Source organism: Camelus dromedarius, chromosome 31, assembly GCF_036321535.1.
Source record: "Camelus dromedarius isolate mCamDro1 chromosome 31, mCamDro1.pat, whole genome shotgun sequence".
In the NCBI taxonomy this organism is placed as follows: Eukaryota; Metazoa; Chordata; class Mammalia; order Artiodactyla; family Camelidae; genus Camelus; species Camelus dromedarius.
Window position 1 is genome coordinate 20,673,876 of NC_087466.1, and position 125,896 is coordinate 20,799,771.

Here is a 125,896-nt window from a genome sequence, read left to right on the forward strand (position 1 = left end):
GTCAGTAGCTTCTAGAGCTAAGTCCATGTCTAGTCTGTGATTCAGTAATCCCGCTTCCAGATATTTCCCCAAGAAAACTGAGCACAAACATTCATCAAAAGACATAGATGATTCCTCAAAAAACTAAAAATAGACTTACCATATGCTCCAGCAATCCCACTCCTGGGCATATATCCAGAGGGAACTCTAATTCAAAAATATACATTCACCCCAAAGTTCATAGCAGCACTATTTACACTAGCCAAGACATGGAAACAACCTAAATGTTCATCGACAGATGACTGGATAAAGAAGTTATGGTATATTTATACAATACAATACTACTTAGCCATAAAAAGGAATAAAATAATGCCATTTGCAGCAACATGGATGGACCTAGAGATCATCATTCTATGTGAAGTAAGCCAGAAAGAGAAAGAAAAATGCCATATGATATCACTCATACGTAGAACCTGAAAAAAAAGAGAAAGAAGAGGACACTAATGAACTCATCTACAAAACAGAAACAGACTTGAAGACGTAGTAAACAATCTTAAGGTTACCGGAGGGAAGTGAGTGGGAAGGGATAAATTTGGGCACTTGAGATTTGCAAATGTTAGTCACTATATATAAAAATAGGCTTAAAAAAAAACACAAATTTCTTCTGTATAGCACAGGGAACTATATTCAATGTCTGGTAATGACCTTTAATGAAAAAGACCATGAAAATGAATATATGTATGTATGTGCATGAATGGGACATTGTGCCTTACACCAGAAACAGACACATTGTAACTGACCGTACTTCAATAAAAAAAAAGAACCTTGTAATCCTTCCCCCCCCAAAAAAAAGACAGAGATGAGATCCAGAGCAGCTTCCTCTGAAAAAGCCCCAAACTGAAAACAACCCAAATGTCCGTTAGCACTAGAGTGAAAAAGAAATTGTCATCCATTCACACAACTGGAAACCACACAGACATGAAGAAGAAATGAACGGTCGCTTTACATGACAACATGAATGACTGTTGCTGCCAAAGGAGAGCAGAAGAAGCTGGACGCCGTGGCTGTAGGAGCTCCCACGCTGTCATTTCATTGCAGTGAGGTTTGGGAGTGGGTAGAAAGAATCTATGGAGATTCTGGTCCCAGTAATTGTGACCCCTGCAGAGGAGGGGTGGGCTCTGCCAGGCACGAGGGAAACTTCTGGGTGATCGACATTGTCCACATCTTGATCAGGGTGCTCATGACATTGGTGGAAATGTGCAAAATCCATCTAGCTACACACTGAAGATCTGTGCACCTTCCTGTGTATTGTCCCTCCATACAATGTTTAATTAAAAATTCTTAACTTTGCCCATGAGGTTCTCCCTCAGCGTGACAATATGGCCAACAACTGACCGACATGGGTGGGGGGACAAAAGTCTAGCCCGCCCCCACCTAAGCAGGGATGTGAACACATCTGTGTTCATGGCAGCACTATTCACGACAGCCAAAAAGTGGAAGCAACCCAGGAGTCCATCCATGGATAAACAAAATGTGGTTTATCTCTATAATAAAATATCACTTGGCTGTAAAAAGTAATGAAGCTGCTGTGAACCTAAAAAAATAAAGCCTATTTTTAAAAAGATATATAGAGAGAGTGTATGTGGGGTTAAAAAAAAAGGATGAAATACTGACACACGCTATAGCGAGGATGAATCTCGAAAACATTATGCTAAGTCAGCTGGAGGCAAAAGGAGGAATATTGTATGATTCCAACATACAAATCTTGCAGGGGAAACAAATATTCAGTCTATAGCATGTATATTTTACAATAAAAAATAAAGCAAAAAAAAAAAACCCTCACTGTATATTTAAAACACACACAAAGCCTGACCCCCTTGGCTAAAGATGAGACTGTCCTTGTGCAATTTACATGCCAGACCCCAGAGCCCTGACTGGGACCAGGCTGAGACCACACGCTCACCTTTCCCGTGCTTTTCCTGTGCTCCATCCCGCCTCCGTCTGCCCCTCTCTTCTCCCCCAATAAATCACTCCTGTACGAATCCCCCTCTTGGGCTCTAAGTCAAGCGCTGCAATCATAAGGTGATGGGAGAAGGCCTCGCTGAGAGGGTGAAACTTGCACATGAGCCCATGGGCATCGGCAACCTGGAGGAGCAGTTGTTGAAATCTCTTGTTTCAGAGGAACGGGATCCGAGGTGCAGAGATGTGCCCTGCCTTGGCCAAGATTATGCTGGAGCAGGGACACTGTGGGGCCACATGGGGCCTCAGACCCACAGCCCCTGTCACCCTGCCTCCCTGTTTCCTCTATACCTGCAGCAGGTCCACCCTGGCTTGTTTAAGTACACTGATGCAGACCCAGGCTGTCCCCCAGCAGCCAGAAATCCTTCTGAAGCCTGTGGAAAATCTGGTTTGAGAGCTAATGGCCAGGAACGGCCAGGAACAGCAGGCCCTGGCTCCTGGGACCTGCCCCAGGGCCCTGCTCGCCGGAAGCCAACCGTGTCTTATTAAATTCACAGTCCACTCGCTTGACCCGGGACTCTGACCTCAGGAGCGATGCCCCGGTGACCTCACTCACGGGTTACCAGTGGACACCACAGGCACAGAGCACATGGGGGGAGGGAAGGGACTCCAAGGGCCGCCTGCTGTTGGAAGTCTCATTTCTGGGTTGCAGAGTGCAAGCAGAGTTATCTCAAAGACATACATGGTTCCAGGTTTAATTCACCACCCTCTTTGCCAAAATAATCACTGTGTACAAACATGAAATATTGGGTCCCCACACAGCACTAATTGTGTCTCCTTCTGAAAGGACTGGTGACGGAATGTTGCATTGAAATAATTATTGCTTTTGTGTGTGAAAGAAGAGGGAGGGGAAGAGGGAGAAAATCTTAATTTGATTATTTATAGTGAATAGCAAGAGCTGGGTTGGATAAGAGATTCCAGGTTTTTACAGAGACAAGGGCAGTCACCCCCGGCTGGGACTGTGGAGAGACTTCTGGCCAGACTTGGGCTTCTTCACCACGGGGACAAGAGCCTTTGCTGAATCAGAATTCGAGAAAGATAGATGGGTCCTGTTTGAATGAGGGCAGCTCTGGGGTAGCTGGTGGAATCGGGTCCCCTGCCATAATAGTCAAGTGTGAACAGTGTAAAGGTTGCCAAGATGTTCCAAATGTGGCCCTGCGTGACTTACTAGTGTTGAGGGAGGAAGGCGTGGGGAGAAGGGAACTCCGCGTGTTTTGCATCTACTACCCGCATGCTGGGTGCTTTAACCAGATGCCTTTCATTGCTGGCGGCGGTATGTTCAAATATTCAACAAATCTTTATTGATCACCTACTATAAGCTGCACAGCAAACAATCACAGAAGCTCAGTGCATAATACGAGAAGCATTGATTTGGCTGGGGCATCTGCAGCGTGGATGGAACCCTCTGCTCTAGGCTGGCTCATAGGACGGCCGCCCCAGGAGAGACCTGGACAGGCTCGAGCCGCTGCAGGTCCGCTGATGGAGCAGCTCGGCGGCTCATCTCTCTCATCTTCCGTCTGGAACCAGCAGGGGCTCAGATGCTCTCCTCGTGGGAATGTGGGAGTAGCAAAAGAGCAAGCAAAATCAAGCAACGTGTACGCTCAGACCTGGCACATGGTTAAAGCCAGTCAAGGAGTAGAAAAGCAAACCCCGCCCCCAGGGTGGGAGGAGCTGGGTTAGTGGGAGGAGCTATGAGAGTGGGAGGAGCTAACAGAGTGGGAGGAGCTGGAGGAGTGGGAGGAGCTGGGAGTGGGAGGGGCTGGAAAGGTGTGACAACAAGGAGAGTGAGGAATGGAAACCGAAGCCAAAATATGGCGCATGCACATCCTCTGTGCCAGAGTCTGTGCTGTTTGCTTGAAGAAGCCATTGTTTATCACATACTGAGTGTGGGCCACTTATTCATGCATTCCGCAAATATTTACTGAGCGCCTGCCAGTCAGCACTGTGGAACCGGCACGGTAGAGTGCTGGAGAAAGAGTTGTCAACAAAAACTGATAAATCACTGCCCTGGTGGACCTCACAGGGTGTGTAGGGGGAAGAGGTCCCGAAACAATGGACCATGGGCATGAGTGTCAGCTGCGATTAGCCATCCAAACAAGCGGCGCTTGTGCTATGGGCGCCTGTAACAAGAGACCTGACCTAGCCCTGGGGGATGAGGGAAGGCTCCCCCAAGGAAATGATGCTGAAGCTGAAACTTGAGAGATGCCTGGTAATGCCCTTGTGAAGAGGGGCAGGAAAAGCATCCTGGGAGGAGGGCTCAGCAGGTGTAAAGTCCCCGCAATAAGAAGTTTGCTGGCAGAGGCGGAGAAGGCTGGGAGTCTGGCGGGGGAGGCGCTGGTGCAGGCGGCATGCTCTGAACACCAGCCCCGCGGGGCATTGAGGCTGCTGGCCCTGTGGGCATAGCACTCAGAGTCTGACAGTTCTAAGGGCTGGTGACAATGTCCAAACAGAGCATATGCTGCCTCCAAAATAGAAAAGACAACGGCAAAATCAAAGTTAATAGCTGTCAGCTTGGAGCTTGACAGAACCTATCATTTTGTTAACAAGTCAAGTGCAACTCAAAGCAACTCTTAGAGGTTTCTGCTTTTAATGGACAGTAATGATAGGACTGATGCTTCCTGAAAGATGGAGTCTATGTACCTTTCCCCTCTCCCCCTACCACATATAACCAAAAAACAGAACGCTGGCCAGCTCCTATTCAGTCTTTCCCACGCGCAGGCACTGCTTCAAGTGCTCTCCAAAGGCCCATTCTATTCATCTCCCCCGGATATTGGTAAGTGTTAAGGACAAAAAGTAAAACAGAGCAGGGAAACTAGGAGGTGCAATTTTAAGTACAGTAGCAGAGACCTGGCTGAGAAGGCGTCAGTTCACCTGAAAGAGGAAGCAGGCAGAGCCAGTGCAAAGGCCCAGAGGCTGGAATGTGCCAGGCAAATTTCAGGAACTGTTCGGAGGCCAGTGTGGCTGATGCTGCATCAGCAAATGGGTCAATACTGGGAAACGAGGGCAGAAAGGGAATGGGAGTTATGCTCAGAAGGCTGCATTGCACTAGGGATGTGCAGAATGTGACCCGCTGAAGGCAGAGGCAAAAGCCACCCAACAGGGGGGTTGGGGCCAGTGGCTCTCTCAGCGTCCAAGCTCCCATTTTTGGAAGCCCGTCACAGAGGTTGTTCTGACGGAAGATGCAATTTCCATACACCCCCACAAAGGAAGCAGAGTCATAAGAGCTATTCCTTACAGATCCCAGAAACGAGGGGGCGTGATGGAGGGGAGAGAAGGGCAGTCTTCTGTCCCCGTTCACCAGCCAGCAGGACACAGGGAGCAGGGTAGCCAGTATCTATAACTTCTAAGGTGGTTGGGACCAATGTCACTAACTTTGTGCAGGCTTAACTGTAAGTGGCAATTTTAAAAGGTGCTCCAGGTAAATCAAAGCGGGAACTCATGGTGGGCATCCTAAACTCAAGTCCCTACCGAAATGTCCAGACTCTGAGTGCAAGAGGGTTATCATACTGTACATAGGCTGGGCAGCAACTCGGAAAAACAAAAGTTGTTTTTCTCATCACGGGAGGTGAGAGCATGTAGTGCTTTGAGGCCACCGTGATAACTGATTTTTATTCTGAAGGAGGTGGGAGCCATGGAAAGCTTTAGAGCAGAGGAATGCCTGCTGGGTTTTGACAAGATTCCTCTGGCTGCCATGTGGGGAACAGACTCAGTGAGCCCAGGGTGGCGGCCAGGAGTCAGGGAAGGTGGCTACTGCCACAGTCCAGGCCAGCAATGACGGCCGCGGGAACCTGGGTGGCGGCAGTGGAGTGAGGAAAAGTGGTCAGACTCTGGGTCTATTGCGAACAGAAAAACAACAGGATTTCCTAATAAATTGTATGCTGGGAATGAGACACTCAGCAAAAAAGGAATTAGGGAGGACTCTGAGGATTTTAGCTCAGCGACCGGAAGATGAAGTTAGCATTCAAAGAGATGGGAAGACTGCAGGGGGAGGGGGTTTGAGGTCGGTTTTAAACAGCTTGAGCTGCCCTGAGCCAGCCAGGTTTTCCCCTAAGGACACAGCAGCAGAAAATGTAATGCACTGTCTGGTTGGAGCTTCTGAAAATCTTCGCTCCTCAGATTTGTTCTCCTCTGGGGATAAAACAAACCGAACAGATCTTTCTCCGCCGTCTCTCCTGAGCGCAACGAGCCTCCAACTGGGTCGGCCTCCATCGGCGGGGAAGCTGGCGCCATAAATTACCGAGTGATGATACCAGGGCCCTCAGAGGACGTCTCCTGGTATGAGGCTCAGACAATAGAAGGGGATTCGGATGAGCTCACACAGCAGCGGGCACATTAGATTGGCCATAAATTATTACAAAGTAACAGGAAATCACGGTGATCTCAGTTGAGCTGCAGAAGGAACAAGAGGATGGTGGGGGTGGCCCCCACAGCCCTCCTGCTCCAAACCATCACCCCTTGCGTGTGTGTCCCAGAGTAGACCATAGACAGGTCTGGCATAAATGAGAAATGTGAAGGTTTCCCTGAGGACATCAGATGATTTCTTCGCTTAGCTACTTTGCTTAGTCTGTGTGTCCTTGAGCAAATTACTTGACCTCTCTGAGTCTCGGTTTTCTCATCGGAAAAATATGAACGATAATTCACCTACTTCATAACCCAGCTGGGGAGAATATGTGACAGCTATTCTTTCCCAAATCATTTCTTGCCTTTCTGGTTCTCCTCCCCAGCACACAATAGGACTGCGTTTCCCCACCTCTTGAATTTAGGTGAGGTCATGTGACTTGTTTCCACTAATGAAACTCGTGTGGAAGTGACAGTATTGCTTTAAGAGTTCAAGCACAGTGCACCATGATTCACTACATTCACTTCCCTTCAAATGATAGCTGCTGTTTACCAAGAAGAGAGCTATCTGTGCTGACCCAGGATGAAGAAGGAATAAACTATTGTTTTTGTTAAGCTGATATTTGGGGGTGGGGGGGTGTCATTTGTTACTGCAGCAAATCCTAACCTTTCCTGACTGATAAAGGATTAAATGAGTCAATATATAAAAAGATCCTTAGAACATTGCCTGCACGAAGTAGGCAGCACAAAGTGATAAACGTTATGATTACTTGAACAATCCCTAAGAGTAAGAAGCAAATCTGGACACAGAAGGTGGCAGACCCGCTCTGAGGCGACTCTATGATCCTCACCACCTGGGATTCACACCCTCATATGATCCCTCCCCTGGAGTGTGGACTTTGCAGGGCTGGTAAAATTATCCCTACTCTCCAGATGAGGGCATGAAGGCTTATCCTAGTGCCTCGCCCAAGGTCTCTCAGTTGATACAGTCAGCCTGGGACTCAGACTTAGGCTGGGAACACCACAGCCTGGCCCCCCCACGACCTCTTAAACCAAGCAAGGAATTGAACAAGGTTTCAGTGGATCTTTAGGGGCTGGTTAAGGTCAAGAATTTGCTGAAACAAGGGCAGAGGCTGACGTGGGGCAAATTGATAATGTTTTTTTCTGCTGCAAATGTCCTTTGGGTGAAATTCCAATCACCTCCTTTTTCTTTTAAGAACTACAAACACATATCTTTTAAAATTTATTATGTTTTTTAAAATTCTAGCATGAGATGAAGTAACTGACCAGAATCTGGGCTCTGGTACCTGCCGGTTCTCTCCCCTGAGATCTTGCTGGGGAGAGCAATATGGCCATCAGACCACACAGCTACTTAGAAGCAGACCCGACACCCACCTGACCCACAGCCAGTGTCCCAGCCACCTGGGCTAAGTACTTACTCATTTAACCCTGATATGGACCCTGGGTGTTCGGACTATTTATGCTCCACTTTGCAGATGAGGAAATTGGGGCACACAGAGCTTAGGTGGTTTGGTGAATCCTGGGCCAGAAGCAGGAGGCAGACAGCCTGCAGACACAGTGGGAGGGATGTCAGTGAGATTCCGTATGAGCGACTGTGAACCTTGCCAGTATGAACACTGACTACCAACCGGGCTTCAGGTAAAAACAGCAGCTGTTTTTAGTGTGTGCCTGGCGCTGCTTTAATGGTTTTGTTTATAGGCAGTTGTTTAGTTCCCATGGCAATCCAAGAAGGGAAGACATATTAGCATCCCCATTTTCCAGGTGGTGAAACTGAGGCACAGAAAGGCAGCGTGCCATGCCCAAGGTTCCACAGCTAAGGAGTGGTGGAGCCAGGACTCTAGCCCAGAGCCCTGTGCCCTCAGTCTCCACACTCCACTGCCTCTCTCAGCCTTACTTCCTTTCTTTCCCATGTTAGCCCATTTTGCAAAGGCAGAAACTGAGGCTCTGCAAGGTGATGCAGGTTGCTCAGGACCACACAGCTACTTAGAAACAGACCTGAGACCCACCTGACCCACAGCCAGTGTTCTAACCACCAGGCTTCCTCATCGCTCCCACTGGAGAAGCTGATGCCAGGCCAGAGGTGACTGGGTTTCATCTTGACTGTACCACGAATAGGCCCTGATGGACCCCACCCTTTCCAGGCCCTTCGCCAGCCCTCTGTTGAGATAATGCTGACCCAGAAGATGAGAGGCAGATGATGGCTTGGTGCTCTCCACATCTGCTGCTTGCTCAGCATTCTTGCTGAACTTGAAAAAAAAAATCCTTGAGAATGCCAGAACCAGAGCTGTAGCTTGCTTAAAATGAAAAAGAGAAAAGAAAAAACTGATAATGTCAGGAATCTTTCTTGCAAGCCAATGCAAATCAAACCATCTTAAGCAAAAAGGGAGTGTATTGGCTCAAGGAACTAAAATTCCAGGAATAGTTTCAGCTTCAGGCATAGCTGGATCCAGGATCGTAGACAATATTATCAGGCCTGAGTGTGTGTGTGTGTGTGTGGGTGTGTCTCTCTCGCCTATCCTCTCCTGCATGTTTGATTTATTCATAGATGCCACGTGGTGGCAAAATGGCTGCCAGGAGTTTTATGCTACGTCCCCCAGGTCCAGTCCAACAGGAAAGAGATGCCCCTTCAGGGTTCCTACAGCCAAGTCTCCAGGATCAGCCACAACTGGCCATCCTAAACCAATCACAGAGGCTGGAGGAATGCAATGAACTGATTGGCTTAGACCAGGATCCTCCTCCCTGGAGTTGGGGTGCACCACCTTTGGACTGAGAGTAGAAGGCGGATTCCCCTGATGACAAATAGAGCTGCTGCCAGAAGGAGGAGGAACAGGTGTTCACTGCGCTGAGAAACGAACCAGACCCTGTGTGCCGGCATCTTCCGTTTGTCCGCATCTGTCTCCCCCTCTCTGCCTCGAGGCTGACCCACACCACCCACAGCCCGCTGCTGTCTGCCTTCTGGATGGACTTGGCTGAATCTGAGCCCTAGCAGGATCTGGGGGACAGCAAGGTCAAGGGCTTCCTAGGGCTGGCTGTTCCCTTCCACTGAGGGGCACCGCGCCTCTCAAGGAAGCAGAAGCTACATCCTCTCTCCCACTGGGTCTCTGGATCTCTCCCTCCCCGCCCACTTCCAGCCCCAGGTGGTAACAACTCATCCATTTCTCACCCAGGATTTCCCCCAGGCCTGCCCTCACCTTTGCAGACAGGCCCTTTAATTCAGCCCTCCTGGAATTACCCTTCTGTGACTCCGCCTGCATTTCCTGAAGTCTAGCTCCCAGAGAGATGCCAAGAGGAAACCCAGCCCGGGCTGGGACACCTGCCTTCTCCCATGATCCTCCTGCACCAGCCCCTCCCCCGGGCGCCCCCTGCCCTTCCCCAGAGCTGAAAAGCCAGTGACCTGGGGGTGACTAAAAAGTTCAGGAGACTAATGGTGGCACAACAATGTGAATATAACTTAATGCCACTGGACACTGGACACTGGACACTGAAATATGGTGAAAATGGTACATTTAATGTTATGCCTGTTTTACCATAAGTTGTTTAAATGCTTAGAAAAAGAAAAAACTCGAGCCAGGACACACAAACCTCCTCCACCCAGCGGCCCGTTTCTGACCCCGTCCCAGATGCTGGGTTGGGGAGACCCCTGCTGGGAGGCACTTGATGAGGGAGGCGGTCTCCTCGGAATCAATGCCGTATTGATCCTTGCTTCCCGGGGAGAACAAGGCCCAGGCTGATTTCTTTCCAGTGGATCTGAACTTCAGATGCCCCCAGGCCTCGGGTACAAAATGATGCAAACCATTTCCGCAGCCAGCAGGGAGGTGTCCCAGCCAACCGGCCGTGGTCGGCCGGGGGCGGGCAGGGATAGAGGCGTTTGGCTTGGGGCCACGGTGACAAGGTCCCAGCAGACACCCAAGTTCCCCTTCCCAGTGCAGGAACTGAGTCATCCTGCCCGCGCAGTCCCCGCAGCTGCTCTTCCCGCTGTGGGCCGGGAATGCCCTGCTTCTGAGGACAGACGCCCACGGTCAGCAAGTCAAGGACGATCCCTTCCGCTGGGAGAAATAGACCCGGAGCACAGGGCAGCCTGGGTCCCCGATGCTAATGGTAAAGAGGTGAGCCCAGAGACCAGATGGCTGCCTCCCCCCACCCCGAGCAGGCGCTCCACAGCAGCTCTGTCCCCTGGAAACATAAATGAGCCACCTGCAGAATTAAAAATTCCCTGTACCGTATTAAAAAAGAGAGAGAGAAAGTGAGAAAGAGAGAGAGAGAGAAAGAAAAAGAAAGAAAGAAAAAGAAAGAAAGAAAGAAAGAAAGAAAGAAAGAAAGAAAGAAAGAAAGAAAGAAAAGAAAAGAAAAGAAAAGAAAAGAAAAGAAAAAAAGAAAAGAAAGAAAGAAAGAAAGAAAGAAAGAAAAGAAAGAAGAAGGGGGAAAGGAGGGAAGGAAGGAAGGAAAGAAGGAAGAAGGGGGAAAGGAGGGAAGGAAGGAAGGAAAGAGGAAGGAAAAAGAAAAAGGAAAAAGAAACAGATGAAATTAAGTTTACTATTTTATTTAACCTAACTGACCCAAAATATTATTACTTCAGCATCTAATCCACATGGAAAATTATCAGTGAGAGAGTCACAGTCCTTTTTTTTGACACGAACACTTTGAAATCCTCTGTGTATTCTACTTTGCAGTCCATCCCAATGTGGACATTCAATTCCCATCTGAAATACTTGATCTGTATTTTGATTTCATAAAATCGACAGTTAGAAAGGTAGGTTCATCTACCCAAGTTGTTTTGCAGAGACTTCAAAGTCTTGCACGGCGCTGGGCATCCAAAAATCCTTTTGCTTTAATATCCACACCTGCCTTTGTCAAAGCCAGCTGGGTTTTTCATTTTAAATTTAAATTGATCAAAATAAAATTTAAAGTTCAATTCTGCCATCTCACTAGCCACATTTCAGGTGCGCCATAGCCACGTGTAGCTATTGTTTTGGGCAAGACAGAAGAGAGATGATTAAAATACATATAAATGGAGTCATTGCATGTAAACGAAATTACACAGTAGGTCCTCCTTTTGTGTGTAACTTCTTTCATTTAGCATAATTATTTTGCGAGTCATCATGTTGTTGTTTGTGTATTTACACATATGTAACTAACTGAATGGAGGTTAATGCTATCAAGGAAATAAAGCAAGAGGCATAACCAAAGAGGGGTCTGGAGTTCTTTCAGAGAGAGAAGAGATCTGGGCAGGCCTCCCTGTGGAGGTGACATTTGGGCAAAGACTTGAAGGAAGTAGGCGTCTAAGTGACGTTTGGCTCTGGGGGAATAGGGAATAGCCAGTGCAGAAGTCCTGAGGTAGGAGTGGGTTCAGGAAGCAGGGCAGAGGCCGGGGGGCTGGAGTGGATGGGGGAGGGGAGGAAATGAAGTCAGAAGGGTCTCAGGGCCAGATCTTGTGGAACTTGTGGGACGTTGTAAGGACCTGGGCTCCTCCTCTGAGTGTGACGCACTCACTGGTCTGCAGTGTCCACCGCCCCCACACCAGCTCATCCTCAGCCCAGTTTGCCCTCTTCTTGTCTGGCTTCTTTCATGCTGCATAGTTACGCTGAGAGTCACCTGTACTGTTCTGCGTATCAATAGTTCACTTTTTATTCTTACTGAATGGTGTCCCCTTGTGTGGCTAAACACTGTCTGTTTATCCATTCACCCGCTGATGGACCGTTGGTCTACTTTCAGTCTTCGGCTGTAACAAAGAAAGCAACTCTGAACGTTCAGGTACAAGTCTTCGGGTGAACATACCCCTTCATTCCTCTTAGGTGAATACCTAGGAGTGGGATTGACTGGTCCTCTGGCGGGTGTGTGATTCACCTCTTAAGAAGCTCCCAAACTGTTTTCCAAAGCAGTTGTGCCATTTTGGATTCCTTCCAGCTGTGTGTGAGTTCCGGTGCCTCGATGTCCTCACCCACCCTGGACACTGTCAGTCTTTCTAATTTTAGTCATTCTAGTTGGTGTGCAGTGTGCTATCTCAGCACGATTTTGGATTCTGAGATCTTTAAGGTCCGGAATATCCTCTCACGCGTTCAACAAGCATTTGCTGCACACTTACAAAGCCTTAGGAACAGCTGGGAGGGAACACAAGGGCAGTCTCGGGGTGAGCTCAGTTTTGTGTAAGAGACAGATATTTAGCAAGTGTTGAACTACAGGGGTTTTAAAGGCATGAGATGCTAGGAGAGCATGAAGCAGGGAAGCATGATCTTGAGAGCATCAGCGTGAGCATAATTTTGGCTCCACAATCAAGAATCTAGTGCCCTACTGTCCTCAGTGGGTCAGCCATGTTTAGCCACATGGTGATAAAACAGTTGCTGTGGCTCCAGGCAACACTCCCTCACACAACAGTGAACCAAGCAGGAAAGAAGGGTGAGGCAGCAAGAGATTTCTTCTCCTGTGCATCTCTCTTATTAAGGGGGTGGGGGCGGTCTGCAGAGTTCACCTAACATCTCATTGACTACAGCTGGGTGCCCACCTCAGCTCAACAAGAAATAGGATTTCCTTGGGCTTAGCCGATTACTCTCCTGGGACAGGGCAGCTCATCCCCCAAATAATATCTAGGCTCTTTTGGAAACGAAAAGAAGGGAACAGTTGCTGGCCAGGTGACCACCAGGGCCCACCTGGCTCACAGATTACTGTTTAACTGAATTGACTGCCAGCTTAGGAACGTCTTGGTTGCTGGCTTGAGAATTTGCCCAAGGTGACATGGCAAAAAATGAGAGACAGTCCAGGTTGCCTCATATCAAACACCAAGACTTGGTTCTCCCAAGAGGGCCCCGTTGGGGGCGCAGCTGGAAACAAGGGATGAATTACATAAGCCCACCCCGGAGGCTTCCTGAGTGAGGGTTCAAGGCCCCCTCTCTCCACGCCCCACTGAGGCATCTGGAGCAGCACTGGGGGCTGGGCCGAGGGGCAGCCCGAATCTTCCCTGGCACCAGCCCCAGCCCAGCCGGCCACTGGCACTCAGCCAGCCTCTCTCCCTTTCTCTCTTGCAAAGCTCTTTGTTTTTTCACTTCCCTGTGGGAAACATCTCAGCAATTCTAGTATGCAGCTCTGAGGAGGAAGGTCAGCTTGGAACAGGACCCATCGAATGTCAGGCCCACCCCCATCCCATCCCCTCCTGGGTGAGGGGGGCCCAGCCAGGTTCATGTGTGAGGGTCTGTGCACATCTGCGGCTGTGTGTGCTCAGGGGGAGTGGGTGAAGTGTGCATGAATGGGCCCGTGTTTGCAGGGGGCGTGGACCACGCATGACAGGTGTGTGCTGGGTGTTTACATTCACTCATTCGGCCAAGATTGACTAAGGACCAACTATGTGCCCCATGCCTCTTTGAGTTTCCAGGAAAATAGCAGGAACAAGATTCCTCCCAACTCTCAAGCTTACATTCTCCTGGGGAAAGAGATACAATAAACAAGAAAACAAGCAAACGGGGTTGTTTTAGATAATGCTCCTCTGTGCTGGGATAAAAGAGCCTGACGAGGCCTTAGATTCTTCTGCCTCAGAGGCCAAAGCAGGCCTTTCCACACAGCTGACATCTGAGCTGAAAACTAGGTAAGAAGGAGCTGGCTGTGCTAAGAGCCTGGGGAGGCCGGTGCTAGGCAGGAAGTACACCGCACACAAAAGCCCCTAAGTGGGAAAGAACCGAGGCAAAAGAAAGGAGATCCTGTGAGTGCGGGGGGCGGTGTGTGTACCCCCACGGCCGTGTGTACTCAGCCCAGGGTTTGGATATTAAGTCAAATCAGACTAGGAGGGTTCTGTGGGCTTGGTTAGAAAAGATTTACTTTTTCTGGAAACCCTGGAGGCAGGCAGAGCAGTTAAGAAACTGTCTTTGACTCTGGGGGCTGCATGAAGTTTCAGAACCATGATCTTTTGCGGGGGGGCCGCGTCCCGGGCTGAAGAATTCCATTCCCAGCCTCCCTTGCAGACGTAGGTAGTCAATGAGCGGTGAGCAAAGTTAGGCTCCGTGGAAAGTGCTCTTTTTTTAAAGTCAGACTTCCTGAGACATAATTTATACACAGTATTCAGTCGCATTCCACCAAGTCCTGATTAATGCATCCTGCAAGCCCCCGGCGCTCACCCTGAGTCACGCTGGGGGCTGAGCCGCCCCTCAGTGAGCCCCTGACAGACAAATGGCCAGGGCCCATGGCAACCAGAGGGATGTGCAGGCTCGGTCCGGAGCCAACGCCACAAACGGAAAGAGCCACATTTCTTTCTCACACGCCACCAGCAGACCAGGGAGCATTTCCCCAGAAGTTCAGCCTCCTTTGAAGTCTGAGTCACCAGATGAGGATTCCATCTCAAAGCCCTGATAAGGCAGAAGCGCTGAGACCGCTGACGTGTGAGTGTGCCCACCACCCAGGGTCCTGGGACTGGTCTGACAGTAACTGAGTATGGACCGATGCTGGCCTGTCACTCAAGAACAACCCCAGCCCGAGGAAGTCACAAGGCTTTGGCCATCAGCCACGTGTTACTGGAGAGAAAACAGAGGACCAGAGAGGTTGCACCACCTACCCAAGGTCACACAGCTCATGAGATAGAAAACTGGGAATAAGACCCAAGTCTCCCAAAGCTCCCCCAACATTTTTTCCTCCTACCTTAGCACTGGGTGAGAGTCTCCCCTCCTCTGTTGGAGAGAATAGTTGCTATTTTTAACTCAACTGCATTCATTCCTCTTTCTAATGAGGCAGAATCCTGGATTTCCTTCACCTGCCAAGACTCTCAGTTCAGGCTGTTTCTGTGGGGGTCCACCCCCTCAAGGGGCGGAGCCTTGACCCACACCTGAAGCTATACACTTACCCTTTCAGTTACACGATGATTATTACACTTCCTTTTTTGCCTAAGCTAGTTTGAGGTTTTTGTTTTGTTTTATCGCTTACAAACAGACAGCCTGACTAATGCAATCCTCAACCCAAAAGAATGTCACAATGAGTAATTACCAGCTTGCGGGGAGGCTGAAGTTCTTTGAGAGCAGGAGGCAATACTTTATTTAACTCTGTATCCTCGGACCTTGCACAGTGCCTGGCACATAGGAAGTCCTGAACAAAGGTTTGTTGATTGAATAACAATTTGCTGATTGAACAATTAAATACACACCCTCCCACACGCCTGCCCTCAGCGGCCATCACTAGAACAAGAGGGCAGAGAGGGACCTCAGTAGAATTTTCCAGGGGTGAATGGAAGGCCAGTCATTTCCTCTCTGGAGGTGGCAGCTTCCTCAGAGGGAGGCCCTGGGAGTGACCCAGACAGACGGCTCGGAGAGGCCTGACCCTCGTGGGCAGCCAGCAGCCCGGCCATCCTGAGCCAGCACTTCCAAATGAATCCCAGGATGGCAGCTGCAGCCCTCCGCCAGCAAATCTATCTGAGTCATTTCTGGTCAGGAAGCGCCTTGCTCTTAAATGAGAATCACAGCAGGTCCCTCTGCAACTAGGAAAAGCCAGACTCCTCATTTTCCATGACTGCTGGGCTGGGCGGCCGCAGCTTGGGGAGGAGCCTTCATGGCTGGAGGAGAGGAGATGAGAGAAGAAAAATCTCTCTGGAAAACCTGTCTCCGTCGTCAGAACTGAGCTATCATTTTAATCAAAAAGTCCCTGCAACTTTTGTTCCTGAGAAATGAGGAACCTGGAGGCAGGGTTTCTTCCCTCTCTTCTGCACCAGACACACCTGCCTATTCCTTTCCTGTCTCACATTGAAGGGTCTGATTTATCCTCCGTGAACCCCAAAGGGCAGGGCTCAGCCTTTGCCACCTCTGTGTCCAGTCCTGCACTCAGCTCTTCATGCATTTAGGTGTAGCAAGAATGCAAGTCTTTGCACATGCTGTTCCTTCTACCTGGAACACTGTTCCCCACACTGCCTATACCTTTGATTGACTACTGTCTTCCCCTGATGCTTGAATTTGGAGTAGATATGTCACTTTTTGTTTATTTAATCAACTGGGGTTAATAAAAATAATTAATGATGTGCATACAGCACTTAGGATGTTCCGGGCTCTGTTCCGTCTGTTGCAGTTTCACATAACTTACTTAATCTTCACCAAAAGCCTAAGAGAGGAGGAAACTGGGACAACTGGTGAGTGGCAGACTGACAGAGGTGTCCACAGGGCTGACCGTCTAACCCCCGAGCTGTACCAAGCTGGGGACTTGTGGTCCTTCGGGGCAGACTTCCTGGATCCCTGGATTTTAGCCAAGTCCCCTGTGCTGCCCGCCCCCAGCCCCTGTCAGACCCTGTGCTCTGTGAGGAACTGCCTCATTCTGACCCCCGGCACCATCACTGAATGGATGTGTAAATACATAAAGGAGTGTGCAATCAAGCCACATGACCTTGGGCACTTAGCCTTTTTGTGCCTCGGTTTCTCCTTTGCGAAATGGAGATAAAAATGGCACCTACTTTGACAAGGGTGTACCTAAGTCCCTCCTCTGGAGTGGGGAATCTCACAAGAAATTCATATAAGATATGAGGGGGTCTCAAAACACATCTGCCAGTCAGTGACTGAGGTCGCACTGCCCCAAAGAGGTGCGAAGGGGTGATATTATAAATATTTAACAGGCTTGATAGCCCGGGCACCCACTGTCAGAACAAAATTGGCAATAAACTTTACCCAGGACAGTGTATGGCAGGTAAGTCTGTCCGCTGGGCACCTACTGGGGGTGCACAGCCCTACCAGGTGGGTGCTCTGGGCCCCCACCAGCCCACACCTGCACTGTGACAAGCCAGGGGGATCTTACAGGAACAGGAATGGTCACAGGATGAGTGAGTCACTGGGATGGTTTGCAGATTCCGGGAGTGGCAGCCAAGCCTGGAAAAAAGGGAGAGGAGGGTACCCCTGACTCTCCACCCAGGTTGGCCTCCCCACACCCAGGGGAGATTCTGAGGCCTGCCTGACCCTGATCCCCCCTGGGCTCTGGGGTGGGAGGGCGGGATACATGTGAGTGGCGAGAGGGCCCTATTAGAGGGCCCCATGCATGGCTCTGGATTTTACGAGCCCAGGCTGCTGGAATTCACCGAGCTGGGAGTTCCCCAGAGAGCTGGGCTCAGAACTTCTGAGCCCACGTGTCTCTCTGATTCAGCTTGACAAATATAAGATTGCGGGATACCTCCTGGCAGCTCCCTGATCCTAAAGAAGCCAAATCTGGATCTCGACAAATTATAGCCAGGCTAGAAAGTCGTGGGTGTCCTCTGGCAGACGAGCGACCTATCTTTGACAGCAGGAATCACATCTGCAAGCTGGCCCTAGCAGGCAGCCGACTTCCGCTTACACACCCCCAGGGACGGGGAGCTCGCTCCTCTCTGAGTGCCTGATTCAGGATCATGAACTGAATTTGCCTCTGCAGAGAGGACTCCAGCAGCCACCCACTGGCCCAGCTCCGCTCACACAGCTGAGAGGGCATCTCTGTACTTTGCCAAGTTCATCACACATTCTTGCCAGCCCCATGGGCATTGAAATCAGTCCCAAATTGCCAGGAAACCCAGGCCCCAGGCCTCCTAGGGCTTTCCTTCTTCATGGAGCTCATATTATAAAATAAGGAGGCAGATGCTCCAAAAGAATCGAAGAAATAAACCTCGAGTTACAAACTGTGACAAGTTCCGTAGAGAGAAATGGCAGGCAAAGGAGACAGGCTTACTTGTAAATATAAGTTTTGACACCAACATATTAGAATTGCTAGGATATTTCCTGGGTTTGGCGGGGGTGGGGGGAGGCATGAGAATTTTGTCCCAAAAGAAAAAAGAAAAAAAGAAAGGAGGGAGGGAGGGAAAAGAAAAAAATAAAGACAGGAGGAAGAAAAGGGACGGTCAGTCCCCATAACTATAATCTAATCCAGGAGTCAGCACACTCCAGCCATGAGTCAGATCCAGCCTGTTTTAGTGCAGCCTGAGAGCTAAGAATGATATTTTACATTTTTAAATGGTCATTTTAAAAAAAAAAGAACCAAACAAAAAACAAAACAGAACATGCAACAGACCTTATAGTGCACAAGGCCGAAAACATTTACTATTTGGCCTTTTCTGGAAAAAGTCTGCTGCCTCTGAATCCCACCAATTTTAGCTCATCAACAACTTCCCCAGCCTGGACCAGCTGGGAAAAGCAGAACGAAGGGACCCACCAGACAGCAGAGAATTTTCCATTTCTGCCCATGAGGCCAAGTGCGATTCATCATAAACCTTCCAAAGCCGAGGCCCAGAAGGTTAAGTGATTTCTGCTCCAGCTCAGTGCGGTGAGGTCGGGGGCCGCAGGAAAATGGATGTCCTCACACACCAAAGAGAAAGGAGTGGTCATGTGGCTTCTCCCGTTATCCATTTCTCATCAGCTTTTTAGAAAGCAGGGGAATTAATTTTCCCCATTCCATGTGTGGTGAGGTAGAATTTCTGTTTTATGAAACGAAGGAAGAGAAGAGGCCTAGTCATGAGTCAGGGTTCTTGGTTCCAAGTGATAAAATCCCAATTCAAAAGGGTTGAACAACAAAGAGAATTAATTGGACCATGTTACTGAAAATTCCAGGAGTTGAGCAAGCTTCAGGCATAGCTGGATCTAGGGGTTCAACATGGCACCATCAGTATTCATTTTCTCCATCTCTTCTGGGTTGGTTTCATTCTCAGGGAGGTTCTCCCCTCATGAGGCAAGATGGCACCCACATCACATCCCTTTGCCAGCCCCAGTCGAAAGAGGTTCTCCCCTTGATGTTCCAGAACTGAATCTCATTGCATCCTGTCTGGATCATGTGATCCTCCCAACCCCCTCCAAACAATGACTGTGGTCAGAGGGTGGGATGATCTGATTGGCCGGGTTTGGTCATGTGCTCCTCCAGGAATGTGGTGGGAGGGGTCAGCCCCACCTGAACCACAGGCTCTGAGAGGAGAAAAGAGAATCGTTTCCTCCAACAAGATCAGGGCATCGTTATCACAAGAAGGAACAGGGGCTGAGGCTTCAAAATTTGCGACTACTGTCTCCCACAGAAGCCAACTAATGTTTCTTGGGCACCTTGGCTAAGTTTCACTCCCACCCATTTTACAGTAGAGTAAACTGAGATCCTGGAGGTAAAGTCGGTCTCTCAAAGTGACAAACTTAGTTCATGAGGGAGGCAGGATTCCAATCTTAATCTGAGTCTGATTCACACTCCTGCTGCCACACTGACCATCATGCATCTCCAGTCCTGCCTTCCAAGAGCCTAGGACATGGTGTGAAACATGCAGATGACATCCAGTCCTTGTTGAGTGACTGCCCCCCACTGGACCATAAGATGCCTGAGGGCAGAGACCATGTCTGTCCTGTTCACAACAGCATCCCTACCACCTGTCCCACAGTAGGTGCTCCACAGACACTTGGCCCTAGCATGTAGCATATAGTAGGTGCTCCACAAATGGTGAATAAATGAATGAATCTCAGTGGAAGCCAGGCTGCCTGGCTGTTCAAACATTTCTAGATCATTAACAAGATAGATGGAGATGGAGAGATGGAGGAGGAGGTGAGAGATGAACAAATGAATGAATGAATGAATGACAGAGCCTTTTCTAAAGCCTGGAGCCCTCCAGGCAGGATCCAGGGTTCTTGTTCTAGACAGTAAGAGTGTCAAAGTTACTTGGAGAACAAACCGGTTTTGGAGGGACGCTGGGTCTTTGTGAGCCAGGAGACGGGGTGGTGGGGCCGGCAGGAAGAAGCCAGGTCAGCCAGGGCGCAGCCAACCGGCTGTGCCGGGGATGCGCCCCGGCCCTGCCCCTGCCCTCGCCCCATCCCACAATAGAGCAGGCATTGTAAGTGGGAACTGGGTTCCGGAGCATCCCCTCCCGCGGCTGGGGGTGGAAGCAAAGGGAAACACAATCTGTTTTCTATTTGTCACAGCTGCCAAGATGCCACTCCCTCCTCTGCTCCCCGCCCCCGCCCCGCTGAGCGACAGCCGCTGTGACATTCCTTGGCCGGGGCTGAGCGTGGGTTAGAGCTGCCGCTAACCAGGCAGAAACAGGACAAAAACCTAAAAACAGCCTAACAGGCCTCCTGGCCTTGGGTCGCATCCTCACCTATGGGGAGCCCAAAATACTGCCCTAATTGAAGCCTCTCCACCCAAAGGAGGGGTTCACATCCTGGCTCCTTCTCCCTGTAGCTGTGTGACCTTGGGCCAGTCATCTAAACTCTCTGTGCCACCGTCGCCTCACTTGTAAAATGGGGCTGATGATAACACCAGGAAAGGTTGTAGGCTGTCTGGGGTGTGTTCACCCAGGCAGGGTGCTGGGCATGCAGTGTTTGGTAGCTGCTAGTGGTCCCTGGATTTACTGTTTAGGGAGTTGGAGCTTCCCTATTTCAATTTAGTTTGCAGCGCTGAATGTCTCTGCCCCAGAACCACCTTGAGGTGGGGGAGTAAAGGGCGAATGCTCAGAGAGGGTCCTCTGTGAGACACCCCGCCCTGGGTCGCCTCCTTGCTCTGCCCGCTCACATCCGGGGGACCTACTGGATGTTTGGTGTGTGTCTGTCTTGTGCTGATGGGGAAAAGCAGGGAGATAAGAGAAGGGACATAAAAAGAAGTGGAAGGCTTGGCCTCTGCTGCAAGGGGCTGACAACCAACTGAGTTGGGCAGAAGACAAAAAGGCTCTGGGGACATGTTCCTAGGCCACCAAGTTCTGTAGGAGTTGAGGGAATGCAGCAGGCATGGAGGGCTTCCTGGAGGAGGAGAGCCAGGTTTAAATCCTGCCTTTGCTGGGGATCTTAGGCAATGTCTTCACCTCTCTGGGCTTTGTGATCTCATTTTTGAGGTGGAATTCAGGAAAAACAACAGCAGCCCAAGTCAGCCAGGCCTTTAGCGGACAGCATTAGGTGATTTACGAAGAAACCAAGACATCTTGAATTTGGCTTTCATTGGAGGAAATCCCAGAATGTTCAGAGTTACCCTGCCCTGCCCCTGAAGGTCAAGCACTGAGGTCTGGCTCCATTCCCAAGCCACTGAACACCTCAGGCAAATCACTTAATCTCTGAGACTCAGTTTCCCCGTCTGTAAAATGGGACACCATGCACACCTGTGTGACAATGAGGGCTTAAGCTAACACAGACTTGGCATACAGTTACTGCTCAATAAATCCCAGCAACTACTCCTAATTTCTAGGACCAAGGGGTGTCTGAGAAAAGGAGGGGTGGTCTACAGGCAGCAGAGGCCAGCAGTGGTTCTTAACGACCTCAGGTGCACAAAATCGGGTTAATCCTCATATCCCGACTCACCCCCATTGTTGGTGGGTGCCTGGCCGGTTTTCATTTTATGGGGTTTGTCTATTTCATTTCTCCCCGCACTGTCTAATACACTGTTTCATAACATAATGGACACTCATGAATTTACAGAGCAAGACTGACTCATGCACGCACCCACGTGTCCCCTCACCTCTCCCCAGGAGTGAGCAGCGTCCCTTGACTTAATCAACATTTATATTGTCCTCACTCTGCGCCAGGCACATGGCCCAGAATTTGTGTTTGTGGAGTGCGTTGCGTTTGGCATCACCCAGAGGGCTGTGATTCTGCAGGTCTGGAGTGGCACCCGAGAACCTGCATTTCTAACATATTCCCAGGGGATGCTGCGGCTACAGCTCTGAGGACCACAGTTTGAGAACCACGATCCTAAACGATACAGCCTGGAATCACAGCTGCTTTCGGACTTCATAACAAGGGTGTCATGCTGCCTGTGATCTCCTGCGACTAGGCTTTTTCACTTAATCCCAGTGATTTTCAACCAGGGGCAAATTTGCCTCCAGGGGACGTTGGTCAATGTCCGGAGACATTTTTTGCTTGTCGTGACTGGCTCGGCACGGTATGCTGCTGGCATCTAGGGATCCAGCCAAACATCCCACCAGGCCCAGGACAGCTCCCTGCAACAGAACGATCCTGCCCCAAGTGTCAGCCGTCCCAGGAGACGTGAAAACACTTGTCCACGCAAAAATTTGTACACAAAGGTTCATCGTAGCAGTGTTCACAATAGTCAAAAATAATGGGAACAATCCAAATGTCCATCAAGAGATGAATTAACAGAATATGGTCCATCCATCCAATGGAATATGATTCAGCCATAAAAAGGAATGAAATTGTGAGTCACAGGCTACAGTGCAGATGAACCTTGAAAATATGATGCTGAGTAAAGAAGCCCGACACAAAAGGTCACATATGGTGTGATTCCATTGACGGGAAATGGCTGGAAAGGGCAGATCCATGGAGACAAAAAGTAGATTGGTTGCCGGGGCCTAGGAAGCAGGGCCTGGGGAGTGACCGCTGATGAGTAGGGGGTTTCCTTTCAGGGATGAAGAAAATGTTCTAAAATTAATTGTGGTGATGGTATACACTAAAATCCATTTGGCTTATGTGATTTAAGTGGGTGAATTGCATCATATATGAATTACAGCTCAATAAAATTGCTATTAATAATAATAATGAGAAAAAATATCAATTGTGTCAGAGTTGAGAAATTCGGCTGTACCTTCTCTTACTAAGATTCATCCTGTTCAGGCATGCAGCTGGTACTTTTGAATTTTCATGGCTGTGTAATATTCCATGGTGTGACCACAACACGATGGAGTTACCCATCTTCCTGCTGGTGAGTATCTGGGTTGGTGCCAGGTTTTGCTATAGTGAGCAGGGCTGCTCTGCACATTTCTGTACCCATCGCTCAGGGCACACGTCCAAGAGTTTCATTTTGGCACATAAGAGAAAAATGACTGAGTCACCAGGAATAGGAGAGCTCACAAAAATGCCAGCTGTGATATTGAGCACATGCCATGCACACCAGGCACTGGGCTAAATGTCTACCTGTTTTCCCACCCATTTTAGAGATGAGGACACTGAGGCTCAGTGAGGTGAATTAACTGGCCCTGGCCCAGGAGGGGCAGACCAGACTTAAGCCACACAACCCACTGTTAACTCCCCTTCAAGCCTGAGTGACAGGCTTCCCCAAGCAGGCACGTTGTGAGCAGTAAGGGTTGGGGGGTGGGAGGGCTTGTGCAGAAGCAGCTTTGAATAATTTAACAGCTGCTTCCAGCCCAGCCTGGGTGGGGAGATGACAGCGGGTGACAACTTGTTTAGAAAACAGCCCATTGCTTCCGAGACATACATATGGAAGAGCCTCCAAGAGGCTTCCTGGGGAGGAGCCTGCTGAACTTTCTAGAATAGCTGGCGAACCTACGTCACACGTCACAGCCCTCTCCTTGGGTACCCAGAATCCCGCACCACCCCAGGGCCTCCTTCCTGCCTTGCGTCTTCAACTCCACATGGTGCCTGCGCACCAAGCAGGGCAGGATGGCACAGTGGTGATGCCTGCGGGGTCTGCTAACCGCGGGCCACGTTCCAAGTTCCACTTTGGCCATGGACTTGCTGTGTGACTGGGGGACAGTGACTTGACATCTCTGAGCCCGTCTCCTCACTTCATAAAATGGGGACCTCAATGCAGCAAGTATACCTCCCAGGCCCCAAATCCAGATCTGCAAGATGCAACTGATTTTTCTATCTTTCCAATCAGCATAGAGCCGATTCCACGCCCTCATCCTCCCAAGATGATGGGAAATTCAGGAGGATGGGGGCTCTTCCATGCGGGGTCAGGTCAGAGACCAAATGTCTGAGAGGTCCCTCTGGCCACCAGTTCCCACTGAGGACCATGTAGCCCATTCTGATGTGAGACTGCCCAGCATCCATGTTGTGGGTGGGGGCAGGGAGGGAGCGTGTCTGCACTGGGATCTCTCAGGTCAGGGTGCTCTTTTCCTGGTGTACAATACAGCCCTGCCACCGGGAGGTCACCAGGCCTACCTCCCTCTCACCAACCCCAGCATGTGAAAATCTCACTCCCCTTCTCGCTCCCCCTCCAGAACCAAAAGTAACCTCTCCTCAGCCACTTCCGGGATGCCTCCTGTCCCACCCCTCTTGCTTCCCTCGGACTGATGGTTTGTGAGGATTTCACACCACCTGCTTAGCAGGACATTAACTATCTGCAACTCTTTCTCTCTCTCCCCATTTCTGAGAGCTGGCACATGGCTGTTTTTGACTCTGCTTCAACCAGGCCATGAAGGACAGGATCCCAGAGGTGCTGGAACAACAAAACAGAAGGATCTGGGTCCCCAAACAGCTGCAGTGCCGAGCCTCTGGCCCTCCCAGGAACATTCACCCCGCTCAGACCTCTTACATCAGAGACACAACCGGCTGTCTTGTTTTGATCAATGTGTTTGGAGGGTTCTTTATTACAGCAGCTGAGCTGACACCCTGACTAACACATGCAGTTTTCACCAAAGTCTTGTGATGGTTAATTTTATGTGTCAACTTGACTGAACCATGGGCTGCCCGGATATTTGGCTAAATGTTATTCAGGGTGTGTCCGTGAAGGTGTTTCTGGATGAGATTAACATTTGAGTCAGTAGACTGGCTAAAGCAGATGGCCCTCCCCAATGTGGGTGGGCCTTGTTCAATCAGTTGAAGGCCTAAGTAGAACAAAAAGATGAGGAAGGTGGGTGGGTATAGCTCAGTGGTAGAGTGTACACTTTACATGCATGAGGTCCTGGGTTTGATCCCCAGGACCTCCATTAAAAAACAAATAAATAAATACATTCTTAAAATAAATACTGACTTTAAAAAGGCAGGATTCACTCTCTCTGCCTGACTGTCTTCAGGCTGGGACATCGGTCTTCTCCTGCCTTGGGACTCAGATATGAACTGGAGCTCACATCATCAGCTCTCCTGGGCCTCCACCTTGCAGGTGGTAGACTGTGGGGCTTCTCAGCCTCCATCAGCACATGAACAACTCCCTTATAATAAATCTCTTAGATGGATGGATAGAGGTGATAGACGGATATAGTATCTTATTCTTTATTGCTCTTGTCTCTAGAGAGCCCAGATTAATACAAAGCAAATTGACAGACTATCTTCCAGAAACTTCTACTCTCTACTTGGAAAAAAAAACCCAAAAATCAAGAAAATAAAAGGGCTGGATACTGTCTTGGAATCCGGGGAGAGAAAATCACAGGGTGGATAACCACAAATGACGAGCTCCCTGAAGAACCCTGCCTTTCATTAACAAGACCATCTCATACATTTGAAAGTTGCCGAGAGCGTAGATCCTCAAAGTTCTCATTTCAAGAAGAAAAGTATAACTCTGTGAGGTGATGGATGTTAACTAAACTTATTGTGGTGAGCGGTTCACAGTATCGACGTATATCAAATCACCACGCTGTACACCTAAAACAAAGCTATGTTTCATGTCAGTTGCATCTCAATAAAACTGGGGGAGGGGAATTAAAATTTTAAAAAAAGAATCCTGCCACAGTAACGCCCACAGCAGGGGGTTGTTTGAAGGACCAGGGGTAACACGTGCATGCAGGGCAGTGGGCTGGTGAGGCTTGACCCGCAGTGAGTGAGTGAGTGCCCGGGAAGTGGCCATGACCCCTGGAGCAGCGGCACTGAGCACGTGGAATCCTGCCTTTGACGTTTCCTGGGGCTCGTGATGCTGAGCACATCATTGCACAACTGCAACAATAATTATTGAGCACTTGCTGTGTGCCAGGTACTGTTCCAGATTCTGAGGATACAGTGGGGTGGAGGGGCTAAAAAAGACGTGGACCTAGCCCTCTCTGAGCTAGATTTGGGGCCTTTGAGAGATGCCAGCTGAAGGGTTCTGTGAATGCCAGACTGACCAGCTTTCATGTTCAGCAGCAGACGTGGAAGTTCACAGCAGACAGAGGGACCAGCAAAGGTGGGGTCAGGTGACGAAGCTGGCCAGGAAATGCATAATGGATTAAAGTCAGATAATTAGCATCTCCAGAAGAGAGAGGAAAAACCCTGACTTCTCTGATGGCTCAGCAGAACGGCTCTCTCTGATAAATACCAGCCCTTCTGGCTGTCCTGCTAACAGTCACACAGTAGGATTTTTCTGCTCTTTTCCCAACTGTCCACCAAAGTGAGGCACTGCCATGTGACTTGCCTGGACCAACGCGACGTGAGTGGAAGTGACTTCGTTGAAGAGGCTTTAAGCTTCTAAAGCTTCAAGAAGAGGCTTTAAGAACCAGTGCACAATTTGCCCTGTGCCCCATCCCATGATATGGTCCATATTGCAGACAAGGATGCTCCATCCATCTGGGTCCCACAGAGAGAAGGTATGGAAAAGAGCCATCAGCCAACCCATCGGAGCCACAGAGCATGAGTGAGAAATGAACTTCGGCTGTTTCAAGGCTTGAGATTTGGGGTTGCTTGTTACTGCAACATGACTGAGCTAATGCTAACCATTACATTTACAGATGAGGGAACGAAGTCTGGAAGCGGTCATAGAGCTTGCCCAAAGTCAAACATGGAGCCACGGCCAAGACTCAAAGCCAGGCCTGCCCACCACTGCCACCTTTCCGGAGGTGGGGTGTCTCCATGCTCAACAGACCCAGCCGAACCCCTCGCTGCTAACCCCTTCAATTAAAGCCAATTTCAAGGTCTCCTGGTTTCCAAATGAACAGCCCTGATCATGTTCGTTAAAGGCCCTGTCTGCTCAGGCTGCTCATTTTATCAGAAGCCGCCAGCAAGATAAATGGCCCTGTAACTTACTGTTCTGCCGCAGAGCACCTCGCAGCAAGTGGCAGCACAGATGCCAGGAATAAATCACATCTGATCTCCCAAGAGTCAGGACGAGCTCCCGCGAGGGGTGCTGGAGGTGGGGGGAGGCCTGGAGCCACCACGGACTCGGGGGACTTCACCGAGGATCACAGAGCTGCTGGGAGGCCTTCATCAGGACCCCAGAAGGCTGGGGCGAACATCACTGGGTTTTCCTCCACCCAGCATCAATTTCCCCTTCTTAAGGTTTCACAGCACCGCTTTTTCCTTGGGAAAATCACCTCTCCTCCACTGTCAGATCCCATCTTGGATGGGGACATTGCTTCCCCCCAGCTGCAGGAAGTGGACACGTGATCTAGCCTGGCCGCTCGGAGCCCCATGTCCTGGTCCTGTCACTGCCATGATCGGCTCAGGGTAGGGATATACCCCAGGGCGATGGGACTCGATTCTTGGACTTCTGTTGAAACGCTCAGAAAAGAGAAATTTCCTTTCAACAGAGGTTCCTTGCAGAAGGAATGTCTTTTTCACTGTGCTGTCTCTAGCTTCTGGCCCAATTACAGGCACCTAGTAGGTGCTCAATAAAAATGGACTGAGTGAATGAGTCAGCAAGCTGGAGTCGGGACAGCTGGGTTCTTGTCTGGACTCGGCCGCATTGTCTCTGTAAGATCAAGAAGCTCTCTTCACCTCTTCGGGCTTCAGGTTCCTTGCCTATGGAATTCGGTTAATAATAGCACCTACCAGTAACTGGTTTTATTGGTTAGATATTGCCTGTGATATGCTGCATGACAAACAGCCCCTAAACTCAATGCCTTAAAACAACCGTCATGCAGACTGGGGCTTGGCTGGTCAGCTCTGATCCACCTGCCTCCCATTCTCTTGGATCAGCTGACTAATCCAGGGCGTGTGTGTCCCACAGCATGATGAAGGTGCAGAAAGGTACAAAGCCCCTTAAGGGCTGGGGACCTGCAGTCAAGAGGTAGAGAAATGTACTCTATCCCTTTGGTGGGAAGAAGTTTCAAGTCACACGGCCAAGAGCATAGATGGGGGAGGGGCAGAAAACAGAGCCCAAGTGCACGCTCTCCCACAGAGACGTGACCGTCTTTGCTGACCCGTGTCCTTGTTCAACTCTGCTGCTCCACTGGACTATAACCTCCCCAAGCACGTGGCCCTTTAACTGCCCTGCTCCCGGCGGTGGCATCTCCAGCCCCCAGAACAGGGCCTGGGACAGCATCAGTGTTCAGCAAGTACTTGTCAAAAGACTGAGACACTGTCCCTGACCCCCCCACACCGTCTCAAGGATGAAACTGGGTCAGGAACACAAGCAGCGCTCTGGGCGTCACAGAAGCCCTCCCAGATCACGATTCTGACGCCCCACCCCCAGGCCTTGAATCTGCAAGGGGCACGGGTAAACGTCCCATCTCCGTCCCCCCGATAAACAGCAGAGCCAGGGGTCCGACTGTAGGTGGGGCATCACATCCACGGAGCAACCTACTGACTGTGGTCAGCCCGAGTCTCTCAGGTCTGGCCCGGTGGTCCTGGAGCGGCCCCGCCCCACAGCTCCAGCCCATCCCCTGAGATCGGGAAGTTCAGGCTCAGCTCTGTGCTGAGGACACAGATCTCTCTGGGGTGAGAAGGAAGTGGCCCCAGAAGAGAAGGACAGCCCGCTGTGGCCCGTGGGCTTGGCCCAGAGCCCCTGAGGCCACAGCTCTGCTCGGTGTGGTTTCCCTCAAGCCCTCCCTCCTGCCTGCTGAAAACAGCAAAGTCACACACCCTCTGTCTGCCCTTCCCGGGGTGGGGGAGGGAGGCTGCCCGCCCCTCTATCCATCTGGCCCTCAGCGCCTCCCTCCCTCCCTCCAGGTGGACTGGGCGCCCCCCACCCGCACGCTGGGAACGTGTCTGCCCCCACGTGTCTCCAGTCTGCCCCCGCGCTACACACTTCAGCACAAAAACCTTCCCCCTCTCCAGGGCCAGCCCCAAAGAACCAAATGTTCCTCTATTATGCAAGCTCATTTCTCTCTTCCTGCCGGGCCCAAATTGCAATCTGCACAGGGCTGGGGGGTGGGAGGGAAGGCAACGGAGGCCTCGAACCAGGGAGCTGAACAGCTGCGGCAGAAAACCTTTCCCCCAACTAACCCTCCACCAGCCCGAGGCTGCACCGTCACTGCCCCCCCACCCAAGCCTCAGCCAGACACCCCAGCAGAGGGGAGCTGGGTCGGCACCAATCACCAAGAACTAACCCAGTTGTCCCTGGGGTTTGCCCAAGGCAGGTAACCCCTCGGGTATGTTCAGATCCAGCACAAAGCATCACTCTTAGCCGTCCACGGGGGCAGGGCCAAAAGTAGCATCCAGGGCAAGCACTTGGCATAAAACAACACATGGGTACCATTTCCCTTGTGCCAGGCTTGGCTCTAAACACCTTACTCATTTAATCTTTACACTCTCTGAATACATGCTCCCATTATCCCCATTTCACAGAGGGAGAAACTGAGGCTCAGAGTGGGTGACTTAGTTGAGAAAACACAATTAGGAAGCAGCAGAGCTGGGATCCAAACCAAGGAGTCGGGCCCCAGAGCTTTTCCAGGTACCTGCCACTCCGTCAAATGGGTGGATCAGTTTCCCTGCTAGGCTAAAAGTCACACCCCTTGGGATCCAGCCATCCAGTTTTGGGTATACAGTGCACCCTTGAACCACAGGGGTTTGAACTGCACAGGTCCATTTATAAGCAGATTTTTTTTACCCCAATAAATGTGTACTACAGTGTTACGGGGTCCCAGGTTTGGTTGAATCCACAGATGCAGAATTTTGGACACAGAGGGCTGACTACAAAACCATACTCAGATTTTCTACTGGGGATGTGTGGGGGTGGTCAATGCCCCTAACCCCCACGTTGTTCAAAGGATTGAAAGAGATACCTGTTCATCTACGTTCACAGCAGCATTATTCACAGTAACCCAGAGGTGGCAGCAGCCCAAATTTCTATCAACGGATGAATGGATAAGCAAAATGCGGTCTATCTGTACGATGGAATATTATTCAGCTTTTAAAAAGGAGGGAAATCCTGTCACACTACACTATGGATGAACCTTGAGGATATTATCCTAAGTGAAATAAGCCAGTCCCCAGAAGACCAATACTGTATGGTTCCAATTATATGAGGTGTCCAGAATAGTCCGATTCATCGAGACTGAAGGTGAAGCGTGGGTGCCAGGGGCTGAGGGAGGGGGACAGGTTTCCATTTTTGCAAGATGAAAAAGTTCTGGACGCCGGCTACACGACAGTGTGAATGTACTTAACCTCGTTGAACTTACTAAGCATGGATAACATGGTCAAAGTTATGCGCATTTTACAAGAAACACACATACACCATCATCTTCATCACCACCAGAAGAAGAATCGATTGACAAACTCTCTGCCGGACTGCGTTGATGGTCCCAATTCCATACCCCACCCTGTATCTGTGCCCTTTGTCACCTGGCTTTGCAATTCCTCTCAGTAAGGAGGGAGAGTTTATTTCCCACCCCTTGAGTCTGAACTGGCCTTGTGACTGGCTTCAGGCAAGCGAAGCACTAGTGTGCCAGTTCCACAAGGCCTGGCATGTTCCTGCTTGCCTTCCTGCACCTCTGCCATTGCTGAGGGTCACACAGGGGCTAGCCTGCTGGAGGAGACAGGTGTGGAGCAGAACTGAGCTCTCCCGGAAATCCCAGCAGAGGCCATCAGCCAGATCAGCCAACAGCTAGCTGCCCCCAGACATGTGTGTGAGCCCAGGTGAGGAAGAAGAACCCCCTCCAGCTGAGTCCAGCCCCAGTCGCTGACCTGCAGACTCATGAGCCAAGGAAATGCTTATTGTTTGAGGTCATCCATATTTGGGGTGATTTGTTATATAGCATTATTCTGCCAACAGATGACTGATACAAACTTACATACAAGGCCTCCATCCCTTCATTCATTTATTCAACTGTTCCAACACATACTTACTAAGGACCTACTCTGTATCCAGAGACAGAACAGCTGGCAAGACCCTCATGGAGCCCACGGTTGAGAAGGAGAGACTGACCGAGACCCAAGTACTTACGACGGAGTGATTAAGTGCTGTGAAGGAAGGGCCTAAGTATAAGGCCTACGGGAGACGCACATGAGAAGGGCACTTGTCTAAGGCTTGGGAGGTCAGGGAAGGCTTCCTGGAAGAGGAATTGTTGAAATGGAGCCCTGAACAAGTGGGAGACAGCCAGGTGAGGGCTGGTGGGTAGGCGGGAGGAGGGAAGGGTGTCCTAGGCGGAAGGAAGAAGGGTAAAGGTCTTGGCTGGTGGGGGGAACAGAGCCTGGCTGCTTGAGGAAACGGCAAGGACGTTGGGAAAGTTGTGCTGGAGCATTTCTGAGCTGGGACTTTATTCTGAAGTCCCGAGGGGGATTTCAGCCGTGTGCTGCGTGATCAGATGTGCACTTGAGAAAGATCACTTGGGCAGCGGTGTGGAAGGGATGTCAGCCGAGCATGCAGTTAAGCCCGGCCGTGAAGCTGCCTGGAGAGTTGGAGGCCCCCGTGCCAAAGTGCAGTGCGGACGGTGCCCAGATCAGCAGGAGTCACCAGCGGCCAGCTGTCTCCGCCGCCCCTTTCCCATGCTGGCTCCCTCTGGGGTAGCATGCAGAAACTGAGGTTGTCCCTGGGGATCGATGCAGAGGCAGAGAGGAGGCCTTCTGCCAAGTGTCCGCCCTCTCCCCACCCAATCAGGAGGCCACTGCCAGCTGCAGAAGACACCCTGCCCAATCGGGAGCCAGGACACCCCCACAGGCCACCTCCAGCGCGTCGGTGGAGAGTGCATTTGCTGATTCTGGGCAGTGACAGGGCAGCCAAAACTCCCCCCGCCAGCCCCATCCAAACGTGGCCCCCTGGCCCTGCCACCGGCGCCCCTGCCCCAGCCACCCCCCCCCCCCCGCACCTGCAAGATCCCACATCCTCCAGACAGGACCATCCACTGGCATCCATCACTCCGGAGAGGAGAAATAAAGACATTGCCGTATCATTGTCCTGGGATTAATGTCCCCGCTGTGAAAACAGACGTGGCGTCTTCCCGCCAACATTTATTTTTGACAAATGCTGTGACTTTGCCTTGACATTTCGGAAGCAGCAGGAGACCATTACCCGGTGACAATGTTCTATTCCACTGACATTATCTCTTAATTATTATATGCAAGTAATGCTGAAAAAAATGGCCCATAAATAGCTCGTTTGGAGTTGCTGCATTCTGTCCTGTCGGGGGAAAGGATGAACGATTTCATTCAACGCTTGCAAATGAGGGGAGACGAATGAATATCTGGGGGCCCTGTGTGCATCCTGCCTCTTCAATGACAAAGCTGGCAGGGTGGCAGGAGGTGGCAGGGAGGTGACGATTTCAGGGCATCAGCTGGGCTTGTCCCCCTGCCCCCTCCCAGCCCTCCCCATCCCCCAAATCAGAGGGCACTTCACCCCATCACAATTAACAGGCCTTCAACTCCAGTCCTGCAAAACGGTTTGCTACGTAGTGCAGAGGGGACACACAGCACTTTTTTTTTCCCCTCCAGGAAATTAATTCCGTTCAGGGGCAGGGAGGTCGAGGGAAGAGTGTCTGGAGGAAATCCCATTTTGCAACTCCTCTGGGTCCTTAAGAGCGGAAGAAACATCCGCCCAAGTTCAGAGGGAACAGGGTTCTGGGAGGGGGTGCTCGGGGCAGGGCTCTGGAATGGCTCGGGAAAGAGACCTGGGTGCCTCCTTTGGAACTGGTGGACACGGAAAGAGCTTTTAGAGACCGAGGGTCAACCAGAAGTCAGACTCAGAAGATTAACATTTATGGGAACCTGACACTTTGGGAGCAAGAAGGGCCAAGTGAATTCATGCTTTGAAAGCTGCAGCGCTCCACACACAAGCCAGGGAAAAGGCAGACTCTAAACCAGTACTTCTCAACTAGGGGCAACTTTGTTCCCGTGGGGGACATTTGGCACAGCCTGGAAAGGGTTTTGGTTGTCACAACCAAGGGTTGGGTGCTACTGGCATCTAGCAGGTAGAGGCCAGGGATGCCCCTGCGTGTCCTGCGGTGCCCAGGACGGCCCCCACCACAAAGCATGATCCAGCCCAGAGGCCGACAGCGCAGAGGCTGAGAGCCGGGTCTAGAGCGCTGGGAGAGGGGAGGGGGCCGGTGTGTCGTTGGGGAAGGCAAGGGGCCTTGATGTGGTTGAGAAGCATCTAGAAATACTGCATAACTTCCAACTTGGTGAAGAAAATGGACAAATATGTAGCTTCAGTATCTGGGGCAACCTCTGAAGGACAGAACATAGCTTGTTTCTAGACGGCCGGGGGAGGGGAGCATATGAAAACCAGGAGGGCAAGTGTAAAAACCACCCGTGTCTCAGCTGGGTTTTCCCATCTGCCCTTTGAGGTCATTGTTATGTTTCCTCTTTATTTTGCAGATGAGGAACCTGAGGTTCCCGGGGTGGACGTGCCCAGCCATGTGGGCAGTGAGGGAGACGGAGTCGGCGGGGGAGAGTGTGGCCTGGGCGCAGATCCACATCACTTGCCACGTTGGGTCACGTTGGGTGAGCAACTCAACCTCTCTGGGCCTTTGTTTTCTCATCTGTAAAATGGGCTCATTAACCTGCCCCACCCCCCGAGGTTGCCCCGGCAACAAGCTGAGATGGCCCTTGTACATTAAGCAGGAAATAGAATCCAGGTGCAGAGGCTCGGGAGATTTCAGTCAAGGGAACTATGGACAGAGAGGTGGGCCATGCTGAGCAGGGGCCGTGAGACACCCAGGGGCCAGCACCACAGGGCGCCATTGCCACCCCTAGGAGGGAAGGGGCTGGGGAAGGGACATTATGCCTAGAAGCCGGAGAGTGACTAAGCCATGGAGAAGGGGCTCCCAACAGGAGCTGGGCCGTAGGTAGAAGAAGGGGCCAGTGCCAGGCCACTATGAGGCTGGAGCTGCAGTCACCAGGGACCAGCCATGGCCAAACCGGGAGCCGGCAAGTCTTTGACGGCTGCACACCTCAGCCTCTCTCCTCCCACCTCCCGCCCACGCTCCCTATTGGCTGAACCCAGCCAGAAGCCCGAGTAGTAGGGGCGAGTCCCCAGGGTCACCTTCCAGGACATGGAGCAAAGCGGGGGAGGAAGAGGGGTGGGACTGGAGGGATGTATCAGGAATAACCAGCACCGCCTGCAAGGCAGAGAGCACAGCCCAGGCACAAAGGAAGTAAAGCTCTTCCCACCTCTGGTTATAAGAAACGGTGAGCTCCAAAGCCCAACAGCCCAAGTTCACGTCCACACTGAGTCCTGACTGGCTGTGTGACCTGCGGCAAGCGGCTCACCCTCTCTGTGCCTTGCTTTCTCATCGATAGCATGGAGACAATGATAATAATAATGCCTCCTTCACTGGATTATTGAGAGTAAACATAGACAGAGAGGCACATTTACATGACCAGGGCCTTGACGTAGCTCTAGCTACGTGGCTTAGCTGTCAGAACTGTCATCACTGTAGTTTGGTTCCTATTGCTGCTGTATGAAGTTACCACAAATGTAGTGGCTTAAAGCAGCAGTTTATTCTCTTACAGTTCTGAAGGTCAGAATCAAAATCAAAGTGTTAACAGGACTGCCTTCCTTAAGGAGGCTGAAATCCATTCCTTGTCTTTTGCAGCTTCAAGTGGCCACGCCCTTTCCTTGCCTCGAGGCCCCTTCCTCCATCTTCAGAGGACATTACTCCGATCTTGGCTTCCATCCTCCCACTTCCTTCTCCGACGCTGACTCCCCAGCCTCCCTCTTACAAGGACCTTTGTGATCGCTCTGGGCTCCCCCAGAAAATCCAAGATACTGGCTCCATCTCAGGATCCCCAGCTGCATCCTGTCTGCAAGGTCTCTTTTGCTGCATGAAGTCAGACATTCACAAGTTCCAGGAATTAGCATGTGGACATCTGGGGGGCAGGGGACACACTCATCCTCATCGTTACCATATCTTGGTCTTTTCCTCTCAATCTGGTTTGCTCCCTACTGTTCAATGGTGCTTCTCAAGATAAAACATGGCAGGGGAGAGGGTAGAGCTCAGTGGTGGAGCGCGTGCTTAGCATGCACTAGGTCCTGGGTTCCATCCCCAGTACCTCCATTAAAACGATAATAATATTAATTAATTAATTAACCTAATTCTCTCTCCCCCCAAAATGAAGAAGAAGCATGGAATGTCGAGGGGTTGATTTCAAGGTGGCAGTAGAATGGAGATGAGGGGCTGATGGGCTGCGGGTCCCTGGACAGCCCTCTGCCAGCTTCCAGGAGTCTGTTCCCAGAGTTCAGGCTCATGCAAGGTTCAGGCGGCCCGCTCATCTGTATAATGGGCTGGGACGCCACCAGGCTCGTCAGCATTTATCGAGCGGGGCTGGCCTGGGCAGTGACACGGAGAATACATATCCTGGCTCAGAGTGGCAACCACCCTGCTGTGACAACTGCAGGCGAGGCATGGGGGCCCAGGGTGGCCAGATCCTTAGATTTTGCGAAAGTAGCTGAAATGCAGATTTTGCTGTGAAATCCCTTGATTTTTAAATATTGGTCATTAATTCAGGGATTTTTCCCCTTTAAACATGGTGTCAGCCAAAATCAAAGTGACTCTAGGCCACTCGTTTGCACCCCCTGGTCCACGGTCATTCCTATCCCCTGGGAGATGACCCCACACAGGCCTGGAGTTACGCTAGAACTCATGCTGCCCCTCCCTTCCACTGGGCCCCAGGATACGTGCCCCTGAAGCTCGCTGACCTTTACCTGCCGCGGACTCCTCCCTTTGCCCCCAGAGCTCCGCACCAAACCAGTTGCACAAAGACGCTGCATACCTGCTGGCCGCCTGGCTAAGTCAGGTCACCTCCCTGAGCCTCGGTCCTCTCATCTGTATAATGGGCCTCTGTGAGGCATTGTGAGCATGGAATAAAGGAGCCCACACAGAGTGCTCAGCCAAAAATCATCAAAACCAAAAAGAACAATAAAAGATGGCTTTGGCTGGATTCTCCAGGAGAAGAGAAGGGGGCCCAAGACAATCTTTTGTATTTTCCTCTTGTTCCCAAGAATATCATGAGAGATTAGCATAGGATCTGGGGAGCAGAAGTCAAGTTTAAGTCCAAGCTGCCCCACTACATCGCTGTGCAGTTTTCACCAGCTCACTCAATTTCTCTGAGCCTTGTTTCCCTCGTCTGTAATCTGGGGTGAATTCCTCCTTGTAGGAGGAATTTGTTGGGACTAAAAGGTGTAAGATAAGGCAAACACAAAGCGCAGTAAGAAGCCCTTGAAATGTTAGCGTCCTCTCAGAAGCTCCCGACATCCCTCTTTACCCGGTTCAGGCACCACCGTGGGTGGAGCTTGTGCAGAAGGCCTTACACCTTCAGGTTTTCTGGGATGTGCAGTGCCCCACCTGCGTGCGAACATGTTTTATACTAGCTCGGTGTCACCTGCTCCCCAGGCAAAGTCAATACTGGCCTCTGCCCAAGGCCTGGCTGTTACTGACGTCACCCAGGGCAGCCTGGGGTGACCTGGCCCTAAACATTCACGGTTGCCACAACCTGCCTGCTGCTTCCTCCAAAGGGAGGGGCTCAGCCAATCCCTGTCTATCCGCCACCGATGTTATCAGCAGACTTGCTCTCAATTCACCTCAGACCCAGAACAAGGCGCGTGACTCCATCTTCCTCGTACCCCCAGGTGAGGCAGGAGAGAGCTGCCGGGTCGCTAGAACGGAAGTTCGGCTAGTGAGTCAGGGGTTTTGGTCTGTTTTGTTCCCTACTCTCTCCTCCAGGGCCTGGCAAGGTGCAGGCACTCAATAAATATTTGTTGAATGAATTATGAAGAGTTGATCATTTATGGAGTCCTTGTTTTGTGCAGATACTGTGCTAAGCCCCCTTGATGCACTGTCTCATCAAGTCCTCACTACGTTCCCCGGAGGTGGGTTGTATCAGTCAGGATGGTCTAGGTTATGCTGCTGTAACAAACAATGTCCCGAATTTCAGTAGCTTAGAGTAAAAACGATGTAGTTCTTGTTCACACTACAGAACTCAACTTGGGGCTGTACTCTGTGGAGGCCTCATTCTGGGACCCAGGCTGATGGAGCACCCAACATTTCAGACATTGCTTGTGCCCAGAGCAGTGAGAAAAGGAGTTCTGCAGGTTCTCACCCCAGCAATTAAATGCTGCAGCCCAAGAAGTGATACTCCACTCTCATCTCATTGGCCAGAATGCATCACATGATCCTACTCAACCACAAGGGGGTCAGGAGGTGCCTTGCTTCCTATGTGCCCAGAAGGTGAAAGTTAGAAGGATTCGGTGCACAGACTGCTAATGGCTAAGACACCGAGCTAACACATCCCCATTTTTACAGATGAGGCTGTTGAGGCTCAGAGAGGTTAAGTGACTTGCCCAAGATCACACAGATAGTAAGCAGCAGCAGTTCTGGGATTTACACTCAGTTCTGTCTGACTCTAGAAACTAGTGAGGTGGGAAGCCCCATAAAAAGACCGGCAGGACCCCTAGGCAGGGCCCCTGCTCTCCTCCCAGCACCGTCCGGTTCCCTGGCCCAGAGCCTTTAATCTCACTTTTTTGCCTCTAAAGCGGCTAACTTACACCTAGAATTCTATTGGTTACCTGAGCTCACTCCTGATTGGTTATTACTCTCACTGCTGATTGGTTATTACTCTCACTTCTGACTGGTCCACTTCCTTAACTTCTGATTGGTCCATTTTTAGTACTTTATTTGCATGGAGCTCACTCCTGATTGGTCTATTTCTACAAAGCTTGTTCCCGGTTGGTCAACTTCTGTTGTACTTTATTTGCATACGATGTTGCAAAGTGTAAAACTGGCAGCCTATAAAAGGCCTGTGTAAACCTACAGACAGGGTTCAGAGTTTGAGATGATGACTTGTCTGGCCTTGCTGGTGTAATAAAGCTGAGTTCTCCAACTCGTTGAGTGCTGCTTTGTCTCTTGCCTGGATTCAGGTTGCTGTCACAACTGAGCTGTAACACCGAGCTGTAACACATTTTTCTGCAACACTAGTATCTCAGCCGTTCCCATCTATAAACACCGAAGTATGATCTGTTTAATCGTGTTTTTACATAAGATAGACACATTCAGTGAACTGGGCTGGTGGCAGATGCCCACCCACACACTTCCAGAAAGGGGTGTATCACCACATTTATACTTGAGTTACATAACTAACAAGCAAAGACATACTGCTCAAAAACAGATAGGCTAGGTCCTGTTCAAGACATGTTTGTTTCGGCCCACAGAGTATTTTACTTTATTGGAATACGCTGCCACTAATTAAAAATCAGATTTCATGCTTTTAAAAACCATCTTCTCTTGAAACTTAAGAAAAAGAAAAGATCTGGCAACAATAGTCTGTACTCCCGTAGGGCAGTCGTCAGTGTGACTGAAGACAAAGCCAGGTTCTCAAATGACAGGCATTTGAGAGCTGGAGTCTGGAGGGAGAGGTGTCATTAACCCAGAACCCAACACACAAAACGCCACTGTCTTTAACTACAGGTGTAACGGCCCCACTTTGACACTGTAACATCATTTCACTGAAGCCTTAGCAATAATGGTGTCAACTGTGTACCTTTGAAAGTGTTGAAGAGGCGCCGCTCTGGGGAGGAAAAGCGCCGCCCCTCCCCCACGCACAGGCACCGGCTCTCTAGCTCAGCTCTGGGCAGGGGGAATCTCCTCCCAGTAGCATCCTGTCATCCAGCGAACAAACACCGGGCCTTCTGGGCCTATTCACGTGGCTGCCTGGCTCTGCGGGCATTTGAACTCACCTCCACTGAGCTACACACATCGCTTAAAGACGCTAGTTTTATGCAATGAGAGAACCACCCAATGATGCACGTGCGAGGCTGCCCATGACGCGTTCGACAGCGACACCTCCTGGTGATGTACGGTTTTACAGCTCAGCTCTACAAGACCTGGTAAATACTTAAGACCAACTGCAATCCCGAATGTTCGCATTTGTTCCAAGTGTACTTGGTGACACATTTGAAGGTCCTTTCAAACTATTTTCATCCTGAGGTGCATAAAATGTCCTTCTTTATGATACTCATGAGAAATTGTGAAATTGCTGGGGCAGGAATTAGAATTCCTGTTGGACAGAGGAGGGCGCAGCACAGAGGGATCAAAATGACTTGCCTGAAGGACACAGTATGTCCAGGCCTCTTCAGCAAACAGCTCTAGCTTCCAAACACTGCCACCCGCCTAATCTCTGAGGCTGATATAATGGGAGAGACCACGTCCCTCCCCCAAACAGCTGTTGCTGCCACAGCCAGGGACCACAGGGCTGAGCACACCAAGAACAGGGCCAGAGATCTCACTGTCTCATCTGGGACTCTCCATCCCCTAAAATGGAAGAAATTCCTGCAGCCCAGGGAAGAGCAGATGGGGCGGGCCATGGACACAGATGGAAGATCCCAGAGACCAGAAGAATGTTCCACAGCTCTGAAAGCCCGCCACCGGCCCGGCCACCACGTGAATGCCTCCCACACCACACTGTTCCATCTGCTGAGATGTCTTCCCTGGGGGCGTGGAAGCCCTGTGTCGTAATGGAAGTTGAGGAGGTAAATGAGATCTCGTTTGCAGGAACGTGCATCCTGGCTAATGCTACTAGAACATCTGTCACTTAAAGTGAAAAACAAACATCTCCATCTCCAAGGGGCCCCCTTCCTCCCCAGCCAAATACTTGTGGACGTTGTCAAGTCTGCAGAGGTTCAGGATTCATGGTACATGTGCCATGAAGTCTGGAAACATTCATGACTCCAGGCTCCAAGACACTGCCATTTGGCCTTCACTCTCTGGAAAGGCATGCCAGGCCTAGAGCCCTCGGGAACTGGCACCTGAAACCTCGGAGAGGAAAGTCAGAGAAACGGCCCCCAGCAAAGCAGTGGACCTTAGCCGTCCCTCTGGCAAAAGTCTTCAGTGGCTTCCTCTGGTGTCTCCTGCCCTCCCTCTGGAGTTGGGCTGTGGGCATTAGACAGCCAAGCACTATTTTTAGGAATGTTTATTCTCACTCCTCTCCTTCCCCTCCCGTTCTCAACCTCTCTGGAATGAGCCTGGATGTTCCCCTGCTGGGGACTTTTCCGGAGTAGCTGGGCACATGCCTGGTGGGCAGAGCCTCTTCCTGGATGGAGCCAGGATTGAGTTTGGGGGAAATGAGTCTTTCAGTGTCAGATTCTCCAGAATCAGGGCTCATCTGTTCTTTTGGTTGGACTTGACGTTCCTTGGAGCTGGTTTCCCCAGCATGAGTCCAGAAGTCTCTGGTTGCCAACAACAGTAACAAGTCTGGTTAACTGGACCGTGAGGAGATGTCCTGAGAATTTGGATGCTGACTCTACCTCCCTGCACCTGTTTCCTCATCTGTAACACGAGCATGGTGAGGATCATAGCATTTCCCTGGGTTATGAGGAAAATGAAATGAGCTCATATCAAGAGTTTAAACCAGTGCATCGCACATAGCAAGCACTCAATAAATGTTAGCACCCACCTGTTTTAGGAGAGGGAGCTGGTACCCCGGGGCCCACCTCTGGCCTGACTGGACCAAGTGTCCAGCACCTGAGATTCTGCTGAGGGTCCGGCCCCTCCCTGGGGAAGCCACATGGCCTGGGCCCTCTGTTCACCAGAACACAGATTTAGGGGCTACTCTCCAGACGATGCTGAATGTACTGTCCTTGAGCCCAGCCACCCAGACTGAAAGAATCTTAACCATTTCCTATCAGCCCATCCTGCTTTCTGCAGACATGGCTAATTAACAATTTTACAACCCCTACACAGAAATGATGCCGGACATTTATAAAAACATACAAGGGAGCACAGGTTGTGCACCCCTGGCCTGTCAAGTTTTCTTTTCTTTTTCACTTTTATTGTATCCAGAGCTTCAAAATGTAGACGTGGCTCAGGCCCCTAGGCTGCCAGAGAGACCCAGGGTGAGCCCAGGTCTTTGTCCCGTAGACTTGGGGCCGCCCTGCAGAGAGCGAGCCCACAGCGACCCCTGGTGGTCAAAGCCTGCATTCCCGGCATCTGGAGGGCCCGAGGCGGGCTCCGGGACCTGACTATAGCAGTGGGGTGAGGGGAGGGAGGGGGGCGGAGCGGGGCAGCTGCTTGTAGGTGAGCTCTGCTCTCTCTCCTCCCGCCCTCACAGCCCACAACTCCGCCACTCCCCATCATTCGTTCATTTATTCCACAAAGACTGGGCACGCACACCTACCAGCCAGGCACTGTGCTCAGCTCTGGGGATGCAGCCGGATACCTCCGCAGACCCCAAGCCTGCCCTCAGGAGCTTAGAGTCTGCAGAGGGAGACAGAGAGGGTGGCCAAATGTTTACATACAAAGATCAAGCTGCACAGGGCAGGTACTTGGGGCCTCGAGAGGAAAACAAAAGGATGCAGCTCCCCCTAAAGAGCTCACTGAGGCCACAGAAGGAAGGAGACACAAGTAACGTGCCTCAGTTTCCTCACTTGTAAAACTGGCCTGATTCTCCTGCCCCGAGCATCTCCGGGGGCTCCATGGGTCCCGTGGCATGAGCCAGGAGCAAGGGAGGTTTTAGAAACTGTAGAATGCCTTCTGCCAGATGCCTCTGCATCCACTCCTGCCCCCACCATAATTCCCCACACAGCCAAACAGTGATCCCTAACCTGAAATCCTCCACTGGCTCCCACTGTACTGAAAATCCAAACTCCACAGCCCTGCCTGATCAGCCCTTGTCGAGCCCACCAACCTCATCCCCCTCTGGGGGGGATGTGTTTACTACACTCCAGCCACTCGTTTCTGCTCTGTATGTTGCTGCCTCAGAGCCTTTGCACATGCAGCTCCTGGTTCCTACAGGGCTCTTTTCCTGATCCCTTCAAATCCCTCAGGAATCAGCATAAACAGCACTTCTCAGAGGACACTTCTGGAACCGCTCTCTCATCTAGTAGCGCTGCCCTCCCCCAAACACCTCCCCTCATCATGTCATCTGTTTTCTTTCTTTCCTGGCATCCATCACTCCCTGGAGTTTTCTTACTTATTCATTTACTTGCCCACTGTCTCTCCTACTAGCATGTAAGCTCACAAGAGCAAGGACCTCTCCTGCTTTGTCCACCACTGTATTCCTGAGGCCGATCAACACTGGTGCTGTAACAGATCCAAATAGATCCTTTTTTACTGTTTCTGTGAACCTCTCGCTCCAGTGTACTTTCACATCCAAAACCAGTACCTGCCAGTCTTCCTTGGAAAATTGCCCTCTCTGGTTGCTGGAGCCCAACTTGCTCTCGTGGGACACCCCTTGGCCAGAAATCTACATGTCAGCATCTCCAACTGGGGGACCCAACCCAAGACAACTCCCAGTATATACTCAAGTGTCTGACACATAGTTTGTTGAGTGAATGAATGAGTGAATGAGAGGATGAATGCATCTACACAGCCCTCTGAGTTTGACTCCCTCTCAGTGCCCAGCCAGTGTTCTGCACACAGTAGGTATCTAATAAATGCTTGCTGAAGATTCATCATCAGAGATCTTTCATGGCAGTCCCGGACCCCGTAGATAATTGTCATACATCCATTTTTATTCCACTCTTATGGGGATCTAGGAGAACCAAGGCTGCCCAGTGATTGGAGCAAAGCCGGTATTCGCATGCAGATAGCCTGCCTCCAAGGCCAGAGCCCTTTCCTTTACATTCTAAGGATGAGCAAACATCACATGACCGGTTTTTGTTTTAGGAAAGTCACTCTTGCCCATAGGACCCTTGGAGAGGAGCAAGACCCCTTTGAAAATCTGAAGAACATTAAGGAAACGTTGCCCCTCCCACAAAAAACCGCTCAGACATAATGCGCTAACAAATTTCTGGAGGTTGCAAGTTCCTGAAGCCAGACTGTGACCCCACATAACACCCCTCTAATTTATGGAATTTAAGAGGTGACCCAACACCTCTGAGAACGCGGACCTCGGAACAACCTGTGTGCGCAGCGCGCTCCCCAGTGGCCGAGCCCGGAATTGCCCGGGCGCCCAGCATCGCATCCCGAAAAGGGGAGGGATTTTCCCAGCAGCCCGCGAGACGAGACGGGGACTTGATCCTCCAGGAGAGGAAAGGCTGCGCACGGATTTCAGCAGAGGGTGAACCTTATGATAGCTGACACTTCAGAAGGACCTCTCGGGCCGCTGCCTGGAGAACGCACCGCACAGGACACGCGTGGGAGCCAGGAGACCCGTGGGCCAGGCTGGCAGAGCCTCCAGGTGAGAGGCCCCAGGGCATCAGTCCGGACAGCTCCGGAACAGAGGGCTTGGACGCAGGGTCCCGGCCCCGAACCCGAACCCCAAACCTAACTCTTAACTCTTCAGTTTCACACTGACCCTGCCAGACAGGCATCAGATTATTCACAATGTTTTTCAGACGAGGAAAGCCAACCTAGTAATTTTATTCACAGTGCAAAGTGAGCGCTGGATAAATATTGGTGGAGTGACCATCTGGGTGAGCGAAGGAATGTGCAGGAATGTGAGTAACCATCTTGGTTAAGCATATTCCAGCGTCCGGGGCAGCTGCAGGTACCGGGGGTTGCATTACAGGGCCTTGGGGTTTGGGGGCTCCAGCAACTGGAGTGAGGACTTCTAATATTCTAGAACACTGTAGTATCATCTAGGGCACAGACACAGCTGCCCAGGAACTCCAAGAGGGGGGAAAGCTGAGTGAGCAAAAAGTGTTCAGGGAGGCTTCCTGGAGGAGGGGGCATGGCTGGAATTGGGCCTTTGATGTTGGCCAAGGACTGAGGCAGACAGAGGAGGGAAACCTTCCATACAGGGGTAGCACTTAGTCCACAGGCAGGGTGGGACGATGAGGGAGTGCAGGACACAGCAGGGGACAGCGCAGGGTTCTCGAACAGGGCAGGTCTGGTGGTACCTGGACGAACGTCTTTAAGCTTGAACAGTTAAGTATCTTTAAAAAAAATTTTTTTTCTTTGTTGAGGTATAGTTGATGTCCAACAGTATATACGTTTCAGGTGTACAACACAGTGGTTCACAACTTTTAAAGGTTATATTCTGTTTATAGTTATTATAAAATATTGTTCATTAAGGGGGGGTTTGTTTGCTTTGGGGGGGAAGTAATTAGGTTTATTTGTTTTATTAATGGAGGGACTGGGTATTGAACCCAGGACCTCATGCCTGCTAAGCACACACCCTACCACTGAGCTCTCCCCTCCCCTACTCATTGTTATTATGAAATAATGGCTGTGTTCCCTGTGCCGAACAATATATCCTTGTAACTAATTTTTTTATACATAGTAGTTTCTGCCTCCTAATCCCCTTCCCCTGTCTTGCCCCTCCCCGCTTCCCTCTCCCCACTGGTACCACTTGTTTGTTCTCTGTATCTGTGAGTCTGTTCCTTTTTTGTTATATTCACTAGTTTATTTTTTGGATTCCACATAGTTAAGTATTTATTTTAATGGATACTAGAAAAATATAACTTGCCTGTTGGACCCACAAATTCAGCTAAAACTGCTTTTCTTTTAAAAGAAAATTCTTGTGCAGGGAACTCTATTCAATTTCTTGCTGTAACTTACGGGAAAAAGAATATGAAAACGATGTATGTTCATGTATGACTGAAGCCTTACACTGTACACCAGAAACTGACACAACATTGTAAACTGACTGTACTTCAATTAAAATATATATATATATACAAAAAAAAATCTTTAAGTAAAAAAGTGAGTCAAATGAAGAAAAATACTGTTAGCAGAGTCACAGAGTAGGTGGGGTTGGGGAGTAAGTAAAGTGAGAGTGTAGAAAGGAGGTCTCAGGGTCCAAGACCCTCCTGAGAATATCTGAGGCCAGAGCCACAGTGAAGCCTGCGGGTGTCCCTTAAGGTGCCCCCTGTCCTCGCTACTGAGTTCCGGGTTAAGTCATCAGCTGGGTTTAGGGGCCAAGGTTGTACCAAAACACACAGCAGCTTGAACCTCACCACGACGTGCAGAGTAAGATGTTCAGACCTGGAGCCGCATGGAGGGTACGTTCACCTCCCCTGCCCCGTGTTGCCTCGGGACACACACACACAGCAGAATGCTTTATAGAGAATGCCTCTTTTTCCTGAGCAGGTAGAGCTGAGTGCAGAAGTTAAAAGTGTGATGAGGGTCCGACACAGGAAAGCCAACAATCCCCTCAGTGATCATCAAACTCAGGTTGGGGGGCGCTTTGGGCCTGTGGGTCTCCCCAGCAGCAGGCACCATTCCCCGAGCCTCCCTACTCACCCTGCAGCAGGCAGGTGCCAGCCTCCCCCGCACCTGCCCTGCCCTGCCCGCCAGCCCCCACCGGAGGGACACTCCCAAATACTGGTTTCGGGAACTGATCTGAAGACTGACTAATCCTTTTGCAATCCTTTCGCAAGTCTGTGGTTTCCACTTCGCTGCTTTCTACAAATGTGAAGAAAGGTTAGAAGGACTGGTCAGCTGATAGATCAGTAAAAATACTTTTGGATGACAGATTGTCACTTGATTGCCCATTACTCAGCAGCAGGAGAATTGAGTGACACTGCTATCAGATTATTCCTTCCACTCTCAGCTATTAATGGAAACCAGGCTTCTCTGCACTTACACAAAATAAGAATAGAAGTGATGACAAAACTGGCCTCATTCTGGCAGCAACAGTCATTCCTGGATACATGAATTAATTGGGGTGAAGAGGAAGTTGCATTCATCTCATTAGGAGATTATTTCCATGCAAATGCAAAACACAATGAGATGACACAAATGACTACAATTTTTAAGAGACTGGAAACACCAAGGTAGCAGCCTATATGCAGAGCAGGTGAAACCACCACACCTTGCTGGTGGGAATGCACGATGGTACAGCCACTATGAAAGCTGGCAGCATCTCAGAATATGAAACACAGACAAATGTCATGTGTTACCTTAGGACCTAGCACTCTCACTCCTAGGGATTTTCCTTAAGAGAAATGAAATCAGATGTTCACACAGAAACCTGCACATTCATGTTTGTAGCAACTTTATAGTCATAATCTCCAAAAACTGGAAACACTTTAAATGTCCTTCGGCTCATATGAATGGTGAGAAACCTGCGGTATGTGCCCAGCATGGAACTCTACTCAACGACCAACAGCAACAGTTGATACGCAACCACGTGTATGAATCTCAAAATACTAGCCTCAGTGAAAGGAGCCAGCCTCAAAAAGCTACATCCTGTACGATTGCATTTCTACGACATTCTGGAAAAAGCAAAACTGTCTAGTTGCCAAAAGTTAGGACTTGGGGGAGGGTTTCGTGACAACGGGAGAAGCAGGAAGAAATTTCGAGGGAGGATGAACTTGCTCTGCACCTCGCTACGAGGCGGTGGCTGTTGCAGAAAAATGTGTTACAGATCAGTGTTACAGCTCAGTTGTGACAGCAACCTGGACCAGGGCGAGCAACCAAGCAACACCAAGCAGCATCAGAGACTAGGAAAACGCAAATCCATTACGCCAGCGAGCCCACAAAAGTTAACACTTCAAACTCGAGACCCCAACTGTACGTTTACACAGGCCTTTTATAGGCTGCCAGTTTTACACTTTGCAACATTCTATGCAAATAAAGTACAACAGAAGTTTACCAACCAGGAATAAGCTTTGTAGAAATAGACCAATCAGGAGTGAGCTCCATGCAAATGAAGTACTAAAAATGGACCAATCAGAAGTTAGGGAAGTGGACCAATCAGAAGTGAGAGTAATAACCAATCAGAAGTGAGAGTAATAACCAATCAGGAGTGAGCTCAGGGAACCAATAGAATTCTAGGTGTAAGTTAGCCGCTTTAGAGGCAAAAAGTGAGATAAAGGCTCTGGGCCAGGGAACCAGATGGTGCTGGGAGGAGAGCAGCGGCCCTGCCTAGGGGTCATGCCGGTTTTATGGGGCTTCCCGCCTTATGGCTACTTGGATCTATGACCTGTGTGTTGAATCTCCTTGAACTACACACACACATCAGCTCTACTCTGTAAATCTTTAAAAATACAAAGTATATATAAAAAGGAGATACATTCCAATAAAGGTTTACTTCTTTGATATATAATAAAATACAAAACATACTGATATTGTTGATCAGTTGGGTACCTAAAGTTGATGGCAATCCAGACACACACACCCCCAAAAATGTTAACCTTTCTGGTCACAAGAAAAAATATAAATGTCCATGTCAACCTATATAAATACTATGTTGCAGAATGAATATTAAGACTTGAAGGTATAAATTATATGATATTTAGCTACAATTTTAGTGGGGGGGAACAGAAGAAAATACAGCTTCAAGGAGCAAGTGGAGGCTAAACTTTCTGCCTAGGAGAGCCTATGCTTTTGGTTTTGTTTTTTTAGCAGTGGCGAGGATCATGCACCATTCTACTTAGATCGCTTTGGGCCCCGTCTGAAAGTAATGAAATGGTTTTATTTTAAAACGGCAAAAGTAACAATAAGCGGGAAATGTCATCCTTCGCAACTATTCAAACTTGGATAAAGCACGTCCGCGTCCGCCTGGGTGAGCAGCTGGGTAGTTTTAGGAGGGGGTGTGCAGTACGCAGGCGCAGGGCCCGGCGGAGCCCCGCCCTCAGGACCCGGCGCAGAAACCCGGGGGCGGGTCTTCCAGGCCAAAGGCTGCCTCGTCAGAGCGGCACCTACGTCATCACGATCCGGCTTCTGCGTCATCACAAGGCCTCTTGCATCATCGCGGCGCCCCTTGGGGCATCACAGCGCGTCTGTGTACTACAGCAGCTCTCGTGTTATCGATGACCCTCCGAAAGGGAATGCTACGTCTTTCTGGACCCCCCCCCCCCGGGGATCCGGTTCAAAGTTCTGGACTTGCACCCCCAAGAAAAGCGCACGGCGTTTCACATCAAATCCTGGGGGACTGCTGGGGCCAGACTGAGAACAGGCGCCTTTAAACTGACCTGCGGGAGTGGGGGTGGGGCGGCCCCCCCACCCCCGCTCACCCCACCCCACCAAGCCCATGGCGGGCCCCTTCCTCCATGAAAAACGTTTCACGTGGCGTCTTACAACAGCACTGGTATAAAGGTGAACATATTACACGAGGTGTTCATTTTTTTCTATGTAAAAGCTTTTTTTTTTCCTTTTCATTTTAAAAGAAATGAAAATACGTATCTGGGCCCCTGAAAGTTCTGCGGGGCATAGGCTCTGTGCCTGCCGGGCTCTGTGAACGCGACCCTGGCTTACCGGATGGGAATCCCGTCCGTTAGTCACCAGCTGGGGGACCCACCCCAACCCCCAGCGGCGCCATAAGGAGGGCGGGCGGGGAGCTGCTGGAGGCCACGGGGCTGTGTCCGGTCAGGCTGACACGACAGGCCCGTGACGCCGCAGTTCCCCATCAGGAGCTACCTAGAGAAACTTGTCCAAGGGGGAGTTTCGGTCACTGACATCCCAGCTCCTTGGGCGGTGCCTGGCGTTTCGTACCTGCTCAAGACTCAGTGAAGGGAGGAAAGAATGTTGTGTCTGCAGTGGAGGAAACCGGAAGCAGCTTACGTGTGCACCCAGAGGGACTGTGATGACCTGTGCTTGGAGGCCATTAAAAGGAATGAGCTAGTTCAACGCGAAGCAGCGGGGCACAGTGCCCATGACAGGAACAGCGGAAGTGCGCAGCTGGGTGGGAAAGATGCTAAATCACAGTGGATGAGAAGGAGAGTTGCAGATGTGTGCGGCCCTCACCACATGCCAGCTGCATTCCAACAGCATTTCACCTGTTAACTTGCTGCAGCCTCCCAGCGCCCCTGCGAGAGGGAGGTGCTATTATCCCCATTTTACAGGCAGAGAAACTGAGGCACGGAGCCGTCAAGTGACTTGCCTGAAATCCCAAAACTATGAAGCGGCGGAGCTTAGATTCAAACCCATGCCACCTGGCTCAAATCCATTCTCTTCACCCTTTCTCTTTTCTGGTATGTATGTAATCAGAGAAAGCAAAAATCCAGACCAATCCTGCGCACCTTGATTTGTATATAAATAAACAGAAAAAAATCCCTGGCAAGTTCCATGTCCAAGTGGCAAAGCTGGGGCGGGGGTAGTGGGCCAAGCAGCCTTGACCCTCCTCTTCCTAAACAAGAACTGAGTTGGTGCAGTTTTTATATAAAATGTTACATAAACACAAGGTTCAAATTCGAAAACCACGGAGAGACAGGTCGGCAGCCCGGTCCCTGAGAGACGCTCGTGGCCACGGCCAGAAAGGAGCTGCTTTCTGAAGAATAAAAGCCCAGGACGTCCCAGGAAGCCGCCAGCCCCCAGCACACAGGCGGCCACAGACTCAAGCGTTCACTTTTTAAAACGGTTTATTACTTCAATTGTGAATTATTTTTAAAAGATGATAAAACTCATTTCTCTTCCAGTAGAAAAGAGACAGAGGCTCGCCCCGGAGCCCGGGAGCCCAGGGTGGACGGGTCTCCCACCCGACCAGACGCCCAGGCTCACGGGCCCTGGGCCTCTCCACCTCTGCCCCGGCACCTAAAGCTGAGGGCCCTGGTGGGGGCGGGTGGGGGCGGCTCGGGGCACAGCACCCCCCGCCCCCGCCACCCCGGCCACTCCGGGCTCAGTATACAGGATGACGTCAGTTTAGGCTGAACGGAAGGGGCCGAACCCCAAACCCGAGGCCTGTGCAGACTTCAGGGAGGTCACCATCCTGCAGGGGATGAGGACGCGGTTAGATGCATCTCGGATTCCGAACCCCGATGGGCGTTCGGCCGGCCAAAGCTCTGGGCCCGGCTAAGCGCGGAGCCCCGGCCGCCTGCCCGCCTGGCCCCCGCACAAGAAGTCTCCACTCCCGGGCTGGGCTTCGGGACAGCGGCTGGTCCTTCGGAGTAAAGGCCTTGTCCTGCCTGGGTGAGCCACCAGGCGGGGGCTGCAGTGTTTCAAGACTGATGGAGAAAACAGCTGGGGAGAACGGCACGAGTCGTTAAGAGCCTGGGCCCGACGGCTTAGCCAGGGGAGGGGACCCCATGCCCAGGGCGCCCGTGGTCGGGCCTGAGAGTCACTTGAAGAGGAGGTTCTGGAAACAGTCCTTGTTGACAAGCCTCTCTCCAAGTCCTCTCAGCAGCGGCTCCATCCCTGAGTGTGTCTGCACACCCCTGTGCCCACGTGTGGACACGTGCTGGGGGTGTGCAGTGTGCGACACGAATGTGGCAGCAGGAGGTGGGGGCTCAGGCTTTGGGACTGGTGGGCTGTCCTCTGAGAGAGTCCTGAAGAAGTGGGGTGTAGGGGCTGGGGAGCCCGTCTGGCTGAGTGGCCAGGCCAGGCTGGCTCTCGGCATCTTTGGGACCCTGCGGAAAAAGGAGGGGGCGCTGGATTACCCAGCCCCGCCACCAAGCCCCGCCCACATCCCCAGCCCCGCCCCACCCCTGCACATCTTCCACCAGCACAGAAACCCCCTGAGAGTCCCCAGCAGCAGCCCCCCATCTGTCAAGCTCGAGATGAGAAAAGACTGGAGTGACCTACAGACTCCTGGGACGCAGCTACAGAGGGTCTCCTTGTCCCACGAAACACCATCTTGCCTTGACCCCATTTTAGAGATGGGGAAACTGAGGCCCAGAGGGACTTGGCCTGACACAGTGAGGAGGGCAGAGCAAGCAGTCCAGGGCTTATATAAGCCATTACTGTTAACCCAGAGAAACTAGAAACCGTCTAAATGTCCGTGGACAGCAGAATGCATTTTTAAAATATAGCCACAAGCTGGTATTCAACCTACAAAGCTGTGACAAACAGAAAACTGAGGGGAGGACAGCCTGCTGTGGACTGATTCATAGTCTGACACTACTGAGACGATCCTTTTAAAAATTATCTATCGCTCATGAGTGCATATGTACAGATTTAGAGGTGGGCAATGGGTGCCTCTGGGGACAAGGGGAGGGGCAGTGGGAGTCGGAGAGGCGGGGCAAAGGTCACCCAGGGAGAAGGGGAAAGAGGACATGTTAACGATAAATGTGGAGTCTGGGTGAGCAGGGACTCAGGGAACTTACTGTGATTTACCTAGTTTTACATTTTAAAAAATTTCTCAACATAAAGAGTTATAAACTTTCTAAAGGTAGCAATGATTATAAGAATTGGGGGCAACTTTTCATTCCCCTAAATCCTCTGTCTTCCCCTGAAGAACAGAGGCCTCCCTGCCCAGCAGCTGTGGTTGGGAAATCCCAAATGCCCCCACCCCACTTGGGGCCTTGTTCACAAACCCCAAGCCCCAGAGGGGCCTACTCCTGGCTCCTCTCCTCAAAGCCAGATCTAAGGCTTCCTGGATTGAGCCACGTTCAAGCCAGGGGCAACGAGGGGAGAAAGGCCAGAGTGAGACCAGCACCCTCTGCAGACACACGCCACCGCAGAGAGGCAGCATGGGGCGGCCAGGCGTGGCCAAGTTCTCAGCAACATAGGCCCAAAGAGCGAAAGATGCACGTAACAAACCCTCAAGGAACCAGAAGCTGAGGCCCATTCCTCCTCCCCTCCTCCTCCTGTTCCCTTCCACTTTCTTTTAACTAAGGACTGAGGACTTGAAATTAATGAAAGAGAGATGAATGAGAAGGTAAGAAAGATCCAGAAACATTTCCCTGAGGGCTGCCCAGTACAGTTGTCCAGGCTGTTCACTGCACAACGGTACCCAGGCAAGAGAGCTACAAACGAGTTGTTCTCTGCCAAACCGTCTGCCCTAGAGCTGGCCATGTCTGCAGAGGGGCTGTCTTTTTCTTATTTACATAAAAGCACCCTTCTGGGCTAGCAGAGGCCCCATTTCCTGCCTTTCCTGGAGCAAAGCAGCCCTTCAAGGCCACCCCCATGACCAGCTGCAGGGCAAGGTCTGGGAGCTCCCCCCAGGGACCCAGGCCGAGACTCAGCACAGGCTGGAGGCCACCCTACAGGGATTCCAGGTCTCCAGGACCACCAGCCACTTCCCAGGTGCCCAGTCCCCTAAACCGGAGACTATAGGACACTGCAGTCCCCAAGTATACATGACCGCAGGGAGGGGTCCCATCTGAGCTGAACACTGAGCCACCTTCCAGGAGACATGGCAGTAGAATCTCTCTAATCAAAAACTTCCCTGATAACTTGAAATTTGGATTCTGCTGGTAAAATCAAGAGGAGATCCTAGTTTTGCTTTTGTTTCATTTGGGTGGGGTGGAGGGGGGGTGGCAGGACATCCTGGCTGTGTCCAGGGAGGGGCAGCTGGGGGCCTCTGACATCACAACCACCAGCTCTATCTGTGCTGAAAGCAAATAACCCCCTTCTCTGTGCCCGAGGACCCCACCCCACACCCCGAGAACACCAAGACAAGTTTCTGCAGAGAGAATTGTGGCTGGAAGGGGGCGAGGGTGCCCACGGAGTCAAAGTGCACACAAGAGGGCATCTCAGAGAAATGCCAGGAGAGAGGAAAGAAAGGGGGACTCATTTGTAGCCCGGATACTCTGCTCCCGATCTCAGGAGGACACCCCCTTAACACTCCGCCCTGACTTGTTATCCCCAGACCGGCAGGAGGAGCCCCCCCAAGAGCCTCGCTGGGGACACAGCTGGCCCTCCCTTCTGCTCCTCGCAGGGCTGGCAGCACCTGCCAACACAAACACACCCACGCCCAGCACTTGGCATGTTCCGTTTTATCTCCTCCTCCAGCCCTGGCAATCGAAGAGAACTGGAGGCAGCCAACTGGCCCGAACGAGCGGCGCTGTCGCCTCGTCCTGGGTCTGTGGCTCTCAAATAGCTTTAAAGCTATTTAAACCCGAGCAGGCCCAGCCGCGGAAGCTGGCGAGGGCAGCACTGTTTTCGGAAACCAAAATAACAGCTATTGTCAGAGTCACAGTAGAGCAACTCACCCCCGCCCAACCCCCAACCGTAGGGCCAGGAGCTCTGCCTGTCACATCCCCTGGCGGGGCTGTGAAAAACCTCAAGCCTAAAGGGGCACCGCCCAGGAGAAGGTGAACCCCCAAAGGCACTAGCCTACTTCTTCCACAGCAGGCTGCCAGCTAAAAGGACAGCAAACAGCTAAACGTGAATTTCAGGTAAACTGCAAACAGGTTTTCAGTATAAGCACGTCTTTATAATCGCATGGGACACACAGGCTAAAAATCATTCACTGCTTACCTGCAATTCACATTTAACTGCGCATCCTTTTCTTGTTGCCAATTCTTGGTTTTTTTGTTTGTTTGTTTTTGCTCAATCTGGGAACGCTATCCTCAGGCTGAGTCCTGGATGTACAGCTGGTGCTCAGTTGCTGCCTAAATTCTTTTTTTCTTGGTCCACCATCCAGATATATTTAAACCAATCTACATCAAAATCCCCTCAGGGGTCCATTAAAATACAGATGCGGGAGCCCCAGCCACGAGTCTGTTCCCGGAGGTCCAGATGGGTGTCCTGTGTTTTTAGCAGACTTCCCCGGAAAAGAGTCTATCGCCCCAGAGGTTTGAGAAGCAGCTCCCCTAAACCTTGATCCTGCCTTTCTAAGATAACCTTGCAAGTAAGACACCAGCCCACAGATGGCGGGTCGCCCTCTGTCTCCCAGCACGCCTGGGGGTCAAGGAAACTGCCGCTCGCTCAGAACACAGCAGCACACACAAGTCCGTGTTTTCGGTCCGTAGACACTCCAGGTGAAGTTTAGGCTGAAGAAATGTGTAAGATCCGAAGCGTTTCAAGCCGCCAGAGTTCTACTCGCTACGGGGGGGGGGGGGGGGGGGGGGCGGGAAGGCGGGGGCGCGAGGCATTACCTGGTACCCACCTACAGTCTGGCCTCCTGCAGCACAGTCCCCTTGGGAGCTGATGTCATCAGGGATTCAGAATAGGCCTGAATGGCCTCCTTATCCTTTGAGCCCTTTTTACTACTACTCCAAAATAAATAGCATTTCTCCTAGAAGATAACCAAGCTAATTTATAGTTGACATTGCAGTCAAATGGAAGAGGGTTTACGCGGTTCTTCGATTTGGGGGGAAAGCAGAGGGTGGGGTGGGGGTATGAGAGCCTAAAACCCATTAACGACTGGGGCCGGCTGAGATGTGGGGCAGGAGGCTGGCCTTCACCGGGGACTGAAACGCGGCAATTTTCGGGAAACACGCTGAGTTGAACAGACAAGCCACGCTGAAAGGGGTTTGTTCGCTTGAAAATTTAGGGCCGAATTGAGGTAGGAAGGCGGGGCGTGTGGCAGGCAGGGTGGCCTGGCAGAGACACAGCGGGCTGAGCAGTTGGCGTTTTAAGAGTCTCATGCTCCACTGAGCTAGCAGGTGGCATTTTCAATCGACCAGAAACAGAGATATTTCTGTTAAAAAAAATTTGTTTTTCTTTTAAGAATGACTTGAGGAGAGAAATGTCTTTGAAGAGAGATGAAAATACATTGAGTTTAACGACATGCTGTTCTTTTTTCTCCCCCCACAATTAGGACAAATACATAAAAACACGTAAAAAACACGTAAAGCCTAACCCTTGCCAAACCAAAAAATACATAATGGGATAAATTTCCATGATTTGGCCTCCAGCGATGGGGAGGGAGCCTCCACCAGCATCAGTAGAAACAACAGCATTCTTATCAGATTTGGGGGTCACTGATGAGGGGTGGGTGTGAAGCTTTCATAGTTTGTGTCCTGACTTCCCTCCCCTCCCCCTCCCCCTCTGATGGATGATCAAGAGACAGACTGAGGGACAGAAGGCAGAGGCGGTCTCGGCCTCCTTCTCCAGCCCAGCCCCTCTCCAAGCTGCTCCCCCTGGGCCCTGCATGTGGCTGGGTGTGTCTTCACTGCTGGAAACCCATGGTGATGCTGGGCCCAGGGAGGTATCCGTGGGCTGGGCTTCCGCTCCCTCTGCCCTCCCAGCATAATTCAGTCCCCAAACCATCAGGAGCTCCCCTCTGCTCTGACTGGGGCAGTGGCAGAGGACGGGGCACCCAGCGTTTATCGGGGGCTCACAACGCCGAGGCCCTGCCACCCTCACCCCAGTGCAAACCTTTTGCCCCAAAGGATGGGGAATTTGGAAGGGAAATTGGGTTAAGGGTTTGAAAGCCCAGGTTAAGAGCCAGGAAAGGTTTATTATCGCCCCAGCAAGTGAGCAAGCGAGCAAGCAAGCTGCCTCCGAGAAAGGGGAGAAAGAGAAAAAGCTGTTTGGCCAAAGCTAAAGCAAGAAAGCTGGCAATGCGGGGGCCGGAGGGGCGGCAGGAGAGCCGGGCAGCCCTGCCGAGGCTCCCCCACGCCCACTACCCGGGGACCCTGCACTCGCAGGCCTCGTCCTGACGGCAGCAACCTGCTGAAAGCAGTCTTGCCCCTGGGTCCAGACCCCATATTCTGCCCATGCCTGTATCCCCCAAACTGTGCACAGCGCCCCCCAAAACAAGTTGCGAAGGTGTCAGTGAGTGCTGTGAATGAATGAATGAATGCTATGTAGTCAAGAAGGGGTGTCTGGGGGGAAGCATACAGCTCAGTGGTAGAGCGCATGCTTAGCAAGCATGAAGTCCCGGGTTCAAGCCCCAGTACCTCCACTAAAAAAAATGAAGGGGTATCTGTTGCCGCCCCCACTTCTTCCTGCCTCTAAAGGGCAGATGCCTCAGGGCTGGGTACTCAGAGCTCCTCTCCTTTGATGCTCCCTTCCTGAAATACCTGCTCCCAACCTGGTCCAAGCCACCATCCTCGCTCAAATGGGCCTCCTCACTGGTCCCCCTGCTTCCACTCTCAGGCCCAGCCCAGCATGACCTGCCCCCACCTCTCAGGCACCACCTCCTACCTTGCTGCCCCCATGCCCACTCCCCCCCAGCCATCCTGGCCCTGCAGGATCCTCCAACAGGTCTCACCCATCCCTGCCTCAGGGCCTTTGCACTGGCCACTCCTCCGCCAGACGCACTCTTTCCGTGATTCTGTGCTGAGCATTCACATTTAAGCTTAAAGTCAATCTCTTCAGAGAAACCTTTTCTGACATTCTCTCTCTAGTTGTCCCCAACCCCTCTGGACACCGCACTGTCCAGCCTGGAAGCCACACATGACGGATGAGCCTTTGAAATGGGGCAAGTCCAAATCAGGACCAGCTGTAAGCGTGTAAGAGACACCAACTTTCAAAGACTTAACCTGAACAAAATAAGGCAAAACAGTTATATTTATATTTTTTATGTTGATTACATGTTGCAATCGTCATAGTTTGGCTGTATTTGGGTTAAATAAAAGATATTAAAATTAATTTCTTTTTACTTAATGTGGCTATTACAAAATTTAAATTTAAAATCACACACATGGCTCATGTTGTATTTCTACTGGACAGCACTGCCCTAAGCCCATCACATTTTCTACCATCTTTATCTTGGGTGAAATCATCTTTCTGTTTACTTACTTGGCTTCCATCTGTCTTTCCAACTAGAACGCCAGCCCCCGTTCCCCACCCCGATCTCCAGAGCAGGGACTGCGTCTGCCTTGTTCACGGCTGTGTGCCCTGTACCTGCCAGAGCCTGGCACCCTGCAGCTGCTGATTTGATGAACAAACCATTCCAGTACCAGGTCTCATTATCCAAACGCCCCCTGCAGCCCCTCCGAGGGAGGGTCCCCAGGCCTCCCAGAATAGGCAGAAAAGTGATAACAGAAGACACAAGAGAGGCAAGGATGTAGCAACAGCTCCCAGGCCCCAGGCAGAGGCCGGGGACCAGGCTGAGGGTGTCTGTGGGCACAGCAGGAAGGGACGGTGCTGGGATCCGATCTGAGCCCCTCCTTCCCTCAAGCAGGCAAGCAAGGGGCCGCTCGGCCGGGGCCGCGCTCTGGCCAGCACCTACTTGGTTCCGGATTTGGTAGATGACGGGGATGAGCAGCAGGACGCAGCCCAGGGCAAGGAGGACGTACTGGGCATAATGCAGCACCTTGGGCATCAACACCAGCTGGGTGTAGAACGTCTGAAGGGTCTCACCCTCCATCGCCCCGCTCTGGGGAGGGAGAAGGGCAAACAAATGGACTGAAGCCACATGCTGTGAGCCTACGGTGCAGATGCCACCCCACGCCACGGCCCTCTGCCCTCCCCACTCTTCCCCATCTCGAGCCCACTGGCCAAAGTGTGTGATGGAACCTGCCAGTACCTCTATTTCCTCCAGGGCCACACAAGAGGACTACATTTCCCAGATGCCTTTGCAGATGGGCAAGCCCATGTGACCTGTTCTGGCCAATGGCATGTGGGCACAGTGATGTTACACCTTCCATGCCAGGCTCCCATGTGATTCTCTCTATCTCTTTCCCAATTTACAGAACAGAGACGGATTCTGAGCGTCTCAAGGAGGGCAGGAGCCTGGATGTACCTGAAAGACTGCGCGGGGCAGAGCTCCACCACCCTGCCAGCCCACATCAGACTGTGACGTGAGCAGGAAGTGAACCTGACATTCAGAGGTTGTACTGGCTGTTAGCTGACCCTGATTTAAAATGAGCGAGGCCAGAAGGAACCCTGAAAAGCTGGGAGAAAAGAAAGTCCAAGTGAAAAGCTGACACTCTGAAAACCAACTTCCCTTTGTCTCAGGAGAAGTGGTCACATGCGTTAACAAAATCACGGCGTCAGACACCACAGGTGCCTGGTACCCAGGGAGAGGGAGGCGGCCTTACCTCTCCAAACCACAGCAGTGGCAGGACCACCGGCTCGATCTTCCCGGTTTGTCTGGAAATAAGTGAGACCAAGCAAGTGAGAAGTTCTGTCGGGCTGTCTTAGATCAGACAACTCCGGGCCTGTGATCGAAGCCGCAGGGCCAGGAGGGGTTTGATTTTCAACGACTTAACTGGTGTGGCCTTGAGGAATGGGCATCTCCCGACCGGGAGCCACCTGACCATCTGACAGCACCTTTTTAAATGAAAAATTCACATTTCCTATGCAGTGGGGGCTGACCTAACTGATATCCACGCTTTTCTTTGAGAAACAGAACCCCAATTTTATTCAGGATGGTAATGCACCCAGCTAACAAAGACGGTTGATGCTGACCACCTGCTTTCCTTCGGGACGTCTGGAATCTAGTCCATGACCAGCCCGCAGTAAACACCCTGAATGCTGAGTCTCTACTGGGTGTCCCTAGTAGGGGACACTTCACATGTGTTGTCACAACTTGTCGCTGGGGGATTAAGCATGTCTGTGTGGCTCCCCGGGAGAGGGTTCTAGAAACCTGTGCCCGGTTCCCCCAGACTTCACCCCGCGAGCCCTCGGGGATGGTGGTAAGCACGGCTGTTAGATCACATCCCTTGAGACCGCCTACTTGCCCACGGGGGCAGCCAGGCAGCAACAGATGGGGACACAGAGGCCCAGAGAGGTCAGGGCAGGGGTGCACGGCCACCAGCAGGCAGAATCCAGCTGCCCAGATGGACAACTGGCTTGGGCAATGTTTGTCAAGAATCGAAATTAACTCCCAAACAGGTGAAAATTGAGAGGACAGGTGTTCAAATCCAGATTTTGAAAAGTGCATTTGCAAGTACACAGGATGGGGCCACCTTCCAGCCCACGTCCGCTGGTGCTGGACAGAGGCTGGCCCTCGGCCCCATCCCCACCCAGCCTGGCCGGCTCCTCTGTCTTAGTCACCTGCTGGCCCAGTGCGTCCGAGTCAGCAGGCCAGGTGCCGAGTCACGTGGGCCCCAGAGCTGGAGCCTGGGCAGCAGACGCCCAGTGCACACATGATTTCACCAGCCACAGATGCTTCAGGAACAAGTTCTCTGAGCGGTCCCAAAGCGTCAAAGTGAAAAGCTGGGGGGCGGGGAAGGTGAGCTGCTCTGATTATTCCCACGGCGCCCTCAGACAAAGTGTGCGTCTTTCCAGCTGAGAGGCGTCTCGCAAAGCCGAATAGATGCTCACATCCCTGCAGCCCAGGAATCTCTCCGGGGCGGGGGGGTGGGGGCAGTGTTTCTTTTAATGAAACGATTTCAAATATGCTAAGAACGGAGTGGGGAGGGTATAGCTAAGAGGCAGAGCGCGTGCTGAGTATGCATGAGGTTCTGGGTTCAATCCCCAATACCTCCATTAAAAAATAAATAAACCTAATTACCTACCCTCCCACACACAAAAAAATGACTTCATGCTACGAAGTACAAACCCTGACACAACCACCAATCAGTGCACTCCCTCACCCAGCTTAAATCATAATGCGATGCTCTAACAAGAGCTGGCGAGCATGTGGGACGCTGGCGCCCTCCCACGCGGCTGGCGGGGATGTGAAATGGCGCAGCCGCTCTGGCAAACAATCTGACAATTCCTCAAACACTTAGACATAGAGTCGCCATATGACCCTGCAATCTGCTCCAAGGTGTCTGCCCCAGAGAAACGAAAACAGACGTCCACACAGAAACTTCTACATGATTATTCATAGCAGCACTATGCATAACGGTGAAAAAGTAGACACAACCCAAATGTCCATCGACAGATGAATAAAAAACATGCTCTTTCCATATGATGGAATGTGATCCGGCCCTAAAAGAGGAGGGAAGCACTGACACGTGTTACCCCACGGATGAGCCTTGAAAACATCACGTGAAGTGAAAGAAGCCAGTCTTACGTTGTATGATTCGATTTACGTGAAATGTCCAGAAGAGGTAAGTCCGTAGGAACAGAAAGTAGATGAAGAGTTGCCTGGGGCTGAGGGAAACGGAGAGTGACTGCTAATGGGGCTGGGGTTTCTTTTGGGGGTTGAGGGAAATGTTCCAAAATTGACCGGGGTGATGGCTACACAACTCAGTGAATACGCTACAAATCACTGAATTGTGTATTTTTAAAGGCTGAGTTTTATACTATGTGAGTGAAATCTTGATAAAGCTGTTATTGAAAACTCAAAAAAAAAAAAAAAACCAGTGTTTAAAAAGATTCCTCCTGTGAAGTGAATTGTCACGCTTCAGAATGCCGTTTCCTGTTTCCATTTTCCAACACTTAGTTTTGTCGGGATTTAATGTTGAGTGGAAAACAGCTTGGATGGGAGGTTCTGACTAAGTTGGGGGACAAATGTCCGGAGAGAAGAAGGGGATTCTGGGCAGGGATGTCAGGATGTGGTTCGGAACTCAGCCCAGAGCTAAGACTGCCCCCCTCAGCGGGAAGATGGGCAGGGACCAGATTCCACATCCCTGAGGACCACCTCCCTCCTCCAGGCGCTGCTCAGTCCCTGATCTCTCAGCAGGCGAGGCGGCCCCGGCTCCCAGACCCCACTCACCCGATGCCTTTCACAGACTTTATGTAGAGGTTCAGCTGCAACTTGACAGAGCAGTTCATGGGGATCCCGGTGACCTGCAGCAACGAAGACAGTGAGGGGCCTGGCCTCCTTGGAGCCCCAGGGACACCTTCAAACACCCCCTCCCTGGTTCCACTCAAGAGGGTGTGGGTCCCAAATTAACCGCCCACCCGCTGGGGCTTCCCCTGCTCCCTCCAAGCCCTGCCGGGTCAACACGTGTTTCCCAAATGGGTCTTATGTCCACGCCCTCCAGGGCGCCCCTCTAAGAGAGCCAGCCTCTCTAAGTAGAAAAAACCCAGTCCTTTTGATCTGTCGGCTTCGACAATGCTTCCCCAAGAGCAGAATGACATTTTTTAGTCATTGCCCCTCCCACCACCCTTTAAATGAAAAAAAAAAAAAAAAAAAAAGGGTTTGCATGTTGATCAAGTCACTCTCTTCTCCACTTACCCTCATTCCCTCCCTACATCATGCCCACATTGTCTCAAAAAGAGGTCTCCACCAGGGAGCTTGTATATTATTTTTCCTTTTTTCTTGGGGGAGGATGGGTAATTAGGTTTGTTTATTTATTTGTTTATTTCTTAACAGAAGTACTGGGGATTGAACCCAGGACCTTGCGCATGCTAAGCACATGTCCTACCACTGGGCTATACCCTCCCCTCCACTTTCTGTGTCTCTTTAATACACCTACACCCAGTCTCCATTTCAACAGAGCTGGCCTCAGGCTCACAGCACTGGCAGACAAAGGTATTTTACAGAAAGCCTCGTAATGTTTTCCCTTGTGCTTATTTTGATGGTTGCCTTCTTTCATCTGCAGAAAATTTTAATTTCCAATTGGAGGTAGTGATCGAAAGCTTCCTCTGTGCAGGAATCTGTTTTTTTTTAATGAGATTGGTTTTTATTGAAGTACAGTCAGTTTACAATGTGTTGATCTCTGGTGTACAGCATAGTGTTTCAGTTACACACACACATACATATATTCCTTTTAATGAGATCATTTTTAAAGCAGTTAAGTCAATAACAGGAGAAGTCATACACATATATGACCAAAACCAGGAAGGTGTCTTCAGGATTAGGTCAGCAAATTAGAGGGGAAAGGACCCCAGGTTTGAGGTCAGTTTGCTGCTTCTTAGCTGAGATCCCTCCCATTATCTGGAAAAGGGAGACAATTTCTGCCAGGGCAAAAATAAGGGATGCAAGACAGCCACACTCGGGTATTTATTGGGCCATAAATGTGCCATCATCACATCCATCAGTGAGAAATGGCATTATCTTCCAACACAGCCCAGCCTCCCAAAGCCCTGGGGGGCCCCAGGGGCACGGAGGAGCTGGCCAAAGGCCATGCTCCCGTGATCCGGGGGAGTTTGAACTTGAGAACCTGGCGGGGCAGGAGTGAGGTCACCTGCGTGTGGAAGAGCGCGGACCTGGCAGCCCTGAGGCTGCCCTCCTCAGAAAGGTGGGCCCTTGGCTGCTGTCTGGGAGCCTGGATTTCACAAGGGCTCCCACCGCTCCCTGATGGATAAGAGGGGCTCACTGTGCCTGGACGGTCTGCACAGACAGCGTGGTTTATGCGGACACCTGCTTTCCTTCGGGGGGTCTGGAATTTGGGTCCATGCCAGGCACAGGGTGCCCACGTGACCAGCCCCCAATAAATATCTTGGGCACTGAGTCTCTCCTGGGCGTCCCAGGTAGAGGACACTTCATGCAGGAATGAAGTGTGTCCCGTGTGGCCCCTGGGAGGGGGCTCTGGAGACCGGTGTCTGGTTCCCCCGGACTTCACGCCCACATGCCTCTCCCCTTGCTGACTGTGCTGTACTACGGCAGGGCCATGAGACCACCGCGTGCTCACTCCCGGGAGGCCTCCAGCAAACCACCCCACGTGGGGTGGTCTTGGAGACCCGGACACACCCGCCACCCTCCTCTGCTCTCTGCGTTCTGGGATCTCCACTCGGGCTACATCCTTCCCAGGAAACGTGTGCCCCTCTCCTTGGCTCGTTTCTCCAGCTCCATCAGGCCACCTCTTTGCAGGCAAAGTCCCACTGGTCTCCCCTCACAACCCCCCCCCACCTCAAACAGAAATTTGCGCCTGTCACCACACCCTCCCGGGTTTCAGGAGCAGAAAAGTAGGCAGCAGGCATTCTGTTTCCCGGGCTAACGACATCAGAAACCAGCAAGTCGATCCCATGACCGTCCTCCCCAAAGCAGCAAAAACAACAACAAAAAAAACAAAGGCTGCTTCCTCCCCCGTCTGCCTCGTGCTGACCCAAAACGGGACGCAGGAGAAGACTGCTTGTGACTAGCCGATGGGCTGCTGCACAACTCCAGCCTCCCACACTTAACTGCCTGTTCTCAGTGTGGGAGGAAAAGAGAAAGTCCGCAGAGGACAATGGAAGTCACAGCGAGAACAGACAAGACCGTGCTCTTGCTGGAACTCCCAGGAGCCAGCAGACAGGGGGTGGGCAGTGAAACAGACGAACTGGAAGAGAAGCTGGAGAACCACTTGTTAGGTTTATAATAAAAACCTTTGAAAAATTAGTTAACAAAAACAGGCTCATGGACGTAGGAAACAAACTATGGTTACCAAAGGGGAAAGGGCAGGAGAGGGATAAATTAGTTGGGGATTAACAGACACACACGACTATATATAAAATAGATAAACAACAAGGACCTAGTATGTAGCACAGGGAACTAGGTTCAATTTCTTGTAATAATATATAATGGAAAAGAATCTGAAAAAAAAAATATATATATGTATGTATAGGTATAACTGAGTCACTCTGCTGTACATCTGAAACTAACATTGTACATCAACTATACTTCAGTAAAAAACAAAATTAAATAATAATAAAATAAGGAAATATGAGAAAAAAGAAAAAGGGAGGGTTAAAAGTTTAAGACAATACGGAAGAGCCTTAAGGTGTCGAACAATAAGGAATGAATTTAATATAGAACACATGATATAGGAATATTAATTGATTCTATCAATTTGATTAATTAATATTAACTATATGTTAACACAGGACAGAATGTAGTGGGCATCAGGAGACCTATGTTTGTAGTGCTAACATTTTAAATAGCTATAAATGGAGTATCACCTTTAAAAATTGTAAATCACTATACTATACAACTGTAACTTACATAATATTATACATCAACTGTACCTCAATTTTTTAAAAAGGCTACATACTCTATGCTTCCAACTATATGACATACATAAAAATATATACGTATATGTGTGAGTCACTTTGCTGTACACCTGAAACTAACATTGTAAATCAACTACACTTCAATAAACATTTTTTAAAAAAGACAGATGCAACTGAGTATTCAAGTTTAGAGAAAAAGCAAATCTTAAAATAATTAATTTTTTTAATTAAAAAAGGAGACCTATATTTGAATTCAGCCTTAGCCCTTCCTTATTCTCAATCACTCGTATCTCAGAAGATCCCACCTGTATTTCCTGAGACACTAGCACTTCTGTGCCCACTGCCAGAATTCATGCGATTAACGAGACAGAACAGACCCTCCCCTCGTGGAGCCAGGAACCCCATTTGCTAGCTGTTCCACTTAATCTACCTGGGCTGCAGGCTTCCCATCTGTAAAACGGGAGGAGCAATGCCCGCCTCCCAGGTTATTGTGAAAATGAACTGAGTGGGTGCGCGGGGAAGAATCTAGCTAGTGCCTGGAGCATGATGAGCCTTCTAGAAATGTCTGCTGGGTGTGAAGTGGGCGCAGTCACAGCTGACTTCACTGGCCTGGGTTTTTAGCGAGAAAAAGATAAAGAACTAGAAGGTGGAGGGCTGGGGGCTGGGGGCTGGGGGCCGGGTCAGTGGCCAAGGAACCGTGAGTGCACAGGACAATGGCACGGAACAGCATCGGGCAGAAGCGCTCCCTAAAAAGGCCTGTGGGGAAGACCACGAGTGTCCACTCAGGAAACACAAGCCCACAGAACTTTTTAGTCAGTGGTAGAAGCCACCAAGTCCAAATGGGGAACTCTGCAGTGAACGGAGGCACGGGGAGGAGCAGCAAAGGGCTAAAGACATGCCCTCGGCGGGGTCGCACGTACAGCCCTGATACCCTCCTGGTCCCTGTTTATAGACAGAACATCGCGTGGGCCAGTTCCCCAGAACCCAGTTTATCTGCAAGAGATCCCGGGCTCTTGCCGGTGCCTAAAGATCTTTATGGTAATGTTGGCACAGCCAGAGGGCTGCCTCTGGCTAATTTGCAGGCTGATAATTCCTAATTAATTTACTGTCTTATGGTCCTTTTATAGAGGCAATTCCCTTATAAAGAGACAATGAAGTCCTTGAACTATGGAGTCGGGGCAAACTTTGATGGCTTGATAGCCCAGATGGTATCAATGCCAAAGAAACGCAGGTTCCCCATCACCTCCCACCTGGAACACCTTGGTGCCTGGCGTAGGGGTGGGGAAGGGGGGCCCAAGTGCACCAAACAGAAACCCCCACCGCCCACCCACAGGCTGCCAGGCCCCTGCTCACCGGGTGGATGTCCAGGAACAAAGAATGCTCTTCTGGGTTAGGGTGGAGGCCAGACACTGCCTCTGCCAGGACTGGGTCAGCGTTGTAGAAGTGAGGATGGGAGAGAAACAAGGGTGCATCTGGAAGGCAGATGGGCAGAGAGGGGGTGTCAGACAAAGAGAGTGTGTCGGCACGTGCGGAGACGGGCTCAGGTCAGGCCCTAGCTGGGCACAGGGGGTTGTGCAATGAGGAAACACAGCCACTGCCTGCAGTGCACTCCTCCCCAGCCCCGGGATGATGACAAGGTGCAAACAACAATAACTAGACAGAAAGAATTTATTCCGTCCATAAATATGTACCAAGTGCCCAAGAGGCACCAGGCACTGGAGTCCAGCAAGCCACAAGCTCGGACAAGCCAGAGGAACGGGAAAGCAGGAGCTTCTGCTTCTGGCAGGAGAGACCAAAGGAAAGAACAGAAGATGGCTCCAAGATGCCGGGCAGAGGAGGCCAGAGGACGGCATTCCAGCTGGAAGGGATGACAGAAGCAACGGCAGGGAGGTGGGAAATGGACAGCACATGTGGAGCAGGCAGTGTGTGGAGGGGAGTTAGGGGAGCTGAGGATAGGAAGACTTGAACTTGGGTGAGAGGAGGGGCGTCTGGATTGCCACACCAAGCAGCCCAGACTGTGTTCTGCAGGCAACGTGGCAATGATCAGAGATGCTCAGGAGATGCTCAGGTGTGCACATCGCAGCCAGGCCTCCCTAACGGCCACGGGAGCAGAGGAGATACCTCTTTGCTCCTTCTCCCCCCGCAGCTGGTCTGCGGGACGGACGCCAACGTGTGAGAACGGGGCCTGACCCAGGTCCCTCTGAGTGAGCAGTTCACACCCGGTTACTTGAGGCCGAATCTCTCCATCAACCGACCGACCAAGGCAAACCCCAGGGCATCCTCGTGTGCTCAGGACAACACACAACTGGCCTGATGTTCAACAAGGTAACGAGGGAAGGGATGAGCCTCTCTCGAAAAATCACAAGGGTCCAGAACAGGCACATCACAGAGATAGAATGCAGACCGGTGGGGGCAGGGCTGGGGGAGGAGGGGTGGGGTGTGAGTGCTAATGGTACGGGGTCTCCTCTTGGGATGATGACAATGTTCTGGAACTAGACCGCGGGGGTGGCCACACGTTTCCAATGTCCTACATGCCACTGAATTGTGCACTTGAAATGGTTCATTTTATGTTACGCAAACTTCACCTCGATACGAGAAAAAGAAAGACAGAAAAAACAAACCCACGAGGTCGCCTTCCCTAAAACCAGCAGCCCATCTTCTCCCAGCCAGGTGACCGGCATTCCTGTTCATGTGTGTCTGACAGCCTCAAATGCCTAGATTCTTTCCGCCTTCCTTAGCAAAGCCAAGCACTGGCTTGAAATAAAAGCTGGGGTTCTACTGCTGTCTGACTTCATTTTCCCCAGAGTCCTTTAACATTCGTTGCTTTAATGTGTCTCAGCATGAATTTATTCACCCCAGGATCTCTCCAACATTGCGGTGTCTGGATATCCCTTGCGCTGTTCTGTAACGTGTCTCTTTGAAGGAACTGCCATGACTTTCTCAAATAGTTATATTTTAAAGGAGGAGCTTTCTATCTCAGGCGTCAGAACACCTGAGATAGAAACACCTGCCAGAATTAGAAAACAAATACACGAATAAACACAAGGGAACCACTGAACATTGTACATTCAAATGAGATGCTGTTACTTACACAAGGCTTTGACTCTGAGACTTGCTCTATCTCCATTAAAAAGAGAAACAGATGAATGTTAGAAAGGCATTCGAGCTCTCTTAGTGCTAATGGAGACTTCCTCTTGGAGGGAGAGATCAGAAGGACAGAAAGAGAATGGAACACAAAAGCCCTCTCTCACCAGGTAAATCAGTGTTACTTAAAGTTGCCTCCTTGGACCTCTGAAGCCATCTTGAGCGCCTCCAGAAACCACATCCCACAATTTCCCCATTTCCCATCCTCCCATCTCCAACATGAAAGGAGATCAGCAGAGCAAACACAAGGACCCCCTTTCCCTCTGTAAGGGAAGTGGTCACCAACCCAGGCCCTTGAAGGTGGTGAATCCCAAATAAGCCCCATCCTCCTCCAAGGCCAGGGGAGACTGAAGCGGGCCGGACCAATCTGACACCACCTGCCTTTGCTTCAGACATCATGCCTGTCTAGTTTGTTTGTTTTCTTTAACGGCGCACATGCATGCATGTGCGCCGTTAAATTAATTTCTTATCTTCAGATAAAATGCCACAGAAATACAGACATAGCTGCACCAAAAGACATGGAAGAGAATGCTCCTAGCAGCACCAGGGTAATGAGCAGCGAGCGGAACCCTGGGTGCCCATGAACAATTTCTATTTTATTTCCAAACAGACTGGGAGCGACAGCGCCCAGGTAATAAGTGGTAATTAATTTATAGTTTTATGGCACATCCAACCAGATCTAATTACCCAGGATCACAACAGATTATGATTAAAGGGCTCCACTGAGCAAGTCTAAGGGCCTCACACAGTGTGGAGGTTGGAGGAGAGAATGTTCTCTGGGTCCAAGAAATTTTCAAGGCCCAGAAAGGGAAATGTGTGGCTATTTCTTATCTTCAGATAAAATGCCATAGAAGTACGGACACAAGTGAACCAAAAGACGTGGGAGAGACCGTTCCTAGCAGCCCTGGGGTAACAGGCAGCAAATGGGACCTCGGACATCTGTGATCAACAGGAGGGGTAAGGAAAGGCAGGCGCGGCCCCGCTGTGGAGTATTATACAGCCATGAAGAGCACGCCCACAACGACAGGGATGGACCTCCCCAGTGCGAAAACGGGCGGAAGAGGCCAGAAAAAGAGAAAAGAGGAGTAGATGCTTTACGATTCCATTCACATAAAGACCAAAGGCAGGCAAAGCAGAGGCTCTGGAAGTCAGGCCCATGACCGGGAGGGGCCACGGGGCACCCAGCACCACTCCTGCTCCTGCTCTCTTTCTCCATCACTTTGTGGAATTCCACACTGCACGTCACTTGGGCATCTCTGTGCACATGTCTATTTCAAAGTAAAAGAAAAAACTTTATTTACATAATACATAAGTAATCCCCTTGCACTTTTGAAGTACCTTTGGCACATGCGCTAAGATGAGGCAGTGTGATTTTCACCCCTAGCCCTCGGTGGTGTGCGGACACGTCTCTGCCTGCCCAGCATCCATCCTTTCTCTGGGAACCTACACCCCGATTAAGCCCCTCCCCTGCTCTGTGGGTGGGGCCAGCATCTGACACAGCCTGGCCAATCAGCAGAGCCCACTTGGCCACTGATTGGGTCCCAGCTGGCCATGTGATGCAAAGCAGACCAATCGGAGCAAACCCTGGGACTTCCACTGGGGTGAGGAGGACCCAGTTGCCCCCTTTTTGCAGGACCCAGAGCTGGGAGGAGGTGGGCCTGCAGCCACGAGGGGAGAGCCTGCCAGGCAGCAAAGCCAGCCCAGAAGAAAACCGAACTGGCACAGGGCGAAAGAAAGAACTGAACAAATCGGGGACAAGGGTAGGAGGGCCAGAAAAGGCCATGACAGAGGTGGGCATTTCCAGGCCCCAGTTTGAAACCTTTCGCCCACTTGTCCTGAACTTGGGGAAACCGTCCAACCTGCTGATCGTCCTTCCTCCCAACCCTGCTGCAGACGACCCCTCCCCAATCCCCATCTTCAGCTGGAAATGTGGCTCCAACCAAACAGGCCCCAAGAGGCAAGAGCAAGAAAGATGAGGGGTGGCTTCTTGTCCTACCGGCTGTGTGAGCTCGGTCACATCCCAGCCTTGAGCCTCAATTTCCCAAGTGCAGGATACACCACACATTAATATGTTCAAATACTGTGTTGAGTACCCACTATATACTGGGCGCAGGTCTAGAAGCTGACAGAGCCCTGCCTACAGTGGTTACAGTCCCGTGAGACAGACAAGAAGTAAAATAAAATGCACAGTCAGCGATTTCAGGGAGCGATTAGCACCAGGAAGACAATAAAGGGTGAAGGGACAGAGAGCAGCTGAGGGAGGGGAGGGCAGCTTTAGAACGAGAAATCAGAGCAGGCCTCCTGGAGGAGGTGGCATTTGAACAGATCAAGAGGAGGTAAGGGAACGATCCACAAAGATCCACATGGATGCCTGGGGAACAGCCGATGCAAAGGTCCTGAGGTGGGGCCAAACTTGATATATTCTAGCAACAGAGAGAAGGCAGCAGTGCTAGCTAAAGAATAGTCAGTGGGGAAGGTACAGGAAGAAATGACATCAGAGAGGCCAGCAGAGGCTGGATCCTGACAGCCCCGAGGCCACGCTAAGAGCTGCACTATACACACTCACGGGGGGCTGTCAGACATCTGAAGCAAAGGGTTGGGTGGCAATTCCCGTTTTTGAAAGGTCCCCTGGGCTGCTCTCTGGAACAGGATCCAACAATGAAAACGTTCTGTTTTCTCTGTCCATCCCACACGGTGGTCACTGGGCACGTGTGGGTGGGGACCGTCTGAAAAGTGTCCAGGGAGACTAAGGTGCTGCGTTTTAAATTTGATTTCATTCAAACCAATCTGAATTTAAATAGCCACATGAGGCCAGCGGTGACCGCACTGGACAGTCTGGGGAACAGAGCGGGCGCAGGGCGGCAGCCACGCAGGAGGAGGCCCGACTGGAGGGGCCTGGCCCATGAGGCGGCCGGGGAACGGGAGACAGGAAGGACCTGGGACTTGATCTGGAGGCAGGACCCACGGGGCTTGCTGTGACCGGATGAGCGTCAGGAGAGGGGACTCGAGCTGACATCCAAGTGTCCAAGTTGAGCGTGAGGTGGGGGCGTCTCAGGGACCAGCCCACAACTGGAAAACACTCATGGTGCTGGACAGTCTGCCAGCGCCAGTGACCACACCCAGGCCTGCAGCTGTCCCCACTGAACCAGGGTTCACGGAACCAGCGGGCCGCTGCTAGCTTCTTTCCCTCCCCAGATGGGCTGAAAGGTCCTCTCCAAGAAGCCTCGTGTCGTGGCGTGGAGGGCAGAGCAATGTCCTTGCCAGAGAGGCCCACGTCCTAATCTCCAGAATCTGCAAATAAACTAGGTCACCCAGCAAAGGGAATTACGGCCGCAGGGGGCTGATGGCTGCTAACTAATCAGCTTAAAACAGGGACCGTGGCCTAGATTACCCAGGGGACCCCGGCAGAGACTTCAGGGCACTTAAAACCGGAAGAGGGAAGCAGAAGAGGGTCAGAAGAAGAGATGCAGCCACAGGAGTCAGAGAGCTGTGGTGTCCCTGGTTTTGAAGACAGAGGAAGGGAACCCTGCGCAAGGAATTCTAGAAGCTGAAAAAGGCAAGAAAACGGATTCTCCCCTCCAGCCTCCAGAAAGGAATGCAGCCTACTGCCACCTGGCTCTGAGCCTGGAGAGGCCTGGGTTGGACTTCTGAACCACAGGACTGCTTAAGATAATACATTTGTGCCATCCTCAGCCACCATGTTGTGGGAATTTGTTACGACAGCAACTGATGGACATGGCGGTTTTTTTCTCAGGTTATCTTTTTGCCGCTCTCATTATCTCTGGCCTAATGGGATTATCAAGAGTACAGAGGCCAGAAATTAAGCAGGTAGCATTGGGGGCAGATACGCCCTGCCTCGAGCCGCGCGCTCCCGCCCGCTGTCCCGTCGGGGACGGCACGTACTGAACCTGCAGGTGCTGACGTTCTGAATTCCCGACTCCATGCACGGGCAGAAGCCCTCGTTGGGCGGGTAGACGGTCCCGTTGGCGAACAGGGTGTTGGGAGCCACGAAGCGAAAAGTGGGGATGCCTTCAAACACGCCCTCCTCCTTGTAGACTAGCTTCATGGACCTGCGACCAAAGAGGATTCAAGGTGACGCCAAGGGCCAGCGGACACACGGAGAGCCAGGTGCTTTCCCAGTATAAGCCAAAAGCCACTTGGCGGGTTTCCCAGGAGGCCCAGAAGGTCCCGTGTCAGGGCGATTACCGGCAGGCGTCAGGGCTGTAGAATTCCAGGGAGGATTCTGGAGTCATAAATGGGGCCCACATCTGCCCGGAAGTTCCATTAATCATGTTGCACTGATCCGAATGCCAGAAGTTGACCTGCGGGGAAGCATTTAGATACGCCCACTTAGTTGAGCAAGGCCTCCTACAGAGATGCTCTTGGGCGCTGCCCCCCCCCCCCGACTCGGAGCTGTCACAGGCCAGGTGCCCTTGGGGACGTCACCACCCAACTGACAGTTTCCTCCGAGAGGCGGCCTGGCATGGCGGGAGGAGGGCAGGCTGTGTAGACAGACAGCCAGAGAAACCGTCGACGACAGCTCCCCACTCCCTAACTGTGAATGTGCTACTTTGCTGGGGACTCAGTTACTGCATCTGTAAAATGGGCCTGTTGCGCACATGTCCAAGGAGCACAGGGACATCCTCACCTCTCAGAGAGGAAGTCACCAGATACTTCCTAAAAACAGGTCAAATTAGAAGGTAGCACAGTATGTAAAAGGATTAGAATCATAATGTGGCCACCAGGAGATCTCAGAACAGGAGGTACCTCTGGGGAGTGAGAGCCGGACAGAAAAAAAACAGACTTCTCACTTTCTACCCCTCTGTCCTAACAGAAGAGTTTTAGTCACGTGTACACTTTTATATTGAAAAAGCAAGCCAAAGAGAATTTCAGTAGTGCCCGTTCGGAATGGTTATTACTGGTTGCAAATGATTATCCTGCCACTCTGGGCACCAAGGGGATGTAATCTGTCCCCAGCCCTCAGGTCTTTGCAGTCATCACCCTGGTGAGCATTTGGAAGGTGGGCACCACCGCTGTGCATTTTCACGCACGGTGAGGAAAGGCCACGAAGGTGAAGAAAGCAAGCTTGCAAAGCAGTGCACGTAATACGACTTCATTCTGTTCCAAGAAGGAAAAAACCACCCATGCTAATGGATAAGAACAGACCCCAGTCCTGGTAACTGTGGGTTTCCTCCCCGATTCCGGTGGGGGGGGGGCTGGAAGCGTGAAGGAGTACAAAGTGCACTTTATTTCTATCCTTTTATTTTTTAATGTGATGTCTCCCTGCGTTTCTAGTGTAATTTATTTTTTACTCAATAATCTTTTAATACAATGGATGGCTATATTATCAGTGTAATATTTTGGAAGCATTCTTGTAAAAGAAGCACCAAAGGAAAGAAAGAATTCAGTTCCTAGCATACACTAGGTGCTAACTAAGTAGTTCCAGGCCTCACCCACTCATCCGGAACCAAGAGCCAGCTGAGGCTTAGGCAAAGGTAAAATCCCCAGCTCTGAAGGCGTCCTCCCTCACGGATGTGATCGCTCCCCGAGTTTTAGGAGCAAGAAGAGGCACCGGGAAGGGCAGCCCCTGCCTCCCACCCAGCCCCTGGGCAGGACGGCTCCTCCTGCCCTCACCTTGCTGACCCCGTTCCACTTGTCCACGAGGTGGATCCTGCTGAAGTTCTGGACGCCCGTGAACACGGTGAAGAGCCCAGAATTGGAGTTGTTGAGCTGCAGACGACGGCAGAGAATGGCATCTTTAAGCCTCAGGATGGAGGCCAAGGACCCCGGGGGGCCAGCACCCAAGCCCGCCCGCTCAGTCACAGGCTGCTCCCCCCCTCACCCGGGGGACAGGGGCCGCGTTTTCTTGTTCACCGCTGCACCTGAGGGTCAAGAGGACGAGGACCCGGGAGCTTTCTAGGAGAGACACTCCCCTGAGGACAGCATCCCTTGGAGAAAGCGTCCCACCTTCCCTTCCCACCTCTGGGAGAGTCTGGTTCTCTTCCCATGTAAATGGTACAGCCACCCCCCCCCCCCCCGCCGCAATGTGAAATAAACCATGGCCAAGTGACTTCTTCGACAGTGAAAATGATAGATAAAAAAGCAGCGGAAGTGGCATGTCAGCTCTGGGTGGGAGCTTTACGAGCTGGTGCGTGAAAACTGTCACTGCTGCAGAGACCGGGGACATGTGTGTCAGGCTGGAGCCTCCCTCAGCCTGGGTCCGAGCGACCACAAAGAGCAGAGGCCCCCTGGCCACCCGCACTGGACACAGCATACAGGCAAGAAATAAACTTCTGTTGTTTCAAGCCACTGAGTTTGGGGGCTGCTTAACCCGGCCTGTCCTGGGGGACACGGGACCTGATGTTTATCCCGTGCTTTCTAGGAAACCCCGGCTTTGGCACTCAAAGGGTATTTCTTAGAAACAGATTTCTAACTCAGAGCAAAGATACGAAATGCATACGAAGAAATGAGAGACCGCTGGGTAAAATCTAGAAGGCACCCTTTGACCTCTGAGGACGCCGTATAACGTGAGGTGTGGCACCCGTTAGGAACTCAATAGGAAGACGTGGCCTCTTAGCTAGTGTGTCGATGCTTTGTTTTGTTATGAGGGAGAAAGGGGAGACCGGACTGAATGGGTTTACTGGCTGAATGGCTAAATCGATTAGTAACTGGTTAAACAAACAGGCTCCAGAGCAGGGCCCAAGTTCAAAGCCTGCTCTGGCTTCCTAATACCCGTGTCCCGTCACCTGTGCATTCAGAGCTGCAGGAGCCCAGACTTCAGCCAGCACGAGGGGAGGGTAACGGGAGCCGCTTAAGAGGCACTGGGAGTATTAAAAGAGCTAATGTGTGAGAACCGCTGAGCACAGTGCCTGAGAAATAATAAGAACTCAAAATGCTTTCCTTTTATGATTATTGTTATTATTATTAATAAATGCTCACCCAAAAGGATCCTAACATAATCATTGCAATCGGCAAACTGTACCTGAGACAGCTAGTTACTACCCAAAGTCCAGTCTCTCCTTTCTCCTTCATAACAAGATGCAAACCTTACTCAGGGCATCAACACACTAGCTAAAAGGCAACATCTTCCAGCATCTCTTGCAGCGAACTATGGCCACGTGACTAAGTTCTGGCCAATGGAAAGCAACTGGAAATTGGTTTCCTCCCTCTGGAAGAGGGAAACAGCTGGAACACGCTGTTTTGTCCTCAGCTCCCCTGAATGACCCTAAATCCCCCACCACTTCTTCACTCCTGCTGCACTGACTGGAATGTGGATGTGGTAGCTGGTGCTCTAGCAGCCATGCTGGACCATGTGGTAATCTTGAGTATGGAAACCACACCCTAAGGAGGGCAGAGCAGAGTGGTAGAAGAATTCTAGATCCCTGAAGAGTATGAAGCCACCACACCAACACTGAACAGTCACTGTGGGACTGTTATTTGGGGATTTCCACTATATATAGTCAAGTATAGGTAACAGGCATGCTACTCAATTTGTAATAATTTTCATTGGTTTTTAAGTTTACAATATGCTTTTACAAGAATCATGTCACTTACCCCCAAAGTGCCAACTTACACACACACAACCAGAACCTGTCATTCTAGTCAAAGCTGTGCTGAGCAACTATCATGTGCCAGGAACAGAGTCACAATTTCTACCCACTACCCTCAACACCAGATCAGCAGAGCCCAAAGAGGAGGTTGAGGCTGGAGCAACCCAGAGGGCTCATTAAAATCTGTGGTTGAGGGAGCCAAGGTCAAGGATCAAAGGTCAGTAGCTCGACTCTACATCAGATTATGACTCAGGATCCCAGTCACTGACCCTACTGGGTTACCAAGGGTCAAGATTAAAAAAAAGGAGGCAACTCAGAGCAATGCTATAGTTGACACTTGTGACCTGCCTCCCCAGCAGCCATTCCCCCTTCTTCTAGCCTCAACCTACAATCATCTAAGCTCAGCCCCGATCACATCACTTGAGCCTGGATCAAGCTGCACCTAAATCCATCTTTACAGTTCTCAGTTATATGAACCAATAAATTCTCCATGTCGCTTAAGACAGTTTGAGTGAGGTTCTCCACCACTCACAACCACAGTCCCAGGGCCCCCAGCCAGTTCCCAAAGCAAGCCGGTAACCAGCTTCCAGGCTGTGTTCGTGGAGGACAAGGCACAGGCCCTGAACTTCTCACTGGGCCACACTTACCTCAGCAAATAGCCCGAACTTGCCCTTGAAGGGGAACATGCTTGGGAAGTACTTGTTGATGAGGTGCAGGAGGGGGTCCTCGTAGCCCCACATGATCTCGCTGACGGTGCGGTTCATGAAGGCGCGCTCACCAAGGGTGCTGAACGCCAAGGTCATGATCAGCTTCAGGCTAATGGGCCCATTCTCCATCATCAACGCTGCGGCCTGCAGGGCCAGGGAACACCACGAGTTCAAGGCCAGACTCAGCTGGCCTTTCCCCCCGGATTTCAAGCCACAGCCCACGTCGGGAAATGCTCAGGTCTAGAAGGGTCCCTGCAGTGGACATGTGGGACGTCTGGGGCACCCAGAATCACTCCCTGACCCTTCAGCAACAGGATCACCTGTTGACTTCGCTGCCAAAACACGTGTATCTAGCTGAGGGAGGCAGCTGCGAGGCTCTGGGCTGCATTTATTTGAGCTTCTTTCGTCCTGTCCATCCAGTGGACTCACCAGGTGAGTTCATATCTGATGCAGAGCCCAGCCCAGGGCCAGGCCCAGAGCAAATGCCTGATGACCTTCCGGGTGGACAGAGGATTAGACAGAGGGCTGAGTACGACATAATCCAAACTCTGTAGGTTCAAAACCCTAGTCTGCTGCTTGCTAGCTGAGTGACCTTAGATAAGTCACTGAACCTCTCTGTTCTTCAGTTTTCCTCCCTACAAATGAAGAAAGTAATAGTACCTAACGATCACGTATTGTTGACAAGTAAACAAGGTAATATGCGTAAGGTCTTAAACACAATGTCAGCAAGACGTTCACCCAGCAGACTGGAGGCGGCTGTCTCTAGGAAGATCTGCTGGCAAAGTTGGCCCTTGGCTGGCGTCTGAGATCCTGGTTTTAGGAGGGGTCCCACCACTCGCTAGCTGACAAGAGGGGCTCACTGCGCCTTGACTGTACAAACGTGGTTAAGCTAACCACCCGCTTTCCTTCGGGGAATCTGGAATTTGGGTCCGTGCCAGGGAAAGAGTGCCTACGTGACCAGCCGCTAATAAACACCCCGGAGCTGCGGCTCTACTGGGCGTCGCTGGTAAGGACACTCACACGTGCGGTCACAGCCCACTGCCGGGGAGTGAAGCGTGTCAGGTGTGAATCCCCTGGCAGAGGGCTCAGGAAGCCAGTGCCCGGTCTCCACCCCACGTGCCCTTTCCCTGTGCTGATTTTGTTCTGCCTCCTTCCGCTGTACCAACCGCAGCCGAGAGCAGGACCATGAGCCCCCCTAGTGAATCAGCAAACTGGGCGTGGCCCTGGGGACCCCGATACACGTGGCAAGCAGTCAGTAAATCCAGCTGCTACTCTGACTCCACCTGCAGAGAATGGAGGCTCTGCCCACAACCTCCCTCCAAAAAGATATGACATGACCCGGGGAGGGTCCCTCCTTCTGTCCCTCAACTAGTACCTCCTTTTGGAGATTTCAGATTTGCAGACTGAAGAGGGAAAAGACCACGACTTTGGCCAATACCCTCAAACCAGAGACCAGGGTGCGCCCAGGAGGCACACGGGGCTCAGCGTCGTCACGGGGGCCACAGGCTGCGTCCCCCCGGGGACTGCCCCGTGCAGGGGACAGTCAGGCAGAGACGGAAGGTGGGTGTGAGGGGCCGCGGCCGCCAGGCACCTCACCAAGACCAGGATGTTGGGCATGACGATGTAGTCGCTCTCCAGGCCACGGGACTTGTGGGGCTGGAACTGGTAACTGCGGTACTCGAGGAACGACACTGTGTCATTGTCGTTGAAGGTGATGTTGCTCTTGTGCCTGAACTCCCTGTGGGCGAGGAAGCTGGCGGGTCAGCTGCCGGGGAGCCGTGGGACCCCCACTGTCTGTGCACCCCACCCGACCCGGCAGCCCCACAGCCAACACCTGTCCTCCTGCTGCCTGGCCACCGCAGCTGTAAGGACCCCAAATCCCAACCCGTCCCCTTCCACCTTTCCAAGCTCCCACCGTCCCTCATCAGCCTCCTCCCATATGTGTTCCTGCTCTCCTGAGGGAGGCGGTGAGGGCAATGGTTAGGAATATGCACTATGGAGACACAGGGCCAGGGCTCAACTCCGGTCTCCACCACTTACTACCTAAGCCTCAGTTCTCCCATCTATAAAATGGGAAAAACATCAAGACCTGCTTCATCAGGTCCCTACTTGTGAGGATTCAGTGAGTTAATACATGTCAAGCAATTAAAACCTTTGCCAGAATCAGAGAAAAAATTACAGATCAGCTGCAATCTTTATTGTTAGGTGGTTATCATTATCTCTTGCTCTGCCATCCATTCCCTGCAAAGTATCCAGAAGAATCTTTGAAGACTGGAAATCAGATCATGTCATTGTCTTGCCCACAACCCTCCTTTGCGTATCGGACAAAATTAAGCTCCTAACGTGGCCTCTAGGGTCCACACCAACTGGCCCCGTCCAAGCCTCTGGCCTTGACTCTCTCAGTCTCCCCCGCATTCCTAACATGCCAGCCACACAGGCCTTGCCCTTCCTGGACTACCAGGCTGTTCCCACCTCAGGGCCTTTGCACCTGCCGCTCCCTCTGTCCAGGACCCACTTCCCCCCAGATTCTCACATAGTGGTGCCCCCTTCTCACCATCTGGGTCCAGGTAAGTGTCCTCTTGGCAGAGGTCCTTCCTGACCCTCCAGTTAGACTAACCCCAGCCGAGCCCCTGCCTCCAGCGTTCTCTGTCACCTCACCCATTTTGTTTTCACCATACCTGTCTGATTTTATCTTATTTGTCCACTTGTTTACTCTGTCCCTGTAGGAGGGTCAGCTCTGTGAGGCAGGGGCTTTTGTCTGCCTTTAACACACAGGAGGCGCTCAGGAAACGCTTCCAGAATGAAGGAATAAATAGGAACGTTGGTAAACCAGGCTCTGTTCCGACACAGGAGTTTTTTGTGGATGGACTAAGCCGAGATCACGGTTTCCTCAACCGGCTTCTTCCCAGAGGGCAGACTGGGCAGAACCAGAAATCGGCTCTCGTATTCTAACAGCCCTCCCTGGAGGGACGAGCCCAGGAGCGGCTGGAGAGCTGCACTCTCGCAAAGCAAACCCTCAAATGAAGAGGCTGTGGCAGCAGTGGTGATAACGAAACAAAACAGGACCCTGTGGGGTCCCCCCATTTCTTTTTGTAGGAAGTAGGCTTCATTCAGCCTCCTTGACCTTCCCTGAGCTCCGAAGGGCAGATTCCAACCATTGTCAATCAGGGAAGGGAGGGAGTGTAGAGACAAGGAGGAGCAGTCAAGAAACAACAGTGCAGCGATGGGGCAGGGGCTGGGTCCTGCCCAAAGGAGATACAGAACAGTATCTTTGAATTCTTCTGCAGGGACTAAGGCCCCCACTCAGGTGGAGGATGGTGACTTCAGGCTGAGTACAAGATTCCTGGAGCACCCCGCTCTGTTACCCTACTGCCAGCCAATCAGAAGAAAGTCTGCACACAAGGGGAGCCAACCAAGACTCTGACGCCCTCCCCAGATGATTCTCCTTTTAAAAACTTTCATGGTCGAGCAGAATCTTCAGAGTTGATTTCTGGACGTGAGTCTGCCTTCTCCCCAGGTTGCCCGGGGGCCTCCTGAGTAAAGCAACCTCTCCTTTCCAACCAACAGCGAGCAGCTGAACCTGAGTTCGCTAACAATAATACGTTAGCAACTACCATTTGTTGAGTGCTTACTGCATGCCAGGCACTGGACTGGGCTTTCGGCTAACTATCCTGTCCAATCCCCATAACCATCCCACAGTGGGTACAGTTATCCCCATTTTACAGAAGGGAAACTGAGGCCCTTGCCCACAGTCAGAGGGCGGCTGAGTGGCAAAGCCACTCTAGAGCACTGGATAGAGAGAAGCAGATTGACCTTGAACAAGTCCCTCTACTTTGAGGGGCCTCAGTCTCTTCATCTGTAAAATGGGGTAATAACCCTGCCGCTGCCAGAGCCACCCACCTGGGGGGTCCCGGCCCAGCCCCCTCCATCCTCACCTGTACACATAGGGCCCGCGCTCCCGCACCTGCGGCTTCCGGCCCTGGAGGATCTCGCTGGGATTGACGATGTCGAAGAAGTAGACGGAGAGGTAGAAGGGGACGGGGATTTCCTTCCACATGTTGAAGGAAATGCTGTTGGGGTCAATGCGCACATTCTGTGGGGGACAAGACACACACATACCAGTGAGGAGGACGGCCGAGGCCCCCACCCAGCTGCCTGCCCTACCACATGGCTCCAGAAAAGCTGCCCGGTGCCAGCCTGCACTGCAGACCCCACAGGCACATGGGGAAGGGGCCCCTTGGGTTGGCGGGAGGTCTCTGGGGACAGTAGCTGATGAGAAAGCTGTCCACACATGCTGTTCTGGAGTTGATGCAATTAACATTAATAGGTAATATTATTTATGTGTGTAATTTTTTTAAATGTGTTTTAATAACAACAGCCTGATTGGGAAACCAGGAAGTGGCCGTTGCTCAACTACAGCATGTGGCATCCTGCAGGAAGTGGGCTCCGTGTGCCAAATGTGTCAGTCATTCCTTCACTCATTCACGCAACACTTCTTCTTAATTGAAGTATGGTTGATTTACAATGTTTCAGATGTACAGCAAAGTGACTCAGTTATACACACACACACACACACACACATATATTCTTTTCCAGATCCTTTTCCATTATAGGTTATTACAAGATACTGAATGTAGTTCCCTGTGCTGCACAGTAGGACCTTGCTGTTTCTCTACTATATATATGATAGTTTGCATCTGCTAATCTCAATTTCCTAATTTATCCCTCCCCTTTTTTTCCCCTTTGGTCACAGAAGTTTCTTTTCTCTGCCTGTCAACACACATTTATGGAGCACCTACTACACGCCAGGCACTATTCTCAGAGCTGGGGAGATGAGAACGAACAAGACAGACTCAGATCCCCGACTCCACGGGGCTTTTATTCCAGCAGGGGAAAGGCAGGTCCCCAATAATTAGGGTAAAGTGTGTGCTATGTGGTAGGGCGCAGTGAAAGCATAGCAGGGACCAGAAAGAGGCTTGCAACTTTAAACAGAGGAATCAGGTAGGTGAAATGTCAGCAAAAACAAAAGACAGAAAAAAAAAACAACCCAAAAACTAAAGGCAGTGAGGGGAACATATGGATTTGGTGGTGGTGGGTAAGTCTCTGTAGAAGCCATGGCCCGTGCAAAGGCCCTGAGGCACTGAGACAGAGAGTTCGGGAACAGCAGCGGGGCCAGGGTGGCTGGGGCAGAGCCTAGGAGGAAAAAACCAGAAGGAGATGAGGACGAGAGCAATTTTCCATGAAAATCCAGAAGTATAGAAGTTTACATGACATCTCTCGATTTATAAAGCTTGGCAAAAACTGGATTTCCTTTGAAGGCTGAGGGAAGCAGGTCTGAAGCCCACTCGGTCAGTCTGTCTGTCAGACACACTGGCCTCTAATCCCCGCTTCCCTCCTCAGCTCTGAGTTCCCTGCCCCAATGACACCAGTGGTCCCCCAGATGCCACCCAATCCCCCAAAACGCGACCCAGCCCATCACACAGACACAAAGATGTCACAAAGCAGGCGTCTGGGGCAGCTTGTGTCACCTTCATCCTTTCTTTGAACGTGGCCTTCCAGGACAAGGACAGCCACTCCCACTGTCCCCAAACGGCCAAAACCAATGGGCAGAGGCTCCGGAGGAGGCAGAGACTGGAAGTGGCCAAGTCAAGCCCCACCTTCTGTCCCCAATCGGCATTCTCTGGGAAGGAGGAGATTTGGAGGGAGTCAGACCTGAGAGCCACTCGGGCAAGTTGGTCACCCCCAAACCTCAGTTTTCCCATCTGTACAATGGGGCCAATGACTGCAGCCTCAGCTGTGTCTCGTTTGACCTACGTGGCATTTAAATCAAGAACAGTTGAACTCATCGACGAGAACAAAAAACTGGGAGATTTAACATAAAATCTGGATTTGGGGTTCTCTTGAAAATATCAGGAGATCAGAGACTTGCCTTCAGGGGTAACGACCCTTTATTGATAAACACATTTTCCTACCAGCTCTGGGAATCACAAGGATCAGTTTTTATAACCTGAGCATCCAATGCGTGCAAACAAAGGTGACTAGTAAACATGGTACATACAACGCAACAAAAATGAGCATTTCCAGGGTGTGCCTGTGGGTCAGGTCTGTTCTAGACTGTTCCCTGCACTGTCACCTCCCTGACCAGCACCACAACCCCTCAAGGCAGCCACGATTATTATTATTATTACTATCATTATTGTTGGTTTCCTCTGTCAGTTTTAATGAAGACATAAGTGAGGGGAGGAGTCTCCACAGGTGTACTCCCAGCCCCCCTCAGACCCCAACCTTTGGCCAAGAAGGGGAGCAGGAGGGAGCCAGGGTCCTCAGTGACAGGTTACAGCTGACCTCTTCCATGTGAGGGAGAAGGCCACAGGACCCTGGTGGGGGCCAACCCTGAGTGCTCCTCTCCCAAGTTCAAGGCAAGGAGGAGGAAGCAAGCGTCCAGCCCCACCCCGGACCCCAGCCCTGGAGCAGAAGAGGCAAAGAGGCAACATCTCTGGGCCACCTGGAGAAGTGGGGGAGGGACCGAGTGGCCGTCCTTGGGTACAGCTGTGGGGGGGAAGGGCCCGTCCCCGGCTCAGTCTTGACACGTACAACCGAGAGGGCAATTCGGGTGAGCCTGGAGTTGGGGGTGCTGTGGCGAGCCGGCGGCTGTCACCCCCCAACCAGAGGCAGCAGCTGCTACCCCTCTCCCTGACGTCCCCGGGGCTCCGTTTTGCCAGCTCCTGCCAGGTTCTGGGAGCTGCCAGAAATCCAGATGTTTCTGTGGATGCTCCCAATCGCTTCAACATCAACCGCTTGTTTTTCAAAATTGAGCACACCTGGGAGCCAAATGGTGTGCCTTCAGGCCACAGCTGGCCCACGGGACGCCCCTTGGCCACGCCTGCCAGAGCACTCACTGCTATCATCCTCTGGAGGGTGACCTCTCCGGGGTACAGCAGGGGACACGGAGGCCCGGCGAGGTCGGGGGGCTCTCCCCAGGGCCCACACGGCAGGTCCAACCCCAGAGGCACAGGCTTGGCAAGTGGAATTCAGACCTCAGGGCTGGGGTAGGGGTCAGGGAACCACCCGGGGCAGAAATCTTCACATGTTAACCTGAAGCAACAAAGAGAGGTCCACGGGGAGGCGTGACAGAGGGGCAGTCCCTCTGCCCCCTGCCCCCAACCATCCTGCATTCACAGAACAGATACACACGCGGCCAGCAGATAGGGGCTCACCTGCACGGGCTGGGCTCCACCAGGAGAAACATGACGCTAGTCCCGTTTCCCTCTTTTTACGTGTTTAATAAGACACTATCCACTTAGCAAATGCTTAAATATATTATGCTGTAGTGTTAACTCTAGGCACCGTGGTGCAGAGCTCTCTAGAATGTATGCATTGTGCGTAACTAACAATAATAATAATGAAAATCATACATAAGATGGGAGGAAACTCTGGAGGTGCTGAACGCGCTTAGACATAGACTGGGGCCGATGGTTTCACAGGTGTAGACATAGCTCCGAACGCATCACGTTGTATAATTACATACATACAGCTGCTTTTTTAAAAATGTCAATTATACTTCAATAAAGTGGGTTAAAAAAAAAGTTTCCAGTTCCAGCCTCCCTCCCCCGGCCCTGTTTCTGGGCAAAGGTACCTGGTCCTGGGGAAGCCTTCAGAATCCTGGAACCCCACTGTGGTTTCCTAATCCCCTGGTCTGCCCACCTGGGGTCAAGGATAAATCAGGGTCGAACCAGTGAGTCACCAGATAAAGCCATGGGTCTCTCTCTCCAGCAGAAGGGGCGTGGGGCTCTGGGGTTCCACCCCGCTCATCATGCACCCGCTCGCTCACAGGGAATCTCCCGGGACCCTGCTCTGCCTTCTGGATAAGTCACTGACCCTCTCTGGACCTCAGTTTCCTCATCCATGAAATGGGTATTATGATAGTGTCCACCTCATAGGGCTGGTGTGAGGTTTAAAAGTTTTCAGTGGGGGGTGTGTACAGCTCAGTGGTAGAGAACATGCACAAGGTCCTGGGTTCAAGCCCCAGTAACTCCATTAAAGAAAGAGTTTATAGAGGTAAAGTGCTTAGAACAGGGTCTGGCAGAGCCCCGAGATCCAGAAGGTCAGCTGTGCAGTCACTTGGCATGAAGTGACCAGCTGTCCTCCTCCCCCAGTCGCTGCCCCACCTCCGGTGGGGGATGGACTTTGCACAGCTTACGATCTGCAGGATAGCTTTCTTTCGGTCAGACCAGACAAGAGGCTTCAGGATCAGGCAGCTGATTAGATAACAGTGCCCTGGCCAAGCTCACAGCCTTTTGCCTAAGGTAGCAGGTTCTGTCCCTGCCCCCTCCCCTAAAGTCAAAGATCACAGCCCGGAACACAAAGACGAAGAGAGAAGGATCGACGCCACTCCCTCTAATCCTGCAAGATTCTCAGAAGCCCATTCTGGACAGTCAGGAGGGCTGCCTGGAAGAGGAGGTGTGTGAGCTGGGTATTCAACAAATGAGTTGGGCTTTGCCAGGAAAAGCAGATGGGAGGGTGTTCCCGGCAGGGGACACAGCCTGTGTGCCAAGGTGAGGACGCCTTTAATAAAGAGCGTGACTTACCTGAATGTCCATCAATAACAGATATGTTGTTAAAACAACTCAAAGGTCCACAAAGACTCAAAACCAACTGCTGTGCATCCATAGAAAAGAATATTGCTCAGTAATGAGAAGGAACCAACTGCTGATCAACGCAACATGGATGAACCTCAAAGCCCACGTGAAATTTAAAAAGCCAGATACAAAAAGCTGCGTGCTATATGATTTCACTTATATGACGCTGTGGAAAAGAGAAAACCCTAGGGTTCAGAAACCAGATCAGTCGTTGCCAGGGGCTGGGGGTGAAGGGAGGGAACGGACTGCAGAAGGGCATCAGGAAATTATTTGGGGTGATTAAAACGTCCCACCTCTTGATTTTGGTTGCCAGGCAGGTAAAACTCATCAAACTACACTTACAAAGGATGAGCGTTAGGGATGAACCTTGAAAACACTACATTAATATTTTCTGACAGTTTTATTGAGACATGATCCACATACCATACAACTCATCCATTTAAAGTGTACAATTCAATGGTTTTTAGTATGTTCACAGACATACAAAACCATCATCACTGTCTAGTTCGGAACGTTTTCATCATGCAAAACAAAACCCCAATTAGCAGTCCGTTCCGTCCCCAAGCCCCTGGCAAGCACTAATCCACTTTCTGTCTCTATAGATTTGCTTTTTTTCAGACAAAGAGAATCACAGGAGTCTTCAAACATGTCCATAATTCTCTATGTCTTAGAAACCAGCAGAGGGACAAACGCTCACACGTGTCTTCTTTCACTTAACATAATGTTTTCAAGGTCCACAGCACGCATCCTTTTTGAGTGTAGTTTGTTGATTTTTATCAAATGTCTATCCTTCGCTTGTGGGGCAACCAGACTCAGGAGATGGAACACTTTCATCACACCTGTTAAAAAGGGATGTGCATGTTTCAGCACATTTGCAATCACTGTAGCATTGTCCACAATTAGCCAAAAGGCGGAAGCAACCCAGGTGTCCCGCGAGGGATGAACGGATGAATACAATGTGGCCTATCCATGCCATGGAACGTTATTCAGCCTTAAAAAGAGTCTGACTCATGGATGAACCTTGAAAACATTATACTAAGTGAAATAAGCAAATCACAAAAGGACACGGACTGTGTGACTGCACTGAGATGAGGCACTCAGACAGTCAAATTCGCAGAGACAGAAAGCAGAACGGTGGCTGCCCGGGGGCTGGAGGGAGAGGGAGTGGGGAGTCAGCGTGAGTTAGTATTTAATGGGGAGAGAGTTTCCGTTTTTCAAGATGAGAAGAGTTCTGGAGATGGATGGTGGAGATTCACAGCAATGTGAATGCTCTTTTATTTTTTATTTTTTTTTTAATGTGAACGTTCTTAATGGTCCTGAACCGTACACTTATAAATGGTTTAAATGGTCAGTTTTATATTATGTGTACTTGACCACAATTTTTAAAACTGGGGGGTGGACTATGGATGTGAATTCTATCTCAATAAAATAGTCTGAAACAGTTATGAACGATATTGTTTGTACGTCATCTTTTTTGTTTGTTTGTTTTTTGTTTTGCTTTTGTTTTAGGGGGTTTTTTGTAGGGAGGCGATTAGGTTTATTTATTTTTAATGGAGGTGCTGGGGATTGAACCCAGGACCCCATGCGTGCTAAGCATGTGCTCTACCACTGAGCGACACCCACCCCCTGAAAAATACTTACTTTAACATCATACGTACCCTATTCTAGGCACAGGTGCTGTTTCCAGTGGTGGAATTTCTTATTTTTCACTTAGCACACGTGTCCTTTTCTCAGTTTAAAGAAGCCCAGTATAGAAATTCTCAAAGCGGGACACCCTTGGTTACCCAGAAATTTCCCTTCCACAGGAGTGGGTGATGGCACACCCGGAGGCTCAGGCCGGGCTTTGGTGTAGACCTGCGCCGTCCAATCCGACAGCCACCTGCCACGTGCGGCTACTGAGCCCCTGAAATGTGGAACAGCCTACCCGGGATGGGCCGCGAGTGTCAGCTGCATGCCGGATTTCTAAGGCTTCGTACAAAGAAAAGCAAAAGAATGCATATTAGCTTGTAATAACCTTTCTACACTGACCACATGCCGCACTGGCGATATCTTGGATGTCTTGGGTGAGATAAGACGAACCACTCACGTTAAGTTTACCTGTTCTTACACCTTTTTTCGAGGTGGCTACTAGAAAATTTCAAATCACACATGCGACTTGCATTCATGGTTTCTACAGACAGCACTCATGTGGGGTGTGGGCAGATCTGATCGGACCCCACTTCCATCCACAGCTTCCTAGACGTTTGGCCTCAAGCAAGAAGCTTCTCTCTCCCTGCCTGTTTCCTCATCTGTAAAATGGGAGTAGTGGCAGGTCCTGCTTGGCAGAGCCGACCACGAGACAGAGAGAGCACATAGCTGGTGCTTCCTTAGAGGTAGCTACCAACATCACTGGGCTCCTGACCGGCTCTGAGTATGAACTCCTGTCCTCGGCACTCAAGGTCTGGCCCCAGTCTTCCGACTGGAATGCCTCGTTGTTCTCCAAGGTGAGCCCACCCTGGGAAGGTGGACCAGCTCGCTGCCTCCCACAGCACTCTGCCCGGCTCCCAGGATGCCCCTGACCGCCAAATCCCACACGTCCGGCTGCCTTCGGGGAAGGCTGACCCTAAATGAGCCTGCTCTGATCTAATTAGGACCTGGTTCGTTCTGTGGACACTCACCCCATGCTAGACGCTATGTTCTGAATTTAAAGATGCAAAGATGAAAAAGACAGGGCCCCAGCCCCTGAGAAGCTGGGGGAGGACAGGGAGCCGGAGAATCCTGACAACCACTGGATAGCACTGCTGGGGTAACAGAACACTTCTGCCTACTTCACCTCATTAAATTCTCAAAGGCCCATTTAACAGATGTAGACACTGAGGCTCCAAGGCCAAATGTCTCCCCGAGGTCACAGGTGCAGGAAGAGACCGAGCCGTAGGTTCTGTCCCAACATGCAGGCCTGTGTCCTCACCTCTCTCTCCCACTGGGCTCCGGGCGCACAGGACGGGAGTTTTGCAGATTAATCATTAATTTGACCTGGCCATTGAATTGCAAAACCTAACCCCCTCCCCCAGTGATAAGAGGAAACACACCTCTGACCAGATGAGCCAAGAGGCTGATTCACGTACAAGGCCGGGTTCTGGGACATCTGTCCCAGACCCTGTCCACTCCAGACTAGACAGTCGGTCACTTCCTAGCCCCAGAATCCGAGGGCTCCAGAGACGTCCCCAGCCCCGTGGGGCCCGTGACACAGGGAAGACTGCAGCGTGGGCTGATTCAGTCTGCAACTTGAGAACACCATGCCTTTGGCTAATGTTCCAACTTCTCTTAATTTTAAAGGTAGGAAGGATAAAACAAAAGCTTTTTATAGGAAACCCAAGCACATTGCTAGAACAACGGGGGCGAGTTGCTTTAGCTAAGAAGTTGAGTCATGCTTGACTCCTCCATTTCTCTCCCACTCAAAACCCATCCATCAGGAAGTCTTGGCTGCTCTTGCTCTAAGATGTACCCGAAATCCATCCACTTCTCGCCAACACCGCCCCGGCCCCCAGAATCCCTTGCTTGAACCAATGCAGTCACCTCTTCACTGGTTTTCTTGCTTCTGCTTTTGTCCCTAGTCTATTCCCCCCACAGAATCAGAGTTACCCTTTTAAAAGATACACCCAATCATGTTCCCCTGCTCAAACACCTCCTGTGGCTCCCTACTTATCTCGGAATTAAATCCAAATCCCTGACAGTGACCTACAAGGCCACCATCTGGCTCCCTTGTAGCTACACCTATCGTACCTCCCTTTACTGTCCACCTCACTCACTCTGATCCAGCCACAATGACCTCACTGCTTCTGAGCCCACCGAGCAAGATTCTGCCACAGGGCCTTTGCACTGACGGTTTGCTCCTCCAAGGACAGTCTTTCCTCCAATGCCCACATAAGTGACCCCCCCCCATTTCTCAAGTCTAAAGTCACCTTCTCAGTGAGACCTTCCCTGAACACTCTTTATTCCCTCAACCATATTTACTGAGTTTCCCATTCCATGTCTGGCGCTGTTCTAGGTCTGGGAACTATAGCGGTGAATGAAGTGGACAAAGAGACCATCCTTTCTAAAGCAGCCCTTCCCCCATCACAGTCTCTCCATCACCCTGTTTTGTCTTCTCAGCATTATCAACATCAGCAGTTCCTATGGATTTGTTGACAAGTCCCTCTTCCTGCTACCTGGACTGGAGTCATAATAATAGGTGGAGCTACAGCAGCCACCTTGGATCATGAGGCAGCCTTGAGAATGGAGGCCACACACAAAGGATGGTAGAGCAGAAAGACAGGAAACTAGGTCCCTGTGCCCTGTGACTTCATGGAGCCACCCCACCAGCCCTGAGCCGTGTAGTCATCAGAGAAATGTCCATTAGACTCACTATATGAGGTCCTACAGCATACACCAAAAGGGCTCACCTGAAACAAACAGACAATAACAACTGCTGGCAAGGATGTGGGGCAATCAGAATGCTCTCACACTGCTGGTGGAGGTGAAGTTTGGTACCATCACTACAGACAAGGCTGTGGCATTATTTACGAAAGCTACATAACACACATGTCCACGAACAAGTGAATGGACGACAAATGGGGACACATTCAGACAATGGACATCACCCGGCAGAGAAGGCTAGTGGACACAGATGGACCACAGGAGCGTAACGCTGACCAAAACAGAAGCTCGCCTGCCAGGAGAACTCACCAGGAGTGATGCTCCAGGGAACGGGCAGAGCTCAACTCTGGTGACGGAGGCGGGGGCCGCGCTTCCTCGGGGTGGGTGCTGACAGGGAGGGCTGCAGGAGAGCCTTCTACGCGTGAGCCAGGTGATCACAGCAAGCACGCACACCACGCAAAAGTTCATCAGCCTCTACACCTAAGATCGTGTGCTTTCCCGTAGGGATGCTAAATTTTGATTTTTAAAAAGAAAACAAAAAGCAAAAAAAGGTAACATGGAAGCGGTGCTTTTAAGATGTCCAGCACTCCCTTGGCCCACAAAGGCTCAACAAGGGTGCTGGAGCCCATCAAATCTGATCTTTGCAGCTCTCCACCTGCCCCACAGAGACCAGCAGGAGACCCGGGGGGGTGGGGGGGGACCCAGGAGAGAGACGGGAAGCCAGGGGCCCTCCCTACAGGCAAAGACACCCAGCCCTCCATCTGCAGCGAGCCACTCCCTGCCTCCTCACTGCCTGCCCTTTTCCACCTACCAGCTGGGGCCCGAGGCGGCTTCCTGTGCCTGATTCCTCATCTGTAAAAAGGGACTCGAAACAGGACCAACCTCTACGGGAATGTCATGTTGACATTCTATGGCAAGTGTGGCACTTGGCCTCTGTGCTCTTCCTCCCCAAAGCCCAGGACGACCGTCTGGTCACGAGAGAAACATCCCACCAACCCCAGTAGGAGGGCCTCCTACAAACCCACCCAGGGCACCCAAGCTGAGGGCAGCCGGAGAGACGGGCGCAGCCGAGAGGGGCCTAAGGCGATGCGATGACTAAATGTGATGTGGCGTCCTGGACGGGACCCTGGGACAAAAAGAGGACACGAAATAGCAACTAAGGAAATCCCAACAGAGGGCCGGCCTTCGTTAACACTAATTTATGGCCACTGGCTCCTTCGCTGTAACAGACGGACCACACTCTTCACAGATGTTAACGACAGGGGAGACCGGATGTGGGGTGTGAGGGGACCCGCCATACTATCCTCCCCACTTTTCTGCAAACCTGACAGTGCCCTAAAACAGGAAGCCACTGAAACAAAAACAGGGCCCGTCTCAGGGAGGTCAAATCGGTGCCTGGCCGAGCCGTATCGGAGCTCGAGGCAAAGGAAAAATGTGGGCCCCTGTATCCGTTTTTTTCCCCAGAACATTAAAGTCATCGAAAAACGACTGAAATGTTTAAAGGCAGATATATTAAAACAATATTACTTTTAGTTTAAGTATTTTACTTACACAGAAGTCAGAATTTCTCACAATTTTGCTTCCCTGGCTTTAACGGAAGCAAACTCACTGCGTCCGTCTCCCACCGCCGCTGGGGAAAATTATCAAGAACTCAGGGGCTTAAAGCATCACAGATTTAGTGCCTTACAGTTTTGGAGGTCACAAGTCCAGAATGGGTCTCACCCCGGAATGGCGCTAAAATCAAGGTGTCGGCATGACTGGTTCCTTCAACCCACTCCCCCACCTCTTCCAGCTTCTAGAATCCACTCGCATCCCTCACATCACTCAACCTCTGCTTTCATCATCACATCCTATCTAACCACCACCCCCCTGGCCTCCCTCTTACAAGGATCCTTATGATGACACTGAGCTCTCCCAGAATCCCGCATCTCAAGAGCCTTAATTTAATCACCTCTGCAAAGTCCCTTTGACATTCACAGGTCCTGGAATTAGGACATCTTGGGGGGGGAGGTCATTGCCCTGCCTCCCACATCCACTCAGAGACGCGGGGCTTCCCCCGACACAGCCCCCGTCACACCCAGGAGCACGCAAGTGCCGGGGTAAGGTGACATTCGTCCCCCACGTGCCCCTTCCTTTCCAGAGCATTCCTGTCTGCAGCCAACAGGCAGGAGCCCCGCCGGGGACACGGTGGACCAAGTCTTGCCCTGGGAGGTCCACTACCCTCTTAACGTGCGGCCCCACGCCCAGGATGCTCGGAACATCCCCCTCCTCTTTTAAATCTGCAGCTTTGTTCTCAAAACTGGGCTCTGCAGAGGATCCCCTTCTGAGCTGCAGACACGCCCCTGCCTCCTCGACTTCTGAGACTAAAGGCTGGCCTGGCTTGACAGTGACACTAAGGTGTCAGAACACAAACTGAGACATGCCCCAAAACAACTCCGCAGCTGAAGATGCACTCGAGATCACTGGGGTGGAGGGGCCCTGGAAGGCCAGCCTTCCCCATCCCGGGGTGGCATCAGAAACGGGGGGGAGGGGTCTTACCAAAGCAGACCTCAAAGAGCCAACAGGTTCCTGCAGGACAGATGCAAGGGAGCAAAGGTCAGAGGACAGAGCGGCTCAGAGGTCCTAGGGGTCTCAGGAAGCTTCCTGCCTGGGCAGGGACCGACTGACCACTGAGCACACTGCTTCAGCCGTCCCAGAGGGACCCAACTGCAGGGGGTTGGGGCCTAGGGAACTTCTGAACAGCTGAGCAGTTTCATTGTTTCAAAAACTCACCACTATACCTCGGAATTAGTTTTGGTGGGATAACAGCACTGTGGCAACGTGGTGGCGAGGGGAGGGGGGTCTCTAGTCTTCCATGTAACCTGTCTGAGCGGTGGTTCTCAAAGTGTGGTCCCTGGACACGCTGGTCCGCAGGCCAACTCAGAAACTCTGGGGTGGGGCCCAGCCATCTGTGTTTTAACAAGCCCTCCAGGGGCTTCAGCCGCACACTTAAGTTAGAGAACCACCGCGTCAGAGACTCAAACGAACCGATGTCAGATGTGTGCACGAGACTGACTCGGGAAAGGGGAACGGGACACGGGTGGGGACACAGGTGGAACTGGAGGGCACATGACCTGATGTTTGTCAGAGCAAGCGAGGGGCATGTGGCGATCACACTGTTCTCACTCTCTCTCTTTTAATGTACCTTTGAAATTATCATAACAAAATTTTTTTTTGAAACAGTTAAAAATATTAACCCCTCCCCACCAAAAAACAGAAGGGTCTTCTGTCTTCTTGAAGCCGGGTCTACAAACTGTCAGATTTGGCCAGTGGATGAGTTGTGGATCACATGGTATTTCAAAATATTTGAATTTGTTGACAACACCTTAAAAACAGCAGAAGAATTCTGGATTCCTGGCTTCTTCTGGGCCGGCATCCCCACCCAACCACAGCCTCCTGAGCTCAGCAGCAGCTGCTCCCAGCACAGGGTTCGCTCTCCAGCTTGCCACAGGCCCCACTGCTCCCTAGTGCCTCACACCAGGCCGCTCCACTCACTGGCACTGCCTACATTGCCCTTCCAGGATCTGAGTTTGCAATCCGTGTCCTACAGTAACACAGGATGAGAACACGGTATTCACGCATTCATTCACCCATTCATTCATTCATTCATCCATGCCAACCCTACCTGAGCATTTAATATGCTCCAAGCTGGTGCTCAATGCTATTGGGGGGATGGGGTGGTGCAGAGATCATCGAACAGGAGCCAAGCAGGAAGTGGGCAAGATGATACATTATTCACGAATGACAGACACAAAGTAGGAAGAGATCAGCTCATCAAACCTATTTACCGGCATGCGTTGGCGAGCACCAGAACATCACTGAACGCTGGCAGGAGTGCCAACGGGTACAACCACTGTGGAATATTGCTGGGCACTGGCCACTAAAGCACATACGTGCATGCGCGACTTCCCAGTAACCCCACTTCCGGGTATTAGCCAAGAGAAATGAAAGCGCGTGTCCGCACAGAGACCCGTGCACGAGTGTCCCCAGCAGCTCCGCTCCTGGTGGCCCCGAACCGGAAACAACCAAACAATTAACCAGGACATTGTTGAATATTCGCACCGTGGTGCAGTCACACAGCGATGAGAAAGAACAGCCCACGTGCCGCGTGGGTGAGTCTCACAAGCGTAACATTGAGCAAAGAAGCCAGACCACGAGTACGCGCTGGGTGATTCCATCTTGACAAGGGACAAAACCAGGGAAAACGAAGCTCCGCTGGAGTAGGTCATGGTGGCGGTCACCCTCGGGGCTGCGTAGCAACTGGACGGGAAAGCAAGGGGACCCTGGGGTGCTGCTATTTCTTCATCTGGGTGCTGGTTACTTGAGGATGTTCAGCTGTGCAAACTCTGCCTGCCCGATATGGAGTAGGCTAAGGTTGACGATGCCAGCATTTACTGGGTGCCAGGCCGTGTACTAAATAAGCACTGGGCGTGGCAAACAGTGTTGCTGCCCACCTAAAGGCCACCTTTATCCCCTCCTCCTACTAAGTGGAACAAACCCTGATCTGCTTCTAATATTGGGTAGGAAGCCCGAAATCTCAGGGAAGGTTGGCCCAGGCTTCTAGTCCAGGCCCATGATCCTGCCTAGCCAATGAGAAGGAAAGGAAAGTCTGCTGGGGGCTTCTGAGAAAAAAAAATTCCTCTTCCAATAAAAGGAAGAATTGAACAGAACCCTCCCATTGCACCACCCTCCTTCTTGCTTTGAATGATGTGTGTGACAGTGTAATGTTCGGCGCTGTGGCAGCCATCATGAGACTATGAGGGCAAGGCTGTGAGAGTCAGACCGACGCTGACCCAGTGCCCTGACATCACTGAACTGCTGAATAAATCTGGAAACATCCACCACCTCCGATCTCTCATGGAGCACAATAATAAACATCTGTATTATACAGGCCACTCGGGAGCAGGTTTTCTATTGCCTGCAGCCCATAACCTTGCTCTCACCACGGCATCCAACTGCCTCGGTAAAGGCTCACTGCAAGTGTGGATGGGTAAGGATCGCAGGTAAGGGAGGAGACTGCTGGAAGGCACACGCAGTTCTGACCCCTGGCCCCCAGGCAAATCAAGCACAATCTCACCCTCCACCCCCTAAGCCAGGGTCTCATCTGAACCCCCCGCGCCCCGGATACGCCACCAGGATAAGAATTCCAGGCAGTCCACCTGTCCGTGATCTTTAGGACAAGCACCATCTCTACCAGGGCCGACTCCAGCCCCACTGTCTCCACACCAGTCAGGCAGAGGATAGCCCTTCCTTCAAACATCACAACCTCACCCCAGTAATAAAAGTTAGCTGTTCTCAAGCAAGAAAGGGCTCAGTGAATCTGGCCTGGCGGCTGTTTCTGTTCATCCCAGGAGCTAACAATGGGTTTACGTTTTCAAATGTCTGGAAAAAATAGAAGAACACTAGTTCATGACACATAAAAGTTACATGAAATTCACATTTGGGGTCCATAAACAAAGCTGCCGTGGCACACAGCCACGCCCACTGACGAACATGCCCCACGGCTGAGACAGAATCTGTTTGTCCTGCAAAGCCGAAAATATTCACTATTTATCCTTTACAAAGTGTGCCAGCCCCTGTCCTAGCCCCCTAGGTCCCCTGACCCGCCACATGGAGATGTGAGTACCTCCCCCCTCTACCCGGTGGCAGCACAGAGAACGAAATGACCAACGACGTGCATTGTTCTGAAGGCAACATCTGGGTGCAAACAGGAGACAAGGACGATTGCTGAAGGAGCCTTCCTCCACTTGGCCCTGGTTCAAGGGCGCACGGGAAGCTTGCCAAGGTCTCATAAGATGGGGCAACAGTGGCTCAAGCCTGCAGGCATCAGAGGCTCAGCGGCACCTCCTTCAAAGGCTTGATCTTTTGCTAGAGGAACAGCGTGTTGTAATCACCGTGGCCTGCGGCTGAGCAATCGGTCTACCACCTACACACCCAATTCACGCCCCTGGGAGGGGGGACCAGTACCGATGCCCCCTCAAGGTAAACCCCAGCAGAATTTTTTTTCTTTTTGAGTTTCATGGCTTTATTAACACAAATACAGTGTGCACACGGGCTGTCTGTTCGTTCTCTTCGCTGCGCAGCCGGGCGTTGGGACTGGTGACTCCGATGGCCAGCTGGGCTGCTCTCACCACAACGGCTTTGCGGTTCTTGGAGGGGACATTGTGAGCGATCGCAGCACAGTAAGATCTGTTGCACATCAGCAGCGCTTCGAGCTCCTAGACGCTGTGGACCAGGAACTTGCGGAAGCCACTGGGCAGCATGTGCTCTGTTTTCCTGTTGCTCCCGTAGCCGATGCCGGGCATCAGGATCTGGCCCTTGAACCTCCTGCGCGCCCTGTTGTCAGTGCCTCTGGGTTCCCACCAGTTCTGCTTAATTTTGACATATCGGTCTGACTGGTGCCGGATGAACTTCTTGGTCCTCTTTTTGATGATCTGGGGCTTCAGGAGGGGTTTCAGGGCGACCATGATGCCGACTAGGAGATGGCTGCCACCTCCGTAGGCAGCGCCGAGGAAGAGAGCCCCATCACAATTTTTTAATTCTTTTTTTTTAAAAAAATATTTTTCCTCTGTTTTTCCACTTTTTTATTTAACATTTAAAATTTTTCTTTATTTTTTTAGGGGGGAGGTCATTGGGTTTTTATTTATTTATTTTTAATGGAGGTGCTGGGGGTGGAACCCAGGCCCTTGTGCATGTTAGGCACGTGCTCTACCACTGAGCTGTACCCTGCCCCCCACATTTTTTTAAATTGTGGTAAAATACACATAGCATCAAGTTTACCATCTTTACCATTTTTAAGTGTGCAGCTCAGTGGCATTAAATACATCCACACTGCTGTGTAACCATTGCCACCATCCAGCTCCAAAATGTTCTCTTCCCAAACTGAAACTCTGTTCCCATTAAACACTAACTCCCCTCAGTCTCTAGCAACCACCGTTCTATTTTCTGTCTCTATGAATTTGACTCCCAAAGGGACCTCACTTAAGTGGAATCACACAATAGGTGTCTGTTTGTGATTGGCTTATTTCACTTAGTATAACACCCTGAAAGTTTATCCATATCGTAGCATGTGTCAGAATTACCTTCCTTTTGACCCTCCTATACTGTTGGTGGGAATGCAATTTGGTGCAACCACTATGGAGAACAGTATGGAAGTTTCTTAAGAAACTAAAAATAGACTTACCATACGATCCAGCAATCTCACTCCTGGGCATATATCTGGGAAAAAACTCGAATTCAAAAAGACACATGTACCCCAATGTTTATAGCAGCACTATTTACAGTAGCCAACCTAAATGCCAATCAACAGATGAATGGATAAAGAAGATGAAGATGTGGTGCATACACACACACACACACACACACACACACACACACACACACACACACACACACAATGGAATACTACTCAGCCATAAAAAAGAAATAATGCCATTGGCAGCAACATGGATGGACCTAGAGATGATCATATTAAGTGAAGTCAGACAGATAAAGACAAATACCATATATCACTTATATGTGGAATCTTAAAAAAAAGAGAGACAAATATCATTTATAAACAAGAAATAGACTCACTAACATAGAAAACAAACTATGGCTATCACAGGGGAAGGGAGGGGGAGGGATAAATTAGGAGTTTGGGATTAGCAGATACACATTACTATATATAAAACAGATAAACAACAAAGACCTACTGTATAGCAGGGGACTATATTCAATTTCTTATAATGCTATAATGGAAAAGAATCTGAAATATATATGTATATATAGATGTATAACCGAATCACTTTGCTGTACACCTGAAACTAACATTGTAAATCAACTATGCTTCAATAAAGAATAAAATTTAAAAAATATGTGAATTAAAGTGGCTTGAACTTTAAAAAAAAAAAAAAGAATTACCTTCCTTTTCAAGGCTGAATCACACTCCAGTGTACGGATGGACCACTTCTGCATGTCCATCCATCTATTGATGGACACTTGGATTGTTTCCACCCCTTGGCTATTGCAAATAATGCTGCTGTGAACATGGCTGTGCAAATATCCCTGCTTTCAGTTCTTTTGGATGTGTACCCAGAAGTGGAAGGGCTGCAGGTGGTAATTCTGTGTTTTAGTTTTGTGAGGAACTGCCAGCCTTTCCCACAGCAGCTGCGATGTTTCACATCCCCTCCGACAGTGCACCAGGGTTCCAATTTCTCCACATCCTGGCCGACCACTGTCATTTTTTTTTTTTTGATAGAAGCCACCCTGATGGGCATGAAGTGATATCTCACTGTGGTTAGGATTTGATTTCTCCAAGGATTACTGACGTGGAACATCTCTTCATGTGCTTGCTGGTCATTTGCGTATTTTTGGAGAAAACTTCTCTTAAGTTCTTGGCTCATTTTTTAATCAGGTTGTTCAGCTGTCCTACCAAGAATTTAAGACCAGATTTAACGCCTCCACTTTCCATTTGCTCTTGACGGTTCCCCGCAAGATATTTCCATCCATCAAGTCCCTCAGATGGAAGTTTAAGAGCTTTATTTCTCCCCTTCCCTCACACCCCAAGTCTAGTTCATGACCACGTCTTGTTTGCTCTCCCCGCATAGGAAATCTTGACTCTGTTTCCTTGTTCCAAATATACTGCCTCCACCCTGGCCTGAGCCACCATCCCCTCCGCCTCCTCTTCAACTCCCCCAGAACTGCTTTCTCCCCACGGCAGCCAGAGGGCTCCATAAGACATGAGTCAGACCGCGGTTCTCCGCTGCTCAGAGCCCTCCACTGGCATCTCATGGAACGGAAAACCAATCTCAACTCCTCACCACATGCTGCAAGACCCAGGCCCCCCTCCCTGCCACTTCTCCCCAACCCCGCTGGCCTGTTTCCTCCTCCTCCTCCTCCTCCAATACCGTAAGCAACTTCCCATCTCCAGGCCTTTGCACGTGCTGTGCCCTCTGCCTGGCACGCTGTTCCCATGCTCAAACGGCCCCTCCTCAGGGAGGCCCTCCTGACCACCCACCCAAAGGAGACCCCTCCCCACCAGTCCCTTGATGTCAGCCCGCCTGCCCTGCTCCCTTCAGAGCGCTTCCTGCATGTCAGCATCCAGAGACATCTGTGCGTGTCTTTATGGACTTGCTGGCAGGCCATCCCCGCCACTAGAGTGCAGACTGCTGAGAGGAGGACCCAGCACTGCAGCCCCCATGCCTGGCACGGTGCCTGCACACAGTACATGCTCAGAAGACACGTGCTGAGGGCTGCTGGTTATCAAGTCCAAAACCACGAAGACCATTCAGCGCATCCCCTCCCCACACCCAGCCCCCAAGAATGAAGGACATCTCAGACCTCGGCTGGACGCCACCCCAGCCCCCACCCTTTCTCCCTTCCCCACCAAGGACACAGGTGGCCGAGACTGCTGTCAGCTGTGCCGCACTTACCTGGGCTCCCTGGCACACGTCACAGCTACCAGAGCCCAAGGGCACGTGGAGGTTGGCTACGTCTATTCTCCTGCAGGAGATGACAGGGAGGGCCCAGCTGCCCACGAGGGACAGCCTCCCACCCCAGCCCATAGCCACAGCCGCCTCTGCTCCCACCTCCCCGGGTGCCCTGGACACACCTGCCATCGTCACCCCCACAACCCCCACCTCCACCATCATCAGCCCCACCATCCCCACCTCACCCCCATCACCATCCCCACCCCCACCATCACCATCCCCACCCCACTCCCACCATCACCATCCCCACCCCTGCCAACCCCATCACCCCACCCCCACCGTCCCCACCCCCACTGTCACCATCCCCACCACCACCCCCGCCATCACCATCCTCACCATCCTCACCCCCATCATCCTCATGGCTCTCTCACTTTGCTCCCTGAGTCCCCACAACAGCTCCACGACATCCTGCCTTGAGATGAGGAAACTGAGGCTCGGGGAGATTAGGCCACTACAAAAGTATGGCTGGAATTTGGGGCTGTTTTCTGAATCCTCACCCTATACCACCACATATATTAAAATAATAATTATAGCCCTAAGGCGTATTTTTAAATTCTCTCCATTATTCCCTCACTTGACCAGGTAGGAAGAGCAGGGACTGTCACCGACGAGGAAGCAGGCAGGAGGGTTACGATGCGCTGAGGCCGCAAGCAGCCTCAGAGCCCCGAGGGGCTCCCGACGGACACTTCCGCCCCCAGGACCCTGGACAGCCTCCACGAACCAAGTCTGAATTCATTCCCAAAGACGGCTGGTAGCTAATAGGACCCAGGCCGGCCTGATGCAGCCACCTCACAGCCCACAACCACAGTCGGCTGAGGGCCGTGGGGCAGCGCCTACCCACTTCCCATCTACCAACTCGCTCATCCCCCCTGCAACAGCCGCGGGGCCAGGGCTACTATTATCCCCATTTTGCAGATGAGGAAATCAAGGCCTGAAGGAGCCAAGTCACTTGCCCACGGCCACAGAGCCCGGAAGCATCGTCCTGGTGAGAACAAGGCCTGCTGAGGAACAGACCTCGGCCAACGGGGCAGCCCCTGGCCGACAGCTGCCAGGTGGAGCTCCCAAACTGTCAGGAGTACTTTGAAATCTAGATTTGGATGTAAATCTGCCCGCCTTTAAATGCTGGCAACTAATTGAACTTTTTTTTTAATAGCAGCGTGGACCGCACAAAACACCTCCCCAGCCAGGTCTGGGACAGAAGTGCGGGACACAGGCACGGGTCCAGGTTCCACTTTTACCACCAGCTGTGTGACCTCAGGCAGGTGCCGCACCCTCTCTGGGCCTCCAGGACCCAAGCATAACCGCACCGTGGAGGGGATTGTGAGAATCTGATGGGCCTGTACCACACACAGTTTGGTGCCCGGCACACAGTAACTTCTGCCCAGAACCTGTGAACATGACCTGTTGTGGAAGAAGGGTCTTGGCAAATGTAATCAAGGATCTCAAAATGAGATCATCTCGGATTACGTGGGTGAGTCTTAAATCCAATGACGAGTGTCCTTAGAAGAGAAGACACAGAGGCAAAGGCCACATGGAGACAGGGGCTGAGATTGGAGCGATGGGGCCACCAGGAGCGGAAGGGACAAGGCAAGACCCTCCCCTAGAGCCTTCGGTGGCAGCGCAGCCGACAGCTGGATCTCAGACTTCTCCAGAACTGGGTTCGAGAAAACATGTCTATTTTAAACCTCCCATCTATGATCACTTGTCACTGCAGCCCCGGGAAATGTATGCACCAGGAGAAAGTTCCAGAAGACATACAGGTGTTCCCAGCAGGAAGGTTTTTTTCTAACATGGATCCTGACCCACAACCTTCCTTTGTCACGTCCCAGGGACCGAGGCCTCCCTCCGTCAGGGCTCCGGCGGTATATAGGGAAACAGCCCTGTCCTCGGCAGCCCTGTGTTTACAAAGCCGCAGGGCAGAAAGACAGGCCCCACAGGGGCCATACGAGGGTGAGTTCTGTGCCAAAATAAAGCTCGCCAAGATCCACCCCTCGGTGCCAAACCCAGGGCGGGGAAAGGCACACAGACCCCCATGGGTGTGATGAAGACGGGAGGATATCCCGGACCAGTGGACACAAACATTGTTTTTCAGGAAGGAACTATTAACCCAAGTTGCCTTTGGAGCCAGGACCCGCTGCGGGGCAAGGGAGCAGCGGCTTTTCACGTTGTGCCTTTTGTTTTGAGGCTGTCACTCTTTTCTGTACGTTTTCAACTTTTTTTTTTTTTCATTGTGCCATATTTCTCTTTTCTTATCTTCTTTTTGATGCCAACAGGGGCCATCTGGGCAAGCACATCCAGCCAAGCTGTCACAAGTGATGTGACCGCCCGAGGCCAGGCCCCCGGAACCCCTGTGTGTGGGAGCTGAGAAAACTGGCCCCCATGCAGAAGAGGACACGAGCTTTCAGGAGAAAACCAAGCTCCCAGAGAAGCCAAGAGCTAAGACGTGGATTTGAACCTGGGGTTCTGCTGGTCTGAGGGTCGGGCAAACCCCTGGTCAAGCAGTGTCCCCCAGAATTCATGTCCAGCTGAAAACTCAGTGTGACCTTAATGGGAAATCGCATCTTTGGAGGTGTGAACAGATTACAGGTCCCCAGATGAGGCCCCCTGGGTCAGGGTGGGCCCTAAATCCAATGACTGGTGTCCTTATAAGAAGTGGCAAGGACCTGGAAGTGCACAGAGGGGACGGCCACGTGGGGACAGAGGCCCGCGGAAATTCACACACACATACGCAGTAACACACCAAGGGGGCCCCGGGCACGCGCTTAGAAGGCCGGGGCTCAGGCTGGTTGCTGGTATGTGGGGTCAGCTACACTATCTCCCCGTCCTGAACAAGCTGACCTCTTTCTCTGAGCCTTTTCAGTGGAAGAGAGGCCTCTCACGTCCTCTGTCCTCTCTCCGCAGCTGACCTTGGCCACCAGGGGCCAGAAATTTCTGATTAAACCAAGCCCAAGGCCTGGGGTTTGGCCCGAGTTTGCTGTGTGACCTTTCACAAGCCCCTGAAACTCTCTGAGATTCGGACTCCATCCCCGCCACTGACTTACAGAAAGAAAAAGGCTCTCACCGACAACTCAGAAATCAAATAAAAACAGTGGCCATCACAACCACAGACATTCCAGAAGGCCAGATGGTACGAGGTGCCGGAGCAGATGCAGGACAGAATGTGACAGCGCTTCTAGAAGGCACAGTGGGTGACACCGGCTCCCCGCCTCCCCGCTCCCATGCCCTCCGACCTGACAGCTCTGTGCCCAGCACATCCCGAGGAAATTCTTAAGAATGTTAAGACGGAAGGTTCCAGGATGTTGACTGTTGTGGGTGGCAGGAATGGACGGAACCAGGTACTCTTCCGGAAAGGAATAAATAAAATGTGAGGAATGTGAACTTGGAAATCCAGGCAGCCGCGAGAAACCACGGGCCACACTAGCATACGGCACTGTGGACAGATATCAAAGACTGGGACAGGACAGGAGAAAAGCAGAGCTCAGGCAGGGGTCAGGTACCAAGAGCGAAGTCCGCCCCCTCCCCGGGGCCCCGGCAGCCCATGTGCCGGACGTGGGGTCTGCCCGGGCGGTGCCCAGCTCCAAGCACATGCCCCCCATGAGCCTGCTCGAGCCTTACCTCAACCCGAGGGGAAGGTGTGGTCTGTCTTGGACAGGAGCCTCACCAAGCCCAGAGACCAGACGTACTTGCCTGAGGTCACACAGCAGGCGAGAGGCAGAGCTAGGACTGGACCCCGCTCCCCCAGTTCTGCAAGCAGATGCCCGGCACCTCCTGAGGGATGAGGGAGGAAGAGGAAGTTGAAGGGGACAAGAGAAAACAGGTAACAGACATCCACAGAGGCCCTCTGCACGTCGGCCAAGAGGTGGAACAAACCGTCTCCCTCGACTGACGGATGGATGAACAGAAAGAGGTCCTTCAACACAGGGGAGTATGATTCAGCCACAAAAAGGAGTAAAGTGCTGACACGTGGTGCAGCAAGATGCACCTTAAAAACATGATGGGGAGTGGGAGAGGCCAGACACAAAGGACCAGGCACGATGTGATTCCATTTATAGGAAATGTCCAGAACAGACAAATCCACAGAGACAGAAAGCCGATCAGTAGCTGCTCGGGAACAGAGGAGCCAGAAGGAAGAAAGAATAGGAAGTGGGGTTTCACTCTGCGGGGATGGAAATGTTCTGGAAAGAGACAGAGGTGACACAACACTGTGAAAGGGCTAAACGCCACTGAACAGATCACTTTAAAATGATTAATTTCATGTTTAGTGAATTTCACCTCTATAAATTTTTTCCCCTTAACGGAGGTGCTGGGGATTGAACCCAGGATCTTATCCATGCCAAGCATGTGCTCCATCACTGAGCTATATCCACCCCTCACCTCTATAGATTATTAAATAGAAAGCTCATGACGGGACTGAACTGATGCAACCACTCTGGAAAACAGTCTGGCACTTCTGGATTATGTCGAAGATGCACAGGCCATGATTGGCAGTCCTGCCCCTCCTTCTGGACCCAAGAGGAAGTCAGGCCTGTGCCCTCTGGACCGAGATAGTTCACAACCCAGAGCTGGAGATACTCATGGCTTAGGACAGAGAAACCACGACGGCCTCCTGGAATATTATACAGCCACGAAGATAGAGTGTAGTTTATTGCAACAATGTGGATGGATCTCACACACATAGTGGGACGCAAGAACAACAAGACAGAGAAAAAAAAACCCAACAGAGTATGTGTTCCATCAGGGCTGGAATGCCATAGCAAAACATCACAGACAGGGCAGATTATAAACGACAGACACTTATTTCTCACAGTCAGGAGGCTGGGGATCTGAGATCAGGGTACTGGCATGGTCGAGTGATGACCTTCTCCTGCTTGCAGACTTCTCGCTGTGTCCTCACTTCATAGAAGGGGCAAGGGAGCTCTCTGGGGTCTCTTTGTTTGTTTTTCCTGGGGTCTCTTTAATAAGGGCACTAATCCTATTCATGGGGGCTCCACCCTCACGACCTCATCACCTCCCAAAGGCCCCACCTCCTAACACATCACTTCGGGCATCAGGACTTCGAACATGTGACTTTTGAGGGGACACAGACATTCAGACCATAGCAGTATGATTCCATTTAACTTAAGTTCACCATCAGACAAAACTAAACGCAGCGTTTAGGGAGGCAGACAGCAGGCCACACGAGAAGGAGCCAAGCAAGCTGGGAGCACGCACAGTTTCCTGGGCAGGGGCTTCTGGAGAGCAGGCGAGGTTCTGCTTTTTCATCTGGGGACGATCACACTGAGGGTCATCTTAGTTATTTATTGAACTGCGTGTGTCCAGGCACTTTCCTTGAAGTGCGTAGCATTTCACAACAAAAAGGAATCAAAGCGGGAAAGTGGAAGCAGGAGGCTGCAGCAGGTGGAATCCGGGGAGCCTGGGAACAGGCAGCTGAAGGAAGTCCCGGGGCCTAGAGAGCCTTTCAAAGCTGCCAAGGGACTCCGGCTGCAGCGGGCTCAGAGCCGAGTAAAGCCAGAGTGACCTCCACCTGCCAGCCAAGGGGCCAGATGGGGCCGGGGGATCTGGCACAAGAATTTGTGCAAGGCTCAGAGGGATGGGCGGGGGGAGATGAGAAGGTTCCCCCACCACCACCTGCCATCCCATCCCCACCCGACAGGCCCTGGCACCCCAGGGCTGCAGCACCTTCCCAGCCCACAGGCCATCATGCCTCAGGGGCGCTGGGAGAAGGGGAGGGCTGCAGTGGAGGGGACAGGCTGGCCCAGGGCCACCGGAAGAATCCACGCGTCTGGGCGTGAGGGCAAGGAATCAGAGCTGAGAAAACCAGGAAGCAGATGGCGGGGCGGCCGAGAGAGGCCGGGCCAGAGAGAATCACTGGCTTCTTCCAGTCTGAGGGGAGGTTCACGCACGCCCCGGAGCCCAGGCCCGCTGCGGGGTGCGGCTGCCAGGCTGGGGGAGTCCAGACGCCCACCCCAGCTCGGCCGGGAGAGCTCTACTCCCATCTGACACACAAGGGGACTTTTGTGTAGGGATCTGTCGGAAGAAAGCGTGCACTCACGAGGAAACAATTAGATAAATCCCCCTCGAGGGACATTCTGCCAAAACACTGGCCCAGTCCCTGCACCAACGCCCGTGCTGCGACAGCCCCAGTAAGAAGAACAGGGCTAGAGGACTGGCCCGGAGTAAAGGAGGAGGAAGAAACAGCGAAACAGGGCAAAGGACGTGATTCAAACAATCAAAACCAAAAAACTGCTGTGCAGGGTGCTCCTGGGACAGCAGGGAATCCGAATGTCGACTGAGTGTTAGGTGAAATCATCCCGAGCCTTGCTGAGTGTGACCGTGGTCTGCGGCTACGGAGAAGAATATCCCTGCATCCCTAAGACCCCCAAGCTGCAGCACTCTGGGGCGCGACGTCACGACGTCTGCAGGCAACTCGCAAATGGTTTGGCAGCGAGAGACAGACAGGCAGGCAGGTAGAGACTGAGAACGTAAACGCAGCAAACTGTAATCAGGGGAGCTCGGGAGACAGCCTCCAGGAGTCCGCTGCACTGTCCGACACTGCGATTCTTCCAAAAATGAACTTTTTCAAACTGAACCTTCGGCGCGAGAAAAGAACACGTCCGGCTGCTTTATGGATTGTTTCGCAAGTCTGGAAGCCCCCTCACGGGAATGGCTGGTCCGTCCACACCGCGGGCCGGCCACAGTCATCCGGATACCCATTCAGAGCTACCCAGGTGACAGGGGAAGATTCAGAGAAGAGACAACGGAGTGAGAAAAGCAAGACACAGAAAAGTGGGCCTAGTATGGTCCCATTTGGGTAAAATGACTGACTCATTCTTCTGTACATGTGTCTATAAAGCTTGGAGGGCAAACACTTACATGACTTATATTCTAAGTGCTCTATACGTGCCAACTCCCCCATCTTCCTAAGAGTCCTGTACAAGAGATACTTCTGTTAATTCCATTTTACAGAGGGGAATAAGGCACAGAGAGGTTAAGTCCCTTGCCCAAAGACACACAGCTGGGAAGTGGCAGAGCCAGAATTTGAATCCAGGCTGTCTGGCTCTTGGGTTCACCTGAGCTCCTGGATACCCAACCCCTGGCCCAGAAAGAACCCTGGGGGGTTGAGAATTCATGCCCGACCTTGACAGCGACATGTCTCGTCCGACACCGCCTCACCTGGCACTGCCTTGGAGCTCCCCACATTCCTCTCTCCCCATGCCTCTCACCCAGGCGGAAGGCTCTTATGAGGGCACAGAGGCCGCTCTCGGCACACAAAGGGATGCTCCCAGGGACCCTAGCGGCCTGGCTGTCCAAGTGGGTCCCTCCCACACACACAGCTGCACGCTGTCCTAGGTGAAGAAGGCTGTGCCCCAGGATGTGGGGCAAGGGCCAGCGGGCTGGCAGCCGTCCACCCAGGGGACTGTGGATGACAGGCATGCTGGCTCACATTGCAGAACATACGTGCTGCTTTGACGATTCCAGACCCACCCCTCCACATCTATGCCTGGGCAGATTCTGATAAGGCCAGAGTCTTTGCTCAGCCCTTCTCCCACACCCCCCAACCCAGGGCAGACAAAGCCTGTACTTGGCACACTTTGCCAGCCCTGACACCTCTCCCAGACTGTTGCCAGGAGGTGGTCAGGCAGGGGTGCAGACAGGGGATCCTGGGGACTTTCTGCCTGAAGGATGCTAGCTAGGGACTTGCTTTTATAACTACTTGGCCTCTTGGCCAAGCCCTGCTCCCCCAGCCCGTCTAGCCTCCACCCACTTCCCGTGCCCACTTGGGATAGTCCTCCCTGCCAGCACTCACTGCTAATTTGCTCTGTGGCCTTACTTAAATCCCTGCTCCCTCTAAGTTCCGGTGTTCCCAAAAGAAAAATAAAAGATGGAACTGAGTAAAACCCAAGTTCCAGATCTAACAATCTAAGTTTCTGAAAACTTCCCTGATTAAAAACAATTAGCTGATAAGCTACCACCCCTTCAAGAGGTCTTGGGTAGAGCCAAAGAAAATAATCTCTAATACTATAATAGCAAGAGGCAATGAGATCAAGTGAGGAAGCTATTCTGGGGCAAAGGGCCCATCAACCATTTTTGCTGCCTGTCACCCTTTCCTCCTTCTGCTAACAGTCTCCCCCCACACACACCTTTTCCTTTAGGGTACCACTCTTACCCCACCTCAGTCCCTCTGCTTTGGAAGAAAAAAAGATTTCCTTCTCCAGCTCCAAGGATGGGCATGGAATCCAAGCCTGACCAATCAGAGCAGTCCATTTCTCCAGCAACAGCGACTGGCTCAGGGATAAGCATGTGAGACAAGCTCAGCCAATCAGAGCTCATGAGCAATCACACCACAACTTTCCCCAGCCACTGGGAAAATTCTCTAAGTACCCTTGAAGGTCCCTCCCTAAGGTTCCCTTTGGAGCCCCTGGGGAAATTCAAAGCAGCCAGTTTCTCCCCCGTGTGTGGCATATGGCCATGTGTGTGCTGAGCCCCAGACAGAGCGGCTGGCGACTGATACAGAAGCATCCATACAAAGAAACGAATCTTTAACTCGGACTGCATTCAGGCTGGACCCTCAGGAGGAACAGCAGGACCACAAGAAACTCCCTCCCCATGCTCGCTCTTTATTGATCACAGGTGAATGATTCCACACGGTTGAAATGATGTGCAATCCTGCACGTATGGTGTAAAATCACCAACAAATGGGACGGGTCTCCCAACTCCAGCCTCATACAGTTTCTGCTCACGAGGACAAGAAACATAAATGGAAAATCAACTATATTTCAATTTTTAATAATTTTAAATAAAAATATAAAACAAAAGCAAAAAGAAATAAAAACAAAGTAATAATGGTAAAATATGAAAAAAGAAACATAAATGATTCCACTTTAATGCTGAACTTGGGCTTAAATACAGCAGGAGAGAAATACCTTCTCACCCGAATCCAAGACGCCAGCAGGAAAATCCCTTCCCCCTCGGACAGGCAGCGCAAGGTGGCCCCAGACCAGCCTCCACGCCTCCCTTGGACGGGACAGGTGCTGTTTCTTTACCCACCACCCACAGACGGCCCTGATGACATCTTTGTAAACCTGTGTCCCTTCCTCCTGGCCACTCCACCTTCATGTTGGGACAGAGAAGGGGCCAATCAGAAGACACCAGCACTCAGCCAGGAGAAACACCCAGTCACTGGAATCAGAGACAAGTCTCTAGAATCCAGGAGGGGCTTGTTAAGACTCAGGCCCTGAATCCACGAATGCATCACAGAGACCAGGCTCCCGGGTGCTCCCCGGTGCCAGGCACACAGATAGCGGTGGAAGTGCCAGTTCTGGAAGCCAAGAAGTCTGGGCTCCAAAGACCATGCTTTTGAGGACCCCCAACTGGGATGTTCTCACTGCCCTGGCCCAAGGTCCTACCCCAGCCCAGGGCCCCCCAGCAATGGGCTACAGTCGTGAACAAGACAGACAAGGTCCCTGCTTCATGGACTCTCAAGCAACAATATAATTCCAGAGAATGGTGGAGGCTTAGCAGATACTAACATGGAGGGCTCATAACAGAGGTGGGTGGGGTTCGTGGCAGGGGGTGTTGGTGGTCAGCAGGCATCTTCTTCAAGAGACCACACTTGAGCTGAAACAAGAGGAACCAAGCAAAAGAGGCAGAAGGAAAAAGCATTCCTGGGAGAAGGATCAGTCTGTGCAAAGGCCCTGTGGTGTGGTGGAGGAGAAGAACCGCCTGTGAGGCCGCAGCAGGGAGAGAATGTTGGCAGTAGAGGCAGGTAAGGGGCTTACAGGCCACGGGGTAGATGGTTTCATACGACATGCCAGAAGGTTTTAATCAGGGTAGTGAAACGATCCGGTCTGCATTATGTTAGAGAGCAACTCTGGCTTCAGCAGAGAGGACTGACAGCAGAGTGGCGCAGACAGGAGCAGACAGCCTGGTGAGGAAGCCCCTGCAGCGGGCAAGCGGCAGGGTGTGGCGTGGGGGCCGTACAGGGGGAGGGGAGCAGTCCCCATGTCCCTGCACAGGGCGACAACCTGCCACTTGTCACAAACCTGCCGTGAAACCACCCTCCTCTTCTAAACATCCATTCAATAAATAAATATTTGAGAACCTACGTTAAGGTGTCAGGCATCGTTCCAAGTGCTTGGGACACAGCGATGAACAAAAACCCTGGTCCCTGCCTTCATGGGCCAGACATTCTCACAGGGAGAAATGGACAAAAAACAATAAACAGGATGTGCACGTGTGTCAGTAGGTGGCAGGGCTACAGCAGGGTAAGCAGGGTTGGGAGCACTGGGGAACGGAGAGGGAACTTGCAATATTAAAAAGGGGAGATTCGTGAGCAAGGGCGATCTGAACAAAAGCCTGGGGGAGGTGGGAGAGTGAGACATGCACATATCACATCAGGGAAAGGCTCGTGGGCAGAGGCAAGAACTAAGGCGGAAGTGCCGGTAAGTCTGAGGAATGGCCAGACGGGCCACGTGCAAGGTCAAGGTGAAGGGGAGGGCAGAAAGGGGCCAAGGGCCTAAGGCACAGGCCTCGATGGCCAATGTGAGGGCTCACCTTGACTCGGAGGGGACGGGACGGGCCCCAGCAGGGCCTTCAGCAAAAGAGGGTGGTGCTCTGAGTGCAGTTTTAAAAGGATTCCTTGGGCTGCTGTGCTGAAAAAACCCAACAGGGAGCAGAGGTGGACATAGGGAGGCCTGCAAGAATCCAGTCAGAGCGGATGGTGCTTTGGACCAGGGTGGTGACCATGGCTTTGGAGAGGAATGTATGGATTCTGGATAGATCTTGAAGACGAAGCCATACAGCGTCCTGATGGCTCAGTGTGGGAAGTGAGAGGGAGTCGAGGCTGACTCCAAGGCTTTCGGCCTGGGCAGCTGGAGGACCGGGGAGCGACAGCCTGAGATGGGAGGATGGCGGGAGGGATGGGGTTTCGGGGGGAGGGATGGGAAGGCGGGTGCTGGCCGGGGTGAGTGTGAGCCACCTCTGCCCGCCCAAGTCAAGGGATGGAGTTGGCCACTGGCTGCTCGAAGACAGAGTTCAGGGGGAAGATCTGGGCCTGGGATGTCAGTTTGGGAGGGGCCGGGACAGAGCCAGACTTAGACATGTGAGACTGGGTGAGCTCAGGGCATGAGCGCTGGGATGTGCCCATGGCAGGTGGTCAGGGAGATAAGGAGACACCAGCATCTGAGACCAAGGACAGCCCGCCAGCCCGCCGGCCAAGTAGGAGGGACCCCAGGAGAGCAGCCATTGAAGTGTCTCAAGAGTCTTTTAAGAAGCTTCCAGAAAAGGTGGAAGGAACTTTACCCAAAATGCCAGGAAGCGAACATGGGTCAGGCCACTCCTGTTCCTTCCCTCTGCCCAGCACGAAGCCAGCGGGAAGAGGAGGAAACTGCGGGGTGGAGGTGGGGGACAGAAGCCAGACAATGAGTCAGCCGAGGCCTGGGCCCTCAGGAGCCTGGACCTCTGGGTTTGGGGATGTTCTGAGCAGCCCGAGCAGCTTCAAATCAGGACCCAAATCGTCCCTAGGCAAACTGTAACTCGCCAGCTCCCAGGCCCAGGGAAGCTCCAAAGCCATTTTTTGTTTCTCTTTGCATTTCAGCTCCAGCGGCCACTCCCAGGGCCAGTGGAGGCCAAGGTCGCATTTGAACCAGGGGGAGGGAGATAAGGTACATAAAAGAACTTCTTTTGTTCTGTCTTTTTCACTTTGGCTGAGCCCTAGAGTTGAATCCTTTGCACCACAGATGTGTTTATGCGGACGGAGACGCTAAATTTTTGAGGTGTTGAAGGGCTGGGGACGGACGCTCGGAACCGAATTCACTAGTTCTAAGATTATGAGCCAGAAGAGTCTGCATCAGCCTCGTGGCTGAAACCAGCCTTGAGGGAGGCTCACGACCCCAGGGGCCTCCCTGCTGCTGACCAAGAGCACAGGGATCAGCCTTCTGGGCACTGTGACCACCAGAGGACCCCCAGATGTCGATGGGACAGACATGCCTTTGCCAGGTCTCCAGAGGGACCCAATGTGCCCAAGGGAAACCTCAGTATGCAAGCCCTCAACACCAGCTCACTTCCAACTCGTCTGCTAGAAGTCGAAGGCCACAGCGGGATGATTCCAGGAAGCAGAACTGAACCAAATTCTAGCCGATCACGTGACTCACGGAGTGGAGACACCGCAAGTATTAATCATTCCAGAAAGGGATGGAGAACATTTCACTGCATGGGAAGAGCCAGGAGCACTGAACACAGCCCTGGTGCCGGGCCTCAGGAAGGTACCTGGCCTTCCAAGTGTACACTGCACATCCCAACACACGCAGACGCGTGTTAACACTGAAATACCGCGTTAATCTCTAACTATATACCCCCAGTACGAGTGGGCACACGTCCACACGTGTGCATGTGAACCCACCCACGTACACATGTGTACCATCACACGTGGGCCCATGTGTGCCCAGCTTCCTGAAAACCAACCCAGTGGAGCTTCCATCGGCACATGTATATATGTCCGTGCACCTGCACACATGTGCCAACACAGACCCTGCGTTCCATGCTGACACGTGCAGACACACAACACGTGCGTGCGTGCTTTAGCGCACGCACGTGTGTTCCTGCGCCAACAGGCGTGGTCACGTGTCACCAGTCATGTGTGTAGAACCAGCACACATGTGCACACATCAACACACACAGAGACACACACACACACTCATGAAGCCAGAAAAGCAAATCCATCAGGAGCAAAGAGGGAAACAAAAATAACTGACTCTCAGTGAAACTAAAAATAGCCCGTGTTTTTCAGCTGTGGCTGGAGTCAGCGGCAGCCGCCCTCCCACGCACCGGAGGACTCAGAAGTCCCGGGCAGGAAAGGAGAATAAAAACACAACAGAATCGGGGCACACCTGCGACCCTGCTGCTCCCCCTACCCCAGGAAGGGACCCCCGCCATCTATGGCCACAGGCCAGTTCTATAGTCTTGCCCTCCACGGCCAGACGTGGCCAGATGCAGTCAGGCTGGGGCCCCAGGATGCCCTCCAAGACGCGACCCCGGGGCTTTCTGGAGCTCCCGATGGAGGGCCGGGCACAGAACTGGCTGAGCAGACTCTGCAGGACAGTCAGGGCCACCCTGAGGGTCGCTGCAACCACAAGCCAGGGAGAGGCCGTCTCTCCCCAGCTTCCCTTGGCATCTGTGATTCTTGAATGTGTCCAGACCAGGGCATGGAGGGGGTAGCTCGGTGCTGGGGCAGGCGCTCAGCACGCACTGGGTGCTGGGTTCCATCCCCAGTACCTCCATTATAAAAGTAAACAAGTAAATAAATAAATAAGACCTAATTACCGCTCCCCTAAAAAAAAAAACCAAACCTAGAACATGCCCAGGCCTATGAGACTGCCCTGGGGGCACCCTGTACCCCCAGTTTGGCGGGGGAGTGACTATAAAGAGGAAGGCCTGGGAGGGACCCTACTGACCCAGGTGGAGGCTATGGAAGGGGCTGCTCAGAAAGAGGGGGAGCAGGCAGGACAGGGCCCTGGGGCAGCTGGCTCGCTGGGTTGCAGTCTTGACTCTGTGTGACCTGGGCCAAGTGACCCATTTCCCTCAATAAAAGAGTGACAACGGGAGCTATTTAGATACTAAATGAGGTGAGAAGTGAGTTAATACAAGAAAAATACCTAGAATAGCCTCTGGTTAATAAGAGTGGTCTCTCCCCAACCCCCACTTACTAGCCAATGGGCAAAGGAGGTTTGCCAGAGGCAGGGCAGGGCCTTGGGTGGCTGGGTGGATACCGCTGAGGAAGGAGGGGGCAAAATAGAGTCTGAGGCTGGGGAAGGGGCTAGAGAAACAACATGACCTCAGAGTGCTTACCACCTGCTCATGCCGCCATCCTACCATGAACCCAGGTGCTGCTCTGACCCTCGGGGACACTGCAGGGACAGCGACAGCCCTTGGCCCTCCTCACGACGGAGAAAGAGAACACACAAATAAACACGGACCACAAAGGGGGCGACTTTTAGGGACATGAGGAGTGAGCTATGCAGATATCAGAGAATGAGCTTTCCAGGCAGTGGGGAAAGCAAGCCAGGGTTTGGTGGGACCAAGGATTTCAAAGAAGTGAGTGTGGTAGGTTGAGCAGGGAGGCCAAGGGGGCTGCAGTGAGACGGGGAAGGAGGGCTGGATCGTGGTGGGGGTGGCAGAGCTCCAGGCCACCGAAATGACCTTGGTGTTCACTCAGAGTGAGACAGGAACCCCGAAGGGTTGTGAACAGAGGGGGCACGTGATCTGATGAGTGTTTGATCCCTCCGGTTGCTATGGAGACCAGAGGTGAGACGACTGCACTGGTCCAAACAGTGGATGGAGGAGGCTGTCGTGATGGAGATGTTGAGAAGGGGTCAGAATGCAGATCTTTGTTTCGAGGTAAAGCGGACAGGATTTGCTGGTGGACCAGACACAGGGGTATCGGGAGAAGCGTGCAGTCAAGGCTGGCCCAAGGCTTTCCCTCTACTCCTGGAGGGAACGAATGGAAGTGTCTTTTATTGAGATGGGGAACACAGACAGGGGAGATTTTGGCAGCTGGAGAAATTAGTAGATGAAGCTCGCAAGGCTGATTCCAGCCAGAAAACTTAAAGACAGCTGAGGGGAACTCAGCTTTCCCCCCAAGCTTGGACAAGGCCATGAAGCCCATTGTGGCACCCGGTGGCCCCACAGACGAGCCCTGTGGCCCAGCAGCAGTGAGGGGTCCCTCCCCGCGTCCACCAGCGGGGCCTTCCCTGGTGGACCAGAGACACACAGTAACTTGGAAATATCCCCCCAGGCTCCTGAGCCCTGCTTCCTGCTCCATTCATTCCACACATGCTAGGCTCAGTTCTAGGCCGTGGCTACGAGAGAACCCGTCCTCCTGGGGTTTGCCTCCAGGCCCTTTTCACACACACACCCCAGCAAGGTCACCTGGGCAAATTACTCTCTTAAGCTTCTGTTTCCCTCACTGTTGATGATGACAAGGAGCCATGTATCACAGAACTCCCTCCCCCAGGACTAAACGAGATGATTGACATTCACAAAGACCCCCAGCACACAGTCATCCCCGATTACACTCATTACTGCATTCAGTCTGAACACCTCTCATCCAAACCTACCCACCAAGGGAAAGGAGAAGAAATGAGTCTCATTCTCCCCCAAGGCCTCCCAGGGACCTCAGTTCATGGGGCCCCTTCACCGAGTGCCTCCCACATCCTACATCTAACTCACCTGGCCATTCTTTGGGGGGAAAGCTATGGGTTCGTTACTAAACACATAATACATGAATACATTCTCCTCATTAGAAAAAAAAAAGGGTAGGAACATTATAGATAGAGTGTGAAGTTTCCCTTCACCACACTCCCAGTCCCCTGAGAGTAACCATTTTTGTCAGTCTGGTGCACATCCTTCCACACCTTTTTCTGTGCTTTTCCATGCACTAATAGTAACCCAGTGAAAATACAGAATATTATTTGTGGAGTTCTGTTTTTTCAACACAAGTACCCCCAGAGCTTTTTTCAATTAGTAATGTGTTTTTTTCTACTTTTCTGTGCCAAAACATAAATATCTAGTTCCTTCTAACTTTGGCCTTAAAAGTCCAACAGGGCCATAGAAAGAAAGCTCCTGCTTTACTTTTTATGCCCCTATGGAAGTGGAGACCCAGATTTGGCAGTCAAGATTCCTGCCCACCACTGCCACAAGGTGTGTAAACCCCAGCAAGCTTTGTTGTGCCTTAGTTTCCTTACCTGTAGGAAGGAAAAATCCTGTCATATTTCATAAGGATGTGATACCACTCAAATGAGAGACCAGGTACATTGAAGGCATTTTCACACACAAGTAACTGCCTTTGTATTTTATCATCTTGCCAGAAAGCAAGCTAATCTGACCCCTGCCTCAGCGCTAAAGACACAAGCCCTGGTTCAGAGGTGCAGTAACTGGCCCAAGGCCCCCAGCTAGCAAACTGCACTGCCACCCTGGGTTTCAAACTGACCCAGGTTTCAAAACACGTCTCGTCCCTACCCCACCCCATTAGCAACCTGAGAAATGTAAATCACATGCATCAGGTGAATCCCCCAAAATGATAATGATCAATGGGTAATCACCAATAATGGCAGAGGCGTGGGGAAGTGGATACTTTCAGACTCTGTTGATGGGAACCAGAAAAGCTAGAGATCTTCGGAAGGGCCATTAGGCTGTGAGTTATCAAAATTCAAACTAGACAGACTTAGAGGTCTACAGGCTTCTCTTCTAGAAATGTGCCTGGTGGAAGGGTTCCTACATGTACACAAAGAGGTACATGTCAGGATGGTCCCTGTTCATTTGTCAGTGATAGAGAAAATTATCAGTCAATAGAGAAACAGGCAAATAATGAAGTGTACAGCCATTCGAAGGAATACTATGCAGCAATGAAAATGTGATAGATTTATATGTTCTGGCATGGAAAAATTTCCAAGCAATACCCGTGAACTGAAAAGCAATCTGCAGGCAATTTATATGTAGTTTAGTTCAATATAAGTAAAAAATATATATTAATGCATATAAATTTCATCTCGATGAAAGTCTAGAAAGATACTCTCAGGTGATGGTGGTACCATCATCTGAGAGGAGAGGAGGGGAGAAAGGAAATAAAATGGGGGGAAATGTTTTTCCCTCCACTTGAATATTTTTTTTACAAAGAATTCATGCCTTTAGATACATGGACTTCTTGAAACAAAAAAAATTAAAAAAAAAAAAAAGAAATTGAAGCACAAGGCCTCCCATTCAAGTTGTACATGGACATGTATGTAGCCAATGAAAACACCAGCAGGCAGTGCCTCCCTCTCCCAGCGTCCCACCCGCTCGGTCCCCTGAACACCGGCATTCTTCTTCCAAGAGAAGGCACTTGGCCGGGACTCCGTCTGAGCTGTCCAAGAAGTAGCTGTCACCGGCTGGGCTCGCCTTTGGTGCCTTCAAGCCACTCGGCCCCAAACCAGTCTCCTTTGGGAAATTCACACAGGAGGCTGGGCGGCTCTCACCCAAATTTAAGACCAGAAATCTTAGCTCCGGGACAACTGAGACCAGCAGAGGCGCCTTCCTCTTTGGAAGCCCAGGGGAGGAATGGGAAATTACGGGGTGCATGCGTGTGTGCGTGAACACACGCACACACACACACACACGCACACACTCGCTCATGTGGAGACATCCTTAATCTGGCTGACAGCCATAAAAAGAAAACACCTGAGTTAAGTCCAAGAAGGACTGGGCTGACAAGATTCTTCATCGGCTATAAATCTCACCCACTCCCACACCCCCAAAGCAAGAGGTTCTTTGCACTTAATCTCGACAGGCTCCCCATGCTCACGCTACCTGAGTGACGGTCTCTCCAGGGTGCACACAGTGCAGAAACCACAAATTTGGCGGGCGTTTACAGCCGGCTTGCACTGAGATAAACCTCGTACTGCTACTTTGGAAAGCAAAACAGATACACCCCCAGGAAAGATGCAGCTCTGCCACCCTCGCTCTGAGGTTTCCCCACACAACTTTTTCCCACCATCTCGAGGCAAAAAACAAACAAAAAACAAAAAACCGACAAAGAGAAACTCAGTGCTCAGTATCACCATTGGCCAGGATCTCCTTGCAATCAGATCACATGATTTAATTTGACAAGAATTTGAAAACCAAAAAAAAAAAAAAAAAAACCACAGTGTAGCCAAGATGACTTGGACAACTGCTTACCCAGAGACCTTGAGGAAAACTAAACTTGCCCCATCTTTAAAGCGGAGAAATGGCAGTTGAGTCTAAGCAGATGTAGCTTTCATTCATTCATTCATTCATCTCCCAAGCATCCTGTGCTGGGCACAGGGCACAGACATGGAATGTGGGCAAGTTCCCATTCTCAAGAGTTTCCCCTAAAGAAATGGGCAAACGGAAACAGAGAAATTAACTAGCAAGTGACGATTCCCACAGCTTTACCCCAGCTCTGCAGCCTGTCTGGATTTTGGGCCAAGGCAAGCCTCAGCTTCCCCTCCTGGCCCCGCAGGTACTGGCCCTGGTTCCAAGCTCTGAATGCTTTTAGCTCAAGAGTAATACTCTGTAATCTCCCCGTCCTTCTGTAACTCCAGGCTCATTCAGACAGGCCGCCCAGACACCCAGGGCAGAGTCTGACGGTCTGAAGGCCAGCTGATGGCCTTAATTTGCCACTCTGGTTAAAAGGGCAGTGGTGTATAAGGTTAGGTTCAGAGGAAAGCTCTCAGGCTGTGGGCTCCCAAAGGACCCTGCTTATGCAGCCTGGGGCTTATGCCTGCCTCTGTGTGAATCTGGGGAGAAAATCAGCTTATCATTTCCAATCTGCATCAGGAAGGCAGGGCCAGGGGAGGACAGAGCTGCCCATTCTGCCTCTGAGAAGGGGTTTGTATGGGCAGATTCTGGATAGCAGAGAATGCTCTCCTGACCACCTATCAGGGCCTGGGCACCCGTGTGAGTCTCACAGAAGTACATGAATGAAGGGTTCCGGTCCTCATGGGCTCACAGGAAACAAGCAAAATGCAGCCCTAGTTTTACCAGACAGTGGCACAGGCTGCTACAGTAAAGAGGAAAGAGGCATGCGAGCTCGCTCCTGGGCTCCTCTCCAGGCAACACGGAAAAGCAGCCACTCTCCCAGGCTCCCCCTGGCCCCAGACCCCTTAAGGTGAGGTCAGGCTCCCAGGTGGTCTCTCACTCAGGCTTCCCCAACCCCAGCCTGGACCTCCAGCAAAGGCCCTGGGTGCCCTCCTTGGCCCCCAAACTCAGCATGCGTCCTCGGTAGGGGAGACCCTGGTGCTCAGGGTCCTGGGCCCAGAGGGCAGATCCCGGCTCCAGGTCGCCACCCCACAGGCTGCGGATGCGCTCCTGGCTCTCCTCAGCGCCCAGTGCCCTCCAGCCCCGGACAGGACAGCACACGCAGACCCCCGGCCGGGCCGCTCACCCACCTTGAGGACTTGCTGCTTGATGATCGAGGGCACCATCACGATCATGACGGCGCCCAGGACGGCGCACAGCAGCCCCGCGAAGCCCAGCGCCACGGCCGCCCGGCGCGCTCGAACGTGGCTGCCCATGTCTGCGCGCCGTAGCACCCGCGCGGCGCTGGCAGGGCTCCTGTGCGCTTGTCGGGGGAAGGAGACGGGGACGCAGGCGACAGAGGCAGCAACTCCGGGGACCGGAGCGGCTCGGCGGGCCCCTGACAGCAGCGCACGGAGGACCGACCAGGCAGGTGGCCAGCGATTTTATGCGCCATCGCTGGGGCGGACCGCCCCCAGGACGCCCGGGGCACGGGGATTCGGGCGCCAGCGGGCGGGGCGACGGGGCGGGGCCTAAGTTAGCAAGGGGCGTGTCCGGGGCGGGTCGCGGATCGGACGGTCCTAGTGGGGCGGGGCCACGGCCGCTGGCCCCGCGCCCGTGCGTCAGTTTCCGCGGGAGGGAGCAGTGGAGGGCTCGTGGACCGCGTGAGACGTGGGGCCTGGCTCGCCTCCCCCACAGCCCTTCTCCCCGTCCTCATGCCCACCTGCTCCCAGCTCACTCCTATCCCTGATTCTTCCACCTCTCCATTTTCTCCCCGCTCCTCCTCTGCCTCTCTCCTCCTGCCCCCTTCTTCAGCCCTCCTCCCCTCCCACTTCCTCTGTCGTGAGCATCATCATTGTTCATATTTAGTAGGAATTTCTCTCCTCTGGCAGAAACCCCAGAGCCCCTGTCCCCACCTCTGAGACCTCACCTCCCCCCACCCCCGCCCGCCCCACACATACACGCGTGCGCGCGCGCCGGTCTACACACACGTGCACACACATTCTTTCCCAGCCTCTCTCTCCCTGGATCAAGTCTAACAGACTCCTGCCTCGGGGCCTTGTACACCCACGACGATTCTGTTCCCCCAGATATCTGACCAGCTCCTTCCTTCACGGCTGCTGGCCACCTTATCAGAAAGGCCTCCCCGTCTACCCTGTGTGAAATAAAATTGCGCCAGCTCTCCCAGCTCACCCCTCACCCTTATCACCCAGCACCACCTGGCATGTTCCTCGTTCATTTGTTCTATCATTCTGACCACCATCACCTGGAACTTGAATGCTACATACAGACAGAAGCTTTGTCTCTCCGGCCCCCTGTCCTGCCCCCAGTAGCCGCTTGAACACTGCCAGGCTGGGAATGCTCGCTCCCGATGAACACTCTAGAATGAACCAGCCAGGAGCCTTCTAGGTGCCTGGCCCTGTGCTAAGTGCCTTGCACACAGCAGCCCCATTTTACAGGTAAGGAAACAGACACAGAGGGGTCAGGTTAACATATCTAAGTTCCTGCTTCCTACTGAACAGGGAGACACAGTGGGTGAGTGAGCCAATGTAGGATGGATGATTGCAGATAAGTGCCCCAGGAAAATCAAACAGGTACGCTCCCCTGCAGTCCTCCACCGCCCCCGCCTGACCTGCTCCTAGGGCCTGCACCCCACACCCCGCATGGTGCTCTGGACCTCTGATGTAGGCCAACCCCCTCATTCTCTAGATGGGGTCACACAGGGATGGGAGGGCAGTGTCCCCGACACCTGGGTACGGCAGGTCAGTCCCTGAGGGCTGAGACCGAGGCCTTCCGAAACTTATTCAACCCCGGAGGGAAGCAGCCTTCTCACAGCCTGTCCTTAAGCAACACAGCCTGGCCTGAGACGGTGTTTATCAAGCCTCTATGGACTATCCAGAGAGCCTTGCCAGGTGTTGTCTTCCCCTCAGGAGACCCAACCTTGTCCAGAGCACCAGCAGCAGGGACCCAGCCCTGACCTAGATCAGGGTGGCTAGGGCAAAGGTGGCCAGAGCAGGTGGCTGTGGTGTCAGATGGGAACAGGTTCCAGGAAGTCCATGCTCCAGGGTTTCTTGCCCTAGAGTCCCAGGGAAATTGGCTTGAACCTCTCTGGGCCTCAGTTTCTTCATCTGTCAAGTGGGGATGATAAGAGTTTCTCCTCAAGGACTGTTGGGAGGATTCAATGAGTTGGGAGGATGTGACAATACTTAGAATAGTGCCCAAAGGGGGAGCACAGCTAAGCTAGAGGTTGTTGCCCCTGCTGTCCCTAGGCCCTAACTCACCTGGCTTCTGCTCACTTTTCTGTCCTCATCCCCCAGCTCCACCCCCTTGTTCTCTCTACCCCAGCCTCCCGGGCCTTCATTCTGTTCCTTAAACAGCCCCAGCTTTTTCCAGCCACAGGGCTTTTGCACTTGCTGTTTCCAGCTTTTTCCAGCCACAGGGCCTTTGCACTTGCTGTTTCCTCTGCCTCAGACCCTTCCAGGGCTGACACTTTCTCCTCCTCCAGGTCCCAGCCCAAAACAAGCTCCTCAGACAGGCTTTCCCGGTTTAATCCGTCCAGCATGGAAGTCTCAACCCACCTGTCACCCCATTTTACCTGAAATTGTCTTATGCATTTATCTGTTTACTTTGTCTCCCCCACTCCCGAGAGAGAGAAGCTGGTCTGTTTTTGCTAATGGATGTGTCCCCAGCACCTGGAACAATGCCTAACACCTAGTACCTACTCAATGAAGGCTTAAGATAATTAATTCTTTTATTAATCAAGTAACTAATTAGTTAATTAATACACTTTCATTGGATTCCTTAGGGCCTTCAATGGCCACCAGCTATGGAGATAGTTTTACGTTCACTGACTTTTGTAGTTCTTGAGAATGAACCAATGAACTAAAATCTGGTGTTTGCACTCACCCTGACGCCACCCCCTTCCTCGATACCCAGCCTCCCTCGGCAAGGACTGATTCACCTTGACCAGCTCACCCAGCCTAACATTCAAGTCTTCAAGGTCCAAATGTACGTGATGCTTACCCAAGAGAGACCCCAAGGCCACAGCAGGAGTGTCTGTGTGTCACGCCACACTGTCACTTGACAAGAGAGAAAGACAAAGATGAAAGGGTGTCTGACACATGTGACCAGCCATGACCTCGCTGGGGGAGTCACATCCGATGGTTGGCGGGGTGACCTAAGAAGTGGGAGAAGAAACTTCGTCATATTTTAGAGAGAGGCTTTGCCAGCATGAAGCAAGACCAAGATGCAGGAGGAAAAGAAAGATTAACAACATAAAATATTCTCAGTGTGGATGTCAGAGAGATCCTGTAAGAACCAAGTCAGGTGACGTTCCTCCTCAGCTCAAAACCCTTCCGCATAATACAATTAAAAAAAAAAAAAAAACCTGACTATACTTCAATTGAAAAAAAAAACCCTCCCACAATCAAAAGACAGTTAGCCGAGGGGGGAGGGTATAGCTCAGTGGTAGAGCACATGCCCAGCTGGCAGGAGGTCCTGGGTTCAGTCCCCAGTACCTCCATTAAAAATAAATAAACAGGTAAATAAATCTAATTACCTCCCCCCCAAAAACAAACAAGAGACAATTAGGCAGAGTGTTGGCAAAGATGCGGAGAAATTGGGACCCTCATATGCTGCCGGTGGGAATCTAAAACGGCCTCTGGAAAACATTCTGGAAACGGCTCCTCAAAAGACTACATCCGGAATTAAAATAAGTCCCTGCAGTTCCCCTCCTAGATATAGACAAGAGAAATGAAAACTGTGTCCATACAAAAATTTCACAGTCGCCAAAAAGGTGGAACAACCCAAATATCCTCCAGCTGATAAACAGATAAATAAAATTTGCCATATCACACAGTGGAATATTACTCTGCATTTTTTTTTTAAAAAGGCACTGATACAGGCTGCAACATGGATGAACTTTAAAAACGTTACCCTGAGTGAAAGAAGCAGTCACAAAAGACCACGTGTGGTCTGATTCCACTGATGTGAAATGTCCAGAACAGGCAAACCCACAGAGACAGAAAACAGACTAGCGTTGGCCTGGGCTGGTCGGTGGGGATCAGGAGTGACCTCTCAGGGTTCTTTTCGGGGTGATGGAAGGCTCTAAAATGGCTTGTGGTGATGATTTACAGCTCTGTGAATACACTAAAACCCATCGAATTGTACACTCCTTTTAAAATTTTTTAGTTATTTTTGGGGGGGAGGTAATTAGGTTTATTTAGTTCTTTTAATGGAGGTGCTGGGGATTGAACCCAGGGGCTCACGCATGCTAAGCAGGCACTCTACTACTGAGCTACACTCTCCCCTCTGAGTTGTATACTTTAAATGAGTGAATTATATACTATATGAATTATGTGTCAATAAAGCTGTTACTAAAAGAAAGCAACAAAACTTTCCTATGGCTCCCACCTCACTCAGAGTAAAAGCCGAAGTCTTCATCACAGCCTGCAGGGTCACCCTCATGCCCCCGAACTCGTCTTTCCCTCTCCTCCAGCCCCCTCTGCTCCACCTCCTGGCTGTTCAAGGAAACTGCTACCTTGCCCCTGCCTCAGGGCCTTTGCATTTACTGTTCCCCCTACTGGACTGCTCTTCTCTCAAACCTCCCTGTGGCCTTCCTTCAAGTCCTTGCTCAAATGTCATCTTCTCAGCGCGGACTTCCTTCCTATCAATCCACACTCACACTACCCCGGTCCCCCTGCCCTAGAATGGCAAATCCGTTATACCTGTATTTCCTCGTTTCACTGGTTCTCACTCCCCCTCTAGCATAACAAAGTTCCCATGAGGGCAGGAATCCACCTATTTTGTCCATTGCTGTATCCCTAGCTCTGAGAACAATGCCGGGCACATGGTAGGTCCTTAATCAACAGACACTGGAGAGCCCAATGGTTAAGAATCTGCCACTGCATAGTTGGGTGGCCTTGGGCAAGTTGCTTACCCTCTCTGTGCCCTGGCTACTTCCTCATCTATGCAGTCCAGATAATCTCAGTAGTGCCCACCCCTGGGGCACTCACGGGATTAAATGAGTTAATTCAGGTTACACACTTAGCAAGGCGCCAGTGTTCATTGCAATCATCGCTCATTCAGGCCACCACAAGCTGTCCGCCACACCCCAGCCCAGGAAGAATTATTATTACCCCCCGGGGCAATGCAGGAGATGTTTTTCGTGGAAGCTGAATGGCTTAATTCAGAAGAAGCATAGCTGGTTAGAGGCAGAGGAGGGATGAAAACAAGTCACTTGGCTCCAGAGCCCAGACATGAATCACGACTCTCTTCGCTGAGGAAAACGAAAAAGCAGAGAGAGGAAAAAGAGGGAGCAGCTGGATAGAGGGAGGGCAGAGTGAGAGAAAGGACAGGGAAAAAAAGAAAGAAAAGAAAAAGCCAGGAGGAAGAGGAACCAATCGCATTTGGACGCACCTGCCACCTAGGTGACCACTGGGTGACGACAGTCCCAGAGCTCACTGGTTCGCTGGTTTTCTTCATTCAGTTGATGTTGACTGAGCACCTACTGTGTGCCCGGCATGCTGCTAGGTTCTGGGGACCCAGAAGTAAACACAACAAAGCTCCCTGACCTTGAGGATCTTCCATTCCAGCAGACAAGCGAGACCAATAAATGGTAAACATAATCACTGGTAAATTTTATATGTCAAGGCTGTGCTGTCCAAGATTGTGGCCACTGGCCATGGATGGTGACTGGCCACTGGAAATGGTGCTTACCCCAAATGAGAGGTGCTGGGTCATACACTTCGCCAGGTTTCAAAGACTTATGGTGAATGACAGAACACAACATATCTTACTATTTTTATATTGATCACATGTTGAAATGACTACCTTGGGTTATGTTGGGCTAAAGAAAAGTATACTTTTAAAATCAATTTTGCCTGTTTCTTTTTACTTTTTAAAATGCCCTACTAAAAAAAATTTTTTAACTGCATAGGTGGCTCCTAGTGCATTTCTGTTGGACACCGCTGTGTTAGAGGAAGATATGTACTTGAGGGGAAAAAAATAAGAGAACAGAGTAAGTGCCCCCAGTGGGGAGAGGGCCTCTACGAGAAGATGACGTTTGAGCAAAGACCTAAAGGAAGTGCAGGAATAAGCCATGTAGATATCTGGGGAAGGATTTGGCAGGCCCAGGCAACAGCCAGTGCAAAGGTCCTGAGGCAGGAGTTTGCCTGGATACATTTTTGTTAAGATGCTAATTTCTCTTGTTGATGTAAATGATTTCTCAGGAGCTATTTTTCTTCAATAAGTGAAAATGGCCTTTGCATTTTTTTTAACAATCCTAGAAAACTTTTTTTAGAGTTCAGGCAACTAGATTTTATTTGACACAGAGTATGATGTGGCTGCAGGAATAGCAAATGGAAAAGAAACAGCAGGACACGGTTCTAATTTATAATTAAGTAACAGGAGGGCGAGTCATTAAATGAATAACAAAACAGTTGAGCTTGATGGGAGAATTCCCTTTTTCTAGTGCCCATACTTTGAGGATTCTCACCGTTTTTGTCCAACAGACACACCTGCCGTGTTTTGAGCCTGCAGGAGATGCAGTGGAAGTGTTTACAGACTCCCCGTGCAATGGTGCCCTCTTCAGAAGAAGCAGGTGCCTGGCTAGCTTGACATTCTATGCAAAGATCTGGAACATGGTTCTGGCAGATGCCACAGTTACCAACCATAATATCCCACATCTGAGGGCTACTGCATTCCATTTTTTACTACAAAGCACTTCTTGCCCACGCTGATGCTGGTGCCACCCAGGGCACCCACATCCATCGCTGCCACCATTTTGGAAACACACAGAAACTAGCAATTTTGTGAATATTAATATTAGTGGAGGCCTCCAGAGCCCCCCAGACATCCCCTAGGAGGCTCAGCCAAGCCCCTACAAATCCCGGCTTCCTGCAGAATCACCCACCTTGGGAGTCTCCAGCCACCTTCCTTCTCTAAGAGCTGGCAATTGACCTTCACGTTTGCCCTTTACCTCTCAGGACTTGAGACAGCGTCTCTCTCATGAGAGCTAAGCCTCCAACACAAAATCACTTTCTAGATCAAAGGCGTTAATATGTGGGAGGGCTCAGCTGGCAGCCAGGAGTTAATAATTCTGCTGTTTCTGCCAGAACCCAAAAGAAAGTCCTCTGTTCCCACAGCCCACACAGCTGGAGACATGAGGATGGTCCCAGTTCCAGGACCCAGGAGGCTCCTCTGAGGTCACCTGGCCCTGCCCGGCCTGCCCAGAGAAGGGACGTACAGCCATCCATTCACTCATTCATGTAGCAAATATCCACTCAGCACCCACTCTGTGCCAATCCTACTGTGTGCTAGGGGCTGGGGCTGGGATAGTTAATAAGACAGATAGGTCCTCTCTGTCCTGGCCTGACATTTTAGCAAGGGAGAGAAGTTTAAAAACAAAACAAAACAAAACAAAACACACCTAAGCAAATAAATAAGGATTTTATACGATGCCAAGAGCTAACGAGAGAAACAAATGAGGTAACATCACAGAGAAATGAGGGGGTGGAGGGGTGAGACCAGAAGGGTGAGACTGGGGGAGGACATTCTGGAAAAACAACCAGTAGGTGCAAAGGCCCTGTGGCAAGGAGATGTTCTGTCTGTTCAAGGAACAGATAAGCACAGATGGCGCCATGAAGGGCCAGCCTCCCAGACAGCATAACCACCCAGTTTACATCACTTGTCCCAACTTATCATTGATAGCACTGCCCTTTTACTCTCAGAGTCTGTGCAATAAATTAAATTGTCATGTTTTTCTTAGGTCGTGGGTAAAGAATTCCAATCTTAGCTGTGAAGGTCTTGCAGCAGATCTGATCTAGGTTTTAAAATACCTTGCAATGATTGCTCATTTTGAAGGGGGGATAAAAGCATCATGATTGTACAGGACGACACCCTCACTTAGAGGTGTGAACCGTAGGGAGTGGGGGAGAAAGGCCCCTGTGGTGGAGGCCAACTTCAAAATAATTCACTGAAAGAGAAAGAGAAAAGGATGGATTAAACGTCTGTGGCAAAAAACAAAAAAACTTGATAATTGTTGAATCTGAAAAATGGCTATATGGGGCTTCATGGTACAATTGTCTCTACTTTTGTGTCTCTTCCTACTATAGACTGAATGTTTGTGTCTCCCCCCACCAAAAAAAAATTCATGTGTTAAATCCTAAACGCTCAGTGTGATAGTCTTTGGAGATGGGGGCCTCTGGGTGATTAGATCATGAGGTTGGAGCCATTTTGGGCTCTTTTGGGGGGGGGTAATTAGGTTTATTTAATTATTTTAGATGGAGGGACTGGGGATTGAACCCAGGACTTGTGCGTGCTGAGCACACGCCCTACCACTGAGCTGTGCCCTCCCCCCACCACTGGAGCCCTTCTGAATGAAATGAGTGTTCTTAGAAAGGAGACCCCAGGGGGCTCCCTCCGTCTTCAGCCAGTTGAGCACACAGAGAGCCCATCACCATCTATGAACCAGGAAGCAGGTCCGCACCAGACACAGATCCTGCCGGTGCCTTGACCTTGGCCTTCCAGCCTTCAGAGCCGTGAGAAATAAATGTCTGCTGTCTATAAGCCACCCAGTCTGTGGATTCAGTTACAGCAGCCCGAAAGGACTAAGACAATTTCCTTTTTATCTAGAGGATAAAAATACATCTTCCTGACTGCTGCTGCTGGAGGGTCAAGAGGAAAAAGTGTGGCTCAGTTATGACGAGATGAAGTTATGCTGAGTAGCCTGGGTTGTAGCGACGTGGGTTGGGGGAGCCCGGGAGAGCTGGACAGATTCAAGGTGCACCCGGGACACAGAGCCCACAGCCCCAGCAGATAGATCAGGGGAGAGGGGGAAGGAAATTAGCATCATACCAGGAAGGGCTCAGCCAGGCAGAGCGCTGGGCCTGGGGACCCAATGGTGGGCGGAGCAGCCGTGGTCCCAGCCCTCTTGGCGCTCACGGCCCTGAAGGAGAGACTGGCGAGAAACAATCACAGAGGTCTAGAATTACAAATTGCACAACAAAGGGAAAATGGAGAGCTGTAGACCAGCTTGAGAGTGGGAGGCACCATCCCAGGGTGTCCTCCTCTCCCTCAAGAGCCACCTTCTGCTTCTCCACCCTGATGTCACCCCTGAGAGGGTGACCCTCAGCCAGCGGCGCAGCCGAGCCCCCGGCCGGCAGTCAGCACTGGTGGGCCTGCCAGGCACCCCGGCACTCCAGAACTGCCTGTTCGACCCAGACAGTGCGGAGAAATACTACATTTTTGTTGTTTTAAGTCACTACATTTTGGGGCGGTTTTTAGGCAGCAGCAGATCGCTGAAACCCTCAAGCTGGCCGCGACCCTTCCCAGGCAAGGCAGCCCCCTCTCCTTCCAGGTTCCGGCTGTCCTTCCCTTCCCTTCCCTCCAACCTTCAGCCCCAGGAGTGAAGACAGCGTTGCTAGCCCTTTTGTTTTCCTTACACCTTTAAAATAGCCCCTCTGTTCAGCCCTCTTCAAAGCCTTCTATTTTGAATATACTGTCCCCTTCCTGCTTGGACCCTGAGAGATAAAGGAACTGAACCTGTGGTGAAAAAGGAATTATTTAGAGAAGAGGAAGGGAATCCTAGAGACAGTGTTCCGGGCAACAGAACAGCCGGGGCAAAAGCCTGGGGGGTAAGAAAACACAGTCATTAAAAACAGCCAGTCTGGAGCCAGGCGGTCCAGGTGCTAATCCTGGCTCACCTATGGGCGTGATACTTAACTTCTCTGGACCGCAACTGCCCCATCTGTAAAATGGGGTTACTAATATTTTCTTAGAGGGTTGTGGTGTTGATGCGGGAAAACGGACGTGGGGCGTGAGGAGGGCCATGTCCCAGGTCTCAGCTGAGCCCCTGGGACGTGCCCCGCCAAGTGTGGGTCCTTGGCTTTGCACAGGAAAGCATTCAAGTGCGAGCCACCGTTGAGTAAAGCGAGATTTATTTAGAGAGATACACACTGCACAGAGTGTAAGGCAAGAGAAAGGCAAG

At 51.5% G+C, this 125,896-nt stretch overlaps 1 protein-coding gene and 1 pseudogene across 6 annotated transcripts; both read right to left on the reverse strand.

Moving 5' to 3' along the window:
• Positions 1-49,191: 49,191 nt before the first annotated feature.
• Positions 49,192-116,410, reverse strand: SCARB1 (scavenger receptor class B member 1). Of its 6 annotated transcripts, XM_064481300.1 has the most exons (14): positions 116,061-116,194; positions 87,920-88,119; positions 78,512-78,669; positions 76,173-76,314; positions 74,517-74,720; positions 71,954-72,049; positions 70,526-70,641; positions 70,223-70,389; positions 64,529-64,647; positions 60,015-60,088; positions 57,445-57,496; positions 56,634-56,780; positions 53,619-53,747; positions 49,192-50,193 (listed from the first exon to the last, which is right to left on the reverse strand). In XM_064481300.1, the coding sequence occupies exons 2-13, from the start codon at positions 88,076-88,078 to the stop codon at positions 53,619-53,621; spliced, it is 1,563 nt and encodes a 520-aa protein (XP_064337370.1). In that variant the 5' UTR covers positions 88,079-88,119; positions 116,061-116,194; the 3' UTR covers positions 49,192-50,193. The 6 variants fall into 6 exon arrangements, with proteins under 6 accessions (XP_064337370.1, XP_064337371.1, XP_031298356.1 ...); XM_064481301.1 differs by lacking the exon at positions 87,920-88,119 and having other exon boundaries at positions 116,061-116,409; XM_031442496.2 differs by lacking the exon at positions 53,619-53,747.
• On the reverse strand, positions 93,318-95,536 carry LOC135319755 (large ribosomal subunit protein eL32-like; annotated as a pseudogene).
• Positions 116,411-125,896: the final 9,486 nt, after the last annotated feature.

What these genes read in the sequence shown, in the direction of transcription:
- SCARB1 (XM_064481300.1), bottom strand. Translation starts at nt 88,078, where the DNA reads ATGAACTTTTGCGTGGTGTGCGTGCTTGCTGTGATCACCTGGCTCACG. An exon ending in AGTTCGGGCTATTTGCTGAG is followed by an intron (nt 72,050 to 74,516) that starts GTAAGTGTGGCC and finishes CGTCGTCTGCAG; the next exon opens with CTCAACAACTCCAATTCTGG. An exon ending in CACTGCTGTGGTTTGGAGAG is followed by an intron (nt 56,781 to 57,444) that starts GTAAGGCCGCCT and finishes CTCCCTCCCCAG; the next exon opens with AGCGGGGCGATGGAGGGTGA.